The sequence below is a fragment of the Bos grunniens genome, chromosome 1 (genome assembly GCF_055505025.1).
Source record: "Bos grunniens cultivar Pamir isolate PY7600 chromosome 1, Bosgru_T2T1.0, whole genome shotgun sequence".
NCBI classification, from domain to species: domain Eukaryota; kingdom Metazoa; phylum Chordata; class Mammalia; order Artiodactyla; family Bovidae; genus Bos; species Bos grunniens.
Genome location: NC_141165.1, coordinates 86,327,092 through 86,455,278, shown reverse-complemented (window position 1 = coordinate 86,455,278; position 128,187 = coordinate 86,327,092). Strand labels below are relative to the sequence as shown.

At 39.0% G+C, this 128,187-nt stretch overlaps 3 protein-coding genes across 25 annotated transcripts; all 3 read right to left on the bottom strand.

Annotated features, from left to right (window-relative positions):
* Positions 1-282: 282 nt before the first annotated feature.
* DYNLT2B (dynein light chain Tctex-type 2B) lies at positions 283-28,764 on the bottom strand. Of its 9 annotated transcripts, none has more exons than XR_015163928.1 (6): positions 27,498-28,764; positions 24,599-24,732; positions 19,052-19,298; positions 17,137-17,229; positions 9,822-9,885; positions 283-432 (listed from the first exon to the last, which is right to left on the bottom strand). XR_015163928.1 is itself a non-coding variant. In XM_086400712.1 (5 exons), exons 1-5 carry the CDS (start codon positions 28,064-28,066, stop codon positions 385-387), a joined length of 885 nt encoding a protein of 294 aa, XP_086256838.1. In that variant the 5' UTR covers positions 28,067-28,764; the 3' UTR covers positions 283-384. The 9 variants fall into 9 exon arrangements, 6 of the variants coding, with proteins under 6 accessions (XP_086256838.1, XP_086256891.1, XP_086256883.1 ...); XR_015163927.1 differs by having other exon boundaries at positions 19,229-19,298; XR_015163931.1 differs by lacking the exon at positions 24,599-24,732 and having other exon boundaries at positions 19,229-19,298.
* On the bottom strand, positions 19,242-41,011 carry TM4SF19 (transmembrane 4 L six family member 19). 15 transcript variants are annotated; one of them, XR_015163962.1, is made up of 8 exons: positions 40,717-40,853; positions 35,868-36,069; positions 35,382-35,459; positions 34,822-34,958; positions 34,468-34,613; positions 33,319-33,488; positions 32,884-33,067; positions 30,785-31,691 (listed from the first exon to the last, which is right to left on the bottom strand). XR_015163962.1 is itself a non-coding variant. In XM_086400811.1 (7 exons), exons 5-6 carry the CDS (start codon positions 33,486-33,488, stop codon positions 32,887-32,889), a joined length of 351 nt encoding a protein of 116 aa, XP_086256937.1. In that variant the 5' UTR covers positions 34,468-34,613; positions 34,822-34,958; positions 35,382-35,459; positions 35,868-35,925; the 3' UTR covers positions 30,785-31,691; positions 32,884-32,886. The 15 variants fall into 15 exon arrangements, 7 of the variants coding, with proteins under 7 accessions (XP_086256913.1, XP_086256922.1, XP_086256937.1 ...); XR_015163963.1 differs by lacking the exon at positions 40,717-40,853 and adding an exon at positions 37,393-37,530 and having other exon boundaries at positions 35,868-36,228; XR_015163964.1 differs by having other exon boundaries at positions 31,352-31,691; positions 34,818-34,958.
* Positions 41,012-45,663: 4,652 nt separating this feature from the next.
* UBXN7 (UBX domain protein 7) lies at positions 45,664-106,294 on the bottom strand. The gene is made up of 11 exons (XM_086400687.1): positions 105,609-106,294; positions 84,067-84,214; positions 78,709-78,776; positions 70,090-70,155; positions 67,614-67,726; positions 62,127-62,273; positions 60,618-60,708; positions 59,843-59,970; positions 55,471-55,864; positions 55,275-55,354; positions 45,664-53,968 (listed from the first exon to the last, which is right to left on the bottom strand). The coding sequence occupies exons 1-11, from the start codon at positions 105,679-105,681 to the stop codon at positions 53,807-53,809; spliced, it is 1,470 nt and encodes a 489-aa protein (XP_086256813.1). The 5' UTR covers positions 105,682-106,294; the 3' UTR covers positions 45,664-53,806.
* Positions 106,295-128,187: the final 21,893 nt, after the last annotated feature.

Below are 128,187 nucleotides of genomic sequence, written 5' to 3'. Positions count from 1 at the left end.
CAAAGAGTCCGACACGACTGAGCGACTCCACTCACTCACTCATGTAGGCTGATGAAAACTGCAATCAAATAAAATGATATAAAAATTGTACACAACACTATAAGTGAAAAATCAGGTTACAAAATGTATATATGATGTTTTTAACCCTGTAAATAAAAAAACACTGGTTATGTTTGAACAACTGCATTATGGATTGTCCCTACTTTTTTCTATACCTTCTAAATGTAGTAACATGTTATAATGAAATTGAAACATTAAAATAAGACCTAAAACTTAACAGACTCAGTTGCCAAACTGTTCACTTTATTTTGTCAAGATATTTATTTAACAATGTAAAAAAGTTCATATTTCTTCATAGTCATATCTTTTTCCAGCTTTCAAGATTCAATAGTAGAAACAGCCAAATGCTGCTACAACACAGAATAAACTGTCCTAAAAAAAAGAAAGCAAACATGAATCCATTGTTAGTATTTCAGTTAGTACCAAAGGACAGCACAGATGTGAAATTAACATCATCTCAGATCTTTACCAGTTCTCAATCATGAAGACTTTCCTTTCTTTAAGAAACAGATTTTCCAGAGTATAGCTAGAGATTTTCTTGCCTCAGGATAGCTACAAAGTTGCTAACTAAAAGGGTAGGATGGTTAAATAATAGATTTTCTTTTTTTTTTTTTTAAATAATAGATTTTCTGAATGAAAAAAAAAATAATAGATTTTCTGAATGAAGAAACATAATGCAAGCTAATGTACTTTATGTAATGTTTATTATTAAAATAAGTATTCCCATTTTTCCTGATTTATCAAAGAAATAATATAATTAAAATGCTTTGAGTTTCTTAAACTATATGCATTACCAAATCCAAGCATGTTACAGTATCACAGATAAAGAAAATACAGCACCTTGTCATAAATTCTGGATAAGGACAAATGATGTCTGGTTGTTTGTTCTTAACTAATAAAATATAACTGTCCACCTTTTAACTCAGAATCTGAAAATGTGCTCCATATCCTATAAATTTGTTAAAACATGTTTTAGGTAATTAGAGGTGTTCAACATGCCTTAGGGAGAAGGCAATGGCACCCCACTCCAGTACTGTTGCCTGGAAAATCTCATGGATGGAGGAGCCTGGTAGGCTGCAGTCCACGGGGTTGCTAAGAGTCAGACACGACTGAGCAACTTCACTTTCACTTTCTACTTTAATGCATTGGAGAAGGAAATAGCAACCCACTCCAGTGTTCTTGGCTGGAGAATCCCATGGACGGAGAAGCCTGGTAGGCTGAAGTCCATGGGGTCGCACAGAGTCGGACACGACTGAAGTGACTTAGCAGCAGCAGCAGCAGCAGCAACATGCCTCAATTCAGTTCAGTTGCTCAGTCGTGTCCGACTCTTTGCTACCCCATGAATCGCAGCACGCCAGGCCTTCCTGTCCATCACCAACTCCCAGAGTCTACTCAAACTCAAGTCCATCGAGTCGGTGATGCCATCCAGACATCTCATCCTCTGCCGTCCCCTTCTCCTCCTGCCCCTAATCCCTCTCAGCTTCAGGGTCTTTTCCAATGAGTCAACTCTTCACATGAGGTGGCCAAATTATTGGAGTTTCAGCTTCAGCATCTGTCCTTCCAATGAACAGCCAGGACTGATCTGCTTTAAAATGGACTGGTTGGATCTCCTTGCAGTCCAAGGGACCCTCAAGAGTCTTCTCCAACTCCACAGTTCAAAAGCATCAATTCTTCGGCACTCAGCTTTCTTCACAGTCCAACTCTCACATCCATACATGACCACAGGAAAAACCATAGGCTTGACTAGACCGACCTTTGTTGGCAAAGTAATGTCTCTGCTTTTGAAAATGCTATCTAGGTTGGTCATAACTTTCCTTCCAAGGAGTAAGCATCTTTAATTTCATGGCTGCAATCACCATCTGCAATGATTTTGGAGCCCCCCAAAAATAAAGTCTGACACTGTTTCCCCATCTATTTGCCATGAAGTGATGGGACCAGATGCCATGATCTTAGTTTTCTGAATGCCTTAGTACCTCCTAACCCATCAACCTCACCTCCAACCTGGCAATGATGCAAGAAAATATGAGTTCAAGTACGTGATTATTAACCAAAAGCAAATTCTTCAGTTAACCCAGTTCCCTGGCTTCTTGGGTGGGATTATTGTGTTCTAAAATAATGCTATCTGGCACCTAACTGCTGAATAACCATAGACTGGAGGACACTGGAACCCACTGAAAAAAAGGTAACCCACATCAAAAACAAAGAAGAAGCTGTAGAGATGAAATGGGAATCCGAGTTCTTGTTTCTGGAGCCGAAGAATGAACTTCACGAACACGCAAACACTTAGGGTAGCAAGCAAACAGGATTTATTAAAGAGAAGGAAAGTATAAAGCTCTCAGCATAGACACTGAGAAGAGGGTAGAGAGTCACCCAAAGGTGGGACTAACAGCAGTATTTATATCCTTAATCTGTACATTTTTGGTCAAGATGCTTAGCTTAACATCTTTATGGCTTCTCTTGATCCTTGAATTAATTTTCCACCCTTTTTCATGCCACCTGGCCATTTTACAATGGACCAGATGTATGGATTTAAGATTAATAATCATCAGTTGTGTTTCATAACAAACAAAGCTAGTGGAAGTGATAGAATTCCAGTTGAGTTATTTCAAATCCTAAAAGATGATGCTGTTAAAGTGCTGCAGTCAATATGCCAGCAATTTTGGAAAACTCAGCAGTGGCCACAGGACTGGAAAAGGTCAGTTTTCATTCCAATAGCAGAGAAAAGCAATGCCAAAGAATGTTCAAACTACCACACAATTGCACTCATCTCACATGCTAGCAAAGTAATGCTCAAAATTCTCCAGGCCAGGCTTCAATAGTTTGTGAACCGTGAACTTCCAGATATTCAAGCTGGATTTAGAAAAGGCAGAGGAACCAGATATCAAATCGCCAATATCCACTGGATTATAGGAAAAGCAAGAGAATTCCAGAAAAACATCTATTTCTGCTTTATTGATTACACCAAAGCCTTTAACTGTATGGATTACAACAAACTGTGGAAAATTCTTAAAGAGATGGGAATACCAGACCACGTTACCTGCTTCCTGAGAATTCTGTATGCAGGTCAGGAAGCAACAGTTAGAACTGGACATAGAACAACAGACTGGTTCCAAACTGGGAAAGGAGTACATCAAGGCTGTATATTGTCACCCTGCTTATTTAACTTCTATGCAAGTTACATCATGGGAAATGCTGGATTGAATGAAGCACAAGCTGGGATCAAGACTGCTGGGAGAAATATCAATAACCTCAGATATGCAGATGAAACCACCCTTATGGCAGAAAGTGAAGAAAAACTAAAGAGCCTCTTGATGAAAGTGAAAGAGGAAAGTGAAAACGTTGGCTTAAAACTCAATATTCAGAAAACTAAGACCATGGCATCTGGTCCCATCACTTCACAGCAAATATATGGGGAAACAATGGAAACAGTGAGAGACTTTATTTTGACTGGCTCCAAAATCACTGCAGATGGTGACTGCAGCCATGAAATTAAAAGATGCTTGCTCCTTGGAAGAAAAGCTATGACCATCCTAGACAGCATATTAAAAAGCAGAGATATTACTTTGCCAACAAAGGTCCATCTAGTCAAAGCTATGGTTTTCCAGTAGTCATGTATGGATGTGAGAGTTGGGACTGTGAAGAAAGCTGAGTGCCTTAGAATTGATGCTTTTCAACTGTGGAGTTGGAGAAGACTCTTGAGAGTCCCTTGGCCTGCAAGGAGATCCAACCAGTCCATCCTAAAGGAAATCCGTCCTGAATATTCACTGGAAGGACTGATGCTGAAGCTGAAACTCCAATACTTTGGCCACCTAATGCAAAGAGCTGACTCATTTGAAAAGACCTTGATGTTGGGAAAGATTGAAGGCAGGAGGAGAAGGGGACGACAGAGGATGAGATGGCTGGATGGCATCACCAACTCGATGGACATGAATTTGAGTAAACTCTGGGAGTTGGTGATGGACAGGGGGGCCTGGCATGCTGCAGTCCATGGAGTTGCAAAGAGTCAGACTGAGCAACTGAGCAACTGAACTGACTTTGATGTACGGGCTTAAGATTAATGATCATCAGTTGTTTTTTCCTCAGGCATATGGAACAGAAGTTAGTTACTTCCCTTCCCTGGATCTGAGTGCTGATAATTTGTCACACCAAGCACACATTCCAGGAATTGGGAGAAAGGATATAACTTTAGGCTAATGGAGCCAGATGTTTATGAAAACAAGATTGAGGTCTCAGAGTCCTACACTCACTGCCTAGCAATTTCTACCTCAGCTAGATGGTAGGAAGGGCACAATCATTATAAAATCAAATACCATACTCACCAGGTAGGTGACTCACAAACTGGAGAACAATAATACCAAAAAAGTTCTCCCATTGTTGTCAAGGTTCTGAACCCCACTTCAGGCTTACCAGCTTTCAGATCAGACAAAGGAACTAGGAATGCCCAGGGAATTTGACCTCAAGGCCAGTGGCATCTTATTATAGGACTTCCACAGGACTGGGGGAAACAGAGACACCAGTCCTGGAAGGCACAAACAAGATCTTGTATGCACCAAGACCCAGAGGAAAGGAGCAGTGACCCCATAGGAGACTGCTAGTGTTGGAGGGTCTCCTGTGGAGGCATGGGTTAGAAGAAGCTCACCACAAGGATGGGGCACTGAAAGCAGCAGGCCAAGAAGGTCCCCCTTGGCATAAATCTGCTTGGAGTTCGCCATTAACCCTACCATAGAGCCCAGAGACCCCAGGGCTGGGTTGCCTCAGGCCAAACAACTAGTAGGGTGGGAGGGCAATCTCACCCATCAGCAGATAATTGGATTAAAGAAAGGCTCCGTCTCACCAGAGCAAGACCCAGTTTTTCCCACTGCCAGCCCCTCCCATCAGGAAGCTTACACAAACCTCTTTGCCTCCTCCATCAGAGGGCAGACAGAAGAAGCAGGAAGAACCACAGACCCACAGCAGTTAAAACAAAACCACATTACATAAAGTTAATCAGGATGAAAAAGCAGAAAGTTTTGTCCCAGATGAAGGGACAAGATCAAAACCCAGAAAAACAACTAAATGAAGTGGACATAGGCAACATTCCAGAAAAAGAATTCAGAATAATGATAGTCAAGATGATCCAGAATCTCAGGAAAACAATGGAGAAAATGCAAGAAATGTTTACCAAAGACCTAGAAGAACTAAAGAACAAACAGAGATGAATAATATACTAGAAGGAACCAACAGCAGAATAACTGAAGCACAAGAATAAATAAATGACTGGGTAGAAATCACTGCCACAGAACAAAATATAGAGGAAAGAATGAAAAGAAATGAAGAGAGTCTAAGAGGCCTCTGGGACAACAGTAAACTCACCAACATTCACGTTATAGGGGATCCCAGAAGGAGACGAGAGAGAGAAAAAGGCCCTGAGAAAACATTCAAAGAGATAATAGCTGGAAACTTCCATAACATGGGAAAGGAAATAGTCAACCAGATCCAGAAAGCACAGAGTCCCAGGCAGGATAAACCCAAGGAGGAACACACCAAGACACATAGTAATCAAACTGACAAAAATTAAAGATGAAATAAAAACAGCAACAAAGGAAAAAGGACAAATAACATACAAGGGAACTCCCATTAGGCTATCAGCTGATTTCTCAGCAAAAACTCTACAAGCCAGAAGGGAATGGCACGATATATTTAAAGTGATGAAAGGGAAGAACCTACAACCAAGAAGACTCTACCCAGCAAGCCTCTCATCCAGATTTGATGGAGAAACCAAAAGCTTTCCAGCAAAAGTTAAGAGAATTCAGCACCACCAAACCGGCTTTACAACAAACGCTAAAGGAACTTCTCTAGGCAGGAAACACAGAGAAGGCAAAGACCTACAGAAAATAAACCTATACATCTGTGTCTCTTTTGCTGTCTCACATACAGGGTTATCATTACCATCTTTCTAAATTCCATATATATGTGTTAGTATACTGTATTGGTGTTTTTCTTTCTGGCTTACTTCACTCTGTATAATAGGCTCCAGTCTATTGGACTCTGTGCGAGAGGGAGAGGGTGGGATGATTTGGGAGAATGGCATTGAAACACGTATGATATTATACATGAAACGAATCGCCAGTCCAGGTTCGATGCAGGACACAGGATGCTTGGGGCTGGTGCACTGGGATGACCCAGAGGGATGGTATGGGGAGGGAGGTGGGGGGGGTTCAGGATGGGGAACACGTGTACACCCGTGGCAGATTCATGTTGATGTATGGCAAAACCAATACAATATTGTAATTAGCCTCCAATTAAAATAAATAAACTTATATTAAAAAAATAAAAATAAATAAATTTCTAAAAAAAAAAAAAAGAAAAGAAACCTAAAACAATTAAGAAAATGGTAATAGGATTAAATGCACTAACCAAAAGACACAGACCTGCTTGGCAGATGAAAACATGTGCATGGATGATGTATTTCTACTTACCACATCACTTCGCTTGACCCCCCCAAATTGTATGTAATTATTTTATATTATTAGGTTAATCATGTTGCCATTATGGTTGGCTTTTATTTTTTGTCTGGCTACTGACTGAAAAAACTGATAAACATCTTTTATTATTGTGTTTATGTAACTATTATTCACTTAATACCACTGTATCATGATTGGTCAACAGGAAAATAATAGCACTCTATATCCTGCAATCACTTTTTAAAATCCAGATGCATATCAGAAATATCTTGGAAATTTTTAAAAAATACAAATGCCCGGGTATTGCTTTTTCTTTCTCCAGAGCTCCAAATATGTTTCTAATGAGCATTCATGTTTAAAAACAATTGGACTATATGATTATCTTTATTTCTTTCTAGTTTGTTTCACTTTTTCTATTTCATATTCAGCGCTCCCGTTTCATTTAGTTTATGTTTACCAATTATTCCATTTCCTTTTTTCTTTTGATGTTCTTTCTCAAGCATAGTAGAAAAGCTTTTGTACACTTATATACAAATAATATGTATAATATACGTATTTTAGAAAACTTATGAATTTTTGCCTAACTAAAAAATTTATGACATTTTGATTCCACTTGTTTGACTTAGTATGAATAGAATGCCAGATTCCTAATTTAAATAAGTAGATATGCAACAAGCAACAGAGGTTTACTGTATAGCACAGGGAACTATAGTCAATATCTTGTAATAACCTATAATGTCAAATAATTTAAAAAATATTATATGTGTATATGTATAACTGAATCACCTTGCTGTGCATCTGAAACACTGTAAGTCAACCATACTTCAATAAAATATGTATCGCTAAAATAAAATAGTACTGTCTGTGGTGAGGAGCACCTATTTTTTGTTTGTTTTAATTTCTAATCCCTTATGAATGATACTTTCATAAAATAAAATAAAAATTATTAACTAAGAAAATGAAAAAAGAAACATACAAATACAACCTAAACTTCTTATTAATTAGACTCAATGAACATAAAATTACTCTGTCAAATTCCATGAGAGTTTCTAAACCCTTACACATAATTTATGTACTTATCTTTCTGAAGACATGTACCAAACAATTTGTAGACTGGCATTGGTCTTATAGACCCCACCTTTGATTGGCACTGTTCTTCCAGTGCCACCCAGAGTTCTTCACAGGAATTGAGCCCTGGCTATCCACAGTAATCAGTTCAATAATATGCTTTTCTCTCCCCTCTCTCATTTCCTCAACTCCTACTGGCCCTTCCTGGGATTTTCTCCCAAATAAACAAAATACTTTAAGCACTGAAAAATGAAGCCTAAATAAACACTCAATAAACTGAACTAAAGATATAGTAGACTAAGTTAGCAACCTAGACCAGGCTCTCAAAAATGACTTTTAGACACTTACCCCATTAATCCTATATTCTAAATCCAGATCCTGATCATCTTTACTAAGTAATAATTAATAAGTAAAATTTTAAATTGCATATTGGTTAATATGAGTATTGTCTAGTCTCCATGGGTTTCTAAGCTCTTGACCAGCTGAAATCATGACTGTCTTTTTGTGTGTGTGTGTGTGTGTTTATTTTTTAACTTTACAATATTCTATTGGTTTTGCCATATATCAACATGATCTGCCACAGATATACACGTGTTTCCCATCCTGAACCCTCCTCCCTCCTCCCTCCCCGTATCATGCCTCTGGGTCGTCCCAGTGCACCATTTTATTCCTAGCAATAAAGGAATTGAGTTATGGGTTATCCCCTACTTTCTTCTCTACTTTCTAAATGTAATAACAGATTATAACAAAATCAAAACATTAAAATATAAGGCACATAATAGGAGCTCAGGATTATTTGTTGAATGAATGAATTGTATCATATAAGGACTCAGGGAAATATGCAGTTTTCAAAGAGCAGGGAAAACCACCACCTGAGTTTGACCCTTCTCCCAAAGAGCTGATATTTGAAGATTTGCATAGTACTTCCCACTGCCCTGGTGGCTCAGACGGTAAAGAATCTACCTGCAATGCGGGAGACCTAGGTTCCAGGGTTCAATCCCTGGGTCAGGAAGAGCCCCTGTAGAAGGGAATGGATACCCACTCCAGTATTCTTGCCTGGGGAATTCCATGGACGAGAAGCCTGGAGGGCTACAGTCGATATGAGTCGGGCACAACTGAGTGACTAACCCTTTCCCACTGTCCATCCTGTGATCTTCAGGTTAGTTGAGCATAAAATAAAACTTTGGTAGGACCATAGAATTTTAGAGCTAAAAGGTACCTTAGGATCATCTGCACCAGCAGCTTCTATACCTGGCAGTAAGATAATCATGTGGAGAACTTTTTTAAAGAATCAGATTCCCTGATTCAACCCCTGGCTTATTTGATCAGAATTTATTGAGCAGAGCCCTGGCACCTATATTTTAAACAAGTTCCTCAAATTATTCTTAGTCACCCACAGCCAGTCTTTAGGAATATCTAATACAGCTTTCTCATATTACTGATACAATCAGAGAAAAGCTCAATGACTTACCTAAAGTCATTCAATTAGAAAGTTACAGCACTAGAAATGGGACCTCTCCCAATTCACTCAATCTAGTTCTTCTCTTCTACTCTACTATACTTTAAGTCTGACTCTACTAACTCACAACCTGAGAGCATTTGGATAGAAGACAGGATCCTTTCTGGAAATAAGCATAAAATAACAACATATGTTTAAAATATATGAAATGTTCATGTCAATAATGTCCCAATGTTTAAATGAAACTTCTTTATAAAAATTCCTCTGTACTTTTGCTTAGTTTTACTAAATAGCTTTAAGATAAAGTAATTAATTTTATTACTGAAAGAAAAATCACCTTTGCTCATGGAATCCCTGCCACCCAAATTTCTTTGCAGCTTAACAAACTGCTGTCTGTTAGCACCAAATAAGTAGTATGCTATTTCTACATTCAAATTTGTGAAGAGTTACATCATCAGTAGATATAAAAGTGTCCTTATCTATAAGCAGCACACTAGGCTTCTGATTTAGTAACACAAATGGACAGTAAAATCATCTTATCTAGAAGTAGTGTCAGACAAATGTCTAAAACTAAAGTGGCCTCAGGAACTTCTCTGGCAGTTTGGTTATTAAGACTCCACACTGCCAATGCAGGAGGCATGGGTTTAATCCCTGGTTGGGGAACTAAAATCCCACATGCTGTGATGCCAAAATAAATAAAGTGTCACCATATCTTAACAAATATTAAGGGATTTGATCTGGAATGCCCACGTGTCCTTAAGATAGGCAAAAAAGGTTTCCAGTAGACTTACATTCATGAAAACATCATGAGTACAGTTGTCAGTGTCAGCATCCCAGAAACAGCGAGCAGCCATGCTAAAAAGTCAAAGAGTAGAGAATTATCAACAATATAACAAGGACCTGAACCACATATATCTGCCATAAACAAAAGTTTCCCATGATACATTCTTACATACCAGTGCTTCCAAATCTTTTCACAGAATGAGATGACATATAGAAAATCATATTTGTATAGCAAAAGATCCTGGGTACACTAGAAGGGACTGGAGTCAGATGAGGCTGCTTGCAGCTGGAGGTAACAGGCCCAGGGGTCTAGCAGCCTCAGACTCTGACTGGCTGCTCAATGGCTGAAGAGGTGGATACCTTGAAGTCTAAGGCAGTCAAGGTGGAAAGCTCTGTTAAAGATTATTTCAGGTCAGACTTTTAGAGGAAATAATACCTAGACTTATGGCTAATAAAATGGGCTCAATTCCTGCACAATAATATGAGAAGGAAGGTCTGGAAAGGACCAACAAATTATTTAGTCCAATCTGTTCTAGGAACCAGAGATCAAATTGCCAACATCCACTGGATCATAGAAAAAGCAAGAGAGTTCCAGAACAACATCTATTTCTGCTTTATTGACTATGCCAAAGCCTTTGACTGTGTGGATCACAATAAACTGTGGAAAATTCTGAAAGAGATGGGAATACCAGACCACCTGACCTGCCTCTTGAGAAATCTGTATGCAGGTCAGGAAGCAACAGTTAGAACTGGACATGGAACAACAGACTGGTTCACAAATAGGAAAAGGAGTACATCAAGGCTGTATATTGTCACCCCGTTTATTTAACTTATATGCAGAGTACATCATGAGAAATGCTGGGCTGGATGAAGCACAAGCTGGAATCAAGATTTCTGGGAGAAATATCAATAACCTCAGATATGCAGATGACACCACCCTTATGGCAGAATGTGAAGAAGAACTAAAGAGCCTCTTGATGAAAGTGAAAGAGGAGAGTGAAAAGTTGGCTTAAAGCTCAACATTCAGAAAACTAAGATCATGGCATCAGGTCCCATCACTTCCTGGCAAGTGGATGGGGAAACAGTGGAAACAGTGTCAGACTTTATTTTTTTGGGCTCCAAAATCACTGCAGATGGTGACTGCAGCCATGAAATTAAAAGATGCTTGCTCCCTGGAAGAAAAGCTATGACCATCTAGATAGCATATTAAAAAGCAGAAACATTACTTTGCCAACAAATGTCCATCTAGTCAAGGCTATGGTTTTTCCAGTGGTCATGTATGGATGTGAGAGTTGGACTATAAAGAAAGCTGAGTGCTGAAGAATTGATGCTTTTGAACTGTGGTGTTGGAGAAGACTCTTGAGAGTCCCTTGGACTGCAAGGAGATCCAACCAGTCCACCCTAAAGGAAATCAGTTCTGAATATTCATTGGAAAGACTGATGCTGAAGCTGAAACTCCAATACTTTGGTCCCCTGATGGAAGAACTGACTCATTTGAAAAGACCTTGATGCTGGCAAAGACTGAAGGCGGGAGGAGAAGGGGACGACAGAGGATGAGATGGTTGGATGGCATTACCGACTCAATGGGCATGAGTTTGAGTAAACTCCGGGAGTTGGTGATGGACGGGGGGCCTAGCGTGCTGCAGTCCATGGGGTTGCAAAGAGTTGTGACTGAACTGATCAGTGCATAGGATCCTAGAGAAGAAAGGGACAATTCTAAACTAGAATTCAATCTTCTAACTAATTCTATCCAGTATTATCTCTACAGGATGCTATGCTGCCTCTAAATTCTAAAATTAGCCATTCTCCTCTCCCCAGTTAATGGATAAGAACAAATGTCAGTCAAAATAAAAGTCTATTTGAAAATGGAAACAAATATGAAGAAGTTTTAGATTACTAAATGAAATTACGGTATTTCTTAGAATGAAATTCTGTGCAGCCATTAAAGATTTTTTACAAAAAAAAAAACTTTTAAGAACATGAAAAGATATTCACAATATAATAAGTTTTAAAAAGTAATTTTAAATGTTCTATTTTTTTTAATGTATGTATATGATTCATCATTAACATTTATTGAACACTACTTTGTGCCTCATTGGTCTAAGTGCTTTATATTAACTTACTTAATCCTATGAGATAGGTACTATTAATATACCCATTTAATAAATAGGGAAACTGAGAAATTAATAAATTTGTCTAAAGTCATTTATAATATATAGTAAGTGACAAAGGTTGGCTTTGAACCTAGGCAGTACACGACTGAAGTGACTTAGCAGCAGCAGCAGTTCAGCTTCAAGCCTGTAGAGAAAGATATACACGTACCATACTATATTCGTTCAATTTTAAAAGCCTTTTTCCCCTGACTTTTACATAGAATAGCTCCCCCCAGCCTAATATTTCACACATTCTTAAATCCAAAAAGTTCTACCTATTTCCAAATGGTAACAGGATGAATCAAATTAATATACTTAACTGATCAATCAATAAGTATTTATTTAGCAAGTATCATATGTCCAGAATCAGTAAAACCTGGCTTTGTCCTCAAACAATTCTCAACTTAATTTGGTGAAAAAAAATAATACTCATTAAAAGAATAAGATAATGTATTGTTGGTGCTGTTATAGGTTATTTAGGATTAAAAGGGATTATATTGTCTATGCCAAGCCTCCAAGTCCAAGTTGCACAATAGTTGAATTAAATCTGTAGAAGTGCTGAAGAATTTTAGAGAATTTAGAGAGGACAAAAAGCCAAAGAAGATTTCATGAAGGAAGCAGTACTTAAGCTGAGTAGAACCAAGTGTAAGAATAAATATAAAAATGTATTTAACCAGTATTTGTTGAGTATTATATATAAGCAAAGTGCTAGGTGTAAATGATACACAGATGCACAAAACACAATTTTACTTTAGAATTGCAGTCTCTTTACACAATTTCCCCAAAAAAGGAACCAGAGCTCCTTGGAAAAATGGCCAGTTCTAAGACTGTGGCTGAAAATGTACAAGATAAACCTGGGATACTTAAATCATTTCAAAACCCTTGGCTATATAAAAAAGAATGTTATATTCATTTAAATATATATACATATGTACATTTTTATATATTTATGTATATATATATATTTATAAAATTATGTCAAAAGACTTAGAAGAAATATGATGGAACAGTTTGTAGGTGCCCAAATGCTCCCACCAAGTCAATTAGAAAAAATAAATAAAATGAATCAGAGAGCTGCTGAAGGAAATAAAGACTAGGAGAGCCAAAATTCCAGAGAAAGGTGAACCACATGAAGTAAGCTGAAACTCTGAAGCAAAGTTCTCCCTGAGGCACTTACCAACTCTAAGCACAGAGCTAGAGGCTGAGAGCCTGGGCTTTGTCCAGGAAAAGGACCAATTACTGAGGGAAAAAAAAAATCAGCAGGACTGCTGGCAGTCTTGCAGGGCTGGGGAGTTGGGGGTGGCATAAAACTGGAGACGTTGAAGGGGCCAAGATCCCTGTGAAAAAGGAGAGAGTAGAACTGAGCCTGTCACTTGGTAGGTTCCCCCTCAAGACATGTGTTAAATTCTGAAACTGTGCATGCAGGAACCTAAAAAGCTAAACATGGTAGGCAAAATAATGGCCAAATATGTCTATGTCCTAAGCCCCAGAACCTGTGAATGTGATATTACATGGCAAAAATGGCTTTACAGATGTATAATGAATGATATTAAGATGGGGAGATTATCCAGGTGGGTTCCATGTAATCACGAGTCCTTATAAAAGAAAGAGGGAGGCAGGAGGGTCAGGGTCAGAGAGACATTTGAAGACACAATGCTACTGGCATTGAAGATGGAGGAAGGGTTTGGAGCTGAGGAATGCAGGTGGCCTCTAGAAGATGGAATAGGCAAGGGAGTGAACCCTCCCCCAGAGCCTCCAAGAGGAATACAGCCCTGCCAACACCTTGATTTTAGCTCAACAAAACCCATTCTGAATGTAGGATTTCCAGAACCGTAAAAGAACATATTTTTGCTTTTCTAGGAAACTAATTCATTACAGAAAAAGCCTTTGGAATGAAGCGGAGTTTAACACTCAGAAGAAAAGGACTAAAAGTCAGTAGATCAGGTTTCAATGAACACGCCAGGTTCTTGGTTGAAAGATTTGGAGGGCTACATTCAACAAAGAAGGGTGAGGTAAAGATGGAGAAAGCCTTATCAAAACAGCAACAACCCAACCTCAACTCAGCTCAGTATCTTATTGGATTCAGGTAAGTAGACCATATTCTACCTGAATAACAAAGGAATGGTAAACCTTTTCTGGAGGAAAATAATATTATCTGCAAGTTTTACAAGTTTTAACACAATATCCAGGACTCAAAGTAGGCATGCCAAGAGACAGAGCCATATGAAAGATTAATAAGACAAAAAAATAGTCAAAGAAAACAGGCTAACACACAGTTCAGAGACAAGGGTAAGCACTGCTAAGACCAAAATGTAAAAAGAGAGGAGAGAGGGAGGATGGAGAACATAGATTAAAAAATAATTTCACTAGACAATTAGAATCTATGAAAAAAGATTTTAAATGGAAATCCTAGACTTGTAAAATATAATAACACGTTAGGAATTCAGCTGGTGGGTTTATTAATATCAGATTAGACAGAATGGAAAAGAGGATTAGTGAACTGAGGGACAAGTCAATAGAAAAATACTCAAACTGAAGTACAGAGAACAAAAAATCAGACAATAGCATCATAAGAGATATGTCTGCTACTGCTAAGTCACTTCAGTTGTGTCCGACTCTGTGCGACCCCATAGACGGCAGCCCACCAGGCTCCATCCCTGGGATTCTCCAGGCAAGAACACTGGAATGGGTTGCCATTTCCTTCTCCCGTGCATGAAAGTGAAAACTGAAAGTGAAGTCGCTCAGCCATGTCCGACTCTTAGAGACCCCATGAACTGCAGCCTACCAGGCTCCTCCATCCATGGGATTTTCCAGGCAAGAGTACTGGAGTGGGGTGCCATTGCCTTCTCCAAGAGATATGTGTATTACTGTAAAAAGATCTAAATATTTGTAACTGGAGTCCATAAAGGACAGCAGACAGCAAGGAAGCAGAGGCAATATTTTAAAGGATAACAGCCATATATAGCACCCAGATCTTAGTATCTAATGCCATTATCCAAGAAAATGAATCAAGGCTCCTTAGAGAAGTGGCTGATTCTAGGGCTGGGGCAGGGAATGGATAAGGTAAGACATCTTATAGTGCCAGTAAATAAGGATGTGCTCAAAAACCCCACAATGGCAGGGTATGTAAAAGGGACCCAGGAGTCAACCGAAAGAATTCCCAATGGCCAAAGCTGGAACAATCTGAGCCATGAAATAAATAAAGTAGAACTGGATTATAATCCAAATTATAAATTTTCATAGTCCAAACTGAAATAAATGAATGAATAAACAAATAAATGGGAAAGAAACAAATCTTCTATGCTGAAAAATTCCAAATCATTTGTATAGACACTCTGCTTTCAAGGAGGTGGAATATAACTGCTTGCTCCTAAAGTGTGGGTGGCACGTAGTGATTTCTTTGTAAAGAGTACAGTATGGAAAAGGAAAGAAAGAGTAACTTTACAGTGGACAATCTGACAAATACTACTCAGATAGGTATCAAAATTAACATCAATAGTAACATATAATACTAACAACATGTACCCTGAAATAATACAATGAGAACAGCACTTTACCTCTGTGATCTTCCTCCCCAAAATTTATAAATCCAGGCTTATTATGAGCAAACAAATCCCATTTGAGGGACATTCTACAAAATACTTACCCATACCTCTCAAAACTGTCAAAGGTCATCAAAACCAAAGAATATCTGAGAAACTGTCATAGCCAAGAAAAGACTAAGAAGAGACATGTAATACGGTACCCTATATATGATCCTAGACTGGAAAAATGACATTAGGTAAAAACTAAAGAAACTGGAATAATATATGCACTTCAGTTAATAATAAAGCATAAATATTGGTTCATTGATTGTGGCAAATGAGAAACGCTGGACTGGAAGAAACACAAGCTAGAATCAAGATTGCCAGGAGAAATATCAATAACCTCAGATTTGCAGATGACACCACCCTTATGGCAGAAAGTGCAGAGGAACTAAAAAGCCTCTTGATGAAAATGAAAGGGGAGAGTGAAAAAGTTGGCTTAAAGCTCAACATTCAGAAAACAAAGATCATGGCATCCGGTCCCATCACTTCATGGCAAATAGATGGGGAAACAGTGGAAACAGTGTCAGACTTTATTTTTCTGGGCTCCAAAATCAGTGCAGATGGTGACTGCAGCCATGAAATTAAAAGACGCTTACTCCTTGGAAGGAAAGTTATGACCAGCCTAGATAGCATATTCAAAAGCAGAGACATTACTTTGCCAACAAAGGTCTGTCTAGTCAAGGCTATGGTTTTTCCTGTGGTCATGTATGGATGTGAGAGTTGGACTGTGAAGGAGGCCGAGCGCCGAAGAATTGATGCTTTTGAACTGTGGTGTTGGAGAAGACTCTTGAGAGTCCCTTGGACTGCAAGGAGATCCAACCAGTCCATTCTGAAAGAGATCAGCCCTGGGATTTATTCGGAAGAAATGATGCTAAAGCTGAAACTCCAGTACTTTGGCCACCTCATGTGAAGAGTTGACTCATTGGAAAAGACTCTGATGCTGGGAGGGATTGGGGGCAGGAGGAGAAGGGGATGACAGAGGATGAGATGGCTGGATGGCATCACTGACTGGATGGACATGAGTCTGAGTGAACTCCGGGAGTTGGTGATGGACAGGGAGGCCTGGTGTGCTGCGATTCATGGGGTCGCAAAGAGTCGGACACGACTGAGCGACTGAACTGACTGAATAGAAGATGTTAATAACAGAAGAAACTGGATGTGAAATATTTAAGAACTCTCTGTACTATCTCTGAAACTTTTCTATAAATCTAAACTATTCTAAGATAAAAGACTTGTTTAAAAAAAAGAAAAAATGGTTAAGACTTTTCTCAAGCTGATACGACAAGATTCAAGAGCCCGCAAATTCAAGAAGTCCTAAGAACCTCAAATAGAATAAATACAAAGAAAACCATGTATATCATACTAAAAAGGCAACGAGAAAAACATTTTAAAGTGGCTAGGAAAAAAGACACATCACCTCCAAAGGAACAAAAATAAGACTCAGGGCTGATTTCTCAACAGAAACAACTGAAATCAGAAGAGAGTGTAATCATAAGTTTAAAGTGTTGAAAGTGGAAAGGCATTTATGTTTTCCTTCTATCTCTTTCTCTTAAGGAATGTGGATAAATGTAGTATTGAGTCACCTTCAACGATACAGATGAGGACATATCAGGGCAAGACAGGAGAGCCCATATCCTTGACACCAGTGAGGCACCTCACCAGGCACGGACTCTTATCTGTTTTAAGAAGAGAAAAAAAGCCAACTGAATATCTTATAATATTAAAGACCTTCAATGTTTAAATGTGCTATTTTATTATGATAAAAAAGGCCCTGATATTTTAGACATAAATATTGTTGTATTTACAGATGAAATGATATGATGACTAGAATTTCCTTCAAAATAATCTGATGGAGGCAGGAAGAGTAGGTGGAGGTATAAATGAAACAACATGAGTGTGTGGTTGATAACCTTAAAGCTAGGTAACAGACACACACAAGTTCCTTGGTTCTGCAGTTTTGCATACGCCTGAAATTTTAGATGACGAAAGTTTTAACAGGAGGTAAGGGAGGCCTTATATGCCATGCTTTAGAGTTTGGCCTGATCACATTTAACAGTCAGTCAGGACAAGTTTGAGGCGTTTATGCTTTACAAGGTTTGAAATAAACTCTACAGAGTTTAAGAAAAGTAAGGGCATACTTCAGGGACACTAGTCTTGTGTGTGAATTGCAAAGGAGAGAGATCAGAGTCTGGAAGTGTTGATAAGGGGGAGCTAAGCAACCCTGACATCCAGGTTACAGTGTTTGCAGTGAGGTAGTCAGGGCTACATAAAAGAGGACTCCACACTTTAAGCAGGGGAACCTGGGTAATACTGCGGGAGACAGAGAAATGAAAATGTCTGACTGATTTTGGAAGAGGAAGGAAAGAGAAATATGGAACTCTATTTGAACACACTGAATCTGAGGTGCTGCTGCTGCTGCTAAGTCGCTTCAGTCGTGTCCGACTCTGTGCGACCCCATAGATGGCAACCCACCGGGCTCTGCCGTCCCTGGGATTCTCCAGGCAAGAACGCTGGATTGGGCTGCCATTTCCTTCTCCAATGCATGAAAGTGAAAAGTGAAAGTGAAGTCGCTCAGTCGTGTCCAACTCTTCACGACCTCATGGACTGAAGCCTACCAGGCTCTTCCATCCATGGGATTTTCCAGGCAAGAGTACTGGAGTAGAGTGCCATCGCAGTCTGAGGTGACAGAATAATAAAGCATTTCCTAGTTTCTCTGTGGTGAAGAAATCTCCTGAAACCTTTTGACCAAATGGAAGAGGACACCATGGTAAAGAGTACAGGGACCCTGACACCAGCCAGATACATAATTTGGGGCAAATCATGCTGAACCTCGTAAGTGTCATCATAAAATAAGGGGAATGGACACTGGAAAAAATCTGTAGTCCTTTCCCAATCTAACAATCTACAGTGAAAATTCTCAGTGATAGTATCTACAGGGTTTTTTTTTTAATTCATCCAGCAAATATTTTCATACTGTCTTACAAAATACTAGACTAGGCACTGTTTATAAAGGAAAATAAGAGATTAATACTCGGGCACAGGAAAAAACAAGAAGTACAGATTCTGAACTTGTCAGTATGGGAATGACAGTTTGATATCATGAAAATGAATGACCTCATTGAAAATGGACAGAGAAGAGCAGTGGAATAAAACCTGAGCCTTCAAGAAAGTTCACAGCTGGGGGTATAGCCAGGAAAGAGGAACCAGTGAAGGAGAAAATAATCAGAAAAACATAAGAGAAACAAGTTAGGTAACTGACATTGGGACTGGAAAAAAAAAAAAAAAACCAGAGTGAATTTTAAGAAACAGAAGCCCAAGCCAATAGCAATAGCTATGAAAATTGTCCCTCAGACAATTTTAAAGAAATTAAGAGAATGGTAAGACCAAGGCAACATATATACATAATCCTACACTATCTTAGGAGCATATATACATAAACTCTCAAAGGTTTACTAGCCTACAAATACTATGAAAAGTGAGTTACCCCATGGAACTTACCCAGACTATCAACCTCACTGCTCAGTACCAGGATCTCTTCAGTTCACACATGCATTTTATTACACTGTCCTTTCCTCGCATCCTTGCAAAGACAGGATCTTACTGAATTGTCAAGAAGATGAATACCCAATAAGAAATTTATAAAAATAAAAACAAAAGGAAAAACCAGCTACTCACAATACACCTTCTCCTCTTTGTTCTCCAATCACTACTTGTACCACCATTTTATATCGGTCAAATCCCATTTCTGGAAAGAAAAACAAAAAAGAAAGTTATATAGAAGCAAATACATGGGAAAATTACTTAATGAAGACAAATTTTCCTGATATTGAACACAAGCATTTGGTCTATACACTTAGTGAGTATGATTGTAAATCTGGGAGTCAGAGAGATTTGAGGACAAATTCTAACAGTAAGCTTAATAAGTGTGTAACTTTAGACAAGTTATTTAACTTTTCTGATTAAGTCTCCTCAACTGTTAAATGGGAGTATCACTACCTTCCTCCTGGAAGTGTTGTGAGGTTAGAAGAGATAAGTTTCCTCCTGTCTCTACCCATTTCTCTTCCACAGCGGTCTCTCAATAGGTCTTTGCTTCCTTCCTTTCTCTCTTGCTCTAAGTCGGGTATTGAGCTAGGCCCTGGAGACATAGAAGTAAATAAGACATCCTTCTTGCCTTAAAGAACTCATAGTAGTTGGGAAGGCAAACACAGAAAATAAAATGAAAATGCCACAGAGTAGTAATTCAAAGAGTGGCATGTACAAGGTACATTAGGAGCACAGGGCTGGGGGGGCTCCTCCCTTTGACTGGGCAATGGGGAAGGAATGACCAGAAAAGACTTCTTGGAGGATGCGATAAGTGAGCTGGGTCCTGAAAGACGAGTGAGATTTTATCAAACGAACAATGTCTCTCCATTCTATGGAGGGGCACAGCACATGCAAAGACATAGTGCGTGGGATCTTTAGAAAACTACAAGCTCTTCAGTAAGATAGAAAAGAAACCAAAAGATTCTGGATTACATGGAATGGCCAAGGACAACTCGGCTACCTCCCCCAAAACTATACTGCTAAAACAGCAAAATCCTGAAAATTCTCTCCAACAGCAAATTTTGGGGACAGAAAACTGAATGGGCATCTTTATCTTCTCTCTTTTCTGACCAAAGAAAAATGGAAACAGTAAAATTTTTTTAAAAAGGAAAAGTTAAATAGGCAAAATTGAGACAGAGCCAATTCTTTTTTTATGAAAGTAAAAGCTCCAGGATCATATGGTAAATTAAGCAAATAATCTGAACATCTACAGGTACCCTTCCATTGAGGGACATGAACTTGAATTCAGGATACTTAACAAAGTCTCAGAAGGAGAAAACAATGGCACCCCACTCCAGTACGCTTGCCTGGAAAATCCCATGGACGGAGGAGCCTGGTGGGCTGCAGTCTATGGGTTCGATAAGAGTCGGGCACGACTGAGCAACTTTACTTTCCCTTTTCACTTTCATCGAAGGCAATGGCACCCCACTCCAGTACTCTTGCCTGGAAAATCCATGGACAGAGAAGCCTGGTAGGCGGCAGTCCATGGGGTCGCTAAGAGTCAGACAGGACTGAGCGACTTCACTTTCACTTTTCTCTTTCATGCATTGGAGAAGGAAATAGCAACCCACTCCAGTATTCTTGCCTGGAGAATCCCAGGGACGGCGGAGCGTGGTGGGCTACCGTCTATGGGGTCGCACAGAGTCGGACACGACTGAAGCGACTTAGCATTAGCATTAGCATTTCACTTTCATGCATTGGAGAAGGAAATGGCAACCCACTCCAGTGTTCTTGCCTGGAGGATCCCAGGGACAGAGGAGTGTGGTGGGCTACCGTCTATGGGGTCCCACAGAGTCGGACACAACTGAAGCGACTTAGTAGCAGTAGCAGCAGAAGGAGACAGAGTCCAAGTTATTTTTTAAAAACACTGCACACAGCTCAGCTGAGCTTCCTCCTTCTCTATCCATTCCTCTTCCTCCTTTTCTCATACCCATGCTTTAGAAATGTGGCTAGAATATTAAATGCCCAGAGCTTAAAACATAGTTCTGATGGAAAAATAATATAGTCTTAGATACAGTGGGAGGAGGGCAAAAAAAAAAAAAGCTAAGAAGTAAAAAAAAAAAAAAATCATCAATACCACATCAGAGCAAAAATGAAAAGAAGCTGAATGGTAATAAGGAAAAGGAAAACAGCAAAAACAAGCCAAAGAACTAGCAAGAAAAGAAACTTACTGTTTAAAAGGCCAAAAAACTCAACCCAGGAGATAACATAAATCAAGGAACAAAGAAAAATTCCTCACAGCTGATTCATAATATAAGCTTACAAATTCTATAAAATAAGAACTCAATCAGATTACAAAACAAAAGAAAGATGAAAAGGGAGACTATAGGCCTAGGAAATAAACTGAATACCCATATCTATCAGTGCAGAACTAATCACTTACAAATGGCAAGAGACAGGACAGACACAAATGAAAATTGAATTACTGACTTAATCAGAAGTATATGTCAAAAAAAAGGAAGAAATTACAGCAAAGATAATAAATACGGTAGACAGAGGTGATTCAACACATCGATATCTGGTGTCCTGAAGAAGATAATCTAACAAATGGAGCTGGAAATGTACAAGAAAAAAAAAAAAGATACAAGAAAATTTCTCCAATATGGAAAGAATAAAATCCACAGATTAACAGACATAAAATGCTCAATATCAAACTATACTCTAGAAAATCTATTGAGCATCAAGGTTAAGGACAGAAGTCTTTCTGCAGAGAACATCAGACTGGCCTCGGATCTCTCCATGATAACATTTAATTCAAGAAGACAGTGAAGCGATTATATATAAGATTCTCAAAAAAATTAACTCAAAATATTCAGTTCAGTTCAGTTCAGTCGCTCAGTCGTGTCCGACTCATTGCGACCCCATGAATTGCAGCACGCCAGGCCTCCCTGTCCATCACCAACTCCTGGAGTTCACGGAGACTCACGTCCATCAAGTCAGTGATGCCATCCAGCCATCTCATCCTCTGTTGTCCCCTTCTCCTCTTGCCCCCAATCCCTCCTAGCATCAGAGTCTTTTCCAATGAGTCAACTCTTCACATGAGGTGGCCAAAGTACTGGAGTTTCAGCTTTAGCATCATTCCTTCCAAAGAGCACCAGGACTGATCTCCTCTAGAATGGACTGGTTGGATCTCCTTGCAGTCCAAGGGACTCTCAAGAGTCTTCTCCAACACCACAGTTCAAAAGCATCAATTCTTTGGTGCTCAGCCTTCTTCACAGTCCAACTCTCACATCCATACGTGACCACAGGAAAAACCATAGCCTTGACTAGACAGACCTTTGTTGGCAATGTAATGTCTCTGCTTTGGAATATGCTATCTAGGTTGGACATAACTTTCCTTCCAAGGAGTAAGCGTCTTTTAATTTCATGGCTGCAGTCACCATCTGCAGTGATTTTGGAGCCCAAAAAAATAAAGTCTGACACTGTTTCCACTTTCTCCATCTATTTCCTATGAAGTGATGGGACCAGATGCCATGATCTTTGTTTTCTGAATGTTGAGCTTTAAGCCAACTTTTTCACTCTCCACTTTCACTTTCATCAAGGGGCTTTTGAGTTCCTCTTCACTTTCTGCCATAAGGGTGGTGTCATCTGCATATCTGAGGTTACTGATATTTCTCCCGACAATCTTGATTCCAGCTTGTGCTTCTTCCACCCCAGCGTTTCTCATGATGTACTCTGCATATAAGTTAAATAAGCAGGATGACAATATATAGCCTTGACGTACTCCTTTTCCTATTTGGAACCAGTCTATTGTTCCATGTCCAGTTTGAACTGTTGCTTCCTGACCTGCATACAGGTTTCTCAAGAGGCAGGTCAGGTGGTCTGGTATTCCCATCTCTTTCAGAATTTTCCAGTTTATTATGATCCACACACTCAAAATATTATATTCATCCAAAATATATTTTGGTTTAAAGACATTCTCAAACATGAAAGAATCTAGGGAATAACGCATTTCTGAGCCTTTCCTGAAAAACCTTACAACAAAATCTTATTAGGTAAGAAATGAACCAGAAAAAAGACATCAGAAATGGAAATAGCACGGTGAAGGGATTATTTAAATATAGAATAAATGCTACAATGCTATGGGAAATAGTCTATACTATATCATTGTTTTTAAAGTATTTATCCATACATATACATAGAAAAGGGGCTTCCGAGGTGGCTCAGTGGGTAAAGAATATGCCTGCAATGCAGGAGATCAGCTGGGTCAGGAAGGTATCCTGGAGGAGGAAATGGCAACCTACTCCAGTATTCCTGCCTGGGGAATCTCATGGACAGAGATGCCTGGCAGGCTACAGTTCATGGGGTTGCAAAGAGTCAGACACAACTGAAGCAACTAAGCACGCATGCGTGCATACACAGAAAAGAGCTCTGGTATGATATTTATGAAATACTAATCATTCTTCATGGGTGTAAGCATTTGAAGTGATTATTCTAATTTTAATTATCTTTTTACACTTTAACTTTTTAATAGCAAGCATGTATTTTTTACAACAATTTTAACAGAATTTCACTAAAAATCTAAAAACAATGTTAATATACTAACAGTTACAATAGAATAGAATAGAATTGCAGTAGAATAGAATTGCAATTTTCTTCTTTGTATTTTTTTATATTTCTAAAAATTAAGATACGTTATTAAAAATAAGAAAATATATCAAAGTATTAAATGGAAACTCTCATGGTTAACAGGCTTTTATATAACTTTAAAAAATGCATTAGGTATATTTTCCAGGTTTATTACAATGAAAATGTATTATGATTACATTCTTCCCTCCAAAAGAATTTTTTAAAAAGGGTAGGTAGGGAGTTTCCTGGTGGCCTGTTATGATTCCAGGCTTTCACTGACATGGCCTGCGTTCAGTCCCCAGCTGGGGAACTAAGATTCCACAAGCCATGAGGTGCAGCCAAAATAAATAGTTTTTAAAGGGTAGACAGAAAGGACTTTTTAGATGGCATGACATTATTAACAAAAGAGAGTAAGAGAGATAGAAAGACAAAGAACAAGGAGGAAAAGCATGAGATCAGCCCTGCAGGTGTAGAGTGAGGCAGGAGTGGGGAGGTGAGTAGGGCAAATGGCTAAGCATTTGGCCAGACAGGTGGACTAAGGTCCATCTGGGAGGATATGATAAGAAGCTGAGGACTTGATATCTCAGCAGATCAGAAGTTATGGAGGAAAGGAGGAAAGGAGCCCCTGTACTTTCTGATCTTTCTGCATACTGGGATATCTTGGATAGTCATTCAGTACAACTAGGTATTTCACACCTTTGCTCTTTCCCACCATATGCAAAAACCTGCATGAGTGAAAGTTACCAAATAACTGAGAAGACCAACACCGAAGAAAAATGTGTGTTTAACAGAATCCACAGCTAAGGTATGTCCCTTGTTTAAACATAAAGGAGATAAATTGGTAAAACTGTATTTTGAAGGGAACAAGTCATTTCCAATTACCATCACTATTACCTTTTAATTTATCTTTAATATTTTCTGATAAATGTTTTGTGAGCTGAGGTATTTCTTCTGGAGAGTATTCAGCATTGGCCAATTCCTCCTTGAGTACAGCATGGATACAGTCTTTAACCACAGAGGGTCTGAACCTAAATGAATCAGTTCAAAACATCTAATTGGTAACTCCAAAATCCTAAACTTAAAGTTGAACTTCAGAGCTCAACTTCCTGCAGTTTTTGTCATTACAATCATTTTATCCTTCTTTTTCATATTTTTATTATAAAAGTAATAAAAACAAGTTAAGAAAACAAGTCATATCACAAACATATCTCCAGCCTGGACCATTCCCCTAAACTTCAGATCACATATTCCCACCAGTACTCCATCCAGATGACTAGGAGGCAACTCAGATTTAGTACACCCGATACTGAGCTTCTGATCATTTCTCACCAAAACTAGGTTATCTCAGTCAATGGTAACTCCATTCTTCCAGTTGCTCAAGCCAAACACCATGGAGTCAGTGTGGCTGCCTTTCTCAGAGCCCTCATCCCATTCATGAGCAAATCTTACCAATTCTACCTTCAAAATAACCTAAAATTCAATCACTCACCAGTCAACTACCACTACCCTGCTCCAAGCTACCACTGCTTCTTTCCTGATTATCATGACCTCCTCACAAGTCTCTGTGCCTGCCTTTTCCCCCAAAACCTGTTCCCAACATAGTAACTAGACTGGTGCTATTAAAATATGTGCCAGATCATGACACTCCTCTGTTTAAAATACCCAAATATTTTTCCCCTCACTCAGAGTAAAAGCAACATTCTGTGACTTGCAAGGTCTCATTTGATCCACCCTAGTAAACTCTCTGACCTTGTTTTCTACTACTTTGCTGCTAATTCTCTCCACTCAGGCCACACCAGCCTTCCGTATGTTCTTGGACCACACCAGACATACAAACTTCAGTGCTTCTGCACTTGATGTTAACCTCTGTAAGAGGTTCAGTTCCTCTCTTCATATGCATATCTAGCTCCTTCACTTCTTTCAAGTCTTTATTCAAAAGTCTCTTTCCCTAGCCACCCTTTATAAAACTTCAAACCACCTTCCTACTATATCACTTTATCTATCTCCCTTCCAAGTACTTATTATTATCTGATACACTATATGGTTCACTTATGTAATTATCTTGTTTGTGGTCTGACCTAACTACAACACAAGCTCCATAGGGCAGAATTTTTTATCTGTTTTGTTCATGGTTATATCCCATTTCTAGAACAGCATCCAGCAGACAAATATTTTTTGAAGAAATGAATTACTGAATAAATGAAGACAGAGAAAAAAGTCTCCCCTAATTTAGCCACCCTAACAATACTATTAGCATTTTAGTTGCATTTATTACATATTACAACACTAAGTTCCTTTTCTGGGCTATATAGTATCTCAGTTGATTTGTTTATCATGTGCCAAGTTACCAGAATGTTTTCAGTTTTGAGCTTATAATGCAGCTTAATATTTGGTAGTACTAGTAGCCCCTTACTACTTTTTAATATTATTTTCTTTGGTCTCTTGGCTGCTTATTCTCACAGGCAAATTTTAAATAATGGATAAACTTACAGGATTTGATCTGTTCAAAATGTGGTTTTCCTATAAACAAGCATACTATATCTGGCTTTTCCTTTAAGTCCTTTCCACTCTCAGGAAATGTCAAAGGCATTCTGCAAGTCACAAATAATCTCATAGTGTTATTTCTACATAATATATACTTGCTGTTAATCTTGCTCTGTATTACAACAGAAACACAGGTGAAGGGCATTCTATGTATTTAGAATGTTTAACCAAGACAACAGCATATTTTTTTAATGTCCCTTCTAAGCCACTAGGGACTTGCCAGGTGCCCTTGTGGTGAAGAATCCACCTGCCAGCGCAGGATACATAAAAGACTTGTGTTGATCCCTGGGTTGGGAAGATCCCCTGGGGGAAGGCATGGCAACCCACTCAAATATTCTTGCCTGGAGAATCCCATGGACAGAGGAGCCTGGCACACTACAGTTGCCATAGGGTTGCATAGACTCGGACACGACTGAGGTGACTACACACACGCGCTACCCACCAGAAAATTGCTACATGAAATCTTTTTATCACATTATAACTAACGTTCCTGGCTTCTAGTATTCACCAAGCACTTGATTTGGGAATGTAATTTCAAGTAACAAGAGGAGGGGCTTGGGAAAGTCTTAATTTTTTTTTTTTATCTTGGGAAAATGAAGTTATTGATGGATCCTACAACCCTGACCCTCCTCTACACAAGACTTAGTGCCTTAATTCTGGGAAGGTATCAGGGTGGCAGGCCAAAAGCCTCTGGATACTACTTGGGTAAGACTGTAATATGAATACATACAGGTCTCGTGCAGAGGAGTAAGCGCATTCTGGGCACACTTAGGCACACATGAACCCTCAAAACTGAATGGCATTCAAAGCAAGCCGTTTGTTTTCTGCCATCTAACCATCTCAATTCCTCTGTGTCCACTTTCTGAAACTCCGAGAGTCAACTACCCCTACTGCGCTACTCTAAGGGACTACCTCCGAGCACTCTAACCCTGCAATCGCTGGTCCGGTCCTGTGCTGTTTTCTGCAGCTGGAAGGCCAAGCGGAACAGCACCGCATCCTCTCCCGCCCAGTCCTTCCTTCCCCGGTCACGCCCCTTCCTCCCTCTCAAGTTCCTCCGCCAACACCCGGGCTCCTCCCCTGCCCGCCCCTCCGCCTCTAGCCCCGCCCCATCCTCCATAGCCCGCTACGCACCGCCCCCCCCTTCCCCGGCGCCTCGCTCCTTCCAGACACCCTAGCTATTAGGCGAGCTCTGCCTGGGGCCGGAAGGAGTCTCGAGGGTCGCCTCCGCCACAACCCGTCTTCTACCCGCCTTTGCTGGAAAACAGGCCGCAGAATATAGGTATTCTCCGGCTCCCCAGCGTTGTTCTCAGTCTCAGGCAAGCCGTCAGCTGCAGCAAAGGACGCGCGCATAGTGAAGGACGTGTGCTTAGGGAAGGAGGCGGCAACCGACATAGCCTCAACTTCTTGGCCCCGCGTTTTCCGCAAAGAAAGCTGAGCCGGTGGCCGCGGCAGCTGCTGAGCCGTCTCCAGGGCGACAGCGCCGCCTTTGACCCTGCGTGCAGCGGACCCGCGCTCTGCACCGTGGGACCCGCCCTTCTTAGCGTGCTCTCGCCGCCCTCCTCCTTGCGCCTGCGCATCGGATGCTGGACCAGAAGTGTGTCGGGGTACAGTGAGCATAACTTCGGCGAAGACTGGGCTCTTTTTGTCCGATTTACAAAACACTTCCAGAGGCGTCGCAATCTTAGGAAGTGACACAGAGCCTGAGGCCCGTAGAGGCCCAGGGATACACAGGTAGTATGCGGCAAGGGAAACCGAGCTGAAGCAGGGCAATGTTAGCGGTTTCAGTGACAGATCTAAAGCATTCCTGACTTTTTGCATGTGAAAAAATCTTTCCCCTCCTAGGCCTTTCCGAGTTAGAAAGTAAAAATAAATAACAGGTCAGCTATAAAAAGTTACAGGGATTTTTTTTTTTTTCTTGAGGAATATAGGTAACCATCTGATGCACGTTCTTAAATTGTTTTTACAAAAATCAGGATCTTACTAGATGGAAACCGCTGACCACAAACACTAGACCATAGACTGCCTAGAGCCAGAGTTTTGATGTTTGAGATTCCTGTAACTGCCCTGTTACCTCACCAAGAACCAGTCAGAAGTTTCAGGAGCTGATCAATTACCTGGGGACCCTCACCCATAATGTTGCCCTGAAAGCCACTGGGGAATATGAATATTGTGAGCGTGGGCTGTCCATTCTCCTTGCTTGTTGCTCTGCAGTAAATGCTGTAGTTTCCTTTACAGCCCAGCAGTAGATTGGCTTCTGCTGTATTGGTAGAAGGAAGCAGTTGAAAATAAAAACCATATGGCTCTCAAAGTCTGAAATATTAACTGAGCCTTTACAGAAATTTTTTGCAGTGTCCTGCTTTAATCCATAACTGTCGACCTACAGATCCCCCAGCCTCACCACCCTGCTGCTCCAGGGCAAAAGGCAGGAAGGAGCAGACTTAGGATGCATTTTCTGCTTACGATTGCACCAGTCCTGGTCCTGTTTTAGAAAGCTGCATTATCCTGTCAGCTTCAAAAACTAAGAGAAGAAATTCGGCCAATACCATACTGACCAAAGGTCCCAAAATGGGAGATAGGTCTTCCGCTTTCTGCATTTCACATTGAAGGAGCTGTGGCATCACAGGTCTCCACCCTCACCATCTGTCTCACCTCCATGCTTCTGAGCATTCTATTTCCTCAGCTGAGGAAACGCTCCCTTCACTCTTTAATGGGCTAACCATTTCAAGAGTCAGTTCAGACATGACTGAAGCCTTCCTTCATCTCTTGACAGATTGCCTCAATCTCTTATTACTCCTGGGCTGACCTCTAACATGGTCCTTACCATATGACATTCAAATTATTAGTCGATGTGTTTCCCTAACCTGACCATGAGCTCTTCAAGGACAGGGACAGGCCCAGAGGCAAGGATCATGCCTCAGGCATAGACCACACAGTGGGTATTCAGTATATACCACTTATTGAAATGCACTGAACACTGGTGGATTAGTCAGCTCAGGCAGCCATAACAAAATACCACAGGCTGGGCGACTTTAACAATGGAAATTTATTTTCTGGAGGCTATAAATCCAAGATCAAGGTGCCAACAAGGTTGGTTCCGACTGAGACGTTTCTCCTTGTCTTGCAGATGGTTACCTTCTGGCTGTGTCCTCACATGGCCTTTTCCTCTGTGCTCCCATGGAGAGAGATCTGGTTTATCATCTACTTTCTTTTTTTCCCACATCTTTTTTTAGCATATACTAAATACTCAAAAATATTTAGTTCTATCTCTGAACTCCATTTAGTGTATCACACTGTTTTAGTTATTGTAGTTTTACATTAGCTTTTAATATCTAGTATAGTCCCACCTCATTCCCTTCTCCTTCAGAAGTCTCCTGGCTAGCCTCGATTGTTCATTTTTCATGTGAACTTTAAAACCAGCTTATCTAATTCCATATCCTTTTCCACCAAATGTCATTGGTGACTTTATTAATATTGTTAAATTTATAGATTAAAGAGCATTCATATTTTATGATGTTAAGTCTTCCTATTGAAGTTCATGGTGTACATTTATATGCAAGTTTGTGTCCAGTAATATTTTAAAGTTTTCTTCAATAAATATTTCACATTCTTGGGAATTCTCTGGTGATCCAGTGGTTAGGACTCCTCACTTTCACTCTCAAGGGCCTAGGTTTTCTCCCTGGACAGGAAATGAGGTTCTCACAGCCACACGGTATGGTGCAGCCAAAAAGTAAGTAAATAAAGAGAAACTAAAAGATAAAAAAAGTGTTTCACATTCTTGTTATGTTGGTAGCTAGGTTTTTTTTTCTTTTTGTTTTTAATATAAATGGGATTTCCCCATCTCCATGTCTGTTAACTGTTTGTTGTTTGTATACATGAAGATTTTTCATTCTGTATATTTTGTACCTATATGTGTGAAATTCTTATTCTTTATAATATAACTTGAGTGCTCTAGATGTGCAATCACATTGTCCAAATATAATGAGAACTTCACTGTCTTTCCTATTTTATATCTGTTAATTTCCCTTTGAATACTTGGTCTTGGGCTAATACCTCAAGAACCATATTAAATGATAATGATAATGAGTATCATCTATTTGGAACTTTGGTGAAATTGCTTCTAGAATTCCTCCATTAAGCATGATGCTGACTTTTAAGTTGAGATAGTTATGTTGTATTATGATCAAGAGGGAGCTGTCTTCTCATTTTCTTGAGTTTTATTAAGAATGTATATTGAGGGGCTTCCATGATTGTCCAGTGGCTAAGACTCTGTGTTCCCAGTGCAGGGGACCAGAGTTCGATCCCTGGTCAGTGAACTGCATCCTGCATGCCGCAATTAAGAATATGCATGTCACAACAAGGATCCTCGGATCGTAGCTAAGACTCAGTGCAGTCAAATAAATAATTTTTTTTTAATTAAGAAAAGAAAAAGGATGTAAAGAATGTATGTTGAATTTTATCAAATGCCTTTTCAGACTTTATAAAGAAAATCATTAGGATTTTTTTCCTCCTTAAATCTATTATTATAGGTGAATAAACTTTCTGAAGCTTAATCATGCTTTTATTCTGGAAATGTACTACATTGTCATTTTTATAGTATAATTGACATATGACATTATATTTGTTTCAAGTGTACAACATAATGATTTGATATTTGTATATATTGCAAAATGATCACCACAATAATTCTAGTTAACATTGGCAGCAAATATTAGTTACAAAAATTTTTTTAAAGATCTATTCTCTTAGCAACTTTAAATATGCAATACATATTATTAGTAGTCACATGTTATATATCACATACCCATGACTTAACTATTTTATAATTAGAAGTTTGTACCTTTTGACTCCCTTCATCCATTTCTCTCACTCCCCAACCCTATGTCTGGCAACCACTTGTCTGTCACTGTATCTATAAACTTGGTTTGGTGGCTGTTGTTTTAAATTCCATATATAAATGAGATCATATGGTATCTGTCTTTGTGTGACTTATTTCACTTAGGTCCATCCATGTTGTCACAAATGGCAATATTTCTTTCTTTTTTTTTATGTCTGAAGAATATTCCATTGTGTGTGTATACTATAACATCTTTATCCATTCATCTATTTATTTATTTTTTGGTTGTGCTCGGTCTTTGTTGCTGCGTGGGCTTTTCTCTAGTTGCGGTGAGCAGGGGCTACTCTTTAATTGCAGTTGCCGGCTTCTTTTTGTGGTCCTTCTCTTATTGCAGAGCACAGGCTCCAGGCACCTGGGCTTCAGTAGTGGCAGCACATGGGCTCAATAGTTGGTACTCCCAGCTCTAGAGCACAGGCTCAATAGTTGTGGTGATGAACTTAGATGCTCTTGGGCATGTGGGATCTTCCAGGACTAGGGGTCAAGTCTGTGTCTCCTGCATTTGCCAGCATATTCTTTACCACTGAGCCACCAAGAAAGCCCTCCATTCACCTGTTGATAGACACTTAAATTGTTTCCATGTCTTGGCTATTGAAAATAATGCTGCAACAAACATGAGGGTGCAGATATCTTTTTGAATTAGTGTTACTGTTTGCTTCAGATAAATACCCAAAAGTGGTATTGCTGGATCATGTGGTAGTTCTTTTTTTAATTTTTTGAGGAACCTCCATCCTGTTTTCCATAGTGGTTACACCAGTTTACATTCACATCAACAGGGCACGAGTTCTTTTTTCTCCACGTCCTCACTAACATTTGTTCTTTCTTTCCTTTTTGATAATAGCCATTCTAACAGGTATAAGATGATATCTCATTATGGTTTGCATTTGCATTTCCCTGATGATTAGTAATATTAAGCATCTTTTCATATACCTGTTGTCTCATCCTCTTCTTATAAGGATGCCAGCGTTACTGGATTCGGGTCCCACTCTTATGACCCCATCTAACCTAAGTTAAGGCTTAGGGCTTCCCTGGTGGCTCATTCAGTAAAGAATTTGCCTGCAATGCAGGAGACCTGGGTTTGACCCCTTGGGAAGATCCCCTGGAGGAGGGCATGGCAATCCACTCCAGTATTCTTGCCTGGAGAATCCCCATGGACAGAGGAACCTGGAAGGCTACAGTCCATGGGGTCACAGAGAGTCGGACATGACTGAGCATCTTTCACTCACTCAGCCTTAGTTAGCTTCTTAAAGGTCCTATCTTCAAAGTCACATTGAAGGCTAGAGCTTCAACCTATGAATTTGGGAGCCACAAAATTCAGCCTTATTAATAAGCTGGTGAACTTGAATTTGGAAGATAGGGGCTCCAGTACTGACTTTTCCTGAACCTAATTAAATGCTTTTGGGCGGCAAGTCCATTATCCTCTAGGAGCCTCAACTTCATTTCTAACATGTGGCCAGTTTTACAGGACTGTGGAGAAGCTGAAAGGAGATCATGGCTGGAGGACATTTCATGGACTATAAGTTCCTACACAATAATAATGATTTAACTGTTTCTTCTATTAATATATCATCTTGCAGTAATTGATTTAAAATCCATTGTATCATTCAATATATATGCCAGGAATCATTGTTATTATTACCACATGACTTCCTAAAGGGAACTGTGTTTATAATTCGTACCCTCTCTTGCAGGAAAGGTTCTAGGCAGCACATGATGAAAACACTGATGTATGAGAGGGCATTACCTGTCACTTCTCACAGAGGCTGCAGAAAAGGCCCAGGAAGCTGTTGATGAAATGAATGACCACCAGGAGAATCTGGAGGAGGCTGATGCACAGAAGGGTGGAGAAGAAGCACACGTGCCAAATGACAGCTTTAGAAGGCTCCAGGCAGACAGAGTTCCAGAGTGGATGGTCATACAAATAATTCCTGTCCCAAAAAATAAGGAGACCAGGGGTTGGAATAAGTAAGAAAAGTCCAAGCAACCTCAATAGAAACCTGGGTTCACCCTCAGCTCAGGTCATAGGATTAGACTTTTGAGGGTGACTCTTTTTGTATTTGCAATTTTCTAAGAATCCGAGAAGCAGGATGCTAGAGTGCATGACCAAAAGGGATTTGTAGCCCACGTGTGTGCCTTTCTCTTTCCGAAAAACTGCAAATCCAAGTTTCCATCCATTTACCTGTTATGCAGGTCTTTGAATGGGTAACCATGTTTCCAAGCCTGTGTCTGATTGAAGGGTGAGACATCAAACATGCAAAAAGGACCATCTTTCAGGGCTACTCCAGAAGTGATAAAGCAAATCAAGGCTCCAAGCAAAGCCAGGCCACTTGACAACAGAGCAATAAGCATCTACACAAGGAGAGAGGAAACAGTGAGCCTGAGATGGGTTCATGACTCGGTGACTAGGTGACTTGTGGTGCGATCTGGACAAGTCTCACTTCTCTGGTTCTCAGGTTTTCCCCAGTCATGAGGATAATTCTACCCACAGAACCTCCTTGAAAACATAACCAAGGTAGGGTTGGTTGACAAGGAATCACCGAGTAGAGCCAGGAAGGGGTGGGAAAGAAGGAACAGAAGTGGGAAGGGGGAAACACTGGCACCTTGACCAGGCAGCAAGCTCAGCGTAACTCAACAGGCTCTTCAGAGCTTCTCAGCAGATTGGCATCAAAAACTTGTACACTCAGACTGCAGTCATTTAGTCTCTGGCTTAAAAGGTCAGACTGGTTATCCAAGCCCCAGTCCAACCCTTTTAAGGGAAAGCTATATTTTTTCAAAAGTTCCAAGCTGCCATCCATGATTCCTCTCTTTCTCAAATCAAGGAAGGAAGGGAGGAAGAAGGAGAAGAAGAAAGGAAAGGAGGGAGGGAGGGAGACAGAGACAGACAGACGGGGAGACCAAGTCAGAGATTACACTCTGAAATGACTTGAGTTCTGTCATTGTACTTTTCTAGTCTGTGCACCACTCATTTCCCTCCCAAAAGATAGCGACGTGTTTATTTCCTTGGCAGGACTCTAACTTCCAAATTGGTTTCTTTCTCAGAGTACGAGATTTTTTTTTCACCTTCCAAAAGAACATATTTTAAAAGTTTAAATAAAACATATACACACACACACACATATATATATACATACACAGAAACCATATATAGTTTTTATATAGAATCATAGAGTCATTTTCCCACTGTCAAGCTGGTTTAAAACCCAGGAGGGGCCAAAGAAAGATGCATAGTAAGTTTTGACTCTTAAAAGATTCAAGATGAATTAGTCTGACATAAGCCTAGGATGGTGGTTCTGGAAATATGGTCCCTGTTCCAGCAACATCACATCACCTGGAAACTTGTTAGAAATGCAAATTCTCCCCACAACCCAGTCCCATGGAGTCAGAAACTCTCGGGGTAGGGGGTGCCAGCAATCTGTGTTTTAGCACAGCCTGCAGGGATTCTGATGCACGCATTCAAGTCTGAGGGCCGCTTGCCTAGGAGAAAACCAGACATGACTGAGAACAGATAGTGAATGAGATATGTGGGTGTTTATATTTAATTCTTTAACATGTAATTCTAAATCAGCGGGGTTCCCAACATGTGGGTTGTAGATATCAAAGCAGACTGTAGACTTACTGTAAAAAGGACACAGATTCATGTGTCTGAGGCTGAATGAGCAATACACCTTATACACTTACGTACTGAGATATTTCAAGTATATATAGATGCTGCTGTAATTAATAAAGTGCACATTTATTCTGGGCCTCAGTTTCATTTTCTGTGAAACGGAGACATTAGACTAGAATCTAGTCATCAGATCTCTGGAGAAACTTTCAGCTCTAAAAAGAAAAAAATAGCCAGGAAATTTTCTATCAATGACACATGACTACAAAGAACATAATTCATGTCCATATTGTTCAACAGGCTAAAACTAATAATAAGAACAGCTCATGTATAACTGAATCACTTTGCTGTACTGTAGAAATTAACAGGACATTGTAAATAACCATACTTCAATAAAATAAATTTTAAAAGAACAGTTCCCCACAAATGTGTTCATTAACACTCCCTGGAATAGGTTCTCTCATTTTAACAGAAGGACCTCAGGTTCAGAAACCTTGCCCAAGAGCTTAGGGCTTTTAAGAAGTATGGTCAGGACTTGACTTCATACCCCACAACTCAAATTGCCTCATCACTCTGCCTCTAAAGTTGTAGAATGTGGGGACATTCTGGCTCTTAGAAGAGTAGAATTGGGTTCTTACCCTTCGGCAGGGCCCGATCTTACTGAAGCAGCCATATCTCCAGCCCATCAGGGAGATCAGGGTAGCTGCAGTGAGAACCTGGAAGAAGAGGGAGTTTGTTAAGACGAGATTAGGTAATTTACATCTCTAACTGCCACCTAAGGCTGTTGAAACAGAGTGGTTGGACATCTCACATGGACTTAGTTATCCTGTATTTCCCAGAGGGTTTGGCTTTGACTGTCAGAACACAATTTTGACTGACTAGCCTGATGTGATTCTATGGACAGCAGCGTTCACACCCAGCCTGCCTAGTCCAAAATCCAGCAAACTTTGATCAGCCTTCCTAGGGTCTTCTATCCCTTGGAGTTGCTATAGATTCACAATCAGTTTGTTAGTTCAAACTTGTTTTCAAGAAATTACAAAACTCCTTCCCTCACCCTGACTTTGTTTCTCCACCCCTGGGGGACACTTTGGGAATTCACACTTCAGGGAACCCTGGACACTTACCATGAGGCCTCCTCCCCAGAGCCCAGAGCCCAGCATGGCATGCCTGCCAATGAGGCCCCTCAACAGGTAGGTCACATTCCAGTTAGGAAACAGGAGCAGTGTGTTGGCCACAGCAGCAAACAGGGCTGTAGTCCCAAGGCTCAGCCCCAGAATGCGGGAACAGGTCCGTGAGCATGCCATCACACAGGGAGAGGACAGTGTCCTGGAACCAATGGAAGGAGGGTCATGTAGCTCTGTTACTGGGTCTGACAGGTAGGGGAAACCCCCAGAGCACAGGGCGGGGTGTCATCCTCTTGCTTTAAAAGTTGTCATTTTCAAGGTGTCCATTGTCACAACTTCCATTCAACATTGTACAGGGGATCTTTTCCAGTGCAATAAGAAAATAAAAAGCAGCAAAAGCCACAGATACAAAAGAAGTAAGAATGTCATTAGTCACAGGTAACATGATTATCTGCATGGAAAATTATAAGGAATCTATTAAAAAGTTACTAGAAAGAATAGGTGAGTTTAACAAGGTTACCAAATAAAAAATTAAATATATAAAAATCAATTGTATTTCTATATATAAGCAATGATAAATTATAAAATTTAAAAGAATATTTATAATAGCATAAAATATTAATAGAAAATACAGATAAATTTAACAAAATCTGTGCAAGACCTGTACACTAAAAATTATAAAACATTGCTGAGAAAAAGAAAATCCAAATAAATGCAAAGATAAACATGCTCATGAATCAAAAGACTCAATATCAATGCAACCTCAGTCAAAATCCTACTAGAGTTTTGTTGTAGAAATTGGCAAGCTGAATCTAAGTTTACATGGAAAAGCAAAGAACTGAGATTTTTCAAAACAATTTTGAAAAGAAGAACAAAGTGGGAGGACTTATGTGATTTTAAGACAAATAAAGCTACAGTAATTCCTCAGTGAAGTAATGGTGTATACAGACATGGACCACTGGGACAGACTGGAGAATTCAGAAATAGAGTTATATACATACAATCAAATGATTTTTGAAAAAGATATTTTAGTAGGAAAAGGAGAGTCTCTTCAACAAATGATCCTGGAACAATCCATATGTAAAACAAAAATATGTATTTTGCCTATTACTGGTAACCTTATTCAATATTTAACTTGAAATGGACCATGGATCTAAAATCTAATACAAATTTTCTTTTAAAAATGGAGAAAATCATTGGGATTTTGGATTAGATAAAGATTTATTAGAATACAAAAAATACAAGCTATAAAAAGTGAAAAACAACTTCAAAATTAAAAACTTTTGCTCTTCAAAACTACCATTCAGGGGAGTTCCCTAGTGGCCTAGTGGTTAAGGATTCTGAGCTTTCACTTCTGGAGCCTGGGTTCAATCCCTGATCAGGGTCCTGAGATTCCTCCACAAGTCATGCGGCATGGCCAAAAATCCCCCCAAAACAAAAACACAATAAGCTACTGATGCATGCAACAAAATGGATGAGTCTCCAAGGCATAAAGCTAAATGAATGAAGCCAGAAAACTACTCACTCTATGATTCTGTGTATATGAACTTCTAGAAAAGGCAGAACTATAGTCTAGTGATGGGATCAGTGGTTGCCAGGTGCTGGGAATAGAAGAGGGGATTAATATAAGGGACACAAGGAAACTTTTTGAGGTGATAGAAATGTTCTAAATCCAGATTCTGGTGAATACCACAACTACATATATTGACAAAACTCACCAAATTACTCTTAAAATTTGTGAATTTTATATTTTAATTATATATCAATAAAATTGATTAAAAATTAAAAGTTTGTGTCCAGATAGGTTGAAAAATGCCTCCTCCACACCGATACTTTTAGCCATTTCTCCCTTTTAAATTTTCGCTGATCTGTGAACTTTTTATGTATATGAATTAGAATAGGACTAGTATTTGGTAGACTCAGGTCAGTGTGAATCTGAAAAAACCTATACCATGACATCTCCAAGAAGTGGTTTGTTGCCACTTTGCAATTCAGTTACATGTCTGTCTCAACTTAAGGCTCTTGACACTCCTCTCCTAACAGACCAGCTTTGCCCATAATCAGAAAATATGTGTGGATCAGAGCCTCCACCCCAATCTCTCTTTTACATATAAACATATAACTAAATATATAATATTTCAGAGTTAAAGAATTAAGCATAATGTATATATTTGCCCTTACTAGTTGTGTGGAATAATTGAACAACATCCATGTAAACACAACTGGTTTACAAAATGGATCCTTACCACTGAGAAATATTACTATCATCTTCCAGTACTCCTTCCCAGTACTCCTTCCTGGGAAGGACTACCCTAAATTTTAATTTTATCATACCTTTTTAAAAATGGTTTTACAAATTATGAACTTAATTAAAAACAAACAAACCACCTTAATTAGCCTAGGATTTTTTATTTGTCCAGACTTCATCTTTTACAGAGACTGGTGTCAGACACAGCATTGAGAAGTCCATTTGGGTGGGGCGCGAAGGGGTGGGGTGCTCTTGTGCTGTCGGCCCCCACCTCCCACATTCCCCAGCCTCCGCAGTCCTTGGTGATCTTTTACTTCCCCTAATCTCAGAGCCCAAACACCTCAGCAGCTCCTCCCAGCAGGGAATTCCTGATGCAATTGCTAATATTTTAGTGGGATGAGTTGTCTTCACCATGTGCCCTCTGCACTGGGTTTTTCTTCTAGAGAAAAAGTTATTTTCTCATGGTGAGTAAAATAACTTGTCCCTGATGAAAGCAAGTTCAGATCTGTGGAGGCGGGGCACACGTTGGAGCAGATGGGGGTAGGATAAGGAGGAACAGTGGCCCTTTCCCCTGAGAATCAAGGGGCCTTGAGGGAAGGGGAGGCACCAGGGATCAGGAGGGATGGCGTGTCCCTTCCCGTACCCCTGTCCCCCAGCGGAAAACCAAGGAGCCATCTTTTCCTGAAGTAGTCCTCCAAGCCGATATGGTACCGGCTGTTTCCTCCCTAGGATTGTAGTCAGGAGACAGGGCGCCTGTAAGGTAACAACTCCTCACCCCCAACAGTGTGTGATGCAGCCTCCAGCTGGGCTCTTAGGGCGTGTCTCCAATCCAGGGTTGAACTAACCAATCCAGGCTGTTAGCAAATTAACCTACACACCTCCCAGATGACTGACATTTTGTTAGGGGCCCAAGAAAGGACTGGTGTGTGGCTGGACTTGGAGGCATACTCTCTGGCTGGGAGAAACTTCTTTTCAGGAATGCCTTCAGCTGCCTTTGAATCATTCCACCTATGAGTAAGGCCTGTCTAGATACAGATCACTGACATGGACAGGCCCTAATCTCTTCTATGGACTTTTTTCCAATCTGGAGTTTTAGAAGGGAAACTAGGGCCTTCCCTAGTGGTCCAATGGCTAAGACCTTGCGCTACCAATGCAGGGGGCCCAGGTTCCATCTCTGATCAGAGAACTAGACCCCACAGGCCAACTGAAAAGATCCCTCCTGCCACAAGGAAGATCAAAGGTGCCACATGCTGCAACTAAGACCCGGTGCAGCTAAATAAATAAATAAGGGAAAGGAAAAGACATGAACATGCAGAGGAAAACTAAATTGAGCATGGCCTTTGGGATGAGTGGGATTCAGAGGATCCTGGCTGTCCTACTTCTCTGCTAAAAGCACTTGTGCTGCTGCTGCATCTCGCAGGGCAGTGGCTCAGTTTGAATTTCACTTCCTCCCTGACTTTGTTCCTCTAGAAACCACAATATTTTTAGGAATGCTTCCACAAATGTGAGCCAGGAGATTAGGAAAGAGTTTGGCTAATTTGATATGTGAAGAGACAAGCCGGGTCATAAGGTAAAACTTTACAACCAGGCTTTAGGGGAGGCCCTGATCTAAGTTGAGATCTGGGGTAAGTGAACAAACAACTCATTAGCTAGATGTCTGGGTAACAGTTTTAAGTGATCAGCTAAGCCTTAAGGCGATGGCACCCCACTCCAGTACTCTTGACTAGAAAATCCCATGGACGGAGGAGCCTGGTAGGCTGAAGTCCATGGGGTCACGAAGAGTTGGACACGACTGAGCGACTTCACTTTCATTTTTCACTTTCATGCACTGAAGAAGGAAATGGCAACCCACTCCAGTGTTCTTGCCTGGACAATCCCAGGGACGGGGGAGCCTGGTGGGCTGCCGTCTATGGGGTCACACAGAGTTGGACTCGACTGAAGCAACTTAGCAGCAGCAGCAGCAAGTCATATAGAAGAGCTTGTAAATTCTATGTGTCTCTAGATCTACCTCACTTATTACTTAGCCAGCCTTTTTATCATTCTTTCATCAAAATATTATATTAAGTGACCACTGTCTGCCAAGGCACTATTCACTCTGGTGAACCAGAGACAACCTCTTCTCTTGAGGAACTTAAAGTCTGGTGGGGACACTAACCAGGCAATGAGCAAGTACTGAGCCATGGACTTCAGCCTACCAGGCTCCTCCATCCATGGGATTTTCCAGGCAAGAGTACTGGAGTGGGTTGCCATTGCCTTCTCCGGAGTACTGAGCAGAACTGTCCAATTGAAGGTGTGATGGGAGCACCAGAGGATCGCCTAATCCTGCCTGCAGAAGCATGCAGAGCCTCCTGGAGGAAGTGCTATCCAAGCTAAAACTTAACAAGGTATTAGATGGGCAAAGTTTGGAAGGGAAAAGTATTCTAAGCATGTGTAAAGGTTTGAAGTTGATAGACTGAGGCAAAGAGATGTTAAATTGCCTGAAGTCACACAGAGCTCAGCGGCTGAGGCAGGTATCCTCTGGATTAGAAGTTTGTGCTCTTAAAAGCTAGACCAAACTATTAGCTGGCCATCCCCTCACTGGGCCCTTTCCTTTCTGCTTACCTGCTTCCAGTGGCAAGAATCAGGATGAGAGACAGAGAACCTGGAAAAGGGCCCCGTGTTCAGAGTGGGCTTAAACTCCTGTGGCCTCAGCTGGGACTCCTGCAGGGCTGGACTGCAGGCTGTTCTTTCCAGACTCCTACAAAGGGCCAGGGCGGCACTGTTTATATGCAGAGGTCACTCAGGCGGGTGCATGGTGTGGAGACATGCCCCCACAACACTGCCTACAGATCTCCAACAAGGAAGCTCTCCTCTTCTGAAGAGCCCTCTCCTGATGACCCACCCTCTGCTCATTTTCATGTGACACTAAGAAAGGAACCAGGAGGCATGGCCTCGTGAGTAAAATGCCTTATGAGTCAGAGGATGGTACCCATGAGAAATATCTTAACCTCCCTTCTTTCCCAAGCGGCAACAGTGTTTCACACACTATCTGCACATATCTGTTTCACTCTCTGCAAAGTTTGGGCTCTTTGAAAAAAACAGCACCAAGCAGGGCAACCATTTTTTTCCTTATCACCTCCCTTACTTTGCTCTTCGCTGTGCTTTTTAATAGCTTTTTAACTTTCTAACTTTCAAGCTCCAGGCCACCATCATCTTGTACCACCATTTTAATAGTAGAGTGTTTGCTATTAGATAAGCCATTGGATTCAGAACAGAAATACCTTCTAAAATCTGAATGATATCTGACAGTCTGCCATCAAATCATTCTAATTGCCGAACTATGAAATGTTCTGGTAGCTCAGCACCTGCAATGCAGGAGACCCGTTTGATCCCTGGCTTGGGAAGATCCCCTAGAGAAGGGATAAGCTACCGACTCTGGTTGTCTTGGGCTTCCCTGGTGGCTCAGATGGTAAAGAATATGCCTACAATGCGGGAGACCTGGGTTTGATCCCTGGGTTGGGAAGATTCCCTGGAGAAGGGAACGGCTACCCACTCCAGTATTCTTGCCTGGAGAATTCCATGGACAGAAGAGCCTGGCAGGCTACAGTCCGTGGGTTCTCAAAGAGTCGGACAGGACTGAATAACTTTCACTTTCTTTCATGAAATGTTCTAACAGATACTGTATGTAAAATCCTTTTGCTGAAATCCAAGAAAATGAGAGGGCTTGCATCTTATGCTGTGAGAGGAATCTTACCTCTTATTTCTCAAAATAAACTTGTGAGGTAGGTATCATTTTGTAAATGAGAAACTGAGGCCCAGATTATTACTGAGGCTCAATGAACTATGCAAGTTCACATAGCTAATAGGTATTTGTAGCAGAAATTGAGACCCAGATCTCTTAGATGCCAAAGCACTTTAGCATTGCCTCCAAGAAGCCAGTTGGAATTTGGGTTGGGGGAAAAAAATCTCAAATATCAATGTGTGGGGCTGTAGAGTGTAGTTAGATGACATAGGATCATTTCCCCAAACTCACTCACTCTTACTCTGAGCAAGTCGAATTCCTCTGGGCTATAATCTCTTCATGTGCATGATGAAGCTAATCTAATACTTATTTTACTTGCTTTAAGTCTGTTGTAAAGATCTAATGAGATAGTTTGTGAATGTGTTTTATAAGGTAAATAATGTTTGTTCTTAATATAAAGCTTTTTGAGTCCTCAGCCTAGTATCTTCTATCAAAATTCAATTCTCTGGGTGACATAAGAATTCACTTGGGCTCTAAATGATTCCCTTTTATCATGAAAATGGAAACTGGATCCTATTTAATGAACTTTTCCAGAGTGGTTTACCAGCTTGTGTGTCAGGCACATATACATCCGCATGCACAGAAATTTCATACAAAGCATAGAAAGCTTATATACAGTTTAAAGGAGCCTTAATAACATAATTTTCCTTCTCATACATAAGAACACCAAGGGTTTCTTATGTATGTTTTTATGTTTCTCATAAAAACACCAAGGGTTTTTTCAGTATTGTTTTCATCATTAGTAGAATCTCTGTGCAGTTACTCCAGCCAGTGCATGAATTCATTCATTAATCAAGCGATTCCTGAGTTCCTACTGTGTTCTAAGCTTTATGCTAGATTCTGAGTCTACAGAGCAGAGTAAGATACAGCAGCAGCCCCTGCCCTCATGAATCTCAACTGTGGGGGAAGAGGCATATAAATAGCATAGGTAAGTAAAAATGAAGTGGAAAGTGGCAAAGATTTTTTAAACAGGACATGAAAAGCAGGGCCCATAAAGAAAAAGACTGATAAATGGAACTTAAAATCTTAAGAACCACTTTTCAAAACACATTATGAGAGTGAAAAAGCAAACTACAGATAGGAAAAAACATTCACAATATATATGACAAACGCCTCATGCCTGGAATTATAAAGAACTCCTACAAACCAGTGAAGACAAAAACCAGTAAAAACTGGGCAAATGACTTGAGCACACACTTCTCAAAAAGGATCACCAAATGGCCAATTAGTATATGAAAAGCTCTAACTCATTAAGAAAAGGCAAATTAAAACCACAATGGATACTACCAAACACCTACTGGAATGGCTTGAATTAAAAACATTGGTAAGAATGTGAAGCAATTGGAATGCAACATTGCCAGTGGGAGTGTAAATTAGTATGACCACTTCGGTTAACTGTTTGGCAATATCATTTACCAAATGAAATATTCACCTACACTGTGACATAGCTATTCCCATTTTAGGTATTCCCCAGCAAAGGAAAATGCTGGAATTTGACTTTAACACCTTAAAGAGCTAAACACAGTTTGGGTTGGTGAAGGCAGTTTAAGTCTTTGTGACAAATAATTCAATGATTAATCTTATGAACAAGACCCTTCTTTTAGAAACTATATACTTGCTATAAACAATTATACTAAGGCCAGCTTAGGTCAAATTCTTCATTCCCTTTTGGTAAGACCTCTATGGTCACAGAGGCCTGGTCACTGCTGTGACAGAACTAAACATTATCTTTTTGCAGATATGTTAATGATATTAGAAGTTGGCTCTATTAGAGGCACAGCTACTAATTATCACTTGGTTGGTGATACTTCTACGGGGAAGCAAACAGGAATCCAGGGAGGGCACAAATTAATGGGGCCTGGGTGGGAAAACTATTTGCCTAATGCCATAAAAGGCTTCCCAAGGCTGAAAGGCTTTCAAAAACAGAATCGATGTTCCATCCTCGACTGGAGGTGGGATTTGAGCAAGGAATAATGGAAGTTGAGAAGATGGAATTCACTGGTAGAAGGGAAAAGGAAAAGATGATTACAATCAGGCCAGTCTTTCCCAAACAAGAGTGACAGACTCATCAGCTTCCTTGTGTGGGTTTCAGCCTCAACTGACAGCTGACTAAATAAGGAAGCACATTTTCCTTAATTGGAGAGAAAAAAAAAGGAAGATAAAAAATGTTGAAAGAGTTGCCATTTATACCAGTTCACTGAAGAGGAAGTTTGGGATTTTTTTCCTTTTTCTTCATTAGTATAAAAATATAACAAATACTCAAATTAAGCTTCCATCTCCAACATCACACTGAAACTATTCTTAGTCTTCAATGACTTCTTGTCTATTGAACACTTGACCCTAGACAGAATTAGACATAGTTGGCGACTAGATGCTTCTTGAACGTTCTCACTCTGGTGTTTCTCCTCCTTCACAGGTCATACCTCCTAGACTGGGCCTCTTCATGTTGGTAATCTCCAGGCCTCAGTTCTGGACCATCTTCTCTTTCTCCCTAGTGACCTCATTCTTTCTCATGGCTCTAAACTCCATCTGTAACACTGATGATTTCTAAAATCTCTTAGGTTCAGTTCACCTCTCCTCCAAGCATCAGAATCATGTGTTCAACATGCTGTACTACACCTGCACTTGGAAGTGCCGCAGTGAACACATCCAAAATGATTTTTCCACTACATCTGCTTGATCCACCAGTCTGTCTGTCTCAGGAATGACATCACTACCTACCTACTGCCTCAAACTTGCCATCCTTGATTTCCCTTTCCTCACTGCCCCACATCTAATCCAACAGCTGTCTTTACATTTTTACTTTAAAATGCATCATACACCACACTGCAGTTCCATTGCTATTACTCTAGTCCAGGCAATTTCCACTTTGTACCCTAATCACTGCAACAGTCTCTTTTCCAGTTTGTCTCCACATTCACAGCTTCTCATTAAACTATTAACAGTATTGTACTCTTTACCAGGCCTAATGTGTTATATGATCTGGCTTTTACATATTTTATGCCACTCCTTTTGCTTACTACATGCCAGACACATTGGCCTTCCCTCAATACCTCAGATCATCAAGAACTTTGCTGCTCCATAGCCCTTATACTTGTTCTCCTTGGAAATTTTCCTACTTTTATTTAGCATGGGCCACCTTTTCATCCTTCCTGTGTCAGCCGAAAAGTTAACTCCCCAACATATTATTTAAAGCAGAATTCTCTACTGGCTCCTTTCCCAGTTCTGTTCATAGAGTTTGAATAAAAATCTGTTATTTTTTTCATTTGTTTACCATCTGTATTCCTAACTGAAAAGGAGGTTCTCTGAGGGCAGGGACTGTCTGTTTTGGTCATCACAATCTCTGTAACTCTTGGCTTTTCTCCCATTAATTTAGTAATTACTTTTTTCCTTCACCTAAGCTGAGTCCTTAGTCATTAGTCACTGCTGGTCTGAAAGACTAGACTCTATGTGACATATTCATTGGACTACCAATACGTCAAATATACAATCTTAGTTTCCTTACAAGGCTATCTAACCCAACAATTTCATGAACAGTTCAGCCAACATTCATAGAGCTTTCATCATGAATGTTCAACATATAACTAAGAGTAGAGAAGAAGCTAACAAACGTTACCCTTGATAATAGAATGATGAACTAACCTTTGTCAGTAAACACCAGTGTCCTCAACATGAGAACATGAGGGCAAGCAAAACTGAATTATATTAACAAAAGTATCAACAGTACCCAGTCTTACCTCACAAAAGCAGTAATGCAAAAAAACTAATACTGAAAAGTTTTTGATTTTATTTCCAAGATCAAATATTACAACAGGACATTTACATGTATTTATAAAAAAATGCAGCAGTTGAATTTATAGATCAGAGGTTTCCTTGAGTTTGGTCCCTCTCTCAGCACAGTGAGCTGATGTCTTCGAAAGACTCCCCTCCCTCCCCCACCCCAAATGTCCCACCGCCCCCTCCCCAATTCAAGTTGCAGTATCAATATAAAGTAACTGGGTACAACACAGCAAGAATATTCACAATTTGGTACAGCCAAAACCAGAGGATCACCAAGAGAAAGATCCTCATTTTAGAAATTATTTACCTATAGACTACGTGTATCTATAGATATATCACACCCAGTTATCTAAGATTTCCCTGGTTTTAGAGCAAGTGGAAGTTCCATTGAGTCTTAGCCAGCAGTTACAGCTCTGCTTTATCTAACAGCATGTTTTTCTCCTCCTACAAGTTTATATTTCCTATGGTCTCCTTATGTCTTCAAATTTAAGGCTTTCCCTAGCACCTTTATTATCTCTTACTAGATATACAGGAGGGTCTTTCAAGTGTCTTAAACAAAAAAATTTAGTGGATGATCCTGTCGCCCCTTTCTCACTGGTCCCAAAGCCTTCTTCCCACTCTTGAGAAGAACTGCAGAAACAAATGATCTCTCCTAGCACCATGGGATTAAAGCCCTGAAAATTGAGAACTATATGTTATGTGCATTTTAGGGAGCACTTGCCAGAAACACTACAATAGGAGCACTGTCTCTGTCCATTACCTTCTTGGATTCAATAACCAAGTTACACTACAGATTAAATTTAGAGCTTGTCCTGCATTAAGAATGCAAATCTCACTGAGACCACCACTTTATCCAGAATAAGCTGAGTATACAAACATCCCAGGGAATTTCTAAATACCATTAGAAACTGCTTGAGAACACTAAAGCAAATACCCTAAGTTGACTTCACTCAAGTCCCCAACCCACCCCCGTCCCTATCCCCAAATTCCATTCCTTGATTAACTTCTCCGAATAAGATGGGAAGTGAGGTTTGGAAAATGACATGAAAAATGCTGAAAAAACACAATAGTGAAGACACCAGAATTGGACACTCCAGATGACTCAAAATGCAGTTAAAACTGAACTCATACAAAGCATGCAGAGAAGCCTACAAACACTCCTGAGAGTTTCCATGGAACAATCAATACCTACTTTCTTTCTTAAAGGGTTAAAATAATAATAATAAAAGACACCAGATGCTTAGAAGTTGTTAACAATCAAAAGGAAAACCGTTCTAAAAAAAAAGATTCTTAAAGGAGTGAATAAAATTATTTCTAAGATTCATGCCAAAGCTTGGCTGGAAGCCCCTCAAAATCCAAGTATCATATAAGCATCAACCTGTATTCATTTCTCTACAACTAAGACTAGAGGATTATCTCACAGCTTTACTGTCTCCCAGCAAATTTTAAACAGTCTTTCCAAATCTAAGGGACAAACCTAGGAAAGGAACAAGGCCCAAGTCCCCAAATAGGTAAGATAAACAGCCACTACAAGCTTACTACTAATTAGCTGAAATGTGGAGGTCACATACTACTTTCATTCTAATTAGCAGGTAAGAGGGGATTTTCTGGTGGCAGTGGTCACTCCATGTGAGGTTTAACTTACAGGGCAGTTAAATTATCAAAAAGCTACTGTTAAGAGCATATGATTAGTGTCAAAAACCTATTTATATTTTGAATCACACCATTTATTGATATTTTTCATTATTAAGAACACAGAAGCTTGAGAAAAGCATACTATAAAACCATTTTGTTGAAAACAGAAAGATATCCAACTAAGCATCAACATTCCAATGTCATTAACTTGAATATGTCCTGGTGACACGTACTAGAGTCAGCGACCTTGACAGAGGAAAATTTAAAAAAAAATAAAAGGCAGAATGGCAGGGAATGGTTCCAGACCAAGAATTTCTCTCCCTTATCAGTTAAGATGCCCATATTGAGTCTTTGAAAAAAAAAACAAATAGAAAAGACTTTAAGGAGGGGAGAATTCAATTCCAAGTCAGAATTTATCTAATGATTTGAAATGTTTCCCATTTTATTTACCATGTCTAATAAATGAGTGATTCATGGTGGCCAAGTTAGATAAATAATTTCCTTCAATGGAGATAAAATTTTTCTTACATTAAGTAGAGCTTATTCTTCCAATCTATAAACCCAAGTGACTTTATAAGGGATATAAAATCTTAGGGCATTTTGATCTCTGTAGAGGAAACACTATTAAGCAAACAACAAAAACTTGTTTGGTGCAACAGAATTAAGTACAACAAGGCAAAAGTCCATATTTATAGATTAATATGTGATTGTTCTTAGGCAAAATACTACCATCAGTATTTATATCTCTAATCCTACAAGTCTGGTTATCTTTTGAAAATGCTTTACAGAAATACTAAATTATGTTTAATTAAGGTAGTTCATATTAGATTGCTCAACTCTACTTTGAGATCATATGTCAAAGAAAAGCCTGTACCAAAACTATTATGTTTATGAGAAAGACTGAGATTCTAAGCAATACAACAGCATTCCATAAGCTAAAGAAGGGGGAAGGGTGTCATGGACTAGCTATTCTATATTTGGAATAAGGATTCCTAGGTAGAGAGTTATAAAAAATGATGTTTGCCTCAAATTCTTTCCTGGTATATTAATTTATAAAAAATGAAAAGTTATTAAAAGTCAGAAATGGAATTTCTTAAACATATCCAATTTCATTAAAAATCATGACATTTTCTGAGAATAGATGTCAAAAATCAAGAAGAGAATGGAAACATAAAAGAGAAAGTTGTATTAAAAGATTTTCTAATTAAGGGTCTCATTACATTCAATAATTTAATCACACAATCACTTCATGGGAAAACTACCAAGGTCATCATAATCTCTATTTAAAAAAAAGCTAAGATACTAATCTGTCTCTCTAGCAGGACTGACACATAGGTGAATCAAAGACCGAAACAGCCATCACTGAAATATAGAATTTTGACATATCAGGAGAAATCACCACACTGGCTTGGTGTTCTATGTTGGTTATTTTCAGTACTACAGAACATTTTTACCACTATTCTAAAATGTATACAGTGCAATACTAAGTTTCATGGCAAGACAGTAAGTAAAATGCTAAGCAAGGCAAATAAATGAAGTTAAATATTAATAGTACACAGCTGTCCTTAAGTGGCTTTTTCATCAAGGCTTATGTTTATTGGAAAATTGCTGTTCACCAGAAGGGTGGGTTCTTCTTACTATCATTTAGTTTTACACAAGACTTTACTTACTCATCAACCTCCATTCCGTGATTTACTATTGAGTAATACTTCTGAGTACTATTTACTCTCTCTCTCCGGCTCTAAATGAAAGAGACCCAGAAAGACAGAAAATGACACCATGGAGATACACTCTATGCGATAAGAAATATTTTTAAAAGTCAACCTAATTTGATCCTGAAAAACTTGTTTCTGTCAAAACCAAGTGAATTCTACAATTTACACAAATCAATTTCCGAACAACTGCTTAGTCAGTAAACTGCTTTGTTTAAGCACACATATAGAATTAAATTTAACTCTGGCTGTCAGTGAAATAATTGGTTCTTATTACATTTTAGTCACACTCAACACTGATTAGGAAGACAGCAAGTTTAAATTAAAAGTAATGAATTGTGTTTAAAAGATCATTAGTAAACCTGAAACTATTATACTCTCCTTCTGGAGATTTCAATCATTACAGTATGGGTAGATCAAGTTACTGGACAAATGAAACCTGGACACAGGGAAAAAAGCAAGAACTGATTAACAAGAATGCTTTTAATTACTCTAGGGATTAATATATAAAATAAAAGGAGGAGACTCAGAGCATTAAATTTTGGAGTGGAGAGGATTCAGAGATAATATAATTCAGTGGTCTACAATCTGTGGGTTCCCAGAGTCTCTGGAAAGGGTCTGCAATTCCACATGCACACTTACATTTTCTCCACCTAAGGAATTAAGGATTTTAATACTTAACCCTATAACTCCCCACCACTGCTGGATTTTAACGTTACAAGCCCTTTTACTTGAACAGACTAAGAACTATTGATCTAGTCCAATTTTCTGTTAATTAGAGGCAGAGACGTAACCCAAGTATACTTTATACCTACATATAGTACCCCTTCTGCATATAATATATAATACATTTAATGTGTACCCAGAAAGAGAAATTAAATCTTCCCTTTCCAGTAGCAAGTGGCTCCCTCTGGTATTTTCCTAAATGTCCAAATGAGATCCCTGCTAGCTTAAATCTTTAATCCTGGGATCAATACTTCTTTCCTAGTTATGCCTTATTGTTATGTGTCACACCCTAAATCTAGCAGTTTCAAAAGCTGGTACTAAAGAATATAGGGGAATCAAAAGAAAATGTGAGCAAGTGTTTGCCACTTTTCAGTTTTATTTCCCTAAATAAAACTTACACTATTTTTTACCTTTTCTAAACTTCTATTGTAATTATGGTTCAGACTCAGGAAAGTAAGCGTTTACATGTTCTATTATCTCATGTGTAGTGTGTCTCTCCAACTGGATAAAACAGGCAGGAAGCAGATCTTAGATTTAAGATTTTTCCAACTTTGATTAAGGACTCAAATAACTGTTAACTTACAGAGTAAAGGAAGTAGAATTTTATAGATGATTTGAAAATACACACACAGAATGTACAACAATCTAATATAGACGGGATATAGAAAAGATAATTGTATCTTTTCTGAAAAATGGTAAAAAAAAAAGTTGATAAAATTCTTTTTTATCCATTTTTTTCTTGGCAAATAGTGCCACAGTTATTTTCCTTTCACATTTTCATCAGTGCATCATTTTTAAAAAACAATTAGTAATCACCCACTGAAAATAATGGTGTAAATAAGACTATCTAGGCATAGTACAAATCTCACGAGCTTTAAGGAAACAAAACCAAATAACTTACGGAGCCAAACAATGAGAAGATAACCTTTTGAACAAATTGATTCCTGTTGTAGGAGACCACAGCACGGGAGTGAAAAAAAGCATGAATGCCAACTCTGATTTTGCCACTTACTAGCTGTGACATCCTGAACAAGTTCTCTGAACTTCAATTTTCTTCCTTATCTGTAAAATGGGGAAAATATGCATTTTGTGGAGTCCTTAGGGAGATAAGAAGAAAATGCACATGAAGTACTTAGTACTTGTTAGTTACTCAAAATTACTTTCCTGTTCTTCCCCCATTTGGCTATTCTCTTCTCTGGTCCCTTCATAAATCAAATTCAAATGATTTCCTGTTACTTTCCTCCCTACTAATTTTCATTTCATCTCCCTGTATTTGTCTTCTGTCATTTATTCTCATCAAAGTCTATCCTGTTCTTTTCCTTCCTACCTTTTAAGGTCTCTTTCAAGCTGTTTCCAATACCTATGAGGAGTGACTATTTTTATCTAATCTCACTAACTTCATTTTATCTATTCAATAAAACCTCTCCTCCAAAGAGGTAAGGAATTTGCAGAGGAAATAAGACTTACTAATAAAGTGTATTAAGTTCTTGAACAAAGCACAATCCGTACTCTTCCTGTGTACAATTCATAATGCCTTCCTTGTGGGCCTATATACCAAACCCAGGATAATTACACTCCTGCCTCAAAATAAAATCCTCTACATCTTGTACTCTAAAAACCCCTGTTTTATTTAAGTTGGATCAATATCTCATGCTCCATCTCTTTGATATGCTTACTTATATCACTTTGATGTGGTCATCTCATAGTAATCAAAGTTGAGAAAGTTACTTTGGTTTCTTATACATGGATATGCCAGAGCTGAGCTTATCAGAAAGAACTACATCTTATCATTAATGAACATGTTGTCTTTTAAGTTTTCTAGATATGTTTTACAAAGAGAAACTACTAGGTAAAAGAATGAAACAGAATCCTATGGGGAAAATTCTTGACTTCATATTTTTAACAGATTTGGACTTTAGCTGTGACTCTGCTGAGAGTGGAGATAGGTGCCATCACAGCACCAAAGCTGAGCATAACCTCACCTCTTACCCTGTGCCTCCCTGAATTTTTAGATTTTTGACCTTGTCTATGACCAATAGTTTTTTTTACCCTCTAATACACCTTTGTATATAGCTCTGTTCTTCAGATAGCAAGTATATTATCCAAGTTCAGAGAAACAATTGAGGAATTAACATGAAAACCATGCTTCCTCAATAAATCAGAAGCTGCTAGTTAGCCTCGAGAGCCTATGAAAATACACCAAAGTGGTATTACTCAGTCACCAATCTAAAGAGAGAACTTTGACTCAAGGTATAAATGAAATTGTAATTATATAAATATATTTATAAATATTTATACAATTATATACTTATACATAAGCACTTACACAGACTTAGAAAAAAATGTAAGAACATTAATTCAAAAGGACTCACTGAAGAATAAACAGAATTTTCCATGATTTCCTTGAGGACATACATAACTCATTCTTTAGGGAGGGTCCCTCAAAGTCCAACCATTAGAAACCGTATTCTCTAATTGTGTACTAGCAACACACAAGCATCTTTTTTTAAAAAAATCCCCCAGTTGCCAAGAGAGTGATCTTAAAGTAGATGGGAACCTAAAGGTCTCTGAGTAATAGCAATTTATGTTCCTCAAGTAGAAGAATCAATCAATCTAAATCCCAATCAACAAAATAGGTTCACTCTGTATTATGATTTTATAACAAGTTAAAGTTCTGATTTTGCCACCAGAATTACTACTACCTGTTCAGAGGACTCTAAAGCTCAAAATAAGAATTGAGCATAATGTGAAGTTGGTAAGTCTAATTGCATTATATAGATTCAAGATGACCTCTTCTAAATAATACTGAAAAAAGCACTCACCAACTACAATTTGAATGTGGCTTTTGTTGGCAGAAAAAACTCACACCTGAAAATTATAGGTAATCTTCCCCACTTCCGTTACTAAACGTTGTCTTATGAACTGATTTTAAAGGTCCTCCCCTTAGAGCTAAGTTTTCAGTTCTGATACCTTTTGTAAAAAACTGCATGAGGAATTAAGCTCATTTAATCACCAGAGCCTTTCAGAGACAGTTCCAACCAAGGGTAAAAGATAAATCATTATTTCTAACCAAAGGAACATGGTTAGCAACTCTCAGCTTCATCTTCTTCTTTTTCCCCCAGGGCATACATTAAGTATGCCTTAAAGCACATAGGACAATCAATAACCATAGTGGTTACAACTACAAGCCATTGTACTCATGATTACTGAACAGCTGCCTTCCTATAGATCACTTGTGGACCCAAACAATGGAAGGGCCAAAGGAACTAATATGCTGTACTGGCAAGTACCTTCCTATTCTAGTCACCACAACGTGCTCACAAAATGTCCATTCCAAGATTAGCAGGATCAAGATAGTTTATAGAGTAATAACGAAGAAAGCTGTCTCAGGCTAGGATATTGAAAGCTACTCCATGCTACTCACCCTAATTTAACACTCTTTCTGTCAGTAACACATATCATGGAAATAGTTCTAGATGGCAGTTCTTTGAGAAAAATATTAATTATAATGAGCAGTAATTATAAAGGATGCTTTTTCCATGTAAACAAAAGCCTGGGCACTTTGTTACGTGGTATTTCCTACATGAACAACAAAACAAAACATGTGTTAGAGAATTTCTTCTCCCTACTAAAAAAGGGCTTACAAAACAGAGAGGCTGTTCTTCTTCTGAATCTGGCCATTCCTTTACCAAAGGCGTCTGAGGAGTAACATTTCATTTGATCCCCTAAAACTGCTGTGTAAGAGACCACTTATTGGAACACACATTTCCTGCTGCCAGTACTAGGAGGTCTTATCCTAACACTTCCATTTGGTCACCAGATTAGGTAAGAAAGAGAGAGAAAAGTAGGAAAAAGAAGTAAATGGGAAAGGAGGAAAAAAAAGGAGGGGAGGTGAGGCTGATTACAGGAGAGAACAAGAAACAGCAGAGAAGGCAGGTGACTTGCTTGCCCAACTTTGGCTCTATGGTCCTATGAGCCAAAATGCATACTCAGTGACATGGTATCTCACAGAAAAAGGGAAAAAAAGGGGTAAGCTGAGAGAGGTCAGGCCATGATGTTAATTTCTTTCCTGTACAAAGACAGTCTCTTGAGGACAAAGGCCTGCCTCCTGTAATGTAATATCATAGTCCAGATGAGAGAGTTTCCTCCGAGGGAAATTGGTGAGAAGTTCAAAACGTTCATTTGGATATCCTTTAGACTGGACATGCTTCACCAAAGCCTATGAAAAACAAGAGAAAAGACAAAGTTGTTAAATGGGAACAAAAGACAGAACATAATGAGTAATTTAAAAATATAATATTCATTTTTATATCAGATAAGATGTAAGTTTAAGTTATAAAAACTGAAGCTTACTCTTGTAGAAATGGTGATATAACACTTTGCATGGGGAGATAATAAACCTGTACTCAATAATTAATAGCCAGCAAATGACATTGAAATGTTCAGGGTTATTACTGTCTCACCAATAAACAAACCTAATTTCTGTTTATAAAATTATTATCCTCATTTTTAAACACTTCTTTAGTTTTCCTTCCTTCTGTTTATCAGGGAAGATACATTTTTCATCCTATCTTGTCAGTTGTGCACTGAATCCTTTCTTGCCTTCTCAGAAGCCATGCCACCACCACAAACCACTTTTTTACATGTATCTTCAACATCTTTTCTACAGATGCTTCCTATCAGACTTAAACATGCTTAGTCTCTCCTTCAATCATCTTTTCCCCTCAGATTGCTGCTCACTCCTCACTCTAGATTCAAAACCAATCTTCTCAAAAAAGTGGTTTATACTTCTATTCATTGTTTCATCTCCCATTCCTTTCCTCTTACTAGACTAGGAGACTTTCTAGGTATTAACACCAGAGGCTAGAGCCTGCCTGCATTCGTCACAGTCTTTAAGAGTCTAATTATTTTCAGCCACAGCAATGGCCAGGTATAAACACTTGACCCAAGGAGGATTCATTCATAGGCTAATCTAAACAAGTCAGATTCATTCTCTTTTCCAGGAGTTGATAAACACAAAAGAAAGGCTTATCAGCTATGGACTCTAGAGGAAAAGCTCTCAAAGCTCTCTATTACAGATTATGTACAAGCTGTTTTCCAAACAGTCATCAGAATACAGAGAGAAGGATGGTATGAAGCAGAGAATCACAAGGGGGACACTCAACAGGCCCCACAAGAGAAACACATAGAAAACAGTCATGTTTCTTAACTACTTTGCAATTCCAGCTACTAGGAAATCCAGGAGGCCCCACTATAGTCTTTAACTAAACCTCACTCCTTTTCCAGGCAATAATTTCAGTTGGGTTTCTACTGCAAGCAGCTGTGGAACAGAGAAGCCTTGACTAGAACAGACTATGCAAGTTGCCCAAGATAAGGTGGGAAGGAAATAAAGCAGTGAGAATTAAAGATTCACCACAGTGAAGTTTCCAGTTAGAGGTCATACCTAACTAATACCCATATCAAAGAATCATCAAGCTAATTACACCAATTAGTTTTTCTGCTTCAAGTAAACTAGATATACTTACTAGTAGTTTAGCTTGCTCTGGAAGAGTGATTTGTTCCCTTTTTCCATCTGGATACCGCAACATCAGCTGTGCTTTTGGTCCTAAAGAAAAGGTTAAAAAAATATATATAGCTATATGACAGAACACTAATTTAAACAAATAATTCTCTTCAGTAATATTAAAATTTTAAGTAAAGGAAGTTTAAAATGTGACCCACCATTTACATCAATGCCCTCCACTATTCCATCTGATTTTTCAGGTGACATCTCCAATATTTCTGAATCCATGACTGGCAATCCTTGGTGGTTTGTGGCTGTTCCAGGCTCAGTTCTGGCAGGGGGCTCAGTCATTGATCTTCTGTTCTCCTCTTTTCTATGCCCCAAATCTTTGTGGGGAGACTTTCTAGACTTGGCAAGATTCTCTATCTCCTCCTCTTCATCAGAGCCACAAACAGATATGAACTCCTCACTGCCAGAAAAAAGTTCAGATTCAGATTCTTCATCTGAGCGACTATCCTGTTTTGTCTGTGTGGAATCAAAATGTGTCTCTTGTAAGGAGGCTCTGATGGCAGCTTCTAGCTGACTGTCTTCACTTGCATCTATAAGGCTCTCCTGCAAGATGCAGTCATACAACATGGGTAGAAAGAAAAAGAAAACAGTTAAACCAAAAAAGTAATCAAGTCAAATAGGGCATGGGAAATCAAACAGTCAGCTTGCCATTATTATTGTCTGCTGGATGTATCTCTTCTTCTAAATTTTAAGCTATTTGAGGGCAACAACTTTGTCTTAAACAGCCAAGTTGGAATGGCATTTTAAACACAAAAATAAAAACTGTCACACTATCTGGCACTATGATTACAAGCACAGGACTTGGCAGGATGTGGGGTGGGGGAAATCAAAAACAATTTATTCCTTGCCCAGAACAAGACATGAATTAAGGTTTTAAATATAAAAGTCAAAACATTAGTCTTTAACATGACTAAGCACAAAGAAAGATGTCTATCTTGCTCACTAACCAGCACAGCTTTGGCACACAGAAGGCTATCAGTAAATAAATAACTGAGTAATGATCATTTTACAAAAAAATCTAACAGATCTTTAACATTCAAAACAAAACACTGTATAAAAAATATGAAAAAATAAGTACATTTTTTCAAACTTAATTTCAATGAAGGTTTTCATTGTGACCACGAAAAGCAACTTCCAATAGTTCTCCCCATGGAAAAGTCCTACTGTCACAGATTTCACTAAACTTGTTGAGTCACAAAACAGGCATTACTAGAGTGAATCCAAACTATACAAAAAGATTTTTTATGATAGTCAAAAGCTGAACACTGGATATTTTATGATATAAAGGAACTACAGCTAATTTTTTGCAGGTGTTTTAGGGATACTGTGATTATTTCTAAAAATAAAAAATCTCTTATCTTTTAAAGATACATGCCAAAGAATTAATAAATAAAACAATGAATTCTGAGATTTGCTTCAAAATAATTTGCTTCAAAGGACGGGGTATAGCTGAAACAAGACTCACCACAAGTTGTTAATGACTGAAATTAGTTAATGGACACATAGAGGCTCAATAAACTCCTTCTATTCTAAAATTTTCCACAATAAAAAGTTCAGGTTGTTAACAAAAAACTAAAGGAGCTTCAATTTGGCTTACCCTATCTGCCAATAACATAAAAAAAATTTTTTTTTTTTTTTAAATTTTAAGGCAACTTAAGACTAATTGAGCACCAAAAATATATATATATAAATTGGACTTCCCTGGTGGCTTAGAGGGTAAAGCATCTGCCTGCAATGCAGGAGACCTGGGTTCGATCCCTGGGTCGGGAAGATCCCCTGGAGAAGGAAATGGCAACCCACTCCTGTATTCTTGCCTGGAAAATCCCATGGACAGAGCCAAATTTTAAGGTAACTTAAGGCTAATTGAGCACCAAATATACATGTAAATAAATAAAAAAGGCAAGTAGATGTACCCATGTGACCATCAATGGCTTAAGTGAACTGTAGGTTTATAATAATGATATTACACAGCATGCAGCTTGATTTTAAAGACTCCCACCATAGTAGATACTGCTGGCTTCCTATCCAACATTCATTCTCCTCTGATTCCTTACTTACTAGATCTGACTTCTATTTAACTTTGTACTTGAGGCAGATAATATGGTTTTCTTTTTTAGTGAATTCCATTGGTTGGTTGTCTAACATTAAACCAACCTTGAATTCCTGAGCTAAAACCCATTTGGTCAGGATACACTGCTTTTTTATAAACTGTTGAGTCTGATTTATGAAAATTTTGTCAAGAATTTTTTATCTCTGTTAATGAGGGTTATTGGTTTAATTTCTTTGTCTTTTGTTTTCCTTGTAAAACAAAGCTCAGTTTTTGGTTTTGGTTTTGATAGCAAGTTAATGCTGGCTTCACAATGAACTAGGCAGTATTTCTTCCCCTTTGGTTTCTTGGAAGAGTTTGTGTAGAATTAGCATTATTTCTTCCTTAAAAATTAAAGACATTTACCAGGGAAGCCACCTGGGCACAGTTTTCTTTGTGGGAAGTTTTAAACTACAAATTCAATTTAATTAACAGATATATTAATAGGACTATTCGGGTATCTGTTTTTCCTTTAATGAGCTTTAGTAGGTTATGTCTTTCTAGGAATTTGTCCTTTTTACCTAAAGGGTCAAGTATTTGACATAAAGTTATTCACTGTATTACTTATTATTTCTTCAATAACTGTAATATCTATATGATGGCTCCTCTCCCAATCCTGTAATTGGTAATTTGTGGCTTTTTTCCCCTCACCATCTGACTAGAGGCTTACCAATTTTATTGACTTTCTAAAAAACAAGCTTCTGGTTTCATTTACTTTTTTCTTTTGTTTTCTAAGTTACTGGTTGATCTTTGTTCTTTCCCCTTTTCTTTCTGCGTAGTTTGGGTTTGATTTAATTTTTTTCTGTGTGGGTCCTTTTTCATTTCATTTAAGATGGAAAATTAAGTCATTAATTTGAGGCTTTCTTTTTTAATACAGGCATTTAGTTATTTACTTTCTCTGTAAGTGATGCTTTAGTTCCATTCCACAATTTTTTTTAGCTGCAAGATAAACTGGTAAATAGAATTTTTTAGTGAGGCATGCTTCCTTTTACAGGCACAATTAGGATCTTTGCTTCCTTATTAAAAGGTACCTCAACTGTGTTTGTACAAGCAACTGTGTCCAGCTAAAATAAGCAGAAATCTTCATCTGTGGCTCTTTACCTTTGTAATAAAGATATCACCTCTTTTCTCCTTCTCCATTAGACTGTGATATTGGGAGCACAGCATCTATACCATAACCATGAGGACAAAAGCCAAGACTAAGGATGGAAGTGGGGGGAAAAAAAGAGAAGGAGCCTGGTTCCTTGATGACATCCACAGCAGTCAAGTCCTAGATTGCTTCCCTCTGAACTTATTGAGAAAAGATGTCTTCCTTGTTTAAGCTAGTTTATGTTGCAGTTTCTCTTGTACAGAGTTGATCAGAATTTAAGTCAGAGAATTATTTAGTTCATAAGTGGGGTCTGAGGTACTACTCACCCAAATAAGCCCTATGTAATTATCCAATTTTATGGCCCCACTCTTTTCCCTACCAAGTTCCTTAACTTTTATAAGACATCTGGTGAAATATTAAACCAAATTTATGTTGTAATTCAGCAACTTGAAAGCTCAGGCTCCGGATTTTGACAATTTCAGCCTATGATTGCAAAAGATGAGAAAACCCTCTCAGGGAAATCATAGAAACTTCCTGGATTTTTTAATGTCTTAAAAAAGAATTCTACTTAAGTAAAATTCATGAGTAATGGAGGAGGAAAAATGAATTGTATTCAAACCCTTGGCAAGTACTCACAGCCTCTCCTTAAATGTGCACTTTATTTTCGGTAGTAATTTAAGGAACTGTTTCATTACTGCATGGTACTAGACTACTAAAGTCAGATCCTCTATAATTAATTCCATCCTCACTGCTATCAAACCCAAATAGTTCCCATAATCAATGAGAGATTCCCACAACTTTGAAGGTCTCTTACTTAAAACTAATTTTGCTATCAATTATCAAGTAGGTCGGCCTAGTAATAGCATATTATAGAATTAAATATAGAAATAATCTTTAGGTGGGCCTGAGAGCTAGGGCCTAAAGCTATGTAATCAGAAATAATGCCCAACTACACCATGAGAGATGTTCTAGCAAAAATATCATTTCTGCTGCTGCTTAGACCTGGATTCCAAAAGTCCGAACAGTACTGCCTCTCAAAAAGTGGGTTTCTCTGTTACTGGGCTCACAGGTAACATTCACATTGTCCAGTTCTAAATCCAGGCCTTAGGTCCCATGCCTGACCCTGGCAACAAGTGAGACTGGAAATATGAATCTTGCAGTTTCACTGAGAAGAAAGAACCCTTATGTGGGAAACTATCAAAACGTAAGATGTTGTACAGCCACGTATTTTAACTGTCTGCCACTTACATTATTATCTTTACCATCTTAACCTCAAACATTTTACACAAGGCACTTTTATACAATTATATTTAATTGCCCATCACCACTTCTCAGTCATACTTACTGAACGGGCACATTTTTTGGGGGGACTGCTAGAAAGTCCATCCAATTGCCCATGTTCACCCAGAAATCCCGTTACTTGGTCCAAGAAAGAAGATACATCTAACTGGTGCCACTCTACAAGCTTCTGACCTAAAGATTAAAAACCAGGATATAGAAATATAATAAAAGCAACGTTCTTTCTGAATTCTCACTAAGCATTTCTTTCAGCATACCACAATTAAAATTTACTGGGAACATATACCCACCCATCACCACTTAAGTTACAGTGTCTTCATAACCTAGAAGATACATTAATTATAACGAACCTAAGAAATTCCCAGCCTTCATGATACAACAACTACGCCATCTGCTGGTATCATTTATTGCTATTTAGGAAGAGGAGATTCAGACAAACCAATACATATACAAAACTCAATCAGTTAATAATGAAACTAGCTCTACCCTCTGCTTCTCTGGTGGGATTACAATGAGTATCGGAATAATCTTAAATAAATGACCTAAGGGGATCCTTAAAAATGGTAAGATAAACTGTTATTCTTTGAAAGAACAGAACTGCAAATTTAAAATACTACCATCTCCCAAAGTTGTTTCCTAACAAACTCCCTAAATACACACATCAATAGATTTTTAAGTAATTCTGAGGCACATGAACAAGAACCTTTCATATATATTACTACAGACAATCTTGAAACTGGATCCAAGATAAAATTGAAGATTATTTAGGTAATTGAAAGATACAGAATAAGTTAAAGGCCGTAAGCTGAAATACACCTTACCTGTCCGTGGATCCAAGATGGAAACATAGGGGAAATCCCCTAGCTTATAAAACTGTATGTATCTCTGACCTTCCTCACTGTCGTGATAGACCTGTTAAGTCATTGATACATATTTAAAAAAAAATCAGCCTCTTAAAAAAGTACCTTGTTATATACCAACAGCTATTAATTCTCCAAAAACACCTTTGGCATGTTAGGCTCTCACTGCCTACAGAGAAAATGAAGGTCACCTAATGTGAACTCTTCACTTCCTGTCTTCAGAGTCACTTCTGACTCTTACATAAATACAGCAATCCATCCTTCCTCCTTGACCCAGTTCTTCCTTTTCAAGTCACCTGTCCCTCTATGTCACTTCTGACTCTCAACTACATACATCTTAATAAATCACAATATGTTAAGATTATCAACTCAAGTGCCCAGCATACTGCTAGGCAAACAGGTACTCAATCAATAGTTGTTGAATAAAAGGTTACTGTTCAGAAAAAAACTTACAGAATTCAGGGGCCTGTAAAGAATGACCTGGCAAATTACTAACATTAACAGCATATCTTAGAGTGGGGAAAAATTAATTCATAAGTTTTTATTTTTTATAAATTTTTTTTTTTGCTGCATTGCACAGCATGCAGGATCTTAGTTCCCTGACCAGAGATTGAACCCGTGTCCCCAGTGGAAGTCTCAGAGTCCTAACCACTGGACTATGGGAGTTTTTCCCTATAATTTTCCATAATATAAAAAACTGGAGCAAGATCACCTACTGTTAGCATGGTAATTTATATAAAAAGAAACCAGAGCCAGAAAGACTAAGTGACAAATTTAAGGACATACAGTTAAAGATTACCAAACTCAGGCTAAAATCAACATATTAAACAAAGGTTTCTCAATTCCTTCAAATCTTCTACATCTGCACTATCAATTATAGTAGCCCCCAGAATATGTGCTACTGAAACATTTGAAATGTGACTAATCCTAACTGCTATACTATAAATGTAAAATACATACCAGATCCTGAAAGCTTAACACTCACCCCGCAAAAAAAAACAAACCCCACAACCCAAATGCCTCTATCAATATTTTAACATTAGTTTTATATTACAGATACTGATTTTTAAAATACATTAAAATCAATCACCTGTTTCTTTCGACTTTTAAAAATGTGGCTACAATAAAATTTTAATCATATTACATTTCTGTTAAACAGTATAGCTATACACTCTTTTCAAGATGCTTAAAAAATGATGTTAAAATTCTTCTGAAGTATGTGTACTATATGGTTATATGGCTTGGTTCTTTTTTTTTTTTTTGGCTTGGTTCTGTTTTTTCCTCCTTCTCTTCACTGATGCTCTAATTTTCTTTTGTCTTTACTATCTTAGCCATTATGGGTGGCTCTATGTTTTCATATGTAATAATTTAATTCAGCTATTTTTTTTCACCTTATAACCTACTTCCTCCTCCTAGAAACCACATACTACCAAAGTAAAATGCTATAAAATGTCTGATTAACTCTCCCACCTGCCAGAAAATGAAATGTTCCCGGATAATATTCTTCACAGCTTCATTGCTCCATACGTCACGGTTGAGGCACTGGCATGCAAAGTCTTGTACATTTTGAATGTTTATCATCAGCCACTTGTTTTGCATCTGGCCACACTCTTTGGCCTATAAGAATAAAGTTACATAACAATTATTAGAAACAGTTCCTACTTGGTAACAGGTGTGTTTCAGAATTCAGAAGTTATCTTCTTTCCATATAAATACTAAGTTTTTCCCCTCAAGTATGACGCCTAGAGTTTTCTGTGTATAAACTGCTTATATATACATGTATATAGATATGTGTAATTATAGAGTCCATTTGCAAGCATTTTTCAAATTTAAATGAATTGTTTTCCTTTTATCCATTGTTATTTATTAGAGTGGCTGGATTTTTATTGCACTGGTAAACATGTAAACCTCTTTACCTGAAAAAGATTCCATAAACAAGGGCACAATTCTATTGTGCTTTCTCTACTAATCCCTATCCAAAAATATACCTCTTCTTTTTAATAACTGTAACCAGTATGTGTGTATTAGTTTATGTTATTTTTTCAACATCATTTTACACACATTTCCAAATATCGTATTCATCTCAATTATTAGGCACATGGCATTTTATAGATTCACTTTATAAATCACTAGAAGCTGCTGAGGATTTTTTCTCTCAGGGTTCTTTTCCTAGGCGTGTATTTAAAAACTGAAACTATAGATGAAACGATGTTTCAGAATGATCTCCAAAAGACTCCCCAATTTACAGCACAAGTATCAATTATGAGTGTGTACTTTTTTTCCCCCTTACATTGCCTTATCACAACAATGATCCAAGAAATATTACTAAACTGGAAAAGCATGGCAGAAAAGCAAATGAGCAAAAGCTACCTCAAATCCTCTTATAGAAACAATGAAATGGAAGTCACAGCTTTTAAATCATTTTGTCCTGGAACAATATATTTTTTCCCAAATAAGTGTGACATGGGAAAATCTTAAGAATCAGCTAAAACTCAGATTAATAGTAACTGAAGAACATATATCATTTCGGAGGTATTGGAAAACGTAAGACTATCTTCTGTTTAATAAGCAGGTTTACACAATCTTAAAAAAATGTTATTCTACTTTTCTATACAAATCTTCCAGAGAAAATAATTTTATAATATTTGTTACTGATTCCAAAGGTGAAAATCCAAGTTCTAAAAGGAAGTAGCCTTATAATGAGCCAGAAAGCTACAATTAACTGGTCAAAAGCTTATTTTTAAGTATACAAAATCTAGTAACTCCTTGCTTCTAGGAAGTAATAGTATTCCACTTAATCCCTTGCCTATAGCAAGCATGTGGATTTAAAAAATGGGTGATAAGTGAGTAATTATACTGCTTTAACTGAAGAAAAGTATTTGAGAAAAAAGAAAATACATTTTAGAGGGACAGACTAAATAGTACACATCCCTATAAGGTAAATTTACTACGTCTGCCTTAACTGCAACACTGACCAAAAAACCCCCCAAAAACAAAACAAAACAAAAAACCCATGAAAAATTTTAAAAATGCAGAGTTCAAAAACAATAAGAGCTATCTGCTATTGTTTTTAAAAATTCATCTATTCACAGTCATGCTTTCATTCATTCAGATTCATATTTGAGTATCTACCATGTTTCAGGTACAGCAATAGATGCTGGAGTTATAGCAGTTACCAAACCAAAAAATCCCTTCCTGCACAAAGCTTACAATGGGAGAAGAGTTATACAAGCAAAAGAAACTGAAAGATGTTAGGAAATTACTTTTAATGCAAATCAAAAATCAAAACTACAATGAGGTGTCACCTCACACCAGTCAGAATGGCCATCAATAAATAAATCTACAAAAAACAAATGCCGGAGAGGGTGTATAAAAAAGGGAACCCTCCTATACTGTTGGAAAAGTATGTAAAGAGGATACAGAGGAAAAATTAATCTATTTCAACAAATATATATGCATAAAGTTGAAAAGGAAATATACTAAAATATGCACTGTACTTTCTTATGGAAATGGAAACTATTATTTTTCCTTGTTGCTTTTTTTTGGCTGTGCCTCACGGCATATGGGATCTTAGTTCTCCAAGCAGGGATCAAACCCACACCTACACTGGCAGTGCAGTCTTAACCACTGGACCACCAGGGAAGTCCCTCCTTGTTGGTTTTTAATTTTTCTCTAATTTTTGCCTAATTTGAATAAAAACATAAGCTATGTATAAAGTTTATTTAGAAAAACTTTATCTTATGTATTTTGTTACTGAGTCAGTTCTTTACATTTTAATTAAAATATTTTTATTTGCATTTATAGCAAGTACTTTGGAAATTAAAGTACTCTTGGTTTTTCTAAGAGTAGAAGAAACTTATTTCTACTTCTACTTACTTTACATCAGTAAAGTCCAACTGAATGGCAATTTTACAAATAAACATGCATTTGTTATGAAAATAAGAAATATTTTATGGAAATTGTTCTGATTCTTTCTGTACAATATACTCTAGATTATACCACTAGATAATTTATGGAGGGCAGTTGTGTGCCAGATACCCTTCTATGCACCATGGACACAGAACAGTAAATAAAACAAAATCCCTGTATTCATGCTAATGGGGAAAGAAGAAACTTACATGCTAAGAGGGAAAGAGGAAAACGAGAAATATTTCCTTGCCGAGGTCAGATAACTTACCCTAAGTGCCTTGTTCACTCAGCTCCAGCTACACAAATTTCCTTGGCTGTACCAAAAATATGCCTGAACTCTTTCCAACACTAGTATCTTTAAGTGTAAAGATTTTTCTGTTTTTCTACTCTTTCCTAAGATCCTTCTATGGTTTACATTCCCTCACTTTGTCCCCAAACAAGAGTCCTCTCTCTCTTTCCCTTACTCTATTTTATACTTTCTCCTAGCAACTACTGTAACCTGAAATTTCTGTGTGTCAAACATACATAAAACATAAGTATATATACTAAATATGTTATATAGATATTGTTTTTGGTTTTTGTTTAGTCTGTTTCTCCCTCTATAAATTTTTTGATGTCAAAGGACTTAGTATAATTTGTTTACCACTACCTTCCTATGGCAGAAACTGCTTACAGATAACAAATACCCATTTTTCCCTTCACCATAGTAACAGAATCTCCAACTTTCAGCTAAGCATCTGGATACTTATTTCCTAGTATCCTTTGCAACTAGGTGTAGCCACATTGCTAAGTTCTGATTGATGGAATGTGAGAAGTGATGTGTGTGACTTATAAGTTGTTCCTTTAAATGGAAAAGGTGTACCCTTCTCAGTCACTTCCCTCCTGCATGCTAACTGAAAAGCAAACATGGTGGTTAGCCACCTTGAATCATGCAGACAAGGGCAAGCAAGGCCTAAGGAACAGCAGAACAGGACAGGAAAAGCTGCATTCCTGATAACTTCATAGGGCAGAACCATCCTAAAAGCATGGACCTCTATCTTCTTTAAGCTATTGTTTCTTTCCTGGTCTCTCACATGGAGTTAAATCTTTATTCCAATAAATATAATCGCCATCCCCTAGAACAAGGCCTTACAATAGGAGGCCTTGTTAAATACTGAATGAACTTCACAGGCATGAGCCAGAACCCTTGATTATGGTCTACCTCTAGTTACACTAAGAAACAACAAAGTCTAGTTTCTAAACTTGTAAAACTGTAGCTCAGATCTACATCTAATCCAAACCTATGGGTCCTGCCTGAGCAACCAAAGAAAGTGAAAGTCGATCAGTCGTGTCTGAATCTTTGCGACCTCATTATTCCTTTAATTTTTAACATTCATCTCTCTTAAGTTTCAGCAAATTAATTTTGCATATTGCTTCCCTAATTTTTATAAAACTAATGGATATATCATTAATCATAATGAAATGCCTATTTTTTCTGGAAATATTTATATCATTTAAAGAGTTGTAAATGATAAAGTTGAGTATTATCAGTGAAAAAATACAGTTGAAAACAACATAGGTCACAAAATACAAAGAATAAAAGGTGATACAACAAATTGAATCAAATTCCAGATGACAATATTGAAAGATTCACATCTTCCCTTAATGAACAAGCAGCAGACTAACTGCTTTTTATGAGGCCAAAGTGTCCAAATTAAGTCAAGTTCAGAGTTACTTCACTAAGCCCCTGAGCAACACAGAAGCTAATGAAAATAGAAAGCACATCAAAACAAACTCAGATCCTTTTTCTTTCTTACATATTATGTTATTCTCCGTCAATGGTTATTACAAAGGATAGGCAGTTGCCATGTTAAAGATCACGAGCGAAAGATGAAATCTGAGGAGACATCTAACCTGACATTTTTGAGCTGATAAATTGACATCAGACTCCCTGAACTTTATTTACACAACAAAAAGAAACACATCTGGTCAAACCTCCATTATTTGGATTTTGTACATGCAGCCAAACACTGTCAGGTTTTACAATTCAGAAAATTAAAGAATGCAGAAAGAAGCAGCTTATAATTAAATTTCTTAACCTAAGTATTTCATTTAGACCCTTATGGCAGAAAGTGAAGAGGAACTAAAAAGCCTCTTGATGAAAGTGAAAGTGGAGAGTGAAAAAGTTGGCTTAAAGCTCAACATTCAGAAAACAAAGATCATGGCATCCAGTCCCATCACTTCATGGGAAATAGATGGGGAAACAGTGTCAGACTTTATTTTTCTGGGCTCCAAAATCACTGCAGATGGTGACTGCAGCCATGAAATTAAAAGACACTTACCCCTTGGAAGGAAAGTTATGACCAACCTAGACAGCATATTCAAAAGCAGAGACATTACTTTGCCAACAAAGGTTCGTCTAGTCAAGGCTATGGTTTTTCCTGTGGTCATGTATGGATGTGAGAGTTGGACTGTGAAGAAGGCTGAGCACCGAAGAATTGATGCTTTTGAACTGTGGTGCTGGAGAAGACTCTTGAGAGTCCCTTGGACTGCAAGGAGATCCAACCAGTCCATCCTAAAGGAGATCAGTCCTGGGATTTCTTTGGAAGGACTGATGCTAAAGCTGCAACTCCAGTACTTTGGCCATGTCATGCGAAGAGTTGACTCATTGGAAAAGACCCTGATGCTGGGAGGGATTGGGGGCAGGAGGAGAAGGGGACGACAGAGGATGAGATGGCTGGATGGCATCACTGACTTGATGGACGTGAGTCTGAATGAACTCCGGGAGTTGGTGATGGACAGGGAGGCCTGGCGTGCTGTGATTCATGGGGTTGCAAAGAGTGGGACACAACTGAGCGACTGATCTGATCTGATCTGAAGTGTTATGTTAAAGGGCAAAATGTTTTTAAAAACACAATCATAATTCACTTCCAAATATGTAACTTTCTAGATATCTCATTAAGACGCCAATTTCTCTATATGTTGAAAACTTTTTTTTGCTCTTAGAAAAATGCCACTAAAAACTGCAAAAGGATTCACAGGTTGGGTTTAGAATCTCCAACAACTTACTGTTTCAAAACTGCCTTTATGCATCAAATCAATGGGTGGCCGGAACAGATCTGCAAGGGTAGTTAGTTTCTTATCTATCGCTCCTCCATTTCTTAATTCCTGTTCTTGCCGAACTGCAACACAGGAGGATAAGAAAGTTTCAATTAGCCATAAAAGTCATGAAATCTCCCAATTAAAACAATGTATCAATTGCAAGAACTAATGAACAATGTGCTTGATCTCAAATGCAAAGATCTAAGGCTGACTCTGAAAAATAATACAAAGTGAGTTGGGGAGAAAGTCTTAAGACTTGGTGCTCTCTATCCAAACGTAGGGATAAAGGCAAAAATTATCTAAGAGTCACTATTCAAAATATTTCCTTCACATACTCAAAATGAACTTAAGCATACAAAAAAATTTTCATCTCCATTTATCTAATTTTGAAAGTCACCTTAATTTATCTAGCTACATTCCAGTTGTTTCAACATTCCCAATCTTGAAAGATTCTGCCGGTGAGAGATAATGACTACCGCAGTCATCTGCTCCTCAAAGCGTACAGGATTCCCTGGATGACTTAAGTCAGTCTGGATTCCACTCTCTCAAGTTACAAGACCTATCTGAGCTTCAATGAACTCATTATAAATCATTACAAAATCATATATGGTCCAAAAGTTCCTCACATATTCTCCAAACATATCTGTCCTTTTCTTTAGGGTTCCATTACTAAATCAGTACTGCTGCTGCTGCATCACTTCAGTCATGTCCGACTCTGTGTGACCCCATAGACAGCAGCCCACCAGGCTCCCCCGTCCCTAGGATTCTCCAGGCAAGAACACTGGAGTGGGTTGCCATTTCCTTCTCCAGTGCATGAAAGTGAAAAGTGAAAGTGAAGTCGCTCAGTCATGTCCAACCCTCAGTGACCCCATGGACTGCAGCCTTCCAGGCTTCTCCATCCATGGGATTTTCCAGGCAAGAGTACTGGAGTGGGGTGCCATTGCCTTCTCCGAAATCAGCACTAAATCCACTAAAAGTAGATGGTCAAGATTCTCGTTCTAATTTATCCCACAGAAAGACATAAATTTATTTCAAACAGCTGTAGCCAAAATGTTAATAGTGGCTGCGTGGGGTAATATGGCTTTTTCTTGTATTTTTCAATCCCTGTAATAATCATTTTCATTGCAGTCATTCCTTTAATTGACATATATCAGGTTCCTGAGGAAAATCAGTTTTTATTTTATTATAGTCACCATTTAAGTGCTCATTCAGAAATGGATTAAGTTCGTAAATAATCAGATTTCTATTATATCCACTTCTCTTATTCTTCTATAATCAAGTAGGTTAGAATTTAGAATAATTCAGCTCAAGGGGGTGGAGAAGGACATGGTAATCCACTTCAGTACTCTTGCCTGGAAAATCCCATGGATGGAGGGGCCTGGTAGGCTACAGTCCATGGGGTTGCGAAGAGTTGGACATGACTGAGCGACTTCACTCTCATTTTTCACTTGCATGCACTGGAGAAGGAAATGGCAACCCACTCCAGTATTCTTGCCTGGAGAATCCCAGGGACAGAGGAGCCTTGGTGGGCTGCCGTCTGTGGAGTCGCACAGAGTTGGACATGACTGAAGCAACTTAGCAGCAGCAGCAGCAAGGGGGAGTTAATAACAATCACAGACTGAATTCATAATTTACTTTTCAAAATAAGATGAATCCTCAAAGTTATTAGGCCTAATATTAATCATTTTTTTTTTCTTTCTTTTTTTTATTTTTTATTAATTTCTTAATTTTTAACCCCATCCTGAACCCTCCTCCCTCCTCCCTCCCCATACCATCCCTCTGGGTCGTCCCAGTGCACCAGCCCCAAGCATCCAGCCTCGTGCATTGAACCTGGACTGGCATCTCGTTTTATACATGACATTTCACATGTTTCAATGCCATTCTCCCAAATCTTCCCACCCTCTCCCTCTCCCACAGAGTCCATAAGCCTGTTCTATACATCAGTGTCTCTTTTGCTGTCTCGTATACAGGGTTATCGTTACCATCTTTCTAAATTCCATATATATGCGTTAGTATACTGTATTGGTGTTTTTCCTTCTGGCTTACTTCACTCTGTATAATAGGCTCCAGTTTCATCCACCTCATTAGAACTGATTCAAATGTATTCTTTTTAATGGCTGAGTACTACTCCATTGTGTATATGTACCACAGCCTTCTTATCCATTCATCTGCTGATGGACATCTAGGTTGCTTCCATGTCCCGGCTATTATAAACAGTGCTGCGATGAACACTGGGGTACACGTGTCTCTTTCCCATTTTTTTCTTTTTAAGAAAAAAATTATATAGAACAAACCAGGATCTTGACCTGAAGGGGAGTGTATGGGTGCTTTTCCACCTTGTGGTTTTATCTGCAGGAGACGGGGAGGGAGAAAAAGACAAGAATGGAGGCAGAAGGAAGGAGGAAGAGAAAAGGAGATGATAAACTGATCCATAGATACCTACTAGTTTCAGTTTGAAAATCCCGGAAACCATCAAATATTGAACGTGCAGGCCGTCGTCTTTTAGGAGCTTTAGGAGAAAAAAACAGAATTGACACAAAAGCTTAAACATTAATTTTTTAACAATTCTAAAATGTCTTTGTAAGAATTTCTTATTTTAAGACACTAAGATTGATAATAGTGCCCTCTTCCAAAAAATAAAATATTTTTAAAACTTTCAAGTCGTTCATATATAGTTAATGTAACCATTTTCAGACCAACATTTTGTTGTATAAAAAAGAAAATTAAGGTCCAGCCAAGACTTGGCCAAACTTATGTAAAAAGACAGGAAGAAGGATTGTGAGGATGATTCCACATGGAGATGAATCTTACACATGCTCCACATACCAAATTCAGGTTATTTTAAAGGATCTGCCTACCCTTTAGTACAATACTTGAGTAAATTTTAAACCATAATATTTAAGAACTACTTCTTAGTAAGTGGCACACATGTAGAATTATAAACATCAAAAAACAATTTTAATTTTAGAGTATAAATTTTTCCTATAATTACAGAGAAATAAACAGAACCAATGTCTTCTGATACTGTTGAATAGGGTCTATAACCCAATCCTTAAGTATTGTACAGATAAAGTTTCAAAAGCAATCATCAAAATGTTATCTTCCTGTATGTTCTTAAACCTAAAAAATTTACCAGGGCTTAAATGGGAAAAGAATCTGAAAAAGGATAGATACATGTATATTATATATAACTGAATCACTTTATTGTACACCTAAAACTAACACACAACTGTAAATCAACTATAATATAAAATTTTTTTTAAATTACCAGGTCTTTATATACATTAAATAAGGACATTTAATGATTCCTTCAATATGGGTGACAGTCATTAAGTTGGCTTATGGCAAGCCCGGCAAGCATGTAACTAGAACAATACTCTGTAAGAAATGATGATTAGATAGTAAGAACAGATAGAAACTATGAAAGTCCCCCAATCCCAAGTTCAAAGCATCCTTCGCAACAGCCTGCATTTTCCATTATATAGAGTAATTCTTTAAGAACTACTGAGTAAAAAGCAAAACAAAAAAATAACAAAAAAATGCAGAACCACATGTTAAAAAATTACTTATTTGTTTAAAGCATTATCTGTCAGTATATCATTTGGAAGATTCCCCTGGAGAAGGGCAAGGCAACCCACTCCAGTATTCTTGCCTGGAGAATCCCATGGACAGAGGAGCCTGGTGGGCTACAGTCCATGGGGTCCCAAAGAGTTGGACACAACTGAGCGATTTAGCACATATTATTTATGCACTTATGCATATCAGTATTTACATTGAAGAATCACAATATTATCTCTAGGAAAAGGAATTTGGTAAAAATGAGAGGCTTCTATATTTAAACTTTGCATTGAATTTCAAATTTAACTTGAATTTTACATATAAATTGTTTTATTTTATTGAATAAATTATACAAATTTTAAATTTTATTAAACTTATAAAATTTAAATATTGCATTATTTCTCTATCCCTCCCTTTATACAGAAGAAGCAAGAAATATTCTTTTCAATCTTGGAACTATTTTTATTTAAGAGTTCCTATCTTAAATATATATGTTTCTAGCAGTAATAATTTCTCAATGATTTCTTAAAACTCATTATCAAGTACTATTTAACCATAACAAGAAAGTTTTAACCAATTATTAACCATAACAATTAAAAATTATCTTCGGTTAAGACATAGAACAGCTGCTTAAGAAAGCATATTATTATTGGAGAGGCAGTACATAATATATAAAAGGTAGTTTTTTAATTTTTAAATTACCAATGGCAGGCCAATCAACATTCTACATTCTTTATACACATACATATTCACTCCCCCAACCCTGCCTCCAATTTTAGCACTTCTCAATCTCCTGGAGATTCAGCGTAGGTCCTCACTGCTAGCTTTCCAACTACCCTCGTATTTCTTGGACTCATGACCTATTCCCATTTGTTTCCCCCTTATTTATCCTAAGTCGAAGCAAGAACTTCTCCTCAGGCCACTACACCTCTAGCTTCAGGACCATTATTACTCCTGCCTGCCTCTTCATACATGGTTTCCAGACTCTTCCAAACCATATGCTAAAAGTAAACATCAGTCCTCTTTATTCTTACTCTACTACCCACAAAGTAGAGTACTGGTCACTGAGGTCAAAGAAACTAAGCTGCAAAGAGCTAAAAGAGATTCACTCAGAGCTTCACAGTCAGAATAGGGGAGAAACAGAGGAAAAAAAAAATATGAGAAGGGGAGCACTGTTTCACATTTTCACAAATCTCTGTTAATAACTGCTATAAGAGAAGACACCTGAATTTTTAGATCTACTTCTGCATTCAATCTGCTGCTATTCTTTTAATTCAAGTATATGAAGAAAAATAAAATTTAACTTCACACAGGCATGTAATTGTAAAAGGGAAGAGTATTTTAACAGTTTTAAGGTAATTGTCAACATTTTCCTCAGCTACTACACCAAACTCAATCAGAGGTAATTTCTTAAAGGTTGGTAGCCAACATGGAATCTAAAATATTATCAATGAACTTTTCATACTCTGCTACATTTAAATCTACTGGTCTACGTGTTAGGCAGGCTCTGTGACAGCACCCAATTATCCCTATCTCATGACCTGTGCGTGAACATCTTGAGTATGTGCAAGATCAAACAGAATGAGGCAGAGGTGACAGGATGTCACTTCCAATAATCAGGTTACAAAAAGATGGTGGCTTCCATCCTGAGCTGTCCTCTCTGGCTCTCTCATTTGCTCTGTGGTAAGGAACTGATGATGTCTCCAGTCAACCATCAGCCACATAAGTGAATTTAGACTCTTCCTCTAGTCATGCTTTGGGATGTCTGTAGACCTGGCTGACACCTTGATTATACCCTTGAGAGACCATAAAAGAGGGACCCAACTAAGCCACACCTGGATTCCTAACACATAGAAATGGTGATATAACAGACGTTTGTTGTTTCAGGACGTTAAATTTTGAAACAATTTGTTAAACAGCAGCAGATATCTAATATATATTGCATATACAAATACATATTGATCAGAACAGATATTTCACCCATGTACAATTTTGTAACAGTGTGCTTTGGTGGCTTGAAAATATTTGTTCACTGAGTTATGCAAAACATTCCAAATATTGACCACTTCATCATAAAATATTTTAAAAAATAACTATCTGTTAATGTCACCACTAATCTCATCAGAAGATTATTAGATGTGAAAAGAAGGGAAGTGAAAAGCAAAGGAGAAAAGGAAAGATATACTCATTTGAATGCACAGTTCCAAAGAATAGCAAGGAGAGATAAGCCTTCCTCAGTGATCAATGAAAAGAAACAGAGGAAAACAATAGAATGGGAAAGACTAGAGATCTCTTCAAGAAAATTAGAGATATCAAGGAAACATTTCACGCAAAGATGGGCTCGATAAAGGACAGAAATGGTATGGACCTAACAGAAGCAGAAGATATTAAGAAGAGATGGCAAGAATACACAGAAGAACTGTACAAAAAAGATCTTCACGACCCAGATAATCACGATGTTGTGATCACTCACCTAGAGCCAGATATCCTGGAATGTAAAATCAAGTGGGCCTTAGGAAGCATCACTATGAACAAAGGCAGTGGAGGTGATGGAATTCCAGTGGAGCTATTTCAAATCCTGAAAGATGATGCTGTCAAAGTGTTGCACTCAATATGCCAGTAAATTAGGAAAACTCAGCAGTGGCCACAGGACTGGAAAAGGTCAGTTTTCATTCCAAACCCAAAGAAAGGCAATGCCAAAGAATGCTCAAACTACCACACAATTGCACTCATCTCACACGCTAGTAAAGTAATGCTCAAAATTCTCCAAGCTAGGCTTCAGCGATACGTGAACTGTGAACTTCCAGATGTTCAAGCTGGTTTTAGAAAAGGCAGAGGAACCAGAGATCAAATTGCCAACATCTGCTGGATCATCAAAAAAGCAAGAGAGTTCCAGAAAAACATCTATTTCTCCTTTCTTGACTATGCCAAAACCTTTGACTGTGTGGATCAGAATAAAGTGTGGAAAATTCTGAAAGAGATGGGAATACCAGACCACCTGACCTGCCTCTTGAGAAACCTGTATGCAGGTCAGGAAGCAACAGATAAACTGGACATGAAACAACAGACTTGTTCCAAATAGGAAAAGGAGTATGTCAAGGCTGTATATTGTCACCATTTTTATTTAACTGATATGCAGAGTACATCATGAGAAACACTGGGCTGGAGGAAGCACAAGCTGGAATCAAGACTGCCGGGAGAAATATCAATAACCTCAGATATGCAGATGACACCACCCTTATGGCAGAAAGTGAAGAAGAACTAAAGAGCCTCTTGATGAAAGTGAAAGTAGAGAGTGAAAAAGTTGGCTTAAAGCTCAACATTCAGAAAACGAAGATCATGGCATCCGGTCCCATCGCTTCATGGCAAGTGGATGGGCAAACAGTGGAAACAGTGGCTGACTTTATTTTGGGGGGCTCCAAAATCACTGCAGATGGTGACTGCAGCCATGAAATTAAAAGATGCTTACTCCTTGGAAGGAAAGTTACGACCAACCTAGACAGCATATTGAAAAGCAGAGACATTACTTTGCCAACAAAGGTCCGTCTAGTCAAGGTTATGGTTTTTCCAGTGGTCATGTATGGATGTGAGAGTTGGACTATAAAGAAAGCTGAGTGCTGAAGAATTGATGCTTTTGAACTGTGGTGTTGGAGAAGACTCTTGAGAGTCCCTTGGACCGCAAGGAGATCCAACCAGAACATTCTGAAGGAGATCAGCCCTGGGATTTCTTTGGAAGGAAAGATGTTGAAGCTGAAACTCCAATGGTTTCGCCAACTGATGCAAAGAGCTGACTCATTGGAAAAGACCCTGATGCTGGGAAAAATTGAGGACAGGAGGAGAAGGGGACGACAGAAGAAAAGATGATTGGATGGCATCACCGACTCAATGGACATGGGTTTGGGTGGACTCCGGGAATTGGTGATGGACAGGGAGGCCTGGTGTGCTGCGGTTCATGGGGTCACAAAGAGTCGGACATAACTGAGCGACTGAACTTAACTGAATCTCATTAGAAAGCCTTTAAGTACTAGGAAGCTAACAAGATCACAATCATGGACTTAAACTTTCTAAAATTCTAAGTTCTGCATGAAAGCTGTTTTTTCCTCAAATGACTGGCAACAATTAATGTCAATTGTTTGCCTTGAAGCAGTTAACAGGCTTTGTTCACATTCAAGAAAATGTCTGCCAAATGCCTAACTCTAAATAACTACAGTTTGTCAGTAATCTTTCAAGAAAAATAGCATTCCATAAAAAAAGCAGCTAGTTTAGGTTTCAACTCAAATACGAATACAAGCGTTTTTCTTTAAAGTAACCAGAGCACTTCAGTATACAGAAGTGCTTTATGTACACATCCTATTTCATCAAAAAGAATAGTTTAAAAATATGGGTCAAGATCAAATGAAATTAATTTTTATTGCTTTGCCAAGAATGTTAATAAGTAAAATTGGCTTAAAAAAAAAAAAAAAACCCTGCAAGTATGTATTAGTGAAGAATTCAACAAGTAGCAGCAGTTCGGTGCTACTGTCCTGATTTAATTAAGATGGCAGTAGTTTGACCAATCATTGCTTCTCAACTATCAGCCCAAATGTCAACACTGTGAAAAAGGCAAATAACTTGTTAGTATTATTATGAAAATGGTTCTGTTCTTACAGACCCACTGAAAGGGTATCAGGGACTCTCAGACCACACTTTGAGAAACACACTTTAAATCGATACTACTCCTAAGAAGAAAACAGTTCTCCAAAAACCTTTTCAAAGTTATCATAAGGTCTACTAACGAAAGTTAAGACTGACTTCCTAATTGTATAAAGTCATTCTTATCCCCCACCCTCATCAAACCAGAGGTAAAACAAAGTGATGTTTCAAATAGAAACTCTCTTGCTTCAAACAGTAAAACAGCATAGAACCCATTTGCTGTAGTCTTCCCCACACAAAGATCCTGCCTTTATTCCTTGCAATAAAGGAAAGAGAAAGCTTCCAAGGGCATTATTCCTGAGCTCTATTACATTTATATGTTAAAAAAAAAAGCAGAAAGCACATATTATTCTTCAATATTCAGACCTTACAGTGCTCTTTCTCCCATCTTTATTTCTGAATCTTCTTCTCATCACTATTTCTGATGCTGGAGAGTACATTCTTTCTTTCTTTCTACAGTAAACTCCAAAGCTGCCAGGTTAAAGATCAATCTTAAAACTCTCAACTAACTGGATTTTTCAAATCAAAAGACATGGTTTATATAATTTTCTTCATCTTTTTCTTACAACTTATTTCTTCTTTTAGCCTGCCTACCGACTTCTTATAGACCTATTTTTTGGCATCACTATTCTCAATATACACAATACATATTTCTATGACGCTGTCTACCCAACCAAATCACAACTTCTTCTTCTGGGTTTTGGGTTTCTTTTTAAGTTTTTTTGGCCACACTACATAGCAGGCAAAATTTTAGTTTCTCCATCAGGGATGGAACTTGTGCCTCTAACAGTGGCAAGTGCGGAATCTTAACCACTAGACTGGCAGGGAAGTTCCTTATCTTCTGTAGTTTTAATATACTTCTTAAGGCCTAAAATATCTGGCTCACAAAAGGTAAGTGCTTGTTAAAATAAAATTATACGCAATGTTGAGCATCTTTTCATGCGTTTGTTGGCCATCTGTGTGTCTTCTTCGGAGAAATGTCTGTGTAGGTTTTTTGCCCATTTTTGATCGTGTTATTTGTTTTTCTGGTACTGAGCTGCATGTATATTTTGGAGACTAATCCTTTGTCAATTATCTTGTTTGCAATTATTTTCTCTCATTCTAAGGGTTGTCTTTTAATCTTATTTGTTTTCTTTGTTGTGCAAAAGCTTTTAAGTTTAATTAAATCCCCTTTGTATATTTCCATTTTGCTTTTGTTTTTATTTCCATTACTCCAGGAGGTGGCTCAAAGAGGATTTTGCTATGATGTATGTCAAAGACTGTACTGCTGATGTTTTCCTCTAAGAGCTTTATAGTAATGCAAGTCAAAACTATAATGAGGTATCACCTCACACTGGTCAGAATGGTCATCATTAAAAAATCTACAATCAATAAATGCTGGAGAAGATATGAAGAAAAGGGCATCCTCATGCACTGTTGGTGGGAACGTAGATTGATACAGCCACTATGGAGAACAGTACAGATTCCTTAAAAAAACTAGGAACAGAACTACCATGTGACCCAGCAATCCCACTACTGAATATACACCCTGAGAAAACCATAATTGAAAGAAACACATGTACCCCAATATTCCGAGTGAAGTAAGTCAGAAAGAGAAAGACAGATATTGTATATTAATGCATGCATATGGAATCTAGATGTTACTGATGAACCTATTTGCAGGGCAGCAATGGAGACAAAGACATACAGAACAGACTTGTAGACACAGTAGAAGAGGGCAGGACGAACTGAGAGCAGCATGGAAACATACACATCACCATATGTAAAACAGACAGCCAGTGGGCATGTGCTGTGTGACACAGGGAGCTCAACCCAGTGCTCCGTAACTACCTAGAAGGATGGGATGGGGCGGGAGATAGAGGTTCAAGAGAAAGGAAACATATGTGTACCTGTAGCTGATTCATGATGTATGGCAGAAACCAGTACAATATTGTAGAAACCAGTACAATATTGTAAAGCAATTATCCCCCCAACCCAAATTTTTAAAGAATAACAAAATCTGCCTTCCAACGCAGGGGACAAAGGTTCTGTCCTTAGTCGGGGAACTAAGATCCCACATGCCTTGGGGCAACTAAGACCTGATGCAGCCAAATAAGTACAATACAATAATACAATAATAATAATACAAAAATACAATAATAATTTTTGTGTTAAAAAAACTACACTTTTTCTTTAAATCTGATTAAATGTTCTATTTCCTACTATGCACCCCAGACTGATACCATAATTTTTTGCATGGATTAGAGATTATTTTCTCCTTTTTTCAATACAGGAATGGCACTTCTAGAAATTAAATAAGAGTTCCCTGGTGGTTCAGTGGCTAAGACTTTCCGCTCCCAATGCAGGGGACCTGGGTTCAATCCCTGGCCAGGGAACTAGATCCCACATGTGTCAACTAAGAGCTGGTAGAGCCAAATAAATAAATACATTAAAAAAAAAAAAAAGAGTGAAGATATAGTGTATCAAGACAGTAAGGACATGGCAGTCAAATGGGTATTCAAAAAAAAACAAAACAAAACAATCAGTCTTTTATCTAATGATAGATTTATTTCCATTATAAGGCAGCAATTCCTTTTGCTTATTTTCCTCCTTTTGGCCTTCTGAAACAGCTATCAACTTTTTAATCTGATTCACTCATCAGAAAGAACCAACTGTGCAACTTGCCTCAGTGGAGTACGGAATTACAAGGTAAGAACTGACTGTACTTTAAATAATAACCTCTGAACAAGCCTTCACATCTTTTGATAGCTTCATTAAAATCCTGAAGACAACAATAAAGGCAAATAAAGCTAGGGAAAAAAGGTAAACTTACCACCAAACAAAGGTTCTGGTTCCACCAGTATTTCTTGCTTTTGAGGAATTGGGGCACGAACTTCCTCTCTATTAAGAAAAAAGAATAAGTGGGAAAATATCCAAATGAAAACTGTTTTCTGCTACCTATTCTCACTGTAATTATTATGAATACATTCAAATTAACAAGTAAAATGAACAACAGACTTAGTGACTTTAAGGAACCACATTAAATTATGACAAGTGATTGTTGGGTGATTTCCAAATAGAGATCAACTGGGACAAGGTACCTGGCATAGACAGCGCAAATGGGCTTCAGGAAAGAGAACAAACATAAAAATACAAGATACTGTGCCTTTCCTCTTAAGTTCCCTACCCTAAATTCTTAAGGAAAAAGAAGACAGGAAATTTATACACACACAAAAAAAGTTCAGGAATAAATTAATGGAAAAATATGAGCTTAATAAAAGCAATATTTCATCATCACTACATCAAATAGAGAATTAAAACACAGATATATTAATATAAGTTTAAACAGGCAGTTAATTTTATGCTAGTTATGATGGAGCTAAAGTAAGTAGTTGCTGTTTTGTTGTTTAGTCACTAAGTCATGTCCAACTCTTTTGTGATCCCATGGACTGTAGCCTGCCAGGTTCCTCCAACCACAGGACTTCCCGGCAAGAATACTGGAGTAGGTTGTCATTTTCTTTTCCAGGGGATCTTCCTGACCCAGGGATCAAACTGCATGTCCTGTGTTAGCAGGCGATTCTTTACCACTGAGTCACCAGGGAAGTCCAACCTAGGCAGTACTTTTGGATTATTCATTAAAGAGACACTAATAACAGGAAAAAACACTCATCTTTTAAAAGCCTATAAATTCTTCAGAGTTTACCTCCAGAGGGTTTACTAATAATCCATCTCTTCTAGTAAACAATACTCATTTAGATATGCTGTAAAAATGGTACATATCTCTTTATATGTCATTTAGTTATTTGAGCTTTAACTCAACTACAAAACTCTGCTGATTAATGTTCATAGCATGTAGTAAGTTCCAAATTTAATATGTTCCTCTTAAATGTTAATTTAACTTAGGCCAATGTTTTTCATTCAGGTGTTTCTATAGTAATAACTGAGCTTAAGGCTCTGTTTTTGACACCTAAAAGTTGAAACATCAAAACATGCTATTTAATGAAGTATCAATACTCATTTGTCAACAAAAACTAACATACTGTAAATAAAAAAGAACTAGTCAGACAAATGGAGAAGGCAATGGCACCCCACTCCACTACTCTTGCCTGGAAAATCCCATGGACGGAGGAGCCTGGTGGGCTGCAGTCCATGGGGTTGCTGGGAGTCGGGCACGACTGAGCGACTTCACTTTCACTTTTCACTTTCATGCACTGAAGAAGGAAATGGCAACCCACTCCAGTGTTCTTGCCTGGAGAATCCCAGGGACGGTGGAGCCTGGTGGGCTGCCGTCTATGGGGTCGCACAGAGTCGGACACGACTGAAGCAACTTAGCAGCAGCAGTCAGACAAAGAAATCTACAATAAGCCAAATGAGTGAAGCATAAATGATAATTTAGTATTACGTTATGAACTCTTTCCTACTGGATTTCAGTCACTGCTCACAAACAGAACTGCAATACTCTGAAGAAACAGACATGTGTCTCTAAGAAGAAGCTCTATTAAACCTCTTTCACCAAAGAAGAATAGGCCATTATCTTAAGAAAAAGATATCTTAACAGACAACTTTTACCTGAATAGATCTTTCCATCATTGGTATACTTTACATTTTATGTGAAAGTGTGTGCGTGTACAGAATTATCTCAATCTAAGGCTTCCAAGGGAACATTTCATGCAAAGATGGGCTTGATAAAGGACAGAAATGGTATGGACCTAACAGAAGCAGAAGATATTAAGAAGAGATGGCAAGAATACACAGAAGAACTGTACAAAAAAGATCTTCACGACCCAGATAATCATGATGGTGTGATCACTGACCTAGAGCCAGACATCCTGCAATGTGAAGTCAAGTGGGCCTTAGAAAGCATCACTAGGAACAAAGCTAGTGGAGGTGATGGAATTCCAGTTGAGCTATTTCAAATCCTGAAAGATGATGCTGTGAAAGTGCTGCACTCAATATGCTAGCAAATTTGGAAAACTCAGCAGTGGCCACAGGACTGGAAAAGGTCAGTTTTCATTCCAATCCCAAAGAAAGGCAATGCCAAAGAATGCTCAAACTTGCACACAATTGCACTCATCTCACACGCTAGTAAAGTAATGCTCAAAATTCTCCAAACCAGGCTTCAGCAATATGTGAACCGTGAACTTCCTGATGTTCAAGCTGGTTTTAGAAAAGGCAGAAGAACCAGAGATCAAATTGCCAACATCCTCTGGATCATGGAAAAAGCAAGAGAGTTCCAGAAAAACATTTATTTCTGCTTTCTTGACTATGCCAAAGCCTTTCACTGTGTGGATCAGAATAAACTGTGGAAAATTCTGAAAGAGATGGGAATACCAGACCACCTGACCTGCCTCTTGAGAAATTTGTATGCAGGTCAGGAAGCAACAGTTCGAACTGGACGTGGAACAACAGACTGGTTCCAAATAGGAAAAGGAGTACGTCAAGGCTGTATATTGTCACCCTCCTTATGTAACTTATATGCAGACTACATCATGAGAAACGCTGGACTAGAAGAAGCACAAGCTGGAATCAAGATTGCCGGGAGAAATATCAATAACCTCAGATAGGCAGATGATACCACCCTTATGGCAGAAATGAAGAGGAACTCAAAAGCCTCTTGATGAAAGTGAAAGTGGAGAGTGAAAAGGTTGGCTTAAAGCTCAACATTCAGAAAACGAAGATCATGGCATCCGGTCCCATCACTTCATGGGAAATAGATGGGGAAACAGTGTCAGACTTTATTTTTTGGGGCTCTAAAATCACTGCAGATGGTGACTGCAGCCATGAAATTAAAAGACACTTACCCCTTGGAAGGAAAGTTATGACCAACCTAGATAGCATATTCAAAAGCAGAGCCATTACTTTGCCAACAAAGGTTCGTCTAGTCAAGGCTATGGTTTTTCCTGTGGTCATGTATGGATGTGAGAGTTGGACTGTGAAGAAGGCTGAGCACCGAAGAATTGATGCTTTTGAACTGTGGTGTTGGAGAAGACTCTTGAGAGTCCCTTGGACTGCAAGGAGATCCAACCAGTCCATTCTGAAGGAGATCAGCCTGGGAGTTCTTTGGAAGGAATGATGCTAAAGCTGCAACTCCAGTACTTTGGCCACATCATGCGAAGAGTTGACTCATTGGAAAAGACTCTGATGCTGGGAGGGATTGGGGGCAGGAGAAGAAGGGGACGACAGAGGATGAGATGGCTGGATGGCATCACTGACTTGATGGAGGTGAGTCTGGGTGAACTCCAGGAGCTGGTGATGGACAGGGAGGCCTGGCGTGCTGCGATTCATGGAGTCGCAATGAGCCGGACATGACTGAGCGACTGAACTGAAGGCTTCCTGGTAGCTCAGCCGGTAAAGAATCTGTCTGCAATGCAGGAGACCCCAGTTTGATTCCTGGGTTGGGAAGATCTCCTGGAGAAGGGATAGGCTACCCACTCCAATATTCTTGGGTGTCCCTGGTGGCTAGGCTGGTAAAGAATCCGCTTGCAATTCAGGACACCTGGGTTTGATCCCTGGGTTGGAAGATACCTGGAGAAGGAAACGGCTACCGACTCCAGTATTCTGACCTGGAGAATTCCATGGACTGCATACTCCATGGGGTCGCAAAGAGCTAGACACAACTGAGCAACTTTCACACAGAAGGCAATTTAATTACTCAAGAAACAAGTCTTAAATCTGATGAAATATATCAATTAGGCCATGGCTTAATTAGTAGTCCTTATACAGAAAGACATATTTTAGGTTATCTATTCCAAGACTGCTGGCTACCTAATGAAATGGAAGAATGGAACAGAAGGTGAACTGTATAGAAAGAAAACCTGTTAAGAAAGTAGGCTATGGTGTTAGTCACTCAGTTGTGCCTGACTCTTTGAGACCCCATGGAGCACACCAGGCTCATCTGTTCAGGGGATTCTCCAGGCAAGAATACTGGAGTGGACTGCTATTCCCTTCTCCAGGGGATCTTTCCCACCCAGGGATCAAACCTGGGTCTCCTGCACTACAGGCAGATTCTTTACCATTTGAGCAACTGACACTGGCTTAGGAAGTAGGTGCCACTATCAAATGCTAATCAATTAGTAATACAAATAATCTAAGCCAAATTATAATGTAATTCAGTAGGAAAAGACATTCATTAATCAAAAGTATTTTTAAGTACAATTAAGAAAACATGTTTTAAACAGTGAAGACTGATATGTCAGCTATGAATACCTGTTATAAACTAAATCATATTTTCATATTGATTTCCATTAAAGATTTCAGTTATGTTGGTGGAGATTGGATTACTGAACTTGAAATAAAAAGCCAATACAGATAGGAAAAACCTTCGTAAGATACAAATAAAAATCTTTAAAGTTCACACTTTGTGGGAAAATAGTATATTACTCTAGAATCTAGAACTAGATTAAAAAAAAAAAAAGCAATCATGTCCTGGAATGTTTCTGTGGCTTTTTAAATCTAATTTAGTAAATATCAAATCCACACCTTTGGCCTATTCTATTTAAGGGGATCCCTTCTGTCTAGTATCTCATGTTGTAAACATTAAAGAGTTATAAAGGGCTATCTGTATTAAAATCTTATTTAAGGGTATTTGAAATTTTGATTCAAAAATCAACGTATTTTCCAAAGACTACTGGAATTTTGCCTAACAGATATTCATTTTAAACTCTCCTTGGTATCAAACGTAAAAGGCGGAAAACATCAATGTACTTATCATTTGTCACTATTCTCCATATATTACAGTTCTATATGCTGAAGGTGCTTCTAAAGATTAGATACCTATAGTTATTTAAGGCATAAAGGATTAGAATTTTTTTCAAAAAATTTTCATGACAATTCAAAACTTTCCTGGGACAATGTAGGAAAATCTAAAAATGGGAGATCTGACCTTTATTGGGCTCTACTTGCATATCTGCTACTTAATTGCCGCATAGCTTGGGGAAATGGCTATACTTCAGCTTCCTGTGTAAAACATGGAAAATAATACCCACCTACAGGATTCTTCTGAGGATTAAATAATAGACTTGACAGTGTTCTAGAGAATTTAAAGCACATAAGTATAAAAATTGTCACCTGATACATTCAGATGCTTTCAACTTTTTATTTGTTCAAAATAGAGAATTAACCTAATTGACAAAAACGTAACTGCTCAATGTTGGCAGCAGGTAGCTCCTAATAATAAACATTAAATTCATACTCTGTGTGTGGTCTGACAGTGGAGACACTTGCTGAACTGGTACTGGGCTCTTCAGCGATTCCTCCACCATCCAAAAACATAGTGACTGCCATCTCCAGATTATTGTTGCAGGCTTCAAGCATATGTTTCCCTACACTTTCACTTGCACCTGAAATAGTATAAAAACAAGAAAAAAGTTAAACAAAGACATCTTCTTACATTCAATTCACATTAGAAGACAGAATGCCCAAGGAAATTAATAGTACTTTCCCTCTTTAGAATGTTTTTTTAATTAATTTATTTTTAAGTTGAAGGATAATTGCTTTACAGAATTTTGTTGTTTTCTGTCAAACCTCAACATGAATCAGCCATAGGTATACCTATGTCCCCGCCCTCTTGAATGTCCCTCCCATCTCCCTCCCCATCCCACCCCTCTAGGTTGATACAGAGCCCCTGTTTGAGTTCCCTGAGACATACAGCAAATTCTCATTGGCTACCTATTTTACACATGGTAATGTAAGTTTCCATGTTACTCTCCCCATAAATCTCACCCTCTCCTCCCCTTTCCCGTGTCCTTAGGTCTACTCTCTCTGTCTGTTTCTCCACTGCTGCCCTGCAAATAAATTCTTTGGTACCATCTTTCTAGATTTCATATATATGCATTAGTATATGATATTCATCTTTCTCATTCTGACTTACTTCACTCTGTATAACAGGCTCCAGGTTCATCTACCTCATTAGAACTGACTCAAACAAGTTCCTTTTTATAGCTGAGTAATATTCCATTGTGTGTATGTACCACAACTTCTGTATCCATTTATCTGTCAATGGACATCTAGGTTGCTCCCATGTTCTAGCTACTATAAACTGTGCTGCAATGAACATTGATGTGTCTTTTTCAATTTTGGTTTCCTCAGCATATATGCCTAGGAGTGGGACTGCTGGGTCATATGGTGGTTCTATTCCTAGTTTTTTTAAGGAATCTCCATACCGTCTTCCATAGTGGCTGTATCAATTTACATTCCCACCAACAGTGCAAGAGGGTTCCCTTTTCTCCACAGCCTTTCCAGCAGGTACTGTTTGTAGACCTTTTGATGATGGCCATTCTGACCAGGAGAATGACCATCATGGCAGAAAGCAAAGAAGAACTCAAGAGCCTCTTGATGAAAGTGAAAGACGAGAGTGAAAACGTTGGCTTAAACTAAACATTCAGAAAACTAAGATCATGGCATCCTGTCTGATCACTTCAAGGCAAACAGATGGCAAATGGAAACAGTGAGAGACTTTTATTTTCTTGGGCTCCAAAATCACTGCAGATGGTGACTGCAGCCATGAAATTAAGATGCTTGCTCCTTGGAAGAAAAGCTATGACCAACCTAGATGGCATATTAAAAAGCAGAGACATTACTTTGCCAACAAAGGTCCGTCTAGACAAAGCTATGGTTTTTCCAGTAGTCACGTATAGATGTGAGAGTTGGACCATAAAGAAAGCTGAGCGCCAAAGAATTGATGCTTCTGAACTGTGGTGTTGGAGAAGACTCTTGAGAGTCCCTTGGACTGCAAGGAGATCCAACCAGTTCATCCTAAAGGAAATCAGTCCTGAATACTCATTGGAAGGACTGATGCTGAAGCTGAAACTTCAATATTTTGGCCCCTCGATGCGAAAACCTGACTCATTGGAAAAGACTCTGATGCTGAGAAAGACTGAAGGCAGGAAGAGAAGGGGACAACAGAGGATGAGATGGTAGGATGGCATCACCAACTCAATGGACATTGAGTTTGAGCAAGCTCCAGGAGTTGGTGATGGACAGGGAATCCTGGCATGCTGCAGTCCATGGGGTTGCCAAGAATCGGACACAACTAAGTGACTAATTCTGACCAGTGTGAGGTGATATCTCATTGTAGTTTTGATTTGCACTTTTCTAATAATGAGCGATATTGAGCATCTTTTCATGTGTTTGTTATTCTGAGTTGTCTTTTCACCTTGCCTACAGTTTCCTTTGTTGTGCAAAAGCTTTTAAGTTTAATCAGGTTCCACTTGTTTACTTTTGTTTTTATTTCCATTATTTTAGGAGATGGGTCACAGAGGATCTTGCTTTCTTTTTTCTTTAAATAATTATTTAATTCTACACTGTTGCCTGATTAGTGTGAAATATACAGAACTAGAAAAGAAAGCAGCAACATTAAAATGTAGTCTTCATAATAAAACAAAAACTAAATAAAGCATTTATTTGCTATCTCTTTAAATAAACCAACTATATATTCAATATTTGTTAATCAACTGAAAAATAAAATGAAACATATCCTAGAAAGTTAGAACTACTTCATTAGAAAAAATGCAGTTCAGTTAGCAATTTCTATTTCTAACAGAAAGGAAGCATTTTCGTAATAATGGGAGAGGAGATGCTACATTTTTTGTCAAAGATATAATTAAATCAAAATCTGCTACGAAATGCCAATCTTCATCATTTAAAACTGGTCCTATCACACAGTTACTCATTTATTTGTACAGTAAAGCAAACATAATCTGTTTGACGCAATGTAAATTGGTAAAGCCCTTTAAGAAATCAATTTTTAAAAAATATTTATTTACTTGGCTGCACTGGGTCTTAGTTGTGTGACATGAGATCTTTGATCTTTGTTGTGGAATGCAGAATCTTTAGTTGAAGTATACGAACTCTTAGTTGCAGCATTTGGGATCTAGTTCCCTGAACAAGGATCAAACCTGGGCCCCCTATATTGGGAGCACAGAGTCTTAGCCAGTGGGTCACCAGGGAAGTCCTAAGAAATCAATTTTATAAGATGTTATCAGCAAACATAAAAATACCTTTTACAATTTTTGACCCAGTAATTTGGACTTGTAGTCTAGATAAACCTACATAAATCTATACAAATCTAAATAATCTATATAAATCTAGTCTAAATAAATCTATATAAAATACACGCATAACCATGTCTATATACATGTCCAATATAACTTCAGTTAATACCGAAAAACTGGACAACATAAATGGCTAACAGCAGTAGAATCTAAATTGTAAATCTATTTGGTGGGACATTCTGTGAGCATTAAAAAGCATCTCAGGTCACAAGGAACTATAGTCAATATCCTATAATAAACCACAATGGAAAAGAAAAAAAAAAGCATCTCAGACTTTCCATTCGAGATGATTTTCTTTCTACCTGAATTTTGTCCCTTAGAGTCTCCTCCAGCCAAGACTGATGGTGTGTTGGTTTTTTGTTTTTGATCTGATAACACCTTTTATTTTGCCATTGTTCCTGAAAGTTTCAGTGGATATTCTATTTTAAGGCTGACAGTTATTTTTTCCCAGTACACTGAAGATAGCATTCCGGTGTCTTCTGGCTTCTGCTACTGCTTGTGGGAAGTAAGCTGCCAGACTAAAGAAAAACATTTTTATAGCAATCTGTTGTTTCTCTCTAGTTGCTTTTAAGATCTTCTCTGTCTTTGGTCTTCAGTAGTTTCACTCTGATTTGCTGGGGCTGACTTTATTTATCCTTCTTATGATTCATTGAACTTCAACCATAAAGACTTATCTTTTATCAATTCTGAAAAATTCTCAGACATTTTCTTTTAAGGGTCTTAGTTGAGGCATGCATCGACCTTCTGTTGCAGTGTCCCCTGCACTGGAAGACTGATTTCTTAACCACTGGACCAGGGAAGTCCCTGCCAATTTGTCTTTGACCTGTTCACGAGCTTTTGTGTTGTGCTATAACCAGATGCATCTGACTCTTTGCAACCCCATGGACTGTAGCCCACCAGGCTCCTCTGTCCATGGGATTTTTCAGGCAATAATATTGGAGTGGGTTGCAATTTCCTTCTCCAGGGGATCTTCCTAACCCAGGGATCAAACTTGCACCTCCTGCATTGCAGGCAGATTCTTTACCATAGTGCCACCTGGGAAGCCCTCATGAACTTTTAGTTTTAATTTTTTATAACTAGAAGTTCTGGGTTTTTTCTAATCTGATTGGTCATGTTTCAGAGACCCTTACTTCATACTCTTACTTTGATCTTTTTCCTTTATTCTAATAAATTAATCAAACTTCGAGGAATTACAAAGACAAAAGATAAACTACCTGCAGTCTCTAGTGGTCACTGTCTCGTTTCTGCTGGCTCTTGCCCACTGTGCCATGGTTTTTTGTGCATTTTGTGATTTTTCTGAATGTGATCTCAAGTGGCTTAGAATTTTAATCTGTAGATTTATGAAGCCTGGGTTGAAGGTACACCCCTTCTCAGAGAGGATGATTTAACAGATTTTGTAAAGTACCTGAGGGTACTACCAAACAGGGGCTATTTAAAATACATTCTTGACCTGAAGTTTTATATGACCACATGGGAAATGTGACCTTGTAAGAGCCTTTACTATAAATTCTCAGTGAAGATATCTCCTACCACTCCCCAAATGCAAAGGTTCCAGTGTCGTGAATGGAAGAGGTCTCCTTGCAGATTCTTCTCCTTAGAAGGCAACAGGTTTGTTTCCTGTGCCCTATGAGGCTATCAAAAGAGAAATTTAAAGCCGTCCAGTTTGGGCACATTCAACCAGGGTGAAAGCTTAAACCTAGCTAACATCTCATTCCCAATTTCATTTAATATTTAAGCTTCTGAATATTCTTTATTTCCTTGCCAGCCAGTGAGGCATCTTGAAAGATTTTTAAAAATAAATATTTAAGTCAAGTCTTTAACTCTTCTTACCTAGATTACTAAAATAGGCTCCTAAATGATCATCATTCCATTTTCCACCTTGCTGCTGAGGTTATGTTCTAATATACAAGTGTAATTATCACACATAAATACAAACACAAATACACACAAATGGCTTAAAATTCTTTAATGGCTCTCTGACACCTACAGTATAAATTTCAAAGTCCTTATGATCTGGCAAGTCCTTTGTGATCAGACCTCAGCCTATCTCTCTGGCTTTGCCTCTCCTCTTCACCATCTTACAAATTCAGTATTGCCACACCAAATTACATGCTTGGAAAGTCTTTATTCTCCTTATCTCCTCCTTCATCCAGTTCATGCACACTCAAGAATCACTGTAAGCATTACTTTTGTCAATTCCTGTGCTGAGCATTCTCTATACTACTTCCTCCCCACTCTCACAGCTGTGATACTCTACTACATACGTGGATATACTACTAAGCATTAAATGCTTGTTTACTTTCTGTTTCCTCCAGAAGCAGGAGCTTCTTGAATTCATTTCTGTCTTGGTATCCCCAGCCCTAGTATTGTTGTTTGCTTGCATGTTACCAGCATCCAGTAGGCTTAGAACTATCTCATAGTACTTCAGCTAACCAGTTAGTACACTGGGAAAGAAGTGCCAGACTTCAATCAAAAAAGCCTTCTATATCCTTTGAATTTTTTTTTTTCGTGGCCAAGCCAAATGTTTGCAAGATCTAAGTTCCCCAACCAGGGACTGAACCAGGGTCCTGGCAGTGAAAGCACTGGATCCTAACCACTGGACTGCCAGAGAATTCCTCTATTCTTTGAATTTTAAACCACATATATTTGTTTTAAACTTCCCTTATAAAAGTGATATGGTTACACTGTGGAAATCACTAACAGCAAGTGGGTATTTAGGAAAAATGAACTTAAGATAAAACTTCCACTTAAAGCATCACATACAAATTTTTTAAATGGTATTACCAAGGGAACATTTCATGCAAAGATGGGCTCAATAAAGGACAGAAATGGTATGGACCTAACAGAAGCAGAAGATATTAAGAAGAGGTGGCAAGAATACACAGAAGAACTGTACAAAAAAGATCTTCACGACTCAGATAATCACGATGGTGTGATCACTCATCTAGAGCCAGACATCCTGCAACGTGAAGTCAAGTGGGCCTTAGAAAGCATCACTACGAACAAAGCTAGTGGAGGTGATGGAATTCCAGTTGAGCTATTTCAAATCCTGAAAGATGATGCTGTGAAAGTGCTGCACTCAATATGCCAGCAAATTTGGAAAACTCAGCAGTGGCCACAGGACTGGAAAAGGTCAGTTTTCATTCCAATCCCAAAGAAAGGCAATGCCAAAGAATGCTCAAACTACAGCACAATTGCACTCATCTCACATGCTAGTAAAGTAATGCTCAAAATTCTCCAAGCCAAGCTTCAGCAGTACGTGAACCGTGAACTTCCTGATGTTCAAGCTGGTTTTACAAAAGGCAGAGGAACCAGAGATCAAATTGCCAAATTCCAACATCTGCTGGATCCAGAAAAACATCTATTTCTGCTTTACTGACTATGCCAAAGCCTTTGACTGTGTGGATCACAATAGACTGTGGAAAATTCTTCAAGAGATGGGAATACCAGACCGCCTGATCTGCCTCTTGAGAAATCTGCATGCAGATCAGGAAGCAACAGTTAGAACTGGACATGGAACAACAGACTGGTTCCAAAGAGGAAAAGGAGTACGTCAAGGCTGTATATTATCACCCTGCTTATTTAACTTATATACAGAGTACATCATAAGAAACGCTGGACTGGAAGAAGCACAAGCTGGAATCAAGATTGCCGGGAGAAATATCAATAACCTCAGATATGCAGATGACACCATCCTTATGGCAAAAAGTGAAGAGGAACTAAAAAGCCTCTTGATGAAAGTGAAAGTAGAGAGTGAAAAAGTTGGTTTAAAGCTCAACATTCAGAAAACGAAGATCATGGCATCCGGTCCCATCTCTTAATGGGAAATAGATGGGGAAACAGTGTCAGACTTTATTTTTTTGGGCTCTAAAATCACTGCAGATGGTGACTGCAGCCATGAAATTAAAAGATGCTTACTCCTTGGAAGGAAAGTTATGACCAACCTAGATAGCATATTCAAAAGCAGAGACATTACTTTGCCAACAAAGGTCCGTCTAGTCAAGGCTATGGTTTTTCCTGTGGTCATGTATGGATGTGAGAGTTGGACTGTGAAGGCTGAGTGCCGAAGAATTGATGCTTTTGAACTGTGGTGTTGGAGAAGACTCTTGAGAGTCCCTTGGACTGCAAGGAGATCCAACCAGTCCATCCTGAAGGAGATCAGCCCTGGGATTTCTTTGGAGGGAATGATGCTAAAGCTGAAACTCCAGTACTTTGGCTACCTCATGCGAAGAGTTGACTCATTGGAAAAGACTCTGATGCTGGGAGGGATTGGGGGCAGGAGGAGAAGGGGACGACAGAGGATGAGATGGCTAGATGGCATCACTGACTCAATGGATGTGAGTCTGAGTGAACTCCGTGAGTTTGTGATGGACAGGGAGGCCTAGCGTGCTGCGATTCATGGGGTTTCGAAGAGTCGGACACGACTGAGCGACTGAACTGAACTGATCTCAATATAAAGTGATAATCATAAGCTACAAAAAATCGTCAGATGATAAAGTAGCTAAAGCTCTGTCACAAAGCTGACAAATACACATCTAAGATGCTAGTTAAAAAAAAAAAAGAACTTCCCTGGTGGCCCGGACAGTAAAGAATTCACCTGCAATGCAGGAGATCTGGGTTCAAATTCTGGGTTAGGAAGATCCCCTGGGGGAGGGAATGGCTACCCACTCCAGTACTCTTGCTCAGGAAATCCCAAGGACAGAGGAGCCGGGGGTGGGGGGGGTACAGTCCATGGAGTCACAAAGAGTCAGACACAACTGAGCAACTAACACTTTCCCTTTCCCTGGTGGTCCAGTGGTTAAGAATCCACCTGCCAGTGCAGGGGACACAGATTCAATCCCTGGTCTGGAAGGATCCCACATGCCACAGAGCAACTAAGCCCTCTGTGCCATTTCCTCCAGCTGCAGATGTCTTTGTAACCAAGGCAGAGCCTTTGGTGGCACTTTATAATGCCATGTCTTTGCATGATATGGAGAGTGGTAGCAGTCACATCAGTCCCCTCATTTTTCTTGACAATATACCAAATACCCACCTGCTAAGTTGTGACCCCCCTTCCTCACTCTGAAGTAGATATAGGAACAGACACTACTTTTCCACAAGGCTTTATCACTATCCTTGTCTCTGTTAGCTCTTCTATCTTACAGCCTTTGGATACTCACTCAACTGGCCAGTTCTTACTTTTCTCAAACCAGTTTTCTCCCCTTAAATTCTTAGTCAGGCTAAACCAAAAGTTCTCAAGTTCTAAACTACATATAAAATAGATAAACAACAGGCCTTACTGTATAGCATAGGAAACTACATTCAATATCTTGTAATAAACATAATGGAAGAGAATATGAAAAAAGAATACGTATAACTGAATCACTTTGGTGTACACTAACTACACTGCAAAAATTAACTATACTTCAATAAAAAGTAATTTTTAAATAAGTTCTCAAGTTCTAATATGTACAGATTTACATTCTCACCTTTAGAAAACACTTTAAAAAATGAAATCTCAAAACAAAAACAAATTCAACTTTTTGAGGGAAAAGAGGCATTCAAATATTCTAGTAGACAACTGTATGTTAGACAATTAATACAAACTCCACTCCAGTCCCACTCCAATATTCTGGCCTGGAGAATTCCATGGACTGTATATGTCAGTCCATGGGGTCACAAAGAGTCAGACACGACTGAGCAACTTTCACTTTCACTGGGGGCATAAACAGCACAAATTTGATGAAAAATTTCCATATTATTACTCATAAAACCTAAGGCTTTGTTTCAGTGCTTTTCTAGTATTTTTACATTGTGTCCAGGTATACTGGGTTATGTTGTTATATTTCTCAAATGCTAGTCTAAAAGTTCAATGTCTATTGTACTCCACCATTTTAATTTACTCATCTACAGAGCAGTTTCTGAAAATTAAAAGGTTCACATAGGTAAACTACTCTGGTTGTTTACTCTAGCAAGAGATGAATGAACTGTAACCTTTGCCTTATAAAACTAGTTTCTGAATGACATCTACTGATCTTTTTCTTTTCAGAGAATTAAGTGGCTGAAATTTGCACCATTCTGGCTCTTGTCTCTTGAGGTACTCACCACATTGCACTAAAGCACCACAAAAAGTACAGAGAACATGCTGATGGGGAATTGAAACTCTCTTCTACTATAACAGCAACCAATACTGGCTGCTTTCACTCCTTTTCAAATTTTTTCATAAGGAAATTCAGCTTAAAAATGATCACTGCTGGGAATTCCCTGGCAGTCCAGTGGCTAGGACTCAGCCCTTTCAATACTGGGGCCAGGGTTCAATCCCTCGTCAGGGAACTGAGGTTCCCTGGCAGTCCAGTGGCTAGGACTCAGCCCTTTCAATACTGGGGCCAGGGTTCAATCCCTCGTCAGGGAACTGAGGTCCCACAAGCTTCGCGGCATAGCAAAACATAAACAAACAAAAATGACCATTGCATTCAAATGGTTGTTGTCATCCTTCTCATCACTCTTCAACTATCTGAATTTCAATACCCCTGTTATGGGAACCATTTAGAGAACCTGTGAGTTCTGAAGTAAAATAGAAGACGCCATGAAAATCAGGAGCTTTAAAACCAATCCTCAGGCAAGCTGGCCCATCAAAATATGGGCTGCCTATCCCAAAAGTCTTTTCCTAAATGCCTAAGAAATTTTTTCACTTTATGATGTTGCCTAAAATGCTACCACTTAAGGTATTAATTTGGGTAAACAAACACCCTTTTTGAAAGTATAAACACTTAACTGAAGAGTTAAGGATGTATCAATTATTTGTGGAAACAGTAACAGATTTTATTTTCTTAGACTCCAAAATCACTGCACTTGATGACTGCAGCCATAAAACTAAAAGATGCTTGCTCCTTGGAAGGAAAGCTATGACAAACCTGGACAGAGTGTTAAAAAGCAGAGACATCACTTAGTCGACAAAAATCCATATAGTCAAAGCTATGGTTTTTCCAATAGCTGTGTACAGATGTGAGAGTTGGACCATAAAGAAGGCTGAGCACCAAAGAACTGATGCTTTCGAATTGTTTCTGGAAAAGACTCTTGAAAGTCTTGAAAGACTGCAAGGAGATCAAACTAGTCAATCCTAAAGGAAATCAGTCCTGAATATTCATTGGAAGGACTGATGCTGAAGCTCCAATACTCTTGCCACCTGATGTGAAGGATTAATTTGTTGGAAAAGACTCTGATGCTGGGAAAGATTGAGGGAAGAAGCAGGTGACAGAGGTTGAGATGGCTGGATAGCATCATCGACCCAAAGGACATGAGTTTGAGCAAACTCCAGGAGATAATGAAGGACATAGAATCCTGACACACTGCAGTCCATGGGGTTGCACAGAGTCGGACGTGACTCAGCGAGTGAACAACAACCATTATTTTAGAATGTGGGTTAATTCAATCATGATGAAAAAAAGTAAAAGTGTTAGTCACTCAGTTGTGTCCAAGACTTGTGTCTTGTGACCCCAAGACTCTGGGCTTCCCTGGTGGCTCAGATGGTTTAAAAAAAAAAAAAAAAAATCTGCCTGCAACGTGGGAGACCCAGGTTCAATTCCTGGGTTGGAAAGATCCCCTGAAGGAAATAGCAACCCACTCTAGTACTCTTGCCTGGAAAATCTCATGGAGAGAGGAGCCTAATGGGCTGCAGTCCATGGGGTCACAAAGAGTCGGACACGACTAAGCGACTTCACTTTCTTTGCAACCCCATGGACTGTAGCCCACTAGGCTCCTCTGTCCATGGAATCCTCCAGGCAAGAATACTGGAGTGGGTAACCATTCCCTTTTTCAGCAACTATTCCCTACTCAGGGATCAAACCCAGGTCTCCTGCATTGCAAGCAGATTCTTTACCACCTGAGCCACTAGCTGCTGCTAAGTCACTTCAGTCGTGTCCGACTCTGTGCGACCCCAGAGACGGCAGCCCACCAGGCTTCCCCGTCCCTGGGATTCTCCAGGCAAGAACACTGGAGTGGGTTGCCATTTCCTTCTCTAATGCATGAAAGTGAAAAGTGAAAGTGAAGTCGCTCAGTCATGTCCGACTCTTAGCGACCCCATGGACTACAGCCCACCAGGCTCCTCTGTCCATGGGATTTTCCAGGCAAGAGTACTGGAGTGGGTTGCTGTTGCCTTCTCCAAAGCCCCTAAAACCCACTTCCACCTGACATCCAGTAACAATAAACTGAGGATTTAGATAAGGTAGGGGAGTTAGTTCAGGAAAACAGGGATGTCAGTGGCTTTAGCATCCCCAGTGCCTTTGGAGGGAAAAGACAAGAAAGGCCTACATGAAATGCCACATGGTTGGTGGTGGGGAGGAGTAACTCAGGGCATCAAAAAGATACAGAGCTCCTGGGGATAGCACACCAAACAGTTCAAAAGAAAGTATCAAAATTATTGTTCTGGCCAGTCCTGTACCCCAAAATGAAGAGAAAACATTCACATTTCCTTCTGTTCTCAGGCCGGGGAGTATAACAGAGCCATTAAGAGCCTGGATACTATCAGATAAACCTGAATTTGAATCCTGGTTCTGTCATTCACTAGTTGTGTAACTTTGAGCTAGTCACTAATTTCTCCAGCCTTCAGTTTTGTCAGTTACAAAATGCAGATATTACCAATTTCATGAAGTCCTTGTGTGGATTAAGAAAATGCACATTAAAGAATGTGGCACAGCTCCTTATTGGAAAATAGTGGCTGTTACTAAAAATAGATTGTCTCAAGTTATATGATGTGTGCTGTGTGCTTAGTCACTCAGTTGTGTCCGACACTCTGTGACCCCACAGACTGTAGCCCGCCAGGCTCCTCTGTCCATGGGATTCTCCAGGCAAGAATACTGGAGTGGATTGCCATGCCCTCCTCCAGGGGATCTTCCCAACCCAGGGATCGAACCCAGGTCTCCTGCATTGCAAGCGAATTCTTTACCATCTGAGTCACCAGTCAAGCTATACATCAATGAAATAAAATGAAAGATACTGGAAGTATGAGGCATGAATATTTATTTATAGCTATGGAGAACCACATTACATCAGAGAGTAAATAGGCAGAGTAAGACATTTCACTGTTTTCTATCCCTCGTTCATCTGCTGCTATGAACATATGTTTCATTCATGTTAAACATTCATTTTTTTTAAAAGCAGTATAATAGGGGAAGTAAAAACATTACTCTAAAAAGTGAATGCTATGGATAAAGAATAAAATACACAAAAGGGATCTGCTCTGAAAAAAATCTGTAACAGCTAGACAGCATACCAGTGTGACTGAGGAGAAGCATTAAGAGCTGATGCAGGGAGTTTCCTAGCAGTCCAGTGGTTAAGACTTGGGGCTTTCACTGCCCTGAGCCTGGGTTCAATCCCTGGTAGGGAAACTAAGATCCCACAAGCCAGTGTGGCCCAAAAAAAAGAGCTGATATAGAGATAGAGGAAACTGTAATAAAAGTTTAAGTGAGCATTCCATAGATCTATTGAATTATAGATTAAAATAGAATTTATTAAAAGGGATTATACCAGGAATGACTTGAAGACACTAAAGCTATAATAAAGGAATAATAACTGTGACAGTTGGGGACATAAAGTGTCAACATTCAGGGCTCGGAACTGCTGTTCCTATCTGTAATCCTCACTTGACCATTTAGTGCTAGAATCTAGGCAGCATATCCTAGAGAGGGCCCTATTGTAAACCTGTTGACAATTTGACAGGATAACTTCCAACACTGGAGCTTGTCAGGATGACCTAAGAGCTTTCCCAAAGAAAGGGTCTCTACCTATTTGATTTTTTCAAAAAGAAGCACATGCTAAATCCTGGCATGACTGAAGAAGGCAGTATTAGAGAGGGACCCGGAGAAGGCAATGGCAACCCACTCCAGTACTCTTGCCTGGAGAATCCCATGGATGGAGGAGCCTGGTAGGCTGCAGTCCATGGGGTTGCTAGAGTTGGACACGACTGAGCGACTTCACTTTCACTTTTCACTTTCATGCACTGGAGAAGGAAATGGCAACCCACTCCAGTGTTCTTGCCTGGAGAATCCCAGGGACGGGGGAGCCTGGTGGGCTGCCGTCTATGGGGTCCCACAGAGTCGGACACGACTGAAGCGACTTAGCAGCAGCAGCAGCAGCAAGAAGCAAAGTACACAATTCACTTTTTTTAAAAAAGCCATATTATCTGAGCCATCTGTGCTTGTATAATCAGGCATTCTAAGTTTTATCACTTGCTGTGTCACGAAGTGTATCCTTTTAGAAACAAAAGATAACTGAAGGATAATTAAAGGTTCTAGTGGTTCTTAATATCAGGAAGTACCAGAGGCATTTAGAAATGTGAGATACCATAATGTTTCATGAGTAGGGGGTTGGGCGTACTGCTGGCATTTAACAGAGAAGCCAGGTGTGCCTCAGAAGACTGGACAATGTCCCTCCTCCCCTAAAGACTGCTCACACCTTCATTTCAGAATTTTGGCCTCCAGAACTGCAAGAGTAACTATGCTAAGCAATGTAGTTTGTATTAATGTGTTGTAGCAGCCCCAGGACACTAATAAAAGTGCTAAATCTTCTGCAATGAATAGAACAGACCTATAGGACAAAACATTGTTCTAGCCGAAATGCCAAAAATACTTCCACTTAGCTAAACAGTGGAACAGAAAGTTAACTGAGAGGACAGAGGAAAAGTGAGGAGGACTAAATGATATAGAGGAAAGGAACAGCAATAAAACAAATTTAATCAAGTTACAAGTTTTATGTATATACTTAGAGGTAGTAACAATTTTTGGTGAGTCAGCAGTAAAAAAAATTTGAACTTCTAATTACACTCAGAATGAAGAACAAATCTTTTTTAAAAGGGGAAGGGGGGACCTTTAAAAGAAGCTTGCAGGGTCTTCCTGGTGGTCCAGCCGTTAAGACTCTGCCCTTCCACTGCAGGGAGCATGGGTTCAATCCCTGGTTGGGAAACTAAGATGCCCTATATTGTGGCAAAAAAACAAAAACAACAACAAAGAAGCTTGCAGATTCAAACTATCTATAAAGCTGTTCTGGGCTTAGTTTGAGGTCTCAATATTATAGGTAGCAGCAGGACAGCTTAATCCTGCTGTGTCTTAGTTTGTTCAGGCTGCTGTAACAAAAATATCATAGATCAGGTAGCTTAAACAACATACATTTATTTCCCACAGTTCTGGAGGCTGGGAAGTCAAAGGGCAGCCTCCAGCAGATTTGGTGTGTAGTGCAGGTCCTCCTCCTGGTTGGTAAGACAGTTCCGCTCTCAGTGTGTACCTGCATGGTGGAAGGGGCCAGACACTCTCTGGGTCTCTATTTTAAGGACACCAGTGGTGACGGTTTAGTTGCTAAGTCATGTCCGACTCTCTGTGACCCCATGGACTATAGGGCTCCTCTGTCCGTGGGATTTTCCAGGCAAGAATGCTGGAGTGGGTTGTCATTTCCCTCTCTGTTAAGGACTAGTCCCGTTCATAAGGACCCCACCTTCATGAACTAACCACTTTCCAAAGGCCCCACCTCCTAATACCATGACACTGGGCAAGGGGGTAATCAGGATTTCAAAATACGAATTTTGAGAAGGACACAAAAATTCAGTCTGTAAAACCCAGTAATCATATCTACAGCAGGAATCTCACTTTACTGTTTCTCACCACTTGCACTCTTTTTACCTATCCATTACCTTTTCCATATGCTTTCGCTTGCTAATGGCACCAAAGGGCATCAACCCAGCTTTGGCACACAATTTATCAGTGGCCATCTCCTTGTTGCTTGCTGCCTCTTAGTTCACACTTTCCCTATTAACGACATAATATAAGAAAGAGCACCAAACCTATAATATAGTCTATGTCTCTACCACAGCTGGAAGGATCAAGAGACATTCCAAACTTTAGTAGTCCCTTATACCTATTCTCTACACTATTTTTAATGCCCAAATAGTCTCTTCACTATTATCAAGGAACCTAAGTATAGCAGTCACAGAGACTTTTTTTTTAAAGGAAAAAAAAAAAAATCCCTCTATAGACCTTTTCTTTCCCAAAGGGTTAGAGCACAGAAATAACAGGGACACAAATTGATTACTTTTTGGTTCTACATTTCCCCTAGAAATGATAACAAAGTAAGCCAATCTACCAAGGAAATGAGAGTCAATGATAGTTGCAAGAAGTAAAATGCAAGTTCAACCTCCTCATCAGTTTCCCATCCAGGAGTTTTTAAGCATTGAGGAATAGAAAATATTTTTTTTTTATTTTATATACAGTAACTATGGAGAACAGTATGGAGGTTCCTTAAAAACAGAACTACCATATGATACAGCAGTTCCACTCTTGGGCATATATCCAGAGAAAAAGATAATCCGAAAGGATATATGTTCACTACAGCGCTGTTTATAGGAGCCAAGACACGGAAGCAACCTAAATATCCACTGACAGAGCAATGGATAAAGATATGTCACAAACACACACAAAAACATACAATGGAATATTACTCAGCAATAAAAAAGAATGAAATAATGCCATTTGCAGCAACATGGATGGACCTAGAGATTATCATACTAAGTGAAGTTAAGTCGGGCAGAGAAAGACAAATATCATAAAGTATCATTCAGCTGTAGAATCTAATTATTTTTTTAAAAACAATACAAAGGAACATATTTACAAAATAGAAACAGATACAGGAAACAAACTTATGGTTACCAAAGTGGAAACGCGGGTTGCGGGGGAGCGGGGAATAAATCAGGAGCTTGGGATAAACATATACACACTACTATACATAAGACAGATAACCAACAAGGGCCTACTGTATAGCACAGGGAACTCTTTACTCAATATTCTGTGATAACCAGTATGAGAAAAGAATCTAAAAAAGCATAAATATAGGGACTTCCCTGGTGGTTAATAATACACCTTACAATGCAGGGGACATGGAAACTTTCATAGCAATCTGATTAATTTTATGTCTTTTGTCTCTAATAAAATAAAGTTGGGCTTGAAATATGTTTGGATGGCAAACTATCATATGAAAAAATAATATTATTAGTCACTAAGGAAATGCAAATTAAAACCACAATGCCATACAATAACACATCTATTAAAATAGTTATAGAAAATTAAAAATACCAGAAGGGCAGCTGGAACTCTTATACATTGCTGACAGGAACGTAAAATGGTTAAGACTCAGGAAAACAATATGGTAATTCCTTAAAATTACGCACCTATTGTAGAATCCGACTCCTAGTTATTTATCTAAAGGAAATGAAAACTTACATTCATACACTGTACACTAACATTTTTAGCAGCTTTATTTATATAATCTCCCAAACAAGAAACAATTATCCATTCATTTCATCACTGCATAAACAAATTGCAGTATATCCATACAATGGCATATTATTCACAATAAAAAGGAACCACTCATACCACAATGACATGAATGAGTCTCAAATGCAGTATCCTAAGTAAAAGAAGCCAGACTCAAAAGAAACCTGACCACACATGGTGCTTCTATTTATATCAGGGGTCCCCAGTCTCCAGGCCACAGGCATGAGATTAGAAATATGTGCACAATCAATGTAACATGCTTGAATCATCCCCAAACCATCTCCTGCTCCCCAAGTCTGTGCAAAAATTGACTTCCACAAAACCAGTCCCTGGTGCTAAAAAAAAAGTTGGGGACTGCTCATTTATATGACGTTCTGGAAAAGAAGACAATAGGCAAAAACATTAGGTTACGGGTAAGAAGAGGGGCTGACTACAAATGGGCAGGAGGAAATTCCTGAGGCTAGAACTGTCCTACATCTTGACTGTGGCTTTACGACTGTATGCACTTCTAAAAACGTTATACACTAAAAACATTAAATTTTACTGTATGCAAATTATATCTTTTTAAAAAAACATCATTTAGGCTTATATTTTGTATGTGTTCTTTTTATTTCAATTTTTAATCAATTAATTTTTGTTGTAGTTTTACAAAAGTATTGGTCAATGGGGAGCCCCCTGGCAGTCCAGTGGTTAAGACGCCACACTTTCACTGCTGAGGGCCTGGGTTTGATCCCTGGTCAGGGAACTGAGATCCCACAAGCCGAATGTGGCATGGCCAAAGAAATACATTGTTTAATAAAGATTTTTTTTAAAGGGAGGAGGGGATTCTTCCTACAAATAAGTTTGAGACGCACTGACCTAGACATATAACCTTAAATCATTTTACTTCTCTGGGTCTTCAATTCCTCATTTTAACTCAGAAATGGGTCAGTATGGTTACGAAGATGTCTTCCAGCCCTAACCAAGAAAAATCTATAATTTCTAGTTTCCTAAAGTGCCTACATACTGTCTGAGGTATTACCCTACTCCTGATGTTTGAAATACCACCACAGTCTCCTGGTTTTCCTCCTACATCTTTAGTTTCTTCCAGTCTTTGCACTTTCTTCTTTACTATATGTTTGATGTGCTTCTTCAGCTTTATAGCCTGTTATAGTCTCACACGACACTCTCCCTACAAGATGCCATCCACTTTTTATAGCTTCAGTTGCCATCAACATGACTCATTAGATGTCACTGTTCTTTCTGGATCCAAATATTCATTTCCTTACTGAACAGCCCCATTTGGAAGTCCCAGAGACAGCAACTTATCTAAATCTGAACTAAACATCTCCCTAAACCTCGTCTACTATTCTGTATCTTCACAAATTGTACTAGATATGCTTAGATGTCGAAAACAGAATCCTAAACTTCATTCTGACTCCTCTGACTTCTTTCCTTATCTAATTTCAGGACATCAGTATCTTCAATTATTTTAACAGTGTTCTACTTATCTCTATGCCTAACCTCTTTTCCACTATAGCCAAGCAGCTCTTTTGAAAAAACCCAAATCTGATTGTGTCACTCCCTTAATTAAAACTTTTCACTAACTTCCCACAACATTTTGAATAAAGCCAAGATTTCTTAACATGAGTTGTAAGGCCCTACCTAACCTGGTACCCTCTTACCTCTTCAACCCCATTTACTGCATCTCCCAGGAGCTATGCTTCTTCACTGGGAATTCTCATCAATTCCCTCAACCTATTGTCTCTCCTTTCCTATTTCTATATGTATATCTGTGCCCCTCTCTCTGCACATGTTTATCTCTCCTCCAGGTTTTAGCTAAGAAATTATTTCTTCTAGGAAGCCTTTCTTGATCTCCTTCCTTTGTGCTACCTTAACTGCTCCTTACCATGATTCCAATGTATTACAATACCTATTTATGTGTCTGTATTCCCATTAACCTTTAAGCTTTATTCAGGACAGCCTTACCACATCTTATTCATGGTAGTATCCCCAAGACCTGAACCATGCCTGGCACTTGGTAGCCTATTAATAAACATTGAGTTTACTAGTAAAAGTCTATTGACAACTCAACAAAATACATTCCCTCCCTAAATTTCTACTCAAACTTCATTAACATTCTTTGAAATAGTTCTTAAAATTCCAAAGGGTTTTCTTTTAATATCTAGAACACTGGCAACCACCTTTCTTCAGAGAACTTAAATACTAACCAAGAAAAATATATTGTACAGAATATGAATGGAAATGGACCACAAATCCAATACGAGAGTTTCTAATTTCTTTAACAAATATGGATTCATTCAACAATTTTAAAGAAAGAGTAAAGTAAAGTGGTTCTATAATTTCCTAAGGTTGGTGAACGCCTACTATACACCAAGCCTTATGAAAGAATGCTATACTAGCAACTACCCGTACTCTTCTAAGCCTCACTTTCTATTCCCTCACATTTCAGTCTTACTTTCTGATTGTTTATTTATTTTTACCCACTGTATAGCATCTATGTATCCTTCATCTCATGATTTATTCTAGTTACATCTATGCATTCTGTATATGTATGGCTGGATCTCAGCCCAAGTTGGTGTTAATGGGATACTGCCATGATTCAAAAACATTTTCAAAAATTGTTCTTTTGGAATTACCTTCAGATCCAGTGACACACTTTTTCCTCAGGTTTTGAGAATTGATATAACTTCTGAAAGTAGTCAGCAGTCATTCAAAGCCATGTATGAGAATATTAAGGGAGATCAAACTGAGCAATACTACAAAATGTGGTAGACTATAAAACAAGAGGATGGTTTTCTATGTAGCCTGAAATAATACAAATGGCAACAATAGTAAAGGTACAAAACTGCTCAGTGTGATCACTTTGAAGACCATCATTTCCCTGGCTATTTGCTTATATAAAACAGTTTAATAATAGGAAAAATGTTTATGATGTAATGTTAATCAAGTTTCAGGATTCTAAATTATATATATTTTGATCCACGATGTAAGAATAATTTTAAAGTAATTTAAGAAATAAAATAAATATGTAAATAGAACTGGAAGATAATATGTAAAATAAATAATATTGCTATTGTGAGAATGGGTTTTTTTTTCAAAATTAGTTCATGTTAGATGTCTTTTTAGTACTTTTTAAAAGTCAGAGTCACTATTTCATACTCACATATCATAGGGAGAAATTTGTTCTATTTAGTGAGAAATAAAACTTAAAATTCTTCCAATTTTCTCTTCTACTTCTAAATGCCACAGAAGAGGTTAACTCACATTTTTGAAAATGCATTGCTTTTATCAAAATGTTGGGCTTCCAAGTAAGTAAAATCTTTCTGAAATAGAGTATAAGTTCTTAAGGTCAGTTTCATTCATCTAGCAATAATAAATTTCAAATACCTTTTTGTCATGAATATTACAATCTAAAATGTATGTGGACAGATCCCACCAATTTTAAGATATATGACTAAAGGGGCCAATTACGTGTTTCTAATAATTAATTACAATCTTGTAAAAAATTGTTATTAGAAATCCATAATACATTAAGAACAATCTAAGGTATTTTCCCTTTTGCAGACTTCCATATACCACTGTCTACTGAGGGTCTCCAACTTGATTCAGTAGAAAGGCCTGTGACCAGGAAAGGAGCCATGAAGACTAGCAGACAGAAACAGAATTAAAACAATTATGTGAGTCACTTCATCTCACCACATTTGGGTTTTGTCTACACCTACCAAAAATGCTGCATTAAAAAAATAATGTAAGTCTAACACAATCTGAATTCCTAAAGTGGTAGTTAGCAGTTAGCCAAAAAACTGGTATTAAATAGGTGGCATCTTAAACCATCTCTAGAAAATCTAAAGAAATGATATCTGATTCACTACAAAGATTTTTCTGTATAAACATAATGTATTATATAGACAATAATTTTTTAATTTTCCCAATAATGACCTGCTTACACACTGGGAAATGCATTGTATCTCTAATACTCCAAACACAATTTTAAAATATTAAGAAAAGTTATCATTCCATTCTTCATCCTAATTTTGTTACAAATTTTATTTTATCAACTTTGACCTGATGTTTCATGCCCACAAGCTAGACAATGCATCGAACATCTAGTCATCCTTGCAAAGTAAAAAATAAAACTAGCCTTAACCATCCATGAAACGGCAGCTCGCAAACAACCGGCAGTGGTTAAAATATAAAATTTCACTTAACCAGCCTGCACATCAAACCCTGGATACACTAAAAGTGGCAATGTTCCCTGCATCTAACAAACTACCAGATAAAGTATAGATCTGCTAACATTCCGACCTCCTTCCAAAAGGACAAACTAGAACGGCAAAATTACACTCAGGCACATGGAGTACTCTTCTCTCAAATCACTCCACAGAGAACTTCATCATTTGCTCCGCCCTCTAATAACTCATGCAAAAAAAGTTCAGCACCATCAGAAAGAACAAGACACAGAGAATTCATAGAATGGCTTAGGGCCTTTCCTCCAGGCAGTAAGAGGATCTGCGTGTGCCCTTTGCAGGGGTCCAAACGAAAAGAAAAACCGAGGATTTAGGGGATAGTGACATCCAAAAACCGATTTTGTCTCACAGAAGTTTTTGCCGTCATTCCTATTTTATCAGCAAGGAGGCCTGGGCGCCATCGTTTCAGTCTTTATTATTTTATTATGGGGAGGTGGGAAACGCCACCAAGGATTCCTTCAGGTCTTTCCAATTAAGGTTGGGGGGTTCCCCCTCATTCTTTTCTTAAAACCTCAGTCTGGAGGGTACTCCTCAGCACCTCCGGCTTTCTGGCGGCCTATCCCCCGAGATCGGTAAAGGCGCTGCCGAACCCTCCAGCCTCGCCGTTAAGGCGGGAGGGCCCGAACACGCCAGGGCCACAGCGATGGCTCCGAGGGGCCCAGAAAGGGGAAGGGCAGGCCAGGGACGGGTGAAGAATGACCTGGCCGTGGAAAAAAGGGGAAAAGAGGTAAGGGGATGCGCTGCACCCCAAGGCTGCACAGAGAAGAGGAGATGATGATGAAGGAGGAGGGCGGTGGCCCGGGTGCGGCCCCCCACCTCTCCCGCCCCCAGGTCCCCGGGCCGGCGGGGGCGGATAGGCTCGGCCCATTCCCTGAGTATAGGCTGAAAGGGGGTGGGGAGATCTCCCTCCACACTGCGAGAAGACCGAGAATGAAGGTACGGGGTGCACGGGGATGGGGGGTGTCTCCCGCCTGAACCCGGAGACCCGACGCCGTCGTCGCTTCTTCCTCAGGAGGGAGGACGGGAGCTGTGGGTAAAGCCCGAGGGAAGAATGCATGAAGGTAAAGAGAAGCCCAGGGCACACCGGCCGCCCGCTCCAGACCCCACTCTCCACCTTCCGGTAACCGCGTCTCTTACCGGTGATGGCGGTGAACTGCTGAATTAACCCCTTCAGCGCCGACGACGCCGCGGAGCCCCCGTGGGCAGCCATCTTACCGCCGCCGCCGCTGCCGCCGAACAACAACACAGACACACACGGAACGCCCTCCCCCAACTCGCCTCACGGCTTGCGCAGGCTCATTGACCACCCCAAGCTCCGCCCCCGCCCCGCCTCCCCGCTGCGATCAGCGCAGGCGCACTTGCAGACGGTGGGAGCGCTCGGCTCTCCGGGTTGGCTGCTCTGTTGCTGCCTGCCACCGCATCCTTTGCGACCTTTGGTGCCTTCTTTGAGCTCCAAGACTAATCTCATAGATAAGTTTCCGAAGGTCTTGGTAAGTAGTAGACGTCTCGCGTTTCAGCTTCACAAGCTTTTTTTTTTTTTAACAGACCCAACTTCGGATGACAGTGTGTTTTGTTGTTTTTGCAACTCTGGAGCCCTCTGCTAGGTTTCCTGCAACTGGCATCAAAATACATATCCTATATCACTACACCGAAGCGACTTTTGCACCTGCTTCCCAACTTCCAAACTGATTAGTGCGGCAGTCCATCCAGCAGAAGTAAAATACCAGGACCATTAGTGCAAATAAAGTTCTGGGCGCAGAGCCTGACACATTGTAGGTTTTTGTAAACGATTGTCCAGTCCGCTTTCCTTCAATAAATTTGCAACAGGTCTCCCTTCAAGGTCTCAGTTTCCTCATGCAAGGGAAACAAGTGTGTATATGTGTAGAAAAGAATAGAATAGAATGTGCAGAATAGAAAAGAAATGTATAGAGAAGTCACTGGAAAGGTCAAAATGATAATAGTTACCTCTAGAGAGGAGGAATGGAGGGCATGGTGAAAGGGGACTTTGAGGGTCTTTATTAATCCTTTCTCGTTACTGTTCACTCAGTCATGTCTGACTCTTTTCGACCCTATGGACTGCAGCAGGCCAGGCTTCCTTGTCCCTCACCACCTACCCGACCTTGCTCAAACTCATATCCATTGAGTCGATGATGCCATCTAACCGTCCCAACCACTGTCGTCCCCTTCTCCTCCCGCCTTCAATCTTGCCCAGCATCAGGGTCTCTTCTAATGAGTCCATTCTTTGAATAAGGTGGCCAAAGTATTGGAGCTTCAGATTCAGCATCAGTCCTTCCAATGAATATTCAGGATTAATTTCCTTTAGGAGTCACTGGTTTGATCTCTTCGCAGTCCAAGGGACTCTGAAGAATCTTCTCCAACACCACAGATTAAAACCATCAATTCTTTGGCACTCAGCTTTCTTTATGGTTCAGCACTCACATCCATACAAGATTACTGGAAAAACCATAGCTTTGACTCTACAGACCTTTGTCAGCAAAGTAATGTCTCTGCTTTTTAAAATGCTATCTCGCTTGGTCATAGCTTTTCTTCCAAAGAGCAAGCGTCTTTTAATTTCATGGCCGCAGTCACCATCTGCAGTGATTTTGGAGCTGAAGAAAATAAAGTCTCACTGTTTCCATTGTTTCGCCATCTATTTGCCATGAAGTGATGGGGCCAGAAGCCATGATCTTCATTTTTTGAATGTTGAGTTTCAGGCCAGCTTTTTCACTCTCCCCTTTCACATTCATCAAGAGACTCTTCAGTTCCTCTTCACTTTCTGCCTTAATCTGCATATCTGAGATTATTGATATTTCTCTTGACAATCTTGATTCCAGCTTGTGCTTCATCAGCCTGGCATTTCTCATGATGTACTCTGCATCCTTTATTTTTAAGCAAAGGTAATATTATTATGTTAATTATATGACTTAAAGTATGTTTAAAAACAATTATAGGAGTACGCTTAAATCTGATGATCCCTTACCTTGAAAATAAAGTTAAAGAGACTCAATTTAGGCTCTTAAACTACCTCCAACTACATATTTTGCATCTACACAGAAAAATGGCCCAATAAAAGAGGATAAGTCATCTGGAGAATTGAGCCATCCTAAAAGTCTATAAATGCACTATTGAGATGAATTTTAAAAACAACCAAGTCAAATCAAAGTAACCATAGGGTTATATGATTGGCCTGTACTCCTAATCAAGAGTATTGTCAGTTAAATGACCCAGGTTGCTACAGTTTCTAGGTGGGTTGAGGAAGCCCAGGAACCAGTCATGGATTTGGAAAACTGGTTCACGTTCACACAAAGGTGCAAAAAAAGAGAGGAAAAACCAGAGCAAGAAACAGTGTAACCTCTTCCTTCCTAGAGGCCTTAATCCTAAAGTCTGTGTCTCTGAAGCCACCATGCAAAATCAGGTTCCACATAAGTTAGTCTAACACCACTGACTACAAAAACTATGTGCAGTTATTTCTGTATCTTCATTAAATGCAGAGGCTAACAATGAGATCTGTAGGTTTTATTTCCAAAGTCTTAGGGTTCAGATATCATGATATCATTTTTAAATAAATCTTATGAAAAAGTGGTAAAGATTGTGATATCCACGACTCTAGAAAAGATTTTGTAGAAATTAAAAAAAATAAGCTAAAAGAAAGGAGACAGGAAATTAATAACAAAACCTTGACAGTTTTTTTGGATTTTTAAAGAATATGAAAGTTCTTTAGAATCACAAGAAAATATACTTAAATATGTCCCCCAGATCATGGAAAATACATTCTTGAAAAAACATGGATTATGCTCAGGAACTTAAGTTGCAAAAATATTGTACATTGAATAATGGAAAATTAAAGTTTTGGATGACAAAGAGCAACTATCCCAAACTTAAACATCAGTATGAAAAGGCAAAAAGATATGACACTGAAAGATAAACTCCCCAGGTCAGTAGGTGCCCAATATGCTACTAGAGAAAAGTGGAGAAATAACTCCAGAAAGAATGAAGAGATGGAGCCAAAGTGAAAACAATGCCCAGGTGTAGATATGACTGCTGATGAAAGTAAAGTCCAATGCTGTAAATATCTGATGCCAATATTTCATAGGAACCTGGAATGTTAGGTCCATGAATCAAGGTAAATTGGAAGTAGTCAAACAGAAGATGGCAAGAGTGAATATCAACATTCTAGGAATCAGTGAACTAAATGGACCGGAATGGGCGAATTTAATTCAGATGACTCATATCTATTATTTTAAAAACAACCAAATCAAATCAAAGTAACCATAGGGTTATATGATTGGCCTGTACTCCTAATCAAGAGTGTTGTCAGTTAAATGACCCAGGTTGCTACAGTTTCTAGGTGGGTTGAAGAAGCCCAGGAACCAGTCATGGATTTGGAAAACTGGTTTACGTTCACACAAAGGTGCAAAAAAAGGAGAGGAAAAACCAGAGCAAGAAACAGATATATCTTATATCTATTATCTTCTTCATCCTTAGAAGAAATGGAGTAGCCCTCATAGTCAACAAAAGAGTCCGAAATGCAGTACTTGGGTGCAATCTCAAAAATGACAGAATGATCTCTGTTCATTTCCAAGGCAAACCATTCAATATCACAGTAATGCAACTCTATGCCCCAACCACTAATGCCAAACAGACTGAAGTTCAATGGTTCTATGATCTACAAGACTTTCTAGAACACACCAAAAAAAAGATGTCCTTTTCATCATAGGGGAGGACTGGAAAACAAAAATAGGAAGTCAAGAGATAACCTGGAGAATCAGGCAAGTTTGGCCTTGGAGAACAAAATGAAGCAGGGAAAAGGCTAACAGAGTTTTGCCAAGAGAATACACTGGTCATAGCAAACACTCCCTTCCAACACAAGAGACGACTCTACACATGGACGCACCAGATGGTCAATACTGAAATCAGATTGATTATATTCTTTGCAGCTGAAGATGGCAAAACTCTATACAGTCGGCAAAAACAAGACTGGGAGCTGACTGTGGCTCAGATCATGAACTCTTTATTGCCAAATTCAAGAAGATTGAATTGAAGAAAGTAGGGAAAACCCCAGACCATTCAGGTATGACCTAAATCAAAGCCTTTATGATTATACAGTGGAAGTGACAAATAGATTCAAGGGATTAGATCATAAAGACAAAGTGCCTAAAGAACTATGGACAGAGGTTCCTGACATGGCACAGGAGGCAGTGATCAAGACCATCCCCAAGAAAAAGAAATACAAAAAGGCAAAATGGCTGTCTGAGGAGGCCTTCCAAATAGCTGAGAAAAGAAGAGAAGTGAAAGGCAAAGGAGAAAAGGAAAGTTATACCCATCTGAATGCAGAGTTCCAAAGAATAGCAAGGAGAGATACGAAAGCCTTCCTCAGTGATCAATGCAAAGAAATAGAGGAAAACAATAGAATGGAAAAAACTAGTGATCTCTTCAAGAAAATTAGAGATACCAAGGGAACATTTCATGCAAAGATGGGCTTGATAAAGGACAGAAATGGTATGGACCTAACAGAAGAAGATATTAAGAAGAGGTGGCAAGAATACATGGAAGGACTATACAAAAAAGATCTTAATGAATAGATAACCATGATGGTGTGATCACTCACCTACAGCCAGACATCCTAGAATGCAAAGTCAAGTGGGCCTTAGGAAGCATCACTACGAACAAAGCTAGTGGAGGGGATGGAATTCCAGTTGAGCTATTTCGAGTCCTAAAAGATGATGCTGTAGAAGTGCTGCACTCAGTATGCCAGCAAATTTGGAAAACTCAAAGTGGCCACAGGACTGGAAAAGGTCTGTTTTCATTCTAGTCCCAAAGAAAGGCAATGCCAAAGAATGTTCAAACTACCACACAACTGCACTCATCTCACATGCTAGCAAAGCAATGCTTAAAATTCTCCAGGTGAGGCTTCAACAGTACGTGAACTGAGAACTTCCAGATGTTAAAGCTGGTTTTAGAAAAGGCAGAGGAACCAAAGATCAAATTGCCAACATCTGTTGGATCATCGAAAAAGCGAGAGAATTCCAGAAAAACATCTACTTCTGCTTTATTGACTACACCAAAGCCTTTGACTCTGTGAATCACAGCAAACTGTGGGAAATTCTGGAAGAGATGGGAATACCAGACCACCTGACCTGCCTCCTGAGAAATCTGTATGCAGGTCAAGAAGCAACAGTTAGAACTGGACATGGAAGAGCTGACTGGTTCCAAATTGGGAAAGGAGTATGTCAAGGCTGCATATTGTCACCCTTCTTATTTAACTTATATGTAGAGTACATCATGGGAAATGCCATGATGGATGAACCACAGCTAGAATCAAGATTGCCAGGAGAACTATCAATAGCGTCAGATATGCAGATGACACAACCCTTATGGCAGAAAGAAAAGAAGAACTAAAGAGCCTCTTGAAAGTGAAAGAGGAGAATGAAAAAGCTGGCTTAAAGCTCAACATTCAAAAAATGAAGATCATGGCATCGTGTCCCATCACTTCATGGCAAATACATGATAAAACAGTGAAAACAGTGACAGACTATTTTCTTGAGCTCCAGAATCACTGCAGATGAGGACTGCAGTCTTGAAATTAAAAGACGCTTGCTCCTTGGAAGAAAAGCTATGACCAACCTAGACAGCATTTTAAAAAGCAGAGACATTACTTTGCTGACAAAGGTCCTCAGAGTCAAAGCTATGGATTTTCCAGTAGTCATGTACGGATGTGAGAGTTGGACCATAATAGAAAGCTGAGCACCAAAAATTGATGATTTTTAACTGTGGTGTTGGAGAAGACTCTTGAGAGTCCCTTGAACTACAAGGAGATCCAACCAGTGAATCTTAAAGGAAATCAGTCCTGAATATTCATTGGAAAGACTGATGCTGAAGCTGAAGCTCCAATAGTTTGGCCACCTGATTCAAAGAACTGACTCACTGGAAAAGACCTTGATGCTGGGCAATATTGAAGGCGGGAGGAGAAGGGGATGACAGAAGATGAGATGGTTGGATGGCATCACCGACTCAATGGACATGAGTTTGAACAAGCTCGTGTAGATGGTGAGGGACAGGGAAGCCTGGTGTTCTGCAGTCCATGGGATCGCAGGGAATCGGACATGACTGAGCGACTTCACTTTCCCTTTTCACTTTCATGCATTGGAGAGGAAATGGCAACCCACTCCAGTGTTCTTGCCTGGAGAATCCCAGGGACAGGGGAGTCTGGTGGATTGCTGTCTATGGGGTCGCACAGAGTTGGACACAACTGAAGCAACTTAGCAACAGCAGCAGCAGTAAGTATACCACTATAAGACCAGGAAAATAAATACCCTAACCTCACTCTCCTCCTCCTCTACCATTTCTTGCCAGCAATCTCTACTAGCAGAACCCAACTGGAAGACAGTATGCGTGCTAAGTGCTAAGTTGCTTCATTCGTGTCCGACTCTTTGCGACGCCATGGACTATAGCCTGCCAGCCTCCTCTGTCTATGGGACTTCCCAGGCAAGAATACTGGAGTGGGTTGCCATTTCCTTCTCCAGGGGATTTCCTGGACCCAGGGATTGAACCCAGGCACCCAGGGATTGAATCCACATCTCCTGCATCGCAGGCAGATTCTTTACAGTATGAGCCACCAAGGAAACCCTATTAGTCATTCAGTTCAGTCCAGTCGCTCAAGTCGTGTCTGACTCTTTGCGACCCCATGAACTATGGCACGCCAGGCCTCCCTGTGGCAAATACAAATTAAAATTGCAGTAAAATACCATGCCACACTTATCAGAATCATTAAATGACTTACTATACCAAGTGTTAGAGAGTATGCAAAGTTGAATCTAGTTGATGAGAATGTCGACTAAAATAAAATGTACAACTTGAGAGTTGTGAGTTAAGTTTTATTTGGGACAAAATGAGGACTGCAGCCCTGGGGGCAGCATCTCAGATAGCTCTGAGAGACTCAACTGGAAGACAGAGGACACAACAGCCTGTGGGGCAGAGAGTAGAGTGGAGAGAGAAGACAGTGGGTGGGTCTGGAGAACCAAAGGCAGGTTGATGGGCACAAATAGAAAGTGAAAAATATTTAAAACTTAATTGTCGAGAAAATACATATCAGAATTTGTGAAATGCAGTTTTAAGAGTACCTAAAGAACAAGTTTGCAACCTTAAATGGTTATATTAGAGAAGGTTAGAAAATGAGGACCTCAATAATCAAGAGGTTAATAAAGGAACAACAGAATTAACCCAGGGAAATTTAAAGGGGAAAATGCAGAAATCAATAAGATAGAAAACAAAATACAAAAGCTAGTTCTCTGAAATAACAAGTAAAATCGAAATCCTTTTACAAATTAGATTAAGAAAAAAAAGGGACATAACAGATAGAGCAGTGACTTTTAAAATAAGAGAATATTATGAACAACATTATGCCTATGAATTAGGAAATAGATGGCAGTTTCCTTGAAAAATATAATTTACCAAAATTGACTCAACTATGAGTAGACTTATGACAATTAACAAAATTGACTTAACTACACAAATAAACAACCAGACCCAGATGACTTTACAGGTGATTTCTACCAAAAAGAGAGAAAGAAAAAAGAAATAGAAAAAAAAAAGAAGAAGAAAAGAAACAGGTGGTCCTAAACTAATGCAGATTATTCCAGAAAAGGAACAATAGGGACAAATAACTCCTTCTGAAAACAAAGCAGTAAATGAAAACTCAGCCTCACTCATGGTTAATCAAGATAAAAATGCTATACTAAACCAAAATTTAGAAATCCAATAAGACACACACATATATGCATTACTTTTTAACTAGATTTATTCAGGAATGCAGGTATAATTTTATAACAAAATTTTTTTCAATGTAATTTTGATAGTAGAATAAATTAAATATAAGAAACCATTTGATCCATTTGATCAGACAGAAAAAACATTGATGTAAATCAATATCCTTCCACAAAACAAAACCAAAAACATCCTTAATGCTCTAGGTAGAAAAAAAAGCTTCCTTAACTTAATGAAGAATATTTACTAAAAGCACAGAGTAAACAGTGTTCTAACTAATAATAAAACATTTAAAGTCAAAAACAAGATAAGTATGCACTCTAACAGTATTTCTATTCAGAGATATATGAGAAGTCCTAGCCATAGTAGTAAGACAAGAAAGAATATATTTAAAAATTTTTTAAGAAGAAAAAATTGTTATTGTATACTATATGACTATTTGCACAGAAAATATAAGCAAACTAACAAATTTTGAAATCAACAGAAAAGCTCAAGGATATTTCTGGATATAAAACCAAAATGCATATTTTAAAACTGTATTCCTAAAGATGAACAGCAAATAGTTTGGAACTGTAATTTTAAAAATATCCCATTCATGATAGTGACTAAAAATATAAAATATATTTAAGTATAGATTTAACAAAAATGCAAAAGGTCTTGTAAAGAAAATGATAAACTTTATTGATAGGCAATAAATGAAGAAATCTACTATATTTGTGTGTAGGAAGACCCAATGTTATAAAGATGGTAATTTTCTGTACAATAATTGATAAATTCAATGTAATTCCAATCAAAATCCCACAGAATTTCTCCAACATTTTACTAAGGTGATCTGAAAATTTGAAACCAAAAAATCAATAATAAACAAGACACTTTTTAAGTAGAACAGGTGGAAGTTTTGCCTACAAGATATTAAGGCATAAGGTACAGTAACTAAGACTGTATGGTATGGGTGGGGGATAGACAGAATACAGAACAGGGAGTCCATACACAAACACAAAGGTAGATGGACACCATGACAGTGGTGAGGTCATGGTGATTAGTGAGGAAAGGATGGACTAACCAGTCAATAACCCTGGGACCTAAATACAACTAGATCCTAACCTTAGAGACAAAAATAGATTATAGATTCATTAAGATTTAAGTAAGAGGAGCAAAACTTTGTAACTTTCATGATAGCGTATTTATAGGGGCTTCTCCTAAAGACTTTAAGTCAGACTGCCTTGCAAAACTTAAGAAGGGAGTGCCATGTACTTAGTGCTCCAGGGGGCACCATTCATATAAGCCAGAGGGTGATTCAGTTCAGTTCAGTTCAGTCACTCAGTTGTGTCCAACTCTGCAACCCCATGAATCACGGCATGCCAGGCCTCCCTGTCCATCACCAACTCCCAGAGTTTACTCAACTCATGTCCATCAAGTCGGTGATGCCATCCAGCCATCTCATCCTCTGTCGTCCCCTTCTCCTCCTGCCCCCAATCCCTCCCAGCATCAGAGTCTTTTCCAGTGAGTCAACTCTTCGCATGAGGTGGCCAAAGTACTGGAGTTGCAGCTTTAGCATCAGTCCTTCCAATGAACACCCAGGACTGATCTCCTTTAGGATGGACTGGTTGGATTTCCTTGCAGTCCAAGGGACTCTCAAGAGTCTTCTCCAACACCACAGTTCAAAAGCATCAATTCTTCGGCGCTCAGCTTTCTTCACAGTCCAAATCTCAAATCCATACATGATCACAGGAAAAACCATAGCCTTGACTAGACAGACCTTTGTTGGCAAAGTAATGTCTCTGCTTTTGAATATGCTATCTAGGTTGGTCATAACTTTCCTTCCAAGGAGTAAGCGTCTTTTAATTTCATGGCTGCAGTCACCATCTGCACTGATTTTGGAGCCCAAAAAAATAAAGTCTGACACTGTTTCCACATCTGTTTCCCATGAAGTGATGGGACCAGATGCCATGATCTTTGTTTTCTGAATGTTGAGCTTTAAGCCAACTTTTTCACTCTCCTCTTTCACTTTCATCAAGAGGCTTTTTAGTTCCTCTTTACTTTCTGCCATAAGGGTGCTGTCATCTGCATATCTGAGGTTATTGATATTTCTCCCAGCAATCTTGATTCCAGCTTGTGCTTCTTCCAGCCCAGCGTTTCTCATGATGTACTCTGCATATAAGCAGGGTGACAATATACAGCCTTGACATACTCCTTTTCCTATTTGGAACCAGTCTGTTGTTCCATGTCCAGTTCTAACTATTGCTTCCTGACCTGCATATACAGAATGCCCTAAAGCTGTGGATCAGCAGGTTTTTATCAAGGAAGTGAAAAAATTATTAAAACATAAAATCATAAACTACGAAGGCAAAAAGTGATAAATTTGACTATACTATAACTAGAAATGTCTGGACTTCTCTGGTGGTCCATTGGTTGAGAATCCGCCTGTTTGCAAACATCACATCCAGATACAATAACATCCAGAGGAAGAAGAGCCAGCTCATCTCTTCTGCCTTTTTCTCTTTTTTTTTTTTAATTGAGAAAGGAAATATTTCCTAGAAGTCCCTTGAGAGACTTTCCTTCAGATTTCGTCGGTCTGAATTGAGTCACAATTCTGTTCCTAAAACTGTCCCTGCCAAAGAATGTGAGATAAACATAACTGGTTTTTAGTAAAGCATATGGCTTTGTGGAGGAAGGTGGATACCTCCCTGAAGTCTGGTCCTTTTAGGAAGAAGGAGGGGAATGGGTGTTAATTAGGCAATTGTCAAAATCTGCTCCATTCATAAAGCTTCACTCTGAGCCTGATGAATTACCCCTGTACTCCTTGGTTCTGATTTTACCTTTACCTAGAATCCTTCCCCGGAGAAGGCAATGGCAACACACTCCAATACTCTTGCCTGGAAAATCCCATGGACGGAGGAGCCTGGTAGGCTGCAGTCCATGGGGTCTTGAAGAGTTGGACACAACTGAGTGACTTCACTTTCACTTTTCACTTTCATGCATTGGAGAAGGAAAGGGCAACCCACTCCAGTGTTCTTGCCTGGAGAATCCCAGGGACGGGGGAGCCTGGTGGGCTGCCGTCCGTGGGGTCGCACAGAGTTGGACACGACTGAAACGACTTAGCAGCAGCAGTAGCAGAATCCTTCCCAATGATACTTTACCTTTCTACATTTCTTCATACCAGGAAAACAGTGTGTGAGTATGTTGGTCATTGGAAACTTCTGTCTCTCAATATGATATTTAAAGACTGGTACTTGGTTTAGGGTTAGAGTTTTCTGTTCCTACTTTTTTAATATTTCCAGAATGTTATGTAAATAGAATATACACGGTGGAGCCTTTTGAGTCTGGCATCTTGCACTTAGCATAACGCATTTAAGATTCATGCAGAACTTCCCTGGTGGTCCAGTGGTTAAGAATCCACCTGCCAATGCAGAGAACATGGATTTGATCCTTCGATCCCTGATCCAAGAAGATCCCATATGCCACAGAAGAACTAACCCCGTGTGCCATAACTACTAAACCTGCACTCTAGAGCCCGTGCTTCGCAACAAAAGAAGCCACTGCAATGAGAAGCCTGCACATCAAAATGAAGAGTTGCCCCCGCTGGCTGCAGCTAGAGAAAGCTCGCGTGCAGCAATAAAGACCCAATGCAGCCAAAAATAAATAAATAAATAAAATTTTAAAAGAGTCACCCATATGTTGTCTATATCAGTATTTCATTCCTTTTTACTGCTAAATAGGATTCAGTTGTAAGCATGTACTACAATTATTTGTTCACTCATTAGTTGAAGGGTATTTGGGTTGTTTCCAGTTGCTATTATGAATAAAGCTACTACCAACTCATGTAGAAGTTTTTGTGTGAACATAAGTTTTCACTTCCTTGGGAAATACTTGGGTGTAGAAATGCTGGGTCATATAGTGAATGTATGTTTAACTTTATAAGAAATTGATAAACTGTCCAGATATTTTTAAAATTTCATTTCAGGGAAGATGCCTGGCAATCATCCCCTCAACCAAATCATTAAAGTTAATTAATATTACCAAGAATGAGACAGAACAATATATTGTATTCGTTTTTCTTTTGACTGCACAGCATGTGAGACCTTGGTTCCCCGACTAGGGATGGAACCCATGCCCCTGGCAGTGGAAGTACAGAGTCTTAACCAATGAACTGCTAGGGAAGTTCCTAACATGATATGTTAAGAAATAAACAAGCATCACCTGTGACATATTCTTGGCAAAACTTAAACTTCCAGGCTTAATTTCCAAAATAAAAGACAAATCAAAAAATAAATTAAAGAATTCTATAAGGAAGCATTCAGGTAGATCCAGAATGTAAGCATTCACCATGCTAGTCTCTTCAAAAGAATCAGTGTCATAGGTGGGGGCAGGCAGGCAGTGGGGGAGGGAGAAGGCAAGAGGATTGTTCTAGATGAAAAGGGAATGAAAAGGAAACTACCACAATCAATGCCTTCATTGGATGCTAGTTATAAAATAACAAAAAAGAAAGCAGCTATAAAAGACATTTTTTGCAAACTGGAAATTTTAATATGGACTCAATATGAGATGACATTAGGCAATTATTAATTTTCTTAAATAAGATAATGACATTGTAGTTATGAAAAAGTTTTTATTTCACAGAGGTACATTCTAACATATTTAGGGGTAAACTATTATGATGTCTGCAATTTACTTTTAAATGGTCCAGCAAATTTAAAAATATGTAACATAGCTATGATAAAATGTTAATAATTATTGAATCTAGGTAGTAGTGTACAGGTATTCTTTCAGATTTTCTGTTTGTTTAAAACTTGTATGAAATAACTGGAAAAAATCAAATTATTGTATTTTTTATTTCTATAAGTTCTATTTGTATTTCAAATCTGATATTTAAACATTTTCTTGTTACTTGCAGGTGCTTTCAAACTTTCATTTTATTCCTTTAAACATGATAGTCACAGTTATTTTTAATCCTTGTCTGGTAAATTCAGTATCTGAAGACTTTGCAAGTTTGTTCACTGTTATTTATCCTGCTTCTCATACATGATACCTGGATCTCTCTGTGTGTGCTTCAGTTCAGTTCAGTTCAGTCACTCAGTCATGTCCGACTCTTTGCGACCCCATGGACTGCAGCACTCCAGGCCTCCCTGTCCATCACCAACTCCCAGAGTTTACCCATACTCCTGTCCATTGAGTCAGTGATGCCATCCAACCATCTCATCCTCTTTCGTCCGCTTCTCCACCTTCCTTCAATCTTTCCCAGCATCAGGGACTTTTCCAATGAGTCAGCTCTTCACATCAGGTGGCCAAAGTATTGGAGTTTCAACTTCAAAATCAGTCTTTCCAATGAACACCCAGGACTGATCTCCTTTAGGATGGACTGGTTGGATCTCCTTGCAGTTCAAGAGACTCTCAAGAGTCTTCTCCAACACCACAGTTCAAAATCATCAATTCTTCGGCACTCAGCTTTCTTTGTAGTCCAACTCTAACATACATACATGACTACTGGAAAAACCATAGCTTAAACTAGACGGACCTTTGTTGGCAAAGTAATGTCTCTGCTTTTTAATATGCTGTCTAGGTTGGTATAACTTTTCTTCCAAGGAGCAAGCATCTTTTAATTTCATGGCTGCAGTCACCATCTGCAGTGATTTTGGAGCCCCCCCAAAAATAAAGTCAGCCACTGTTTCCTCTGTTTCCCCATCTATTTCCCATGAAGTGATGGGACCGGATGCCATGATCTTCATTTTTTGAATGTTGAGCTTTAAGCCAACTTTTTCTCTCTCCTCTTTCACTTTCATCAAGAGACTCTTTAGTTCTTCTTCACTTTCTGCCATAAGGGTGGTGTCATCTGCATATCTGACGCTATTGATAGTTCTTCCAGCAATCTTAATTCCAGCTTGTGCTTCATCCAGCCCAGCATTTCTCATGATGTACTCTGCATAGAAGTTAAATAAGCAGAGTGGCAATATACAGCTTTGACACACTCCTTTTCCTATTTGGAACCAGTCTGTTGTTCCATGTCCATTTCTAACTGTCGCTTCCTGACCTGCATGCAGATTTCTCAAGAGGCAGGTCAGGTGGTCTGGTATTCCCATCTCTTTCAGAATTTTCCACACTTTATTGTGATCCACACAGTCAAAGGTTTTGGCATAGTCAATAAAGCAGAAGTAGATGTTTTTCTGGAACTCTCTTGCTTTTTTCATGATCCAGCAGATGTTGGCAATTTGATCTCTGGTTCCTCTGCCTTTTCTAAAACCAGTTTTAACATCAGGAAGTTCATGGTTCATATATTGCTGAAGCCTGACCTGGAGAATTTTGAGCGTTACTTTACTAACATGTGAGATGAGTGCATTTGTGCAGTAGTTTGAGCATTCTTTGGCATTGCCTTTCTTTGGGATTGGAGTGAAAACTGACCTTTTCCAGTCCTGTGGCCACTGCTGAGTTTTCCAAATTTGCTGGCATATTGAGTGCAGCACTTTGCTTAATTTATTTATTTATTTTTACCCTGAGGTGCTTATTTTTTGCAAAATGACTTAAGAATTCTTCAAAATTTAAGATTGAAGTTACATTTCTCTAGAGATTTATTTTGATCCTGTCAACCATTTAGAGGCACTACTATTTAAAAATTAATAAATAGAAATCTCAGTTAAGTAAGAATCTGGAAATAAAAGGGGGAGTACTCATGCCCCATGCCGTAGCAGATTCCAACAGGAAGAAGAACTTCTTTCCTGGTGAGGACTCAACCAATGAGAAGCCATGGGCTCTTCAATTACTCTAGCCCCCCCACCCTCCCCAGCTTCCTTTTCCTCTCTGTAAAAGCTTTTCCTTCCCTTGCTGTGTGGGAACTTGCACATGGCTCATCACATTTGTAGGCCCGCAATTGCAGGTCTTTGCTGATCCTGAATAAATCCATCTTTGCTGGAGAAATACCTGGCAGTTTGTTTGCTTTAGGTCAGCACTACCACAGCAGGACCAATGTGAATTAAGCTCATAAGACTTTCTGAACCAATGAAACAGGGTTGCTAATCAACTAGTGAGAGCAGGCCTTGGGCTACAGCTTCTCAGAGAGAGCCCTCACCCCCCATTATGCATCATTGAGGCAACCTTCCATGCATCTCCATGGTGACAGAAGGTGGAAGGGTTATTTACTTCTGGTTCTCTGTCATCAGAGGGGTCAAATGCATGGGGTGTGTTTTATACTGTACTCTTTTTTATGAGCTAAATTGTATCACTCTAAGATTTGCATGTGAAGGTCTAATATATAGCACCTTAGAATGTGACTGTATTTGGAGACAGGGACTTGAAAGAGATGGTTAGTTAAAACTAGGTCCTTAGGGTGGTTGTAATACATTCTGACTGGTGTTTTTCTTTTTTCTTTTTTAATACACAAAACAATGTACCATCTTACCCTTGCCCATGCTGCGTGACATGCAGGATGCCATTTTCCCGACCAGGGCCTGAACCCAGGCCCTGTCAGTCAAAGCACTGAGTCCTAACCAGTGGACTTCCAGGGAATTCCCTGACTGGTGTCTTCATTAAGAGGAAATGTGGACACAAAAGAAGACACCAGGGGTGTGCATGCACAGGTGAAAGACCAAGAGAAGACACAGAGAAAATGTAGCCATCTGTAAGCCAAGGAGAGAGCCTCAGAGGTAAACTAAACCTGTGGACGCCTTGATCTTGGACTTCTAGACTCCAAAACTATGAAGAAAATACCTTTCTGTTGTTCAAGCCACCCAATCTGTGGTACTTGGTAATGGCAGCCCTACTAATACCAATACCCACATTGCATGACCCTGGCTTTTTTCTTTACTCCAGACCCCAAGGGGCTGTGAAAATTGCAGCTCATGTTCGCTGGATCTGTCATACACCCTCAAACAGAAGAGATTTCTGTGCTCCCTTTCTGTTTCTGAGATTCCACATTGACTTTGGCCCAGTGATTCCTTATTATCTTGTCATCTCTTTAATGGTTTTAAGCAGTTTTGTTTGTTTTAAAATAGTATCCGGCAGTTTTAGTTGTTTTGTGTGAGAGAGTCTATCTGAACACCTCCCTCCACAGATCAGCTTTGCTGGCACTGAAGTTCCATTTAGGGGGAGAGTTAATGTACTAAAAATGTGAACAGTCCCGATAATGGAAGTCCTCAAGAAGGAAATGGGGAGAGAGAGGGAGGCAAGTGCACTAAGAAGGAGGGGAGAGTGAGGGAGAAGGAAAGAGAAATAGAAGAAAGGGCAAGAAATAATGGATCTATCCTGAGACAAAAAAGATGGAAAAGTGAAGGACAACCTCAAGTCTTCAAGTCTGGGAAGAGAAAGAATGGTGATTTCTACTAAGAAGTATAGATAGAAGTGAATTTTCAAATAACGACCATGAGTACTATTCTGAGTGGTAGTAAGACTTGATATGGAGAAGGCAATGGCACCCCACTCCAGTACTCTTGCCTGGAAAATCCCATGGACGGAGGAGCCTGCTGGTAGGCTGCGGTCCATGGGGTCGCTAAGAGTCAGACACGACTGAGTGACTTCACTTTCACTTTTCACTTTCATACATTGGAGAAGGACATGGCAACCCACTCCAGTGTTCTTGCCTGGAGAATCCCAGGGATGGGGGAGCCTGGTGGGCTGCAGTCTATGGGGTTGCACAGAGTCGGACACGGCTGAAGCGACTTAGCAGCAGCATTTAATAACATGGAGTTTGAAAGTAGACCTGGTAGGTCTATCTTGAGCAACCACTTTCCCTTTTTTAAAAAACTGTTCCTGTTGGAGGATTTAGTAAGCTATGTTACTGGAACTCTGAGCAGTTATTTTAATTCCTTAGCAGCCTAAGATACCAGTGACATACAAGCCCCCATGTAAGATTTCTATTTATCTTGTATATATTTCAAGTGGGATAAATATAAAATATGTACCTACTCCTATTCCTTTTCTTTTAAAAATTATATTAAAAAAATAAAAAAAAATAAAATTCAAAAGACAAAAATTGACTCCTTTCTTTTTCCTGTTTTCTACATTGTTATTGACATTATAGTTAGCAATGGCTATCAATAACCGAAAGCTTGAATATAACTGGCTTAATAAAGAGTTGTTTCTCTTACATACCAAGATGTCCAGGGGTAAGCAGACTGGTACTGGTTGAGTGAAGTCAGGGCTGATGACTCTTAGCTTCTGCTTAAATAGATTATCTTTGTGAATTTAGGAACTGTCTATTTTTACCACAAAGTAGCAGTAGCAGGGGGTGGGGAGAGAAATGTTTGCACTTTCCTAAACTCTTAGCAGAAATATTAAGGTCCTAAATAATTCCAGCCAGGAGCTGGACAGTGCTATAGAGACTAGCTTCATCCTCCAAAACTTGGTTTCTCATACATATCCAAGCCACCAGTTTTATAGCAGATTAAGAGATACACCAGTTTTGAAAGTGTTTTGAGTGCCTGTCTGCTCTGGCATCTGGAGTTAGTGCCATTGAAATTGCTATTCCTTACCTAAAAAGAGGTTCAGGACATCCTGGATGAAGGGAACTATAATAACTGTGATAGTTTCCTAGGGCTGCTGCAGCAAATAACCATAAACTGGGGGGCTTAAAACAATAGACATTTATTCTCTCACAGTTTTGGAGACTGGAAGTTCAAGATGTCACCAGGACCATGCTCTCATGAAGGTTCTAGGGCAGAATTTACTCCTTGCATATCTCTTAGCTTCTGGTTTCACCAGCAGTCCTTGGCATTCCTTGATATAGAACTATATAACACTAATGTCTGCCTCTGCCAGCAAATAACATTCTTCCTATATGTCTCCTCGTTTTCTTATGGCTGTCTTCTTGCAAAGAAACCAGTGACATTGGATTAGGGATTTGAAATAATCCAGTATGACCTCATCTTAACTAATTGTGTCTGCAATGACCCTATTTCCAAATAATGTCACATTTTGAGGTACTGGGGGTTTAGGACTTCAGCATATATGTATTTTGGGAGGCCACATAATCCATAACAAGGACCTCATCGCTGATTTAGAAAATTTAATCATAAACACACACTCCAACACCCTCTTTTATTTATCACCCTATGTCTGTCTAGGGAATTTAATCATTCCGTAGGATTCTTTCACGCTTGGTCTCATCACTGTCCAGTGGTACTTCTGAAATCAACAGACACTTCTGAGAGGTGACACCACCTCTACATCAAATTTCCAACCAGATCATGGTTTTTGTCTCAGGATGGCTCAGTTCTATTCCTACTCTAGGGTTAATACTCAGTCTTCAAGCAGATATGGTTTACCCCAGAATTGTAAGACATCCTGGATGAGCCCCACAAATACCTGATATGACTGAGCGACTGAACTCAACTGAACTGAATCTTGAACAAGAAGTAGTTGTAGAATAGCCTTGTGTGTGTACTGCATGCATGCTCAGTCACTCAGTTGTGTCCAGCTCTTTGCAACCCTGTGGACTGTAGCCCTCCAGGCTCCTCTGTCCCTGGGGTTCTCCAGGCAAGAATACTGGAGTAGATTACCATTTCCTACTCTAAGAGATCTTCCTGACGCAGGGACTGAACATGCATCTCCTGTGTTTTCTGTATTGGCAGACAGATTCTTTACCACTGTACCACCTGGGAAACCCATGAATTGCCTTAGTTTTCTATAATTCAATTTAATTTCTACTGAGCCCTTGTCATCTGGGATGGCAAGTTTCAGTTTTGGTTTCCTCATGCTTTACCCAAATTGTTCCTAAGTTCTAGGGTGTCTTGATTGGTTCCCTTGGGGGATATACGTGGTCCTTGGTTGTCGTCCATTCATACCAGCATCTTTGAGATATTGGCACAGTCCATGTGGTCTTCAGTGGCCCCCAAGCACCATGGTGTTCTCCCATCTGCAGGATTCCTTTGAGTCTGAAAGCCCTTAGGGCCACATGTCTGTGTCACTCTTGAGCAAACAAGAAATGCCCTACTGTTCCTATTCCACAATGGGCCAAAACAATATGTTTCTGAGACAAGCATGTACATGGACAAAGTTTCCCTCTCTAGAGGCCTACTGTGCCTGAACATGTCATGCTTCTCCTCCCTTTTGCCAGCCCAGACAGTCTTTATTTGGGCTGAGGTCAAGAAATCTTAGCTTACTCATATAGGGGAAGAAAAAACCTTTTCCCCTATCCTTCTGTTCAGTTATTGGGGTCATGCAAATCAAACTCATGAAGACAGATAATGGAAGAAAAAAGTTTATTTTTCACATGCAGTGCACATACATGCAGGAAAATTCAGTGATGAGTAACTCAGAGGAGTAGTTAGAATTGGGAGCTTAGATACCATCCAGGTAAGTAAATGTTGGGGTGGGGAAAGGGACTTATAACAAGATAAATGACTTTTTGGAAAAATTTTTAGAGTTGGGGGTTTTAGGAAGATAAACAGGATATAAGAAAGTCATAATAATGTTTATTACATTTATATAGGTATGAGTGGTCTTCCTGTCTCCTTCAGGGCCATAAAATTGCCCTGGAGAAGGAATTTGGGGTAGATTTTATTCTCGTTTTCCCTTCCAGGAATAGATCTGCCCTGAAGAGTAATTTATGGCAGCCTTATTTCCAAAATATTGTTGCCTCAAGTCACATAACGAGGCTTTGAGAAATCTATTTTTCTGCATCTGTTAAATTTCAAATGTTTTCAGCTTAAAATAATCTTTATACCAAATAGCATATTTTTGCGTGGCAAATTCTGATTCCCTTCACTCAACATCAGGTATTTTAAAAAATCTATTCTTCTTTTTGTGTTGAGTTCTCTCTGGGGAGTAGATTTTGAGACTCTATAGCACTTCTTTTTCCTCTGCTTTTTCCTAGGTGAATCATTCCCGAAAGAATGAATGTCCAATAGCCCATCTGACTTATGGGCTTATTTTCATTATTTTGAAAGGACCAAATAATGCAAGGACCAGGTAAAACATTGGTTAATATTCCAAAAACCTATCCTGACACACATTTGCCATGTCATTTCATCTCAACAACTCTGTTAAGAAGGCCTTTTTGTTTCTTTTTTGCAGTTGAGGAAACAGAGGGTAAGAAGATTGCACAGATTGAAGCAAAATTCAAATCCACATCTATCTGATTCTAGAATATTCTCCATTTTTTTCCCCTCCTGCTCACTTCAGAACAGACTCTAATATATTTCTGTTCACAATGCACCAGTCCACTTTTACTGAGGTCCCCCAATACCTCAAAGCTAATTCCTATAGACATTTATCAGTCTTTATCTCAACTGACTTTTCAATAGAATTTGGCATTTCCTTATTAAACCTTCTTACAACAGTCTCACTCTTGATTTCCTGGGACCACAACTGCTGACTTTTGTCCTGTCTTCCTGATCCTCCCCTCTTCTGTGGCTTATTCCTCCTATCAGCCTTTCACTGTGTCCTGAGACTTGCCCAGGGCCACCTCTCTTTCTTACCATATCCTCAGTTCTAATAATCAGAAATAGAGAAGATTTACAAATTTCAGGTGTTAAATAAGTACATTTAATCCTTATATTTATTTTATATAATTTATATTTGACAAGACAGCATATTTTGTTTGAAAGAACATGGCCTTTAGACTGTAATTTGGATACAAATCCTGGCCTTTTCCACTTACTGTCAAAATGCCCTGATCTCTTCTTCTATAAAATGGGAAGTTTCTAAAACTGTGTGGAATGTGAAATGGGAGACTAAAATGCAAACTGTCTAAAAATGTGTCTAAAACTGCATAGAAGTCCATTCTTTTTTCTTATATATCAGATCCTAGCTTACTTCCTTTCTGAACAGAACAGTGAGTAGTCTGAGTTCAGTCTCTAGAGTCAAATAGTCCTGTGTTTAAATCCTGACTTAGCCTCATTCTTGCGATTTGACCTTGGGCAAATACTGTGAGTTTCGGTTTCCTTCATCTGTAAAATAGGCACAATAATAGTGTCTCCTTAGCAGAACTGGTGAAAGGATTAAATGAGATATTCAGCACCCAGTGCACTTGCCTAGTCCATAATTAGTTTTCAGTAAATGTTAACTCTTGGGAACATGATCATCTCACACCTTTATGCAGTCATATTTCAATTTTAATTAGTTTGAGCTCCTACAGTTTTCCCCAAGCAAGGCATAATTTAAAATGAAATTGAATAGTTTGAGGTTCTTGGCACATATTTTACCAAGGCTAGTATCAGAATGGGCATCATTGGTGACTCAGTGGTAAATAACCTGCCTGCCAATGCAGTAGATGCGGGTTTGATGCCTGGGTCACAAAGATCTCCTGGAGAAGGAAATGGCAACCCACTGCATAATCTTGCCTGGAAAACCCCATGGACAGAGGAGCCTGGTGGGCTATACATCATGAGGTTGCATAAGAGTCAGACAAGACCTAGTGACTAAACAACAACAATAATATCAGAATAAATTAGAATCCTGAGTGTGATTCATAACAGTATCTTAATCCCAAACCCAGACATTTGATGCCTGCAATTGGGATTTTAACAATATGTGATGAGGGACTTTCCTGCTGGTCCAGGGGCTAAGACTGCATACTCCCAATGCAGGGACCTGGGTTCAATCCCTAGCCAGGGAGCTAGATCCCACATGCTGCAGCGAAGAGCTCACACGCCATAACTAAAGAACTTGCATGCCACAACGAAGTCTGTAATTCCCGCATGCTGCAACTAAGACCAGGTGCAGCCAAACAAATACTTTAAAAAATATACATAATAATAAGCTGATTTCCTTTCTTTAGAATGGAGGTGGATAAATTTACTAACTTCTAAATTTAATTAACATCCTTATATTTATATCAAAATGTATGTGATATTAATAGCCCAGTCTTTGTCTAATGTCCAAATTATAAAACACAAAAGACTATGCAGTCTCTTTCTTCTCTGATACTGCTCCTGCAGGCTCCTCAGCTACAGCCCTATTACCATAGTAAGCACTGCTGGACATTTATGAGAGCCCAGGGAGGCACAAATGCAAGAGGTGTTTAGAAAAGCCGAAATTCTGGAGAAAGTGGCTTGAGAGGGAAAGCAGGTTGGTAGCATCCCAGGCAAAGTCATTTTTCAACACATTTCCAGGAACGGTCTGAATTTTAACTTTTCTTCAAATGCCTGGATATCTGTCACTGAAATTAATAAATAATATTTTGAATACAGGAGGTAGTTACATAACAGTGCATAGGAATAGGTGTCTTTTTCTCCTAACTACTGATTGAAAATAGCTAAAATGAGAGTTTATAGAGAGTAGAGGAAATAGGTGGTGCTGTTCTTGCCTGGAGAATCCCAGGGACAGGGGAGCCTGGTGGGCTGCCGTCTATGGGGTCGCACAGAGTCGGACACGACTGAAGCGACTTAGCAGCGGCAGCAGCAGCACTGATAAAGAACCTTCCTGCCAACGCAAGAGACATAAGAGATGCAGATTAGATCCCTGGGTTGGGAAGATCCCCTGGAGAAGGCAATGGCAACCCACTCCAGTCTTCTTACCTGGAGAATGCCATGGACAGAGGAGCCTGGCAGGCTACGGTCCATAGGATTGCAAAGAGTCAGACGTGACTGAAGCGACTTAGCAGGCAAAGGAAACAGATGACCAGTCTCCAAACTTAAAGTAAGACTGTCATTTCCTAAGATCTGCAGTCAGGAAGAAGAAATAGAAAAGCACACATACAGCTGAGGTTCAGTTCTCTAAGTACTTTCAGATTAAAAACTTTAAAAAATTTACCTTTTCCTAAGGTCTATTTTAAAACTAGTACAGCCACTATGGAGAACAGTGTGGAGATTCCTTAAAAAACTGGAAATAGAACTGCCTTATGATCCAGCAATCCCACTGCTGGGCATACACACTGAGGAAACCAGAAGGGAAAGAGACACGTGTACCCCAATGTTCATCGCAGCACTGTTTATAATAGCCAGGACATGGAAGCAACCTAGATGTCCATCAGCAGATGAATGGATAAGAAAGCTGTGGTACATATACACAATGGAGTATTACTCAG

Excerpts from the sequence above, each read along its gene's own strand:
- DYNLT2B (XM_086400701.1), bottom strand. The coding sequence starts at position 28,066 with ATGCAAAAAGTCAGGAATGCTTTAGATCTGTCACTGAAACCGCTAACA. Across the intron at positions 19,299-24,598 it reads TATTAAAGATAAATTAAAAG|AAATGGGATTTGACCGATAT; the intron begins GTAATAGTGATG and ends TTTTCTTTCCAG. Across the intron at positions 13,304-19,228 it reads CAAAGAGGAGAAGGTGTATT|GGATCTTGGCCCCTTCAACG; the intron begins GTGAGTAGCTGG and ends CCTTTTTCACAG.
- TM4SF19 (XM_086400778.1), bottom strand. The coding sequence starts at position 36,047 with ATGGCATGCTCACGGACCTGTTCCCGCATTCTGGGGCTGAGCCTTGGG. Across the intron at positions 35,460-35,867 it reads TCTGGGGAGGAGGCCTCATG|GTTCTCACTGCAGCTACCCT; the intron begins GTAAGTGTCCAG and ends CTCTTCTTCCAG. Across the intron at positions 33,068-33,318 it reads TTCAAAGACCTGCATAACAG|GAATTATTTGTATGACCATC; the intron begins GTAAATGGATGG and ends TTTTTGGGACAG.
- UBXN7 (XM_086400687.1), bottom strand. The coding sequence starts at position 105,681 with ATGGCTGCCCACGGGGGCTCCGCGGCGTCGTCGGCGCTGAAGGGGTTA. Across the intron at positions 84,215-105,608 it reads GCAGTTCACCGCCATCACCG|GTGCAAGTGAAAGTGTAGGG; the intron begins GTAAGAGACGCG and ends ATACTATTTCAG. Across the intron at positions 70,156-78,708 it reads ACCAGAACCTTTGTTTGGTG|CTCCTAAAAGACGACGGCCT; the intron begins GTAAGTTTACCT and ends TTTCTCCTAAAG.